The sequence below is a fragment of the Lepisma saccharinum genome, chromosome 7 (genome assembly GCF_977018435.1).
Source record: "Lepisma saccharinum chromosome 7, izLepSacc3.1, whole genome shotgun sequence".
NCBI lineage: Eukaryota > Metazoa > Arthropoda > Insecta > Zygentoma > Lepismatidae > Lepisma > Lepisma saccharinum.
The window spans coordinates 64,906,492-65,050,670 of record NC_139235.1 but is presented as its reverse complement, the minus strand read 5'-3'; the positions used below and the strand labels follow the sequence as shown (position 1 = coordinate 65,050,670).

The 144,179-nt window shown below is 36.2% G+C and overlaps 1 protein-coding gene across 3 annotated transcripts; it reads right to left on the bottom strand.

The window, feature by feature from the left end:
• Window positions 1-25,487: 25,487 nt before the first annotated feature.
• Window positions 25,488-139,798, bottom strand: Rpp21 (ribonuclease P protein subunit Rpp21). Of its 3 annotated transcripts, XM_083125354.1 has the most exons (3): window positions 139,684-139,798; window positions 86,560-86,585; window positions 25,488-26,039 (listed from the first exon to the last, which is right to left on the bottom strand). In XM_083125354.1, exon 3 carries the CDS (start codon window positions 26,006-26,008, stop codon window positions 25,637-25,639), a length of 372 nt encoding a protein of 123 aa, XP_082981480.1. In that variant the 5' UTR covers window positions 26,009-26,039; window positions 86,560-86,585; window positions 139,684-139,798; the 3' UTR covers window positions 25,488-25,636. The 3 variants fall into 3 exon arrangements, with proteins under 3 accessions (XP_082981480.1, XP_082981482.1, XP_082981483.1); XM_083125356.1 differs by lacking the exons at window positions 86,560-86,585; window positions 139,684-139,798 and adding an exon at window positions 32,275-32,544; XM_083125357.1 differs by lacking the exons at window positions 86,560-86,585; window positions 139,684-139,798 and adding an exon at window positions 32,307-32,544.
• Between the last annotated feature and the right edge of the window lie 4,381 nt (window positions 139,799-144,179).

The following is a 144,179-nucleotide window of genomic DNA, read 5'->3' as shown; positions in this document are numbered from 1 at the left end:
GAACCACTGTCCATTTGCCTTTACCGGGTATTGAACTCGAGACCCCTTGATCACAAGGCGACGATGGTACCACTACACCATCGGGGAGGCACAAAAGTTGTGAAGGAGAGAATGTATTGGCGTCCCGTGAAATTCAATATTGCTTTCAGCCTGGAAAAAAAATGGAACCAATTTTTTTTTTTACTCGCTTCGCTCGCAATTTATTGTTGTTCTCTGTAATGCATTGTAAATTGCCAGACGGAGAAATAAGACTTGTCTTATTTGATTCTCTTTTAAATGCATGAATAATTATTTTGAGGTTGGTTGCTGTTGGTTTATTGTGAAATGGATTAGTTGGTTGTGTAATATATTTAAATAATATATGTTGTATATAATATGTATTAAATAAACGTTGAATACATACACGATTTTATGTCCACGTCGCTCCATGTTGCATATATATATTTATATTATATATATATATTTTTGGTTAACCATAGCTCACTACGATCCTTCGTAGCGAGCTATGGGTTTCACATTTATAATTCCTAATTGTAATAATAATTGCTAATGCGTATGATTTAATTAACTTGGCTATTCAATGGTTCTGGTTTAAGAAAATAAAGGAAATTTGAAAACATTTTTAATTTGTGGAACTCGGAATTATCTTAATACTTCTAATCAGTAGGTATCGGCGATTAGGTGCCAAAACTGGGGAAGGGGAGGGGGACAAGGACAGTTATTTCACGGTGGCAAAAGAGTAGGGGCAACTGCCTCTAGGTGCCTAGAAGGGACTTTTTTGTCACATTGCCTTGATGGGAATATACAGGGTGATTCAAAAGTCGCAGGACACCCTTTTTCTTCTGAAACGGATGCGGTAATGGCAAATCTAACGTCACCTGGGTACATCAGGGTAAGGGGCCCATGTGTGAGGATGCTTCCGGGACATGGCCGCCATCTTGAAGTCGGCCATATTGGATCGGTCATTTTTTTCAAATGGCAAGGGGAGTATGTTGGGTATTAAAACACATTACAATTTTCCAAGGAATGCAATGCTGTAATTAGTTTTGTGATAGCTGTAAAGGTACAAAAGTTATTGACACTGAAAGCTAGCAACCACGTGCTGCGGTACCCATCTAGAGGATGTGCTCAATGTGGTTTCCATCGTGCCGAACACAATCTTCGAGGCGCGAGATCCACTCTCCATGGACCCACATGAGCATCTGTGGGGGTATTTGATAACAGGCCCGCATCATAAGGTAGTGGAGGTGGTGTGCGTCACGGATTTTGTTGGCATACGCAAGGTGTTTCAAAGTAACCCCATAGGAAAAAGTCCAGGGGTGCGTGTTCGTCACAATGGAAACCACATCCTCTTGAACATACGGTGGGTATTGCAGCACTCGGTTGCCATTTTACAGTGTCAATAACTTCTGTACCGTTACAGCTATCACAAAACTAATTACAGCATTGCATTCCTTGGAAAATTCTAATGTGTTTTGATAATCCACAAGGCCCCCTTGCCATTTGACTTCGATCCAATATGGCGGTCGTCCCAATAGCACCCTCGCACATGGGCCCCTTACCCCGATGTATCCAGGTGAAGTTGGATCTGCCATTACTGTATCCGGGTGCAATGGGTGTCCTGGGACTTAAGATGTGCACATTATGCTCCCAGTGTTATGCCTGCCCCTCTCGGGAAAAAAAAATCTACATCCACCTGTGCACAATGGTACCTAGTACCCTACCACTTTTCCCACTTGTTTCCAAATTCAATATTGCAGACTGAAAACATAATTTTATAAATAAATACTTTGCAGTTTCTTAATATTTAATATTTCTTTACCAGAAACACATATAATTAAATGACGCATTTCACTGGTTGCACATTAAATCACCCAGAAAAAAATCAAAATGCTACCACCGATTCAGATTTTCATGAAACTTTGTGCATTTTTTAATACTATCAAGGCATTAACACATGCAAACTTTTTCTTCTCTACACCTCATAGTTACTGATAAACAGGAGGCTAAAGTTTCAGAATTTTGCACAGATTGGTCATTGTCGAGGCCATGGTAGTGCCCTGCAGTGCTTAACAGAAAAAGTTATATCTCAGAGAGAAATCGATATATCACTTCGTTCTTTATTCTAAATTTCATAGATATATGCATCTACCATAAAACTTGTCACCAAGATTCCCTTGCACTGAGAGTCAGAAAAAGTTTTGTATTGTAAATAAAGTTGATTTTTTTTTGCATCAACATCTGGCGTTATTAAAATTGCACTGTCACTAACAGGCACTGCAGTAATCATGCCATTTTTTTTTCAGAATGAAGCTTCAAATATGTTCTAAAAGGCTATAAAATAAAATTAGTGGCTTTTTCACTGCTTATATTAATAAATCTTCATTAAAACAAATTTTATTGACATTCATATGGGTTATTCCATGCCAAATTATCACACAAAAAAAATGAATTAAGCCTTACTGTATTAATGTACCCTGGATTTCATTTGGCAGACTAGAGGCTCTGACATCTGAACTCGCAGCCAGTCTAACTACGAGATGTGGATCTCGTGTTGTTGTCCCCATCTTTTTGCGCAAGTAATGTATAGAAAAATAAGTACACCAGGGTTCCCATGTGAACTTGAAATGTATTTTTCCGGAGTTTTCCAGAATCTTCAATTATTTTCCAGAGTAGTCAATACACAGTGTAGTATTATTTTCTTTTTTACAATAGCCTCCATTTCCCCTTATAGACATATCATCACCACCTTGTTCTTCTTCTTATTATTAGAGACTTAGAATTTTTGGGTGCATCGGCCTTTGTGGCCATTTCGCACCCTTCTAAATATATGGGGAAAGTCCCTTTATCTAAAAACCCTAAACTTAAAATATAAAAAAAAAGGGGGTGTAAAGAGATCTTGGAGAAAGGTTAAAAATGAAAGTTGTAAAGGGACAAGAGAAACACAAACTTTAAAAAACGCAAGGATAGTCTCAAAACTTCCTCCAAAACAGTGTAAAAGGCCCACTCTTCCCAAAAAAGATAAAAACATTTAGTAAAACACTGTCATCATCTCCCAACATGGATGGATGATAAATCGTTGGGAACATTAAAACTTTGTCTGAGGATATTAAAATCAGCACATGCAAGAAGAATGTGCCGAACACTTAATACAACATTACAGGTACGGAACAGCGGAGGGTCCAGCCCTTGCAGTAAATGGCAATGTGTGAGACGGCTGTGTCAGATTCGAAGCAGAGTTAAGATGACTTATTCTTGGCGAGAGAGAGAACGAGAATGAGGTGGCAAATATTTTCACACTTTTGAGAAACAGAAATTTACAAATGGACACAATATCAATTAATCTGTAATGGAAAATAAACATATGTTACAAGCCTATGTCTTCAAGCAGCTTGTGTGAAGAAAATCAAATTCTAACCCTTCAGATGTACTTCAATGTGACCCATTAATCAATTAAGTGATTTTCCCTGAGAATTTTACTATTTTTCAAATTCCCCGAGATTTCCTGGTTTTCCAGGTGTGTGGGAACCCTGTATTCGCCTGCCTGTACTCTCTTTGGTTGATATCCCCATCCAAAAATCAAGAATAAAGCAGGAACTAATGATCCTTTAAAAAAGATATAAAATAAAATATTGTATAAACTGAAAATATTGAATAAATACTAGTATCTATTCAATATTAAACAATATTGAGTGTTTGTACACATTATTTGCTACATGTGAATGTGTGGTTACGACTTGCCATTGACTTGATTGCTTGTACACATCACACATTTGTTACTTTACAGGTTACGTGCCTGTTATACCTTCCATCCTGTACAGAAGCCCCCTTTTGGTGTGTTCAGTTTTGAAGAAAGAAACCTTTGTGTGTGCAAGGAAACAAGTGTGCCATGTGTACAAAAACAAACAAGTTAGTGGCAGTTAGGTTCATTTTCCACTGCACCAATCTAAAAGGCATTCAAGCCCATGTGAGTCACGAAATCCCAGATTTATTCTAGGATAGCAGCAAGTGAGTGCCTACACGTTACATATATGGAAGCATGTAATTCATTAACTGTTTCGAGAAGGCGTGGCTCCACTTGTGGTGTGGCTGAATGACAGGAAAAAAGAGAAAAGATGGAGGTAACAAGACTTTGTTTGGTATTTCCGTAAACAGTGGCATTCTTTGTTAGTTCTAGGTCCTTTATACAAAAACTTAAAACTATAAAATAAGTTAATACTTAGAAGTTGTTGACAGTTTTTAGGTTTAGGACATTTACATAAAATTGAAAACATAAAGTAAGTTGATAATTAGTAGTTGTTGATAGTTTCCTGATTACATGGCTTTTGTTACTGAGAAAAAAAAAGTTCATGATGAATAGTTGATAATCTTCTCTTTTGCAGCAACAGCCTCCTCTTCCTATATCTTGTGTAGTTATTGGATACTCACAGGTGAAGTATGTGTCCCAGGTGTTGGTTTCCTGGATACAAGCTACGAGATCTGGAAGAAGTATTTGTGGAGATAACTCCATTATTTTATGATGTTGTTCTCCACATGGGGACCAACAACATAGCCTGCTATTGCTTGAGCAGAATTCTGGATATGTACAGGCAGTTGGTGGCAGCTGTCCTGATGTTTCCATTGTCATGTCAGAGATTTAACCCCACCACAGCAATTTGTTTACTGCAGAAGGTGACTGGCACATAACTGTTCTCAATGAGACACCACAAATTTTCAATGAAGATCTTTCACTGTTTGCTCAGGAGATCTCTTGTGTATGGAAAACATTTCTGAGTTGCAAAAAGATTTCCCAGGATGGACTCAATCCTTCTTTTCCTAGATATAAGATTCTGACAGATGCAGTTATGCATTCTGTTCAGAAGATAGATTCATCAGATAGGTTTCACGTGTCAGACCTACAACAGTGGATCCTCAGCAAAGTATGCTGAACATCCCTGCTCATCACATCATCACTACAGATAGGTCTAGGTATACACACAGCCCCACCAATCATATAATAGAAAACAGAACACACATGCATCATCTGTTAGTTTGTAGACCAGATGTTTGTATTGTGAGGATGACACTGCAGTGGTATGCTAAAGTGGGTTACCTTGCTATACCGCTGCTTTGACTCACGTAGCTGCCACGAATAGTGACATGTCTGGCAAGAATAGTATTAAGTACAGCTTCTGTCATTCTTCAAGAAGGACGCATAAAAATCAAAAAATACCAAGTAACACGTCAACGGATTGCCAGTCTTGATATATAGCTACACCAAAATTTTCAACAAAAATAAATCTTCCAGCTTAGTAAAAAACTCCAAACAAGAATTACAACTCTCATCATAAGAAAATAAAACCAAAGTCAGAAGCAACTTCCATAATTTGCCAGTCCTTCAAGTTGATGTTCACTTAACAGGGAACCACCAAAACAGACTGTGAAGCACACCAAAAGAGTAAGTTATTGAATAAACATTTGAAACAAATAGCAATGAAGTAAGTAGAAATCGAAACTACAATGTCATAATTTAATGTAATTATTACTGTTTATGGCATACACATTTCATTTTTTTCCATTTTGAACTGTAATTTGATTTTAGAGCACATTACGGTTTTGAACTTTTTGCCTCGAGGTCCCGTCAGAATTTTAAGTTAAAAAAAAAAAGTGGCATCCTTCTTACACCACTTATATTTATTGTTAAGGCAAAGAACCATTGTTTCGTGAGTGATTAAAAATGTCCAAATGTGATCCATCATGTGACTGCATGAATACAGGAATGCTACGGAAGTTCAATGGGAAGAAATTTTACAGCAGTGAAGAAAAGTATTCCACAGAGTTACTTAACCTTCTGTAGTGTCACTTCAGCTTTTCACAGGTACAGCTGACAATAAAATCACTCCCTGCAGGCTCAACTTTAATTATTATTTTGGTTTCAGAAGTTCAGATTTGTTTTCTTTGCCCAAGTATGTGCAAAAGAAGTGTTCCATAACGATTTTATTAATTGTGTGAATGACTCTTGTAAATGGAAGACAGACAGAGGAATGAACAGAAAAAGAGACCTCCATCACACACACACATACACACAATTCTCAAATTTTAGTGCATCTTACAATGTGGAGACAAAAATAATTATTTTTTTCAAACTATCACACTTGGTGTTGCATAATGCCTTTGACTGCTCCATATGACTTTCACAGAATATCAGAGAAAAATTTTCCCAGGTACCCTGTCCAAAGTTACAGAAAATGAAGAATATACACATGTAACAAGATCTAAATCTTCATTAGGAATTATTTTGTGTGTGTATTAGGGACCATACCAATCAATAGCCAAGAGAAATTAACAACTCCAACATTGAATGACTGTAAAATTATGGAAGGAATGTGAAACATACATTTTTCTTCTAATTTTAATTGACTGATCCAAATACTCTAAGTCCCAAATTAATAAATACGGAAACACAGTGTTAGAGCGCCAATTTAGAAAGATCTGATTTAAAAAAAAATTAATATGCAGAGCTACAGAGCAATCCATTCAAGTGTAGACAACCAGGTGCTCGCAGCCGTATGTCGGCACTGTAGACTGTCTGTGAATCAAGTGCGCAAGTTTCCGTAACTAGTTTAAAGAGTGATTTACTTACTTATAATTTATGTAAGAAGGTGTTGAAACTGGGAATCTTCGTTGCCCACACATTTTTGACAGCTTTTGATGAAGTTACCCAAAACTCGCTGCACTTTGCATTGATTAATGTTGGTAATTTTTTGTGAATGTTACGTTTCAGTTCTTCCAACATGTGACTTGTATACAGCATTTTTTTTAATCTACTCCAGAGATAAAGTACTCCTCCATGGCCATGTGGTCTAAAGGGCTGTGCTTTGGACTCCAACTGTGGGATGACATGGGTTCGAGTCCTCCTGGGTTCAGACTCTGGGTTCTCAACCTGTGTATAGGACCGGTGGCAACTCACCTTTGTGAGGAAATTGGGGAGCTACGAGTGAGTAGCGTAACCCAGTCTCGGAAATCTGCTATAACTGTTGAGGGTTCGACGTGCTGATCCCACATCATCCCATTACTAGTTGAAGATCTCCACACCTCTAGGTAGGATTGTGGGAGGGAGACTGGCAGTCAGAAGATAGGGCTCTTGAGTCATGGGGGTAGAGATAAAACTCATAATACATAACAAGTATCCTAAAACTTCACAGTCCCCAGACTAATAAACAGGCACACAATAAAAAACAAGGACCCTTATCACTTCACAGCCTCATGTCTACTTTCAGTACTTCTGTAAAAAACAGTTTCTAACTCCCCTCACCAGCTTATTTTGTGGGTGTCTTTATAAAAATGTATCAAGAATGTGTGCACATCAAAGGTGACTAGACACGTGCAACAGTTGTGTCGTACTGAAGACAAGAATTAATTCAGTCTTTGAAAAATATAAATGATTGTATTATGATATGGAATAAATGTATACACTTAATATATGTAGGAAAGATAAGCTTGTTTCACCAGACAAGCAAATAATCTCACGAGATAATGCAATGGAATGGAAAATGAGCGTGACATTTTGGTACAATCACAAGTTTGCAATAGATACAGTGTGTGACATTTCACACATAAGATATATGCTTCTAGACATGCAACTGGATTAAAATATACATAATAGAATTACTTTGTGGTGTTTGCTAACAAATGAAAAAAAACTTGTATATGACATAAACTGAATGGATTAAGGAAAATGTATTATTTTATTTATTTTTATTTATTTAAAAAGTGTTTTAAAACTGCCGAGAACAGCTTTTCAGCCTTAATACCGTGCGTCCATTTTGATCTGCAGCCGAGAGATCGGGAGAAATGTGGCGGGCGGCGCTGACGGAGGTGCCGACATTTGCGGCCTGTAATGCCCGCATATTTTTATGGACATATGCAGACATTTATATAAATATTGCAAAACTAGCACTAACCTGTGTTACAAGAGTTGTTCAAAGTGATGTCCACCTACATTCACACATTCCTGGCATCGTTTGATGAAATTTTGATTCACACGCAAAAGTTCTTCTTCCGTAATTCTTCCTAGTTCCGCCCTTATATTGTCTTTTAGTTCGTCAATGCTATGAGGGTTATTTCGGTAGACTCTATTTTTCAAGGTTCCCCACAAATAATAGTCACATACGGTAAGATCTGGCGAACGTGAAGGCCATAAACCTCTTGAAATTATTCTGTCATCAAACACCTCCCTTATAGCGTCCAAAGAATCAGCGGCGGTATGGGCTGTGGCCGAATCTTGTTGAAAATACCCATATTGTCTCTCATTATCTGATAACAACTGAAAAAACGGCGTGAGTATTTGTGTGCGGTACCTCTCTGAATTTATTGTGTCTTCAAAAAATATAGGCCCTATTATTCTTTTGGCACTTACAGCACACCACACACCAATTTTTGCATTGTGTAACGGAACTTCGTGTATTATTCGGGGATTTTCAGTGCTCCAGTATCTATTGTTCTGTGAACAAACATGACCACGCAAGTGAAACCATGCCTCATCCGAAAAAATTATTAACTGTGGATCAACAATACCATCTACAATATTCTGCAAAACCCAATTACAGAAATTTACTCTACTTACGTTGTCAGGGGGCCGTAATTCTTGCACTATAGAAACTCTGTACGGTTTTAATTTTAGTAGCTTAGTGGCTGTATGTGCTGATGATTTTGACACGCCCATCTCCTGTGAAACACGGCGTAGAGGTTTGTTTGGAGAACGTTCTAACGCTGCACCAATTTCATCGAGTTTTGCTTCGGTTAGAATCCGTCGTTTTTGCTTAGGTGTTTTAAAATTTAACGATCCAGTTTCTCATAATTTAAGGACAAGATGTCTAACCGTATCTCTATGTGGAGGTGAAACGCCTGGGAATTTCTGTACTAATTGACTACACACGTCTCGACACGAGTCTGTTTTCACGTAAGTGTCATACATAAAAATTCTTTGTTCTAACGTGAACCTTGCGGCTGGCATTCCAATCGTCTGACTTGACACAACACACATACACACTGCAATAACACAAACAAGTAACGGCAAGTAACCATGAAAAACACTCTTACGCACAGTACGAAATTAACACGCTCTTGGTTTACATCTGCCTGCCACTATATTCACAGCTCTGTAGTCGCGAAGGAACAAAAAACTTGAGCTAGGAGACTTCGGATTGCAAGGAAGCTCACGAACACCATTAGCTTTTAACGGTTTGTCTGCAGCATAATCTTGATACAGTGTTGCACATTCGAAACCTCCAAACGATCCCCATCGACACAAAACTCTTTCAAGGATATAAACTTAAGCAGGACGTTACTGGTCAAAACTATGATTAAAATGTTTTACAGAGTATTATCTGTGGCTCTTAATATAATTTCTAAAGCGTATTTATTTGTGTATATAAGGGTGGAACTTGGAAGAATTACAGAAGAACTTTTGCGTGTTATAACACAGGTTAGTGCTCGTTTTGCAATATGTCCACAAAAATAAGCGGGCATTACAGGCCTCAAATGTCAGCATCTCCGTCAGCGCCGCCCGCCACGTTTCTCCCGATCTCTCGGCTGCAGATCGAAATGGACGCACGGTACATGTTCCAAGGAATCCAAAACCACAGTATTGGACAAGAGAGCATTCCAAAATATTTAGCAAACATAACCTAAAACTACAAGAATTTTAAAAATGCATTAAAAAATATACAATATGTGTATGATATTTAGAAATGTAGTAAAATTTGGCTTCAATTATTTGTGAAGTATTTAGGCTATAGATTATACTTATTTTTGTTGGGAAAATATACAAATTATAAACACTTGCAAACATTTAAACCTTAATGTAATTAAATACAATAATAATTTCCAGAATGATTCACTTTACATGAAGTAGCACCTCTTTTCGTGAAATGTTCCAATATGGAAAACCTATAGATTGATATGCTTCATTTTACTTCGCTTTTGTGCCACTTTTGGCTAATTTGCGAAGATGGGGATGGGTGATGATATGATGAAATTGATGAATGGACACTCGCAAACATCCATGTCCAGCCCGGTATTCGAACCTGGGACCCCTGGCATTGTAGCATGATGTCCTAACCACTCCGCCATGGAAAACATATTTGGCCAATAGAAGAATCAATAGTTTTCAATTATGTAATAAGGGAAAAATAAATTTGCTTCTATTTACATTCTTGAGACATCTATCACAGAACAATTACTTGCACCAAAAGTAGTAACAATCCTCATAAATTCTGTCAATATGAACCAATTTGCTTATTTTGTTTTATATTTTTCAAAATGCATAGAAACCGTCACTACTGACAAAATGCACGAATACATGGACAACATAAGATACCTATTTATTCTTTTACAGGAAAGGCACATGCTCATTTACATATCTGGTATACGAAGATTTAAAGAAGAAACTATGTTAGGTAGGAGAAAGAACTCTCACCCTGCAAAATGTATATGTACAAAAAGCATTTAATTCTGTGTAAAAATGGGTGACTTACAATTATGAAACAGATTATTCTTCAAAAATCTTACTATCCAAATCACACTCAAGGAGATCTGAGGGAAGCTAATGAAGCAGATGAAATAATTTCCTCTCATAACAGAATGTGAGTGGGTTAGGTAGGTTGTGTTAGATTGGTTTAGAATGTTGAACCTTTTATTGTAATTTATGTGTATAATATTTGTTAAAAGCATCACAAATGTGATTCTAGCTGCTAAAATTTACAAGCACAAAGTTCCCCAATGTAGTTTTGGTGCAAAATTACTGTCGAATGTGACAATTAGAAAACCTTTTTTTAGTTTTTTTTATCTATTCAAACTACATTATAACAACAAACAGTTGAGCATAAGTGTGGAACATAAAAAAAGATTTAAATTGAAATTACCCCCTGCAAGCTGTTCCTACTGTATGAAGACATTTTGTTTTATTATTTGGTTTATTTTACTTCACTTTTCTTCCATTTCTGGCTAATTGAAAGATGAGGATGAGTGATGATAGTGAGAAATTTCATGAAGTGTCCTTACTCTATGTAAATAACAACATGAATTAATCTGAAAATTATTATTGTTTTTAATTGCATTATTGTTTGTGAATACATATTTCACCAACAAAAAATATTAGCTTCTGAAGTGAAACGTTGCTACATATCACATTTTCATTAATACTTTTCATGCTTTCAGGCTAGATCATCAACTCCAGTATTTTTTTTAAATTCGTTACCAGACAGCAAAACATACTTTACTTGTATGTGAAATCAGTTCGTCATGAAATATATTAATCTGATCACATTGCTAGAGCCTTATATTATACAAGTGTGAAATGTCACATAAGAAAGCTGTAATGCCCCTGTAAAATAAAATTGATGACGGGACACTCATAAACAACACACATATTCAGGCCAAGATTCGAATCAGAACCCAAGACCGAATATTATCAGTTTTCTAGTCAAGAGGGTTGAAGTGTCAATTATGACAACATTATAATAGGCCCAAGTTCCTTTTGTTTCATTGCGATTTCATCATGCTACGAATACAATTTTTACATGGTTCGATTTCGATGTACGTCTGTTAACACATACTGCGGAGTTTTAGCGATTACTTAAGATTTTGTTCAGCATATGCTTTCCTGGTTAGGTTAGGTTCCCTTAGCATTAAAATAAAGTCCCTAAATGCATTGTACTAAGGTTCGTTCCAATTTACTTCTACATTCATTCCCACGCTTCTACGATATTTACTATCGCTTGTTGACAGAGAATATCTTGTCCATGAGAAGTGTGTAAGGTAATTTTCAAGTTGTTTTTTTCAACATAAATAACTTTTTTTTCGAGTTCAAACAGTGCTCATTACTTTAAGGAAGGTTCAAATTTCGTGTGACCATGATTTCCAAAATTCTACGATAATTAGTCTTTGTGCTAGGAGAAATCATAAAACAATCGGAACCATTACCGAAATCAGTAACAGTATGGTATAGTGAAAACACATTTCACTAGTTTATTTCCTAATTATTTACATTTATACTTACCTGTTATGCATAGCGGAACATTTTTGAATGCGGGATTTTGCTTTTTTCACTGAAAAAAGTGTAATTTTTAACATTATAAGTATTTATTGTTCATTGCTAAATGCGGCACAAACTATTCATGGAAGGTAAGGTTAGGTTCAGTTAGGTTAGGCAATCAGAAAATTAAATTTAAAAAAAAAAAAAACGCTCACATGTCATCTTGTTTCCAAACTTATTAACTGAAAAATGCTGCACAAACTATTCACAGAAGGTTTTTAAACGAAAATTAATCCACAAACCATTCACGAAAGTTTAGGTTAGGTTCAGTTAGGTTAGGCATACAGAAAATGAAATTGGAAAAAAAAACCGCTCACACCTCATCTTGTAAAACTACCGCGTGGTTGCTACACTAACAGGGGGTTACATAATCGAACGCATGGAACATTTGATTCATGTAGTCGACGGTAATGGTGGCAATAGCTATCGTGTATCGGAGATACATTAATGTCGAAAAATACATGATTTACCGGCCGAATAAGTTGAACGAAGGGAGAAAACACTTCCACAAGCTTCCTTAAGTCTACAGTAGTTTCTCCTGTAAATTTGAAGAAATGTGTTTTCACTATGCCATACTGTTACCATGATTTCTCCTAGCACAAAGACTATTTATTGTAGAATTTTGGAAATCATTGTCGCACGAAATATGAACCTACCTTAAAGTAATGAGCACTGTTTGAACTCGAAAAAAAGTTATTTATGTTGAAAAAAACAACTTGAAAATTACCTTACGCACTTCTCATGGACAAGATATTCTCAGTCGACAAGCAACAGTAAATATCGTAGAAGCATGGGAATGAATGTAGAAGTAAATCGGAACCTTAGTATAATGCATTTAGGGACTTTATGTTAATCCTAAGGGAACCAAACCTAACCTGCCTAACCTAACCACGAAAGCATATATTGAACAAAATCTTAAGTAATCGCTAAAACTCCGCAGTATGTGTTAACAGACATACATAAAATGGAACCATGTAAAAATTGCATTCGTAGCATGATGAACTCGCAATAAAAAAAAAGGAACTTGGGCCAAAATGCTGGTGAAATCCTTTTACTTTATTAAGTTCTAAATCAAAGCTGACAATTACATTGCAAGCTTGGGATTGTTAATTGTTTTTCAATCTCGAACTTCAGTTTGGTTCCTATTTTTTTTTTTTTTGTGCTTAATTTTCAAGTAAAAGTAGCTACTGTTTGTTCCTTCCTGTGAAGCAGAACAGTATGAAGGCTTCCGAAAGGGAACATAGCACCCAACATGATATTCTACAACAGTAACTATAATTTTACATCATTATGTTTGGAGTTGCTAGCATTTGTCGACGTGTTCTTTCACTACTTTAGTGTCCATACAGACAGTTTTTACAAACAAATTTCCTTTTGTTTTATCGCGATTTCATCATGCTATGTATGCAATTACGTCTGTAACACACACTGTGAAGTTTTAGCGATTACTTAGACAAAAATGTTTTAAGATTTTGTTCAATACGAACCTTAGTAGTTCTCTTATGCGAGTCAAGTTAGATCCCTAGTAGGTTACGATCTGTTAGCATTACTTAAAGTAATATCGCTAAATGCTTTCTAAAAAAAAAAAGTTCTAAATTACCTGTACATTCATTCCAACTAGTCTACGATACTCCCTGTTCTAAATACATAATAAACTTGCATTTTTTGGGGGCAAAATGGCACTTCAATTAATGTAAGAAAACAAAAATATTGGTACACGCATTATTGTTATATGCATTATTGTTACACGTGTTAACTGAAACTCATTTTGGGCGCAGGTTTGTGTCGTCAATTTGTGACACTTCGGTCACTAGTCTTCATCTGTTCTTAAGATTTGTAACATCCTCTGTCATTGGTTAGCAGACGAATTACATGGCAGCAGCAAATTTGATGCTAATTCTTGCTGCTGCCACACGCGTGTCAGCAGACTCGGCCAAATATAAATGTCATTTTTCAAAATGAAAAATATCGACAAATGGGGCATCTGGAGCAAAGTCATATTTTTTTTAATGGAACAATATACAATAACATGCATAATATAAAAGAGCACACGCAGAGAAACACAATGCCGTTGGTCTCATGCATCTACTGCACATAGGAACGATATATGGCCATGTGAAAATATGTAAACAAACTAACAAGTGGCCCACTTGACCCTCAGTACCATGGCATGTACAAGTATGAGATGTCGGAAGCCATTGGACAAGATGAAGACAGAACGTGTTAAAGGAAGAAAAAATACAGTAGACATCGTCAGCACCATGTATTTGACAGTGTTACAGCATAATGTAAATGACCATGACAGTATGTCGAAGAACCACTGCGTAAGAAGCGGAAAACCTGTCACAGTGTGTGTTCAAAGTGGTGGCCGTCAGCTGCGATACAGGCAACGAGGTGCCCACGCAAAGATCGTTGCACAGAATGTAGCATCTCGTAGGGAATGTCCCTACAGGCCGCAGTAATGCGGTGTTGCATATCCTCTGGAGTTGTTGGCACATCCCGGTAGACAATGTCCTCCAGCTTTCCCCACAGGAAAAAGTCTAACGGTGTCAAATCTGGCGAACGAGCCGGCCATTTGACAGGCCCTCCATGTCCAATCCAACGATTTGGAAATGTATTTTCCACACATGCTGTAGCACGTCTTGCACTGTGAGCTGGGCACCCGTCATGTTGGTACCACATTTCCCTCCTTGTCAGAAGTGGTATGTCCTCCAATAGTACAGGCAGTTCATGTTGTAAAACTATGTATCGGTCAGCATTCAGTGTCCCTTGTATAAAAAAAGGGCCAATGAGATGTTCACCCACTATACCACACCACACGTTCACACTCCATGGGCGCTGGCGTTCCACTTGGCGAAGCCAATGTGGATTTGTCACCGACCAATAGTGCATGTTCCTTAGGTTGACATTTCCATGATTGGTAAAAGTTGCCTCGTCAGTGAAGAGGATACGTGACAAATCGGGTGTGTCGTGTCGTAACATCAATGTGCAAAACCGAACACGGTCCAGAAAATCATTCCCGTGAAGTTCCTGATGGAGGGAGATATGATATGGGTGAAACTTGTGTGTGTGCAGAATGCGCAATACACTTCGCTGACTCATCCCAGCATCCCTGATAATTTCACGGGAGCTAATGTGCAGATTCACAGCAACAGCGGCGAGAACATTTGTTGTACCTGCCTCACCTGTAGTTGGCTTGTTCCGCACACGTGCTCGTCTTCTTCTAATGTAGGGGGGATGGTGTAAATATAAATGTGTAATAGTTCTTTCATCCCCCTAAAGCCTTGAATCTCACAGAAGGTGCACTCTTGCACCTGCACCTGAAAACAAAATTTACCATGTAACAAATATGTACTCTGACAGAAGGTTGTGGGTTATCGGACATCAATTTTTCAGCTCATGCATAAAGTGACTCTAGGAATCATCAAGCCTCAAAGCTGAATGCATTATATCAAAAACATGCAAGAACAAGAATACTCTACTTTATATATTTAGGAAACTTAACCTGCTTCTAAATAACAAAGAAACTCTAAAATAACCAACTTTTCCTATGTATTCTAAATAACAAAGAAACTCTAAAATAACCAACTTTTCCTATGTATTGAGCATAATCTGTTCTGTATATCTTTATTTTTTACCAACCATTGAAACTGATTTCACGGGGGTCTTATCGTGACGTATATTTTGATTATAGCAAATATCCCTTCAGTTGATTGAGTATCAGCCACAAAATCGGATCACAATATGAGAGCCATTATCGAATTTATAGTATTTTTAGATAATCATGGAAAATATATTTCAAAAGAAATAGCTGTTGTGGATCCAAATTCTAATTGTTTGCAATCGTGGGTGATAAAACCACCCTGCGCATGGGAAAATCTTGATATCGGAATACAAAATGAAAATTTATGGGAAACTCAAAATGTGCACGGCCTCTCTTGGCAAGCTGGGGAAATGTATTTTTCCAATATGTCCACTATTTTATCCTGCTGTACCAAAAATGCCTCAGCCATTTATTCCTTTGGCGCAGAAAAATGCCATTTCCTTTCTACCTTACTTCACTGCATTGTGATTAACTTGGAGCAGCTTGGATGCCCTAAATCAGCTCTACTAAGTTTCCCTGCCTATAGCTGCTGTGAGAAGAACCACCGCCTGAGAAAAATAGCTTGTGCTGTGAGAAACGCTCACCTGTACGGACAGTTTCTACACCACTACAGTTTCATTCAGCACGTTGAACCTTCTGTGCCTCAACCCAAGGTGAGAACAACTCGACATCAGACTACAAAGAAGGCAGCATCTCGTCGTTAGACGAGAACTTATATTCATTGAATTCGGCTGCAAAATGGATACCATAAGCATTGCCATGACAGTACATCAAGACAGTGATCTATCTGAAAGCTTCATTGAAGTGTTTGCAGACAACACCTTACAGAAAAATATCAAGCTTCCAGCTTCCCTGATTATCAATACAGACAGAGATTCGGGGCCTGGAATACATTGGACTGCACTGTACATTGACCCGAATTGCCAGGGAACATACGTTGACAGTTTTGGTGAAAACCCCAGTGCTTCTGTGACAGAGTTTTTGAAACTAAAGTGCCTTTCTTGGTGTATAAACAGAACAGTTATTCAGAATACGTTGTCCAGTGGGTGCGGATTGTACTGTATTATGTTCCTGTATTATGCCACAGGAACCTAACTATGGCACACTTTCTATCTTTCTTTGGGAAAGATTTGAAAAAAAAAAAATGACCGCATAGTGAGAAAAAAATTTACAAGTGTGTTTTCTTGACTTTTTCGAAGTGTGGATGCTGTGAGAGCCTAATCAGTGCACAGTTCCTTGTAGTAGCTGGGGGTTCACTAGCCTCAGTGTACTTGGGTAAAATGTGAACATGGATACCAGAATCTTGAGTGAACAGTGAAACAAAAAAAGAAAAAACAGACTGGATATCACAGTTGTGATGTAATTATATTAGAGATAAAAAAAGTGTTAGTATAACGCTACATTGTAGTAGAATAGTATTATCTGATATATAACAATTGAAAAAAGCTGTATGTATTACATACTTTGTAGCAGATTAGTTTATGAAAATAAAAATTTTGTGTGTAGAAACCAGTTGTTTCATTTAAAAACAGTATTGAGTTACTAAAAAAGGTATCTGAAAAGTAAATAAACCACCCCAAATACAATATTAAAAATAAACTTGCAAACTACATAAAGATATTGAAAATTCAAAATCTGGTTGATATGATCCTCCCGAACCATATCAAAGATTCAGTCATTTTTAATATTATTCTTAATTATTTTGCTTTTTAAATTCACTATAAAATGTTATGAAAGATAAGATATTTAATAGTTGACCTAATGAATAATTCTGTCATTCGAGAAGTTTAGTGTTTGTTATTTGCAAGCTTCTTGAAAGCAAAATCTTTCATTGTTGACAATTAGTCAAAAATATGTGTTCTCAGTTTTAGAATCAAACTATTATGAAAGCCATCTAAATTTCAGTTGGAGTTATTAGTAATATAAGCCTTATGGACATTGGAAAGAAGTTTTTAAGAACGTGACAACTTTGTAGTAGAGAATATTACAGAAACTTCAAGGATCATAATTGTTATTTTAGACACAGAAAAATGAACCTTATGGAACATACTGTTTAATCTTTAGAATACTGCCATTATACACAAATTAGTTCTGCATATCACAGCTGTAGCTATGTTTATCTTATCAGTGATATATGAAAATGAAACAGATGACTGAGGATGAAACTACCAAGATGAATATTATACATATATGTGTCTATGATTATTGTCAGATTTAATGATATTCACATGTATTTGGTCTTAAGCGTGGGAAACTCAAACGAGCGAAAGAGGTCCCCTGCAGTACTCTAAATTACACCTTTCTCCATCAAGTGTTCTAATTTTTTTTCCGCACATTACCATTACAATAATATAAACTCTGATAGTCTGAGTTTTAGTGACAATGGTTCTTTATTAGCACACAATGTCAATTCAACATTATCCATTGTGTATTTCTTTTTATAAATACAGGTAAAAGTACTGGAAATTGTGCCGTTGCCTGACAATGGAATTTTCTCTCAAGTTATTTTTTACTTGTATTTGTATTTTTGATATTTTATGTCACATTTCTGTCAAATTTGGCTAATAATAATAATAAAATTGTCTTTATTAGAGCGGGCATGTTTCGGCCTCGAGGGCCACTCTTACAACAGACCCTTATCTGGGTGATTATTAAAAGAAAAGTAAAGTACAAATGGAATACATGATATAGATGAGTGATGATTAGATGGAATTGATGAAGGGACAGTCACAATGAACAGACAAGGACTTGAACCCAGGTTCTTTTGTGGTGAGATCAAAAGCCGACCTATTTTTTTAGAAAGTCATAAAAAAAATTGACAAAAAAATATAATCATTAGTTTAATTTTTGTCTAGAATTGACTATGGGACAGAGTGGGGGGAAATTATCAACAGCACACAAGAATAAATGTGACATTACTAAAGGTAATTACTAATGGTTCACTGTCCGTGACCATGATTTATGAAAGCAGTATTTAGACACAAGCAGAGTACAATACTTAACATAAGCAACTTGCAATACATTGGTCTTGATGTAAAAAGATGTATATCTTTTGACAGAGATGGCATAAGATGTAGAGTGCTACAACACCAGGAGCCCCAGGTTTGAATCCTGGCCTGGGCATGCATGTTGTTTTTGAGTGTCCCTTCATTAATTTCATCATATCATTACTCATCCTCATCTTTGCAATTTGCCAAAAGTGGCAGAAACCAAACCAATTAATCAATCAACCTCTTCTTAGACAACAAAATGATCATGTGTTATAGTTCTGGTCTTCGAAGCAACCTCACTTTACTTCAAAGAAAGTTTCAAAAGATCAGTTTTCCCTCTTACAACCATATATCAAGTCCACGTGGAGTTCAGTAAATCCTCCCCTGAACCCTTTCCCACCTAGAGTGTAGGTCCAAGAACTGACCTTATTTTGTGAACTCCACGTGGAGTAAATGAGATGTTGTTAATTCAGTTTCTTTAGAGATTTCTGAACGCGAGGTTGCGGTTCTTTATCTTTGCTAGGTTGTGTTATTGTGTTGTGCTATTTTTTTTATACAATATAAAGACCTTGGGAGTAAAACGACGCAGTGAATGAATGGATGTTTAAACACTTCAGGCAAATGTGACAACAGCGCTTTGCCAAAAAAAGAGGTGGTGGCTCGAAACCAGATACGTGTCCGGTTGACTTCCTCTGGGGTTGTGTCAAAGATACCGAACTGGTGATGCTTAGAAGACCAGCACTATACATATGTGTGTTCTTTCATCTATTTCATGTCATCATTATTCATCTTCATTGTTGTGATTAACACACGGAAGTAAGTAATGTTACACAATTCAGATACAAATACACACTACGTAATTTTTCAGTGACAACATATGGCAAGTCTTGCGATGACTGTAAAAATATCAAGCTTCGCCACTGGTTTCAATGATCACAACCAAGGCAGATAGACCACATAAGTAAACTTTTCCTGTCTGCGTAGCACATGGCAGTATTTTTTTCTTATTTCAATATTCACATTTCTCACCTAGTTTTGTGTGCATTAAAAATGGTACAACTACTACCTAGACATGCACCCTCTAATTTATTCCAAATTTTCAAGCCCAGGGTCAGGAAAGGGATGTAGTTTACACATAAGCTACAGAAAGTGGCTAAAAACTTTAAAAGTTTGAAGGAATAGATAAATATTTCAAGTGTCGACGAGGATGACATCCATATGAAAATAAAACTCCAAAAATTATATGGGAAAATAAGTCATGATTCTGCATAAACAACAAACATTTAAAGTGTTTGTTTCAACTTGCCACCATCCCCACGCTTGCGATCACTTGACAGTGTCTGTGCCAATCATAACACACGGGAACATTTTTTTCTCATTTTCTGTTGTATTTGATTTTCAATTGTTTCTATGTAATTTCTCAACGCTGATTTCAAATATGAAACCGGTTTTTCGTATATGCTATAGTTATTATGCAATTTGAAACTTTTACTTTTGCGAAAAAGAACACCCATTGGTATTTATATTGGGGATAGGTGGACAACGATGCTTAGATGTACCTTAATCACCCACTAAAAAACCTTCGATAGATTCTTCACTAAAACACCTCTTTTTTTTGTTTTTCATATCGGATCAAGGCTTCTTCACTTGGACATAAGAAAGCAGCTGAGTTATTAGCATCTAGGCTGCAAGAAAAAAGTTATGCTGCATGGATAAGCAAAAGTGTCATATTTTGGAAAGTGAGAGCAGATTTTTGTGGACTACTTTTGAAAAGACAAGCGCTCTGTTTACTGCCATGATATCCCAGGTCTTCTCACCCAATTAGGTCTTACCTCGTATAGTCCAAAGAATGGTGATTATTTCTCGATATCACTAAACACGGTATCATGTGTGTTCTCTTGCACAACGGGAATGTTTATGGATCAGTTCGAGTTGGTCATGCATTTGTCAGAAGAACATTAGGACATAAAAGAGCATGTCAAAGGCGGCGGGACAAGAATATGATGGCAGACTACAGTTGCCAGTGAGATTGCCCTGAGCAAGTTCACAAAGCAAGAGCTACAGACAGAATTCTTGCCTGAATAGAACCTTTTTGAACTTTGCATGCTATCTATATCAAACTTATTATATTGCCTTCCGTCTACACGTAGACATATGTGTTATTTTCTTTTTAAAAACCCTTAAATTCATACTCATATTTTACTACACTGAATACATGTTTCATACTCCAAAAAATGCTTTTATCTTGCCATATTTTCAAACTGTAATGCATATTGTGATGCATTTACATGTGTTTGTGAATACATGAGGAATATCTTCACCAAGGTGGTATCCAAGATGGCATTCAACTTTAAAACGTTGAATTGAATTTAGAAAAGTGAATATCAAGCTGACAAATTAAAATGTTGAATTGCCAAAAAACTAACCTCAGATTTGAAATCAGTTAGGTTAGAACAAGTGCTGCTATCAATGCAACAAAAATTTTGTTCCCCAGTGTAATCAGGGAAAATATCATATGTTGGACCACGAGGAACATATGAGAAGCAGAGGAGCAGCACTTACACACATGACGTCACTTCCTACTAATTCTTCACTTCCTTGTCATTCAAGAAGTTCATTCTGTACAATTATCGTAGTAGTGGTTAGTGTGCTGTACACATACTTGTACATCTCTGTGCAGTTTATTTGCAGCCTGGCTTCTCCCAACAGAAGGAAGTTGACAGTAGATAGCGACACTGCCGTATGGTTTCTGCGAGAAAGGTCAATGTTCAGCGTGTATTGGAACAGTGATAGCTTATTCCAAACGTGGTTTAGAATGTTTGTATGACAGGGTTTGTACAACATTCACATGGATTTTGGTGACTAATACATACATTTTGGATGCCAAATGTGAATACTTAATAATACTAAATACTAAAAAATATACTAAAAATACTAAAATTTCATTCAAAAGGATGTTGTTGTTGGTAAGTCCACTTTATGCACAGATAGATGAATCGGGACTGGACCTACAGTAAAGTGAGATCCGAACCACTGTGCAATGTGTCTCCACTGGGTATTGAACTTGCTGCCCCTTGATTACAAGGCGACAATGTTGCCACTATGCCATTCAACAGTATGAAGATGAATGTCACAACCAGTATATACAAAAATTGTAATTAAAAGTAACATAAGAAATGAGAACAAACATGAGGTAATCTGAATGTATTACTGCACTAAGAACCATGTGGATAAATATCAGTGGCGTGCCCAAGGGGAAACCACCTCTCTCTGGCCCTAACTCAGGAAAACGTTAACTCTTTGATTAATATACATACAATGCAAAATACTGCCAAAATTGACCATAAAGGAAAAACAAATGGACTGTAATTTGGAATCACACATATCATTGTTGTTTTCTCCTTTGCATTTTATCAAATCATAATTTGTCACAAGATCAAACCTCTATACAAACTGATTTACAAAAATAAATTGCCATTGTTCAACTAACTGGCAACATTAAAAAAACAATCAACATTCCTATATCAAAAAGAATACTCTATCGTATTTGTAAGTCCCAGGTTCGATACCCAGTGTAGGCACATTGCACAGTGGTTCGGATCTCACTTTACTGTAGGTCCAGTCCCGATTCATCTATCTGTGCATAAAGTGGACTTTCAATAATAATTCATAATTATAACCACAAATATATTTTTTCGGATGCTGAAAGTGGCGACACCTACTTTCGATCACTGCTGTAAATAATATTATGGCACATGGTGTAAAACATGCAGTGACATTATGCACCCTGATATCACCACATGCACTTTGAATGGTTATATTCCAAAGTCACTTGGCTTATTCAGGGATGTTAACCTGTATCCTTTTATATGTAGCACTATATCCTTGTAACTTCCTATTGACATCTGATTTTCTACTTTTTAACTCAACCCCCTCCACATGCAAATACTTCTGTTTTAATGCCCCTGAAGAAGCCAAGTGACTTTGGTGAAATATTACCATTTGACATGCATTTTACTATTAGGCATTCTCTTAAAATTATTAAAAAAATGACCTAAAAACAATTTTCGTTCTGAAAATGAAACCTTGCTTTTTCCATAAATTTTAATAGAGTAGTTAAATAATTTGATAAAACCATTTTTTTTTTTGTGGTTTAAAACACTGAAGCAAAGGGGAGAAAAGCAATTAATTGCTAATGTAGTATTTATTATTTTTACTTCAAGTTTACATAAAATAACTGCAACATTTTTCTGAATAAGTCCTTCACCTTCTTTAAGAGTGGGCCAAGAACAATACAGTAGTCGGTCAGCATCTCAAAATACAGTTGTTTCGTGAACATCAGATTATAATTATTATTTTTTATTGTGACTAATCTTACTTTTAAAACCACAGATTAAAGAAATAACAGTGGCCAGCAAGGGAACCTCAAAGTACACAAAGTATTTGAAGTTTATTGGAGGAAACATAAATTTACCACAACTAATTATTTAGTCCATTGCAAAACATTTCAATTAAAAATAATATTGTGCTTTTCCATTGACTGTATTTTCGAATAATGGCAAACCTGCTAAAAGGACCAGCTCAGGAAATTTAAATTTGTAAGTAACACTAAAAAATGCATTTAAAATTCACGAAACAACAGGGAAGGAGAAAAAGAAACATCAAAAATGAAGGAAAATGGCAAAAAAATACTGAAAAATGACCCAAGAGTTAAAAAAGGGCACAAAATGCAAAATAACAATGTTTTCTGGTTCTAACTGAAAGAAAACAGACTGACATCAGGTATAGCATTGTTTTAAAGGCTCAGAAAAAATATGATTTTTCATTAATTTCCAAGCCCCAATTATCTGTATTGGTTGTTCTACGTGTATCAAAATTATAAGAGTAATTAATGATTGAAAAAATAGATACTCCGATAGAATCCTGCCCTGCCCAATTAGGTACATATGTAGCAGCATTACATATGAATGTCATTCTCTAAGACTTCACCCCAAAGGATGTGACAAGAAAAAACAGTTCAAAATCAAGTGATATGATACATTTATGGGGCTTTCCCAAGAAGAGCTATTGGTTGTTTTCCGATCCTGGTACGGTTGTGATATGTATTTATCAGCTGTAGGCCATGACAAATGTAATCATGGCTAAAACACATATTACACTAATGCAAGTTCTGTGAAAAACATGTTTCGCCAAATATGTCATCATTTCGCTCTGTTTTTTTTTTCCAGAGCTACGTGAAAGGTAAGGTGTAACCCAACAAACACTGAAGAGCTCAAAGGAGTTTGATGAGTCACTGGGAGATTACATGAAAATACCATCAGAAATCCACACAAAAGGACACATGGTAGTCATTTGTGATATTGTCTTTTATATCTAATTGTAATGAATCATATTGTGTTTTAACATAAATATATTCTTAGATTTCATACTGCCCCATCCAGAATGAATGATTTGTTTACTTCATCTTTCTGCCACTTCTGGCTAATTGTGAAGATAAGGAAAAATGATAAGATTAAATGGATAAGGAAAATCACAAACATATAATAGAGCCATGGTGGTCCAGTCCACATGGGAGACCCATGTTCGATTCCTAGGGTGGGTGATGTAAGGCTGAAATTTTTCTGGCATTGTCCCCACATAAAGCAGCTCTGGGACTCGCACAGCCTCAAATCAATGGGTACCTGGGAGCAGGCAACCTGGAGCATTGTGCTGATCACATCACCTCCAAAATGGCCAACATCAAGAATGTGTCGTCTTACCCCCCATGCCCTAAATGTGCTTTCACCGCACAGTGCTATTTGTACGGGGAACTTCACCTTACCTTATGTGTATAAATTACCATATGGACAACACAACACTACCAAAAAAGAGGACTACACTGGCTGTGAGTGCAGATGCCACGTACAATAATAATAATTATAATAATACATCAATATATTTATTTGAAAACCCTATACAGTAAAAGCTCGTTAATCTGGACTAATGGGGGGGGACTGAAATAACCTAAAAGAACAGTAGAAATTGCATTAAAACTCCGTTTATAGCAACAAAACAAGTTTATTATGGTGTATTTAAAGGGCATAGGCCTAAATACACTATACAGTACAGTAAAATGTAAAGCGATACGACAATGCAGTATGAACATTCGCGATACTCTATTATGATGAATGCAATTGTTGACTTCCAGCCACAATTAAAACCTCGCATTGCTTTTTTTTTTGCTTTTGGCTGTCCGGATTAAGCAAAGTCCAGCTTATCGGAATCCGAATTAATAAGGTTTTACTGTATAACGTTTCCTTAATTAGCATTTCTACTATTTTCTGGTAAACGTGAGTGCAATATTACACTCACTATACAACTCCACAACACATTAATTGTAGTTTATTGTCTTTAAGAAAATATGGTTAAAACACAATTGTTAATAGAGACGTGAATGTTTTATCACAGAGAGAAAAGGTTAGATTGTTTTTCAATTTGGTCCTCAATTTTTCTTATGATGGCTATAATACTTTCAGCGATTTCTATCAATGGTGGTCTATTTTGACTATGATTGGTGGCAGTGGCATGCCCAGGGGGGGGGGGGGCATGCATTTGGCCTAGCATTCGTAAAAAAAAAAGAACATCAAAGGCATGAAAGGATGGCAAAATGACGACTGACTACCATAACCACCTCTTTTGAAAATCCTGGGCATCCTGAGTTCATACTATATGAATGAAAGTTAAAATAATCAAAACTGTCACCAAAACCTTGAGCGCAATGCATTTAAATCATCCAGTAACAAGTCAATAAAGGTGGTATGTAACAGTAAATAGCAAATCTGATCAGAAAATTTAATCTTTGGTGTGTTTGAAAATACATAAAATGCTTCTCATTATACAGTACATAAGGTTTTAGATCCTGCAACAAAAAATAACAATTCTACTTTAGATGCAATCTACATTAGGAAAAAAAATAAGGAAAGAAATTCACCTGCTGCAATCAATTGTTTGTACAGTGGATTCTGGCTTCTCAGCCCATATTTTATATCCTTTCCGAATAGGAAAACGCTTAAGAGTTTGACATCTCAGACAAGTCCACAAAAGGCATTTCTTCCTAACACGGACTTCAGCGCTCAAACCTGGCACAAGCACAACACAACATCCTTTGCAAAGAGTCCTCTTAATGCTTGGGTCCATTCTCAGCACAGCTTTCTTCCCTATCTTCACCATCAGGCTCCCATAGTATGCAGCAATGTCAGGTTCCTGGGGGCATTTGGCCATCATCAAGTGGGCTGCCTGGTAGAGGAAATTCATTCTCTCAAAGGAGTCCCTACCCTGTATTCCTTTGTTTTTCCCCATGTCTCAGTTATAGTGGGACTTCAAATAAAACCTGAAACGACAAAAGAATATCATGTTCAATAAAATAAGAAGAAAAAATAAATGATACACTATGTAGCAGAATAAAGTAAACTAAAAATCCATGATGCAACAGTCCCCTGAGTGCCGAGGCATGCCAGTTTTTTTCATCGGGTGAATGCATAGTGTGCCAACTGTGACAATAATTACATATAGAGCAGCAACTTGGACAATGACAGAGACAAAAGAAAGATGCAGGCAGTGGACATGAAATTTTTAAGGAGTATATTGGGGTAGACTATAAGGAATGAAGAGATCAGACAGTGGGTGTGGTGCAGCTTCAGGACAGGTTAGATCAGGCACAGATCAGATGGTTCGGACACATGAAGAGGATGGATGCAGAAAGACTACCAGTAAGAGCTTATAATGCACAAGGAGTGGGAATAAGGCAGTGTCGAAGATATAGTACACTATTAAAATATTATTTAATGTACATAATGTTGAGTGGCTTATTTAGTTTCTATCACACTCAATTTCGCGAAATTTTATGGCGGCAAACTCCCTCAGCAGCCCGTTGGCAAGCAGCAACCTTTCTCCTTGCAGCCAGTGCGCAGGAAACTAACTCTTCTGAAGTATCATATGGCGAAGGGTGGATGCTGGTGAAGGTACGGTCCCCAAACCACTTATAAAAGCTCTGCTTTTCGGCTTCTCTCGAAATCAGCCGAGCCAAGCACAAAGCAAGCACTAATAGCAGAAAGCATTTATGTGTTAACACGACCTCGAAGATGAATATTTCCTTTATTATAAACACAGAATTATTAAAATAAATCATTATAACTGTTCCAAATTCCATGTAGACAAACTTTAAAGCATTATTTTAAGTTTCCCGATTTGTAAAATGTGTCAATGATGTCGACGTTCAGGGGTTAAGACAAAGATGGTGACCCCGCCACTGGAGAGCGCTGGAATCTGCAGAACAGCTGGCCATTGTCCACCTCACACTTCTCTCGTATCAAATTGCAATGCAACGCCAGTGTTGATAACTACCAAATAATTTATACAATATTATCGTGAGTTTCCATGTAAACCAATTCAATAAACTGTTTTTTTTTATAAAACTTATGTAATGAAAACAATGAAACTCTCTTCTGAGACCTGCAAATAGCAAAAACGTTAAGTCCTAAATGCTATCAAACTCGCAATACTATTTTTAATAATACGATATATTATTTAAAAAAAAAAGAACTGGCGCATTTTCTTTCTGTTGTAATGACCTATTATTGCGAAGCTTAATTAATTTTAAGCTTCAGGTCAGTTCTATTACTCTCTTGTGAACAATAATTTTTACAACGAGGTTGACATAATTTTCTGCTAGTTTCGGAGCTTTTTGGAACATTTTCCATTTCTGTGGGAAGAACGAGTGGTTGAAGTGAGTGTTCTCTTTCGTTTGGTGTGTTGTGAATTTACCAAAACAAACATGGCTATTTCAAATTGTGTACGGGAAGCTGTAAGTAATAGCAAGTATTTTATTGATGAAGAGATTATCTCGGGCTATCGACCAGGTGAGTGACCTTAGCTCTCGAAAGCTTGGTATCTTTTCCACTAACTCACCTGGTCGATAGCCCGAGAGAATCTTTTCATCATTCGTTGCCAGGAAAGCTTCAAGTCTTACTTCAAGTATTTTATTATATAAATAATGTGACCAACAATTTTGAACTAAGAAGCATGGCCGTTGAGAAAGGAGGTGGGGGATATATTATTATTATTATTAAAATATCCTTTCTTTACTAGAAAAACTAGGGTAATGAGCTGCATTTACTCCCCCCTCCCTTTTCGGAGTACTGCATTGCTTGCCTTCTTCTTAAGACCACGCATCGTCACTGGAATAAGGCCAAAGGGGAGACCAAGATGTTGGTGGAAAGAGCAGATAGTGGAGAGTGTCAGGAGAAGAGGACAAGATTGGAACACCGTGGAAAGAGAGGAATGGTGGAAGACTGTGAAAAATGGAGAGCCTGACTTCTATGCCAACCCAGCCAGAGGCAGGAAATGGCGAAGAATGATGATGACCAGTCAGTGAAGTGAGTATCATTTCTGCTGCTTTCTGGCTTCAGAAACGAGTCCTGCTGAGTCAACATAAAAATTTTCAGGCTCTAGTTAGGAATTGACCCTGGGATTGATCACACCTAAGGTGACTGTTCTAACTATTTGGCTACGCCATAAGAAAGGAAATGACTTACAAAAAATCATTCATCTTCAGTGTTCCTTTCAAGTTACAACAAATTGAGTTTAAATGTCAAGTAATTAAATTTTTTGTCACTACAAAGAAAAAGTATACTTTTAATTAATGCAATATAAGTGTGACTTCATGAACAATATGCAAGAATTTAAACAAAAACTTTTTTATGATACCTGAAATTTTATTTACTTGAGGTAATCTTCATTCAAAGCTTCGTGGTTTCAGAGTATATAGATTATTTACAAATCAGCTTCAACAGACAAAGAAACAAAGGAAATACATTTCAACAAGTAAACAGAGCTGCTCTTGCACCTTTTGGGTGTCAACCCCCACCTGTGAATGAAGTAAGGGTAACAGTTCCGATTGCTTTATGATTTCTCCTAGAACAAAGACTAATTATCGTAGAATTTTGGAAATCATGGTCACACGAAATTTGAACCTTCCTTAAAGTAATGAGCGCTGTTTGGACTCGAAAAAAAGTTATTTATGTCGAAAAAAACAACTTGAAAATTACCTTACGCACTTCTCATGGACAAGATATTCTCTGTCGACTACCGACAGTAAATATCGTAGAAGCGTGGGAATGAATGTAGAAGTAAATCTGAACCTTAGTAGAATGCATTTAGGGACTTTATTTTAATGCTAAGGGAACCAAACCTAACCTGCCTAACTTAACCACAATAGCATATATTGAACAAAATACAGTGTGTCCGTAAAGTCATGGTGCACTTTTGACCGGTCACAGGAAAGCAACAAAACAAGATAGAAATGTGAAATCTTCACCAAATAAAAAAAAACTTTCCAAGTTTCCGTACTATGATGCGCAAGCGTGTGCGCACACAGGTCATGACACAACACTACGAACTGCGCAGCAGCGGATCTGCCCTCGCCCACGCCAGTCAAGATGTGGACTGTACAGAAGCGCTTCGTTGTACACGCGACGATATTTACGTTGCACTTTGCTCACGGATTCGAACTTCGCAAGCCACAGAACACACTGGACTTGCCTCTGTACCGTCCACATCTCGACTAGCGTGGGCGAGGGCTGATCCGCTGCTGCGCAGTTCGTGGTGTTGCGTCATCACTTGTGTGCGCACACGCATGCGCATCATAGTACGGAAACTTGGAGAGTTTTCCTTTTATTTGGTGAAGATTTCACATTTCTATCTTGTTTTGTTGCTTTCCTGTGACCGGTCAAAAGTGCACCATGACTTTACGGACACACTGTATTAAGTGATCTCTAAAACTCCGCAGTATGTGTTTAACAGACATAAATCAAAATCGAACCATGTAAAAATTGCATTCGTAGCATGATGAAATCGCAATAAAACACAAGGAACTTGGGCCATTTACAATACCCGACCCTTCCGTAATTTCTATCCTAGTTCTTATACTCACGAAATATCGTTCACTTGTTCAGTAATCTTCACTTTGAAGGTAGGAAATAAAGTTATTTCTTTCGTAAGTTTTTTTAGTAACTTTTAGTTGGGTACATATTAATAATACAGGGCATTTGTTCATATTTCGTATAGTCAATAATTTAGGACACTTGATCACGATTGTGTAGTTAAAATTTGTCGCTCAAGTGCTACAAAACTGACATTTATTTTTACGGTGCCCCACAAACCATTCACGGTAAAGTTAGGTTAGGCAAACATAGTTAAAATTTAGTTCTAAAACGTAAAATATTGAAATAACCATTGTTTTCGTGGAGAAATCCAGGGTTTGTGTTCCGATCGCGGACCACTCAATTTTGCTTATTTTTCAATTTCTACACATGACTCCCAAATTTTAAATTTAAAATACTCAATTAGTAAGTATGCGAAATATTTCAAAAATCGGGCAGGGGTCCGGTAAAATTCCACATATTCTTGATCTCGAGCAAAGTTGGGATGATGTGATCAGCATCACTCCTGGCCACCTTTACCCTTCAAGAGTTGACCCCAGGTACCCATTAATTTGATGCTGGGTGATTCCCATAGCCCCTTTATGCAGGGAAAAGGCGATAAAAATTCCAACCTTAGATACCCCACCCTGGGTCTCCGGGGTAGCACTTGTATTTTTTTTTTTGGTGTGTGTGTGTGTGTGTTTTCAAAAGGTACCGACTTTAGACTCTGAAAATATGGAAAATTGGAACAAGGATAATACTGGTACAAAGATGGATTTTGGGTAATGGTTCAGATTGTTTTATGATTTTTTAAAATGCTCCTAGCACGGTCTAATTATCGTAGAATTTTGGCCAATCATTGTCACCCGTAATTTGAACCTTCAGTAACAGTTCTGTATATCGGAAACACATTTCTTCATTTTTACAGAAGAAACTACTTACGGAAATGAGTTTCTGCAAGCTTTCCAACGTTCGTCAAGGTATTTTCTTCCATCGTGGAATCTATTTGACCAGGAAATCATGTATTTTTCAAGAGAAATAACTCACCGACGCACAATTGCCATTGCTTTCACTACGTGAACTGCATGCTGCGTACGTTTGATGACGTAAGCCCCTGTCAGTGTTTTCAACCCCTCTTTTTTTGACTATGCTTGCCTAACCTAACCTAACCTTATCGGAAATAGTTCGTAGGGCTATCCGTCAGATACAATGCATAATAGTTCGTGGGGCTATCCGTCAGCTACCCGTGCATAATGTACAATGTACACGATAGTAGGTATTTTTCGGTGAAGAGGGTTGGAAACACTGCATAACCACAACGTGAGTCAAGATGTGGCCGCCATATTGTGTGTTGAGGAAGCGAAGAAAGGAATAAAAAAAATCACTCTGTATGTGAGAAATTGAACTTGAACTATGAACTATGTTCTGCAATACACAATTGGTAAGTACGAACCATGCGAAACACAAAACATCCGATTTTAATGTGTTTCCGATATACGGAACTGCTACCGAACCTTCCTTAAAGTAATGAGCACTGTTTGGATTTTGAACAAAGTTATTTATGTTGGAAAAAAACCCTTAAAAATTAGCTTACACAAGCATGCACACTTCCCATGGACAATGTATTTTCTGTTAACAAGCGACTGTAAGTATCGTAGACTAGTGGGAATTAATGTAAAAGTAAATCGGAACCTTAGTAGAATGCATTTAGGGACTTTATTTTAATGCTAAGAGAACCAAACCTAGCCTGCCTAACCTAACTACGAAAGCATATATAGAACAAAATCTTAAGTAACCGTTAAAACTCTGCAGTATGTGTTAACAGAAGTAAATCAAAATCGAACCATGTTAAAATTGCATTCGTTCGTAGCACGATAAAACAAAAGGAACTTGGGCCGGATGTTGTAATGAAGAACAATCACTTTTCGGCGTTTATGTCGAGATATTCTAAATTTTCACAAAGAGATATATATGGTAACGATTAGATATACCGGAAACACATTTCTTGTTTTTTCGAATTGTGCAAGTTATTCGGCTTGTAAATAAGGTATTTTTCGACAATCATGTATCTCCGTTGCACGATAGCTCGTGCCACTATTACCCTCGACTACGTGAATCAAATATTCCGTGCGTTCGATTACGTAACCCCCTGTCAGTGTAACAACCACGCTGTAGTTTTACAAGATGACGTGTGAGCGGTTTTTTTTTTCCAATTCAATTTTCTGTTTGCCTAACCTAACTGAACCTAACCTTCCGTGAATGGTTTGTTGATCAATTTTCGCTTAAAAAACATTTGTGAATAGTTTGTGCGGCATTTATCGGTTCATAAGTTTGGAAACACTGCATGTCAGCTGACGATAGACAACGCGAGTCAAAATTTGGCCGCCAATTAGCAATGACCAATAAATACTTATAATGTTAAAAATAACGCTTTTTTCATGGAAAAAAAGTAATCCCTAGTTGAAAAATGTTCCGCTATGCATCTGAGGTAAGTAGAAATTAATGTTATTTCAAAATAAACGAGTTAAATGTGTTTCCGGTATATCTAACTGGTACCTCTACATAAATTGTAAGGTTAAAGTACGTACTTTTTACTGACACATATCTCAATACATGTAAACGTACTGTGCTTTGTCAATAATTTACCTGCTACGGCCAATTAGTTCCAATGTAATTACCTGTGGGCAAAATTCGACAAACTGTGTCATGCGTAATCACTTTTGTCATAACAAATTAGGCCTTCAGGACATCAACATTTTACTGTAATTATAATAACATGTATATTGAGAATATTATCTTGCGTTCGAGTTCTTTCTATTCTTCTATGTTTACTGGACTACCTATTTTTTCGCATGTCATCCACAAACAATAAATGTTCGACTCACACATTACCGTGTACAACATAGTTCGAATCCGCCATTCCCACAGGTTGTTTTGTTTCAGTGTTGCCACAATCTGAGGACACAATTTCCCTTTCTAAGGGGCAAATTTCCCTTTTTGGACCATTTTTTCCCTTCACCTAAACAAATATAATAATTATTATTATTAGCAGAGGTAGTAGTAGTAGCAGCAGCAGCAGCAGTAGTAGTAAAATTTCCGTTACTTCATGTTCGTATGAATAAAAAATGTTACACAAATTTTTCACTTACATGTCATCTTTAATGCTTTCTGGTCAGATGTCCCAGGTTTGAATCATGGTCATGAATCCATTAAATCGTTAATTATCATCGTTACAATTATCCGAAGATACAGAAAAGCTACGTACAATAAGCTTAAAAGCCGGACCCTGTGGGTGAGTGGTTAGCACATCGCGCTGCGACGCCAAGGGTCCCGGGTTCGAATCCCGCTCGGGCATGGTTGTTTGTGAATGTCCATTCATCAATTTCATCATTTCATCATTTCATCACTCATCCCCATCTTCGCAAATTAGCCAAGAGGCACAAAACGCGAAGTAAAATAAAATAAATCAACTGTAATAATGTAGGGTTCAGCCAAAATAATGTAGAGTTCAAAAGGGAAATTTCCCTTTATTTGGCAACACTGTTTTGTTTTGCTTTGCGTGCCATTGTCCTTTGAAGCCTGTATGACAGGGTTTCCCTTATTGCACAACACCAGGACAACCTTGTGTTCTGACGTCACCGACGAATGATTTTATTGTTACGTTAAATGCCTACGTTGTTAGGTTAGGCTTAGTTCTCTTAGCATAAATAATAAATTTGCAGTGCATCTATGCTAATAGAACCAAGCCTATTATTCAATATGTATACGAATGAGATACATGCATTACTAATTCAACCATTTCATCCCCTTCAATATGCAGATGATTTCTGTTTCTATAACATTACAGATGATGCTACTCAAGGTATTACAGCAATGCAGAATTTAATCTCCACCATAAGAGCGTGGTTTTTCAACGAAGGATTATCCATCAGCGAAACAAAATCAAAAATGATTTGTTTTAATAATAAGCGATTGTGTACTTATCCCAACAAGATATCACATATTTCTAATATTCCAGTAATAGAAACACATAAATATTTAGGTATACATTTTGACAGGCGATTCACATGGAATACACACATTATGCATTTAATCAATAAAGGCCGTAAAATAATAAATATACTCCGTAGTATGACAACAATTAAATGGGGTGGCCACCCCAAAATCTTACTTCTATTTTACAGGAATTGTTTTCGATCAAACTTTGAGTATGCAGCCTTTAGTTATGGGGGTGCAAAAGTAAGTCTTTTAGACAAAATAGACATACTACAGAGAAAAGCTTTGAGGACCTGCTTAGGTCTCATGCAGTCCTGTCCTAATGTCAGTGTATATATGGAAAGCAGAGAAACTAGTTTGACACATAGACGGATTCAATTAACAATAAAATTTCTGCTCAAAACCTGGGAAAATCATACGCATCCATTCAATAAATTGTTTGAAATACGAAAACAATGGACAGTAGCTAAAGTCATAGATCCTAAACACACGTTCTTTTATTTTGCATATTGCCAATACATAGACCCGGAAACCCGTGCAAAGTCTTTCACCTTCCAACAACCTTTAATTTATCAATTAGACATACCCTTATATACTCAATGCAATATCCATTTCAGGAATCTAGGAAGACATATCATGTATAAAGAGAAATGGCCAACACACCTAATCATATATACTGATGGATCCAAAGATCGCCTAGGTGTGGGTTGTGCTTATTTCATTCCAGATCAAAATATAAACAAACAATTCCGTTTACCACCTGGCACTTCTATTTTCACTGTAGAAAGTTACGAAATATATAAAGCTCTCACATACGCTAGCCATAGTAGTTATACAAATTCTTATCATAACAGATGCTTTAAGCGTATTAATGGCGCTGAGTTAATCATATCCTCAGATTTGTAAACATTCTTTATTTATCATCCTTATAATCCAACAAACCCAGTACGCTAATGGAAGAAATATCAACGTTCACTTTAGTTACGTAAAGGCTCAAAAAGTAAACACGGGAAATGAACGTGTGGTCGTATATACCAAAGCCGCCCGATCATCGGAATCTACCTCACTTGCGAGACTTCCATACACGGATCTTCTCCCAAGAGTTAAATATAAACTTCAAGATAAATGGAAACAGTGGTGTATGGAACAATTTCAATCCTGGGCAATACATATAAATGGTTTGCAGAACATTCACAAAATAAACCCTGGTACAGCGGGATCTAAGAGTATTACCGTGCAAATTGTCCATCACCATGTTCGTGCACTTTATTTCACCCAATAAGAGCTTCAAGAATTAAAAGAAGATTCAAAACAAGCTGTTGACAACTTCTGCACAAGCATACATAAAAATCCATCGCTTAAAAGCACATATTGGTGAGCCCAACTTAAGAGTTCAGTATGGGGCTTATGGCAACAGTGTTGCCGCATGGTGCACAGTAGAAGAAAGCTCCAGCGCGCATCGAGCGTCTACTGTAGTACACGCCGCAACAAAAGTTAGTGGTCAACGGGGCTGTTCACTGCCAAACTTTTCCGCTAGAGGCGCCAGCCCTGTTGTGTCCCTAAATAATTTCGTTCGTCATCTGGCTGCCCTAACCTTTACATTGGAGCGCGATAGGATGGCTATTCAAACGTTATTTTCAACAAAGGTAAGAATTTCTCGTGTAAATCAATAACAAAAATGAGTTTAGCAAACCTTTAGGATTATGTAGCAAGTCATAAGTTTCTGAAAATTACATTCTCCTGAACCTAAGAATTATGTATTAAAGCGCAACGACAGGGTAGCTCAGACGGGCTAAATATAGTATATTTATGCACAAAGAGCACTAAACTTGACGTAATTTTGGTCGTCCCTAGCTGCCATGGGTCTATAATAAAAAAAAAAATAATAGATTTTTACACTACGCTTTCATGTCTCCTCTTATTGCGACTTGCGAGTATGTGCAATTCAACGGCGGGAGTAGGAATCGGAGAAAGTACCAAAATTACAAAGAGAAAATGTATTAAGTGGATAAGCGCATAATATTTATTATTATACACTATGACCTATCCGATAACTTAATATTAGCATATGTTTTCTTTGTATTAACCAGATATTTCCCCCTCGTATTTTCGTCCTTTTAAAATTATAATTCCTGTAAATAAGAAAGCCCTAGAGGTTGCGAAATATGAAACAGAATGTAACATATTTTTTGTAATAACTATTCTTCTCGATAAATGTGTATGTATAAAATAGAGAACCATATTTACTAGCCATGAGGAAAAGTATGATATCACGTAAAAAAAAGGAGTCGGGTATTAATAACAACTTTAAAAATAAAAGTACAGTCACGTGGAAATATTATGTATTATTCTTTACCAGATTCACAAGAATAAAGCACTTAAATTGTGAAAATTCAAAGTGACGTAAACAAGTGCTGTGCAAATTTTAAGGCTTTTTTTAGTTCCGATATCTTTTCTGTTGTTGGCGATCGTCCTATTAAAATTCTTAGTTTCACAGCACTGATGTTCCCACATAATTTCCGATGTTAAGATGAAATTAAGTGGCCGCGGTGGCTCAGTCGATAACGCGTCTGACTACCATGTAGGTCCCGAATTCGATCCCCGGCCGGTTCAAATCCGGGAACTTTTCTAACGGAAGCGGTCCCGGCGCCCACCCAGCGTCGAATGACATGGGTCCTTGGGGGAAACCCTGGGGGTAAAGGCGGTCAGGGGCGTGATGCTGATCACATCACCCCCACTCACGACCGGATCAAGAAAGTGTGGGGCGTGGTGCTAAGCACAGGGGAGCACTTTACCTTTTTTAAGATGAAATTAAACTTGCAATTTAATGTAATAGCAGCACGTTCAGCATCAAATTCCCCATGTATTTAAATGGGAGAACAATTGCCCATCAAAAGCGTGGGGTCTAAACAGGGGTGCTGCCACCTACAATAGTTTGCGTTGACCAGGAACATACAAGAATGCATGACTTGGTGGGAAGCTGTTCATTCTTGCAGCTGTTGGTCCAGAATAATGACGGTCCGTGGAGGAAGATTTGAAAATAACTGTTTCCGAATATACTTTTCATACGTCTTGCTCTCTATTTTATCAAAACGTCGGCAGTGTTTTTCTTTCCTTTATGCACAGAAAGGCAAATTGGGACTGGACCTACAGTTTAACCACTATGTGTCTCCAACGGATATCAAACCCGGGACCCCTTCATTACGAGGCGACGACGTTACCACTGCGCCATCGGGGAGTCCTCTTACACATTTTTCGGCGCACTGTCTCATTTGAAACGGAACAGTGTTCATTATACCGGCATACACCAAAGCAAAACACCCCCGTCGTCGCATTTTAATTAAGGGATTAGGGTTCCATACCCGGTGGAGGCACATAGTGGTTCGTACGTCTACCTCTCACATAAAACAGTAGGTCCAGTCCCAATTAACATATCTGTGCAGAAAAGTGGATTTAAAACTCAATTAATCAATTACTAGAGGTATGAAGTAGATGAAGTTCTGTTGTATTTGTGTGAACAAAGATTACAGAAAGAAAGAGACAGACATTGGAAATATTCAATCTAAAATGCTCTCGCTTTGTGTCCATCAGTTAACGTTATTGCCTTGCAAGCAACAAGTCCCGGATTAAATTTACTTAGGTACCTCATAAATCTATTCCCTATTTATGCATTTGCGTCAATCCTTACTATCTGGAAAAGAACTGCTCGATCATTTTATGTTCTTTTAATATAATGCTATCAATACTTTTTATAATAGTTAGTCATCCTTTGGGAAGAGCAAGTGAACCTGGGGTCTCCCGCTAGATCCGCCAATGCATACAATATGCCTGTTTTCGGAGAATTTCCCAAAATGAGAAAACGCGCACACAAATAAGAAACCACTTGACCCCACGGAAGCCTATTCACGAACTTTTGCCTGGACATTCCCCATCCCCTTCCCTCTTCCCAACACGTGTTTGCACCGAGTGGCAACAGGCGGAAGGCTGTTATTTTTAACTCCCCAAATCGAGCTTAACATAAGAAGGGAAAGCGCATTTTTTGAATGTTCTGAATTGTAAAAGAAGGTATAGACCATCAAAACCTTACATTTCCTCTCCTTTTTGCATATTTATTATTTTCTCTTCGCATGTTAACGACTTTTGTTTCTGACAGAATGGGGGTGGGGATCTCAAAAGTAAAAGCCCATAACAGCCCATACTGAACTCTTAACTAGGGCTGCAAGAGAAAAATTAATGAAAATAGTCATGGCCATTTTGTACGATAATACTCATGGATCCCACTGTACTACTCATATAATCTTCCAAGACGTACAGGTCATGTTCACACTAATGATCATTTAGCACGATTACATATTACAACAAAACAAGCCTGCACATGTGTAGAAGTTAATCAAGATGCCACACATCTCTTTTTACAATGTCCTAATTTCGACAGAGAACGAGATAAATTATATAATGGTTTGCGTCGCCATGGAGTTCCATTCCCTACATCTCTAATTGCCCTGCTCACGGATCCCTTTCCTCCCACTATATGGCTTCTTTATGGATATGCAAGAAGATGTAATTTGACGATCTAACAAAAAGTATATATATATATGTGTGTGTGTGTTTGTGTTGTTGTTGTTTTTTTGTTTTTTTCTTGTTTAAAATAAGTGCATTGTCAACTAAATATATTTTACAAAAAACTCAGAAAGATGACTAAAATCGACTAACAGTTGATAGGGTCAAAAAAAGAAGAAGAAGAACCAAGCCTAACATACCTAACCTATTAAAGAAATCATTGCTCGTCTGACGTCAGAACGAAGGGTTGTCGTAGTGTTGTGTGATAAGGGAGACACGTGTTGAGATGCCTTTTAATTTCCGCCATGAATAATGATTAATGTAACCATAGAGGATTCCTGTTGTATAACTGCCCTTTGCTAGAGACAAGGATGTGAATAAGTTCTAATGGACCCACTGAATGAACAATTAAAATAAACACAAGTGCGAACTTCATTAAAATTTTAAAAATACATTTGAAAACGAGAAAACACTTGATAATCAACTTCGTCTATCGCTAGAGGGAGCTCTTTTAAATTTTGGCGCCAATGATTACGATTCGTTTCAGATGAATGAGTTATTATTTAGTGTTCTGTAGTGTTGCGAGTTCTTGGTAATTAACAAACAGCAAACAGATTTGATAGTGCGTCATAATATATTTATCTGAGAAACTGAGGTAACCGTAAAAGTGGCGTTTTATGTGTGGATCGTTTCCATTATTTTCGGTACAAGTTATTTAATAGATTATTGTAATTTCTACAGTTGCGAGCTTTATATAGCAATTATTAAAATTGACCTATTCGCGCGGTGAAACTTTTAGCGAGGCAAAAATTAGTTGGTAATCGCCTGAAACAATATCTAGCCTATTTAACATTAACGTAATGGATTTTTTTTTCTTGCTTAAAATATGAAAATTAATATCGGATTTCAATAAGACACGACTTCAGTTTTGAGACTAAAATAGAAACGATAACAATATATTGTATTGCCCTTTAGTTGTGTATAAATCTGCATTAAATCGCACATATTTTTTGCATGATCTCAGCTGCAAGTTTCTTAAGCCACTAGTTATCACTATACTATTTTCATTTAATGGCATATCAGTGGTTGATTGATTGATTTGCTTTATTTTACTTCGCTTCTTGTGCCACTTGTGGCTAATTTGCGAAGATGGGGATGAGTGATGATATGAAATTGATGAATTGAGACGATGGATAATTTTAAAGCAAAAATTGTCATAATTTGCGCTATATTGCTCAGAAATATGTACAGAAACGATTATGTTACCCCCATTCATTGCTGAAAAGTAATGGCTGTGACTATTTTCACCAGAAGGTGAAAATAGCTTGTAGAGTTATTTTCACCAGGTGCTGAGAATAGCGTATAGGGTTATTTTCACCAGCAAAAGGAATTACCTGAATCATACCATAACATTCTCTTGTCTTATTTTATTATGTTCATTGGCAGTGTTGCTGAACTTACTACTAAGAAGTTATAAATTAAGCTGGGAGAGGTCACGCTCATTTCACATTAATGCGGTCACGGTGGGTCACTGTGCCCCGAAAATTTAAACTTTCTTTTTTTCAATATTTAAAGATATTTATTTTTTGTCCTTCTGTTATATATTTTACATCATTAGGCAAATAGATAAATGTACATATTTATTTTTACTAACATTTTGTGTTCTTAGTAATATTTGTAAATACATTTCTGTGTGGTAAGAATTAGAATTTTTTTAATAGTAATATGATAACGAAAGAAATATAGTACACTTTTGAATGAAATTGGTGATAATTAGTTTCTTTACATATGTCCATCACCGTATACTTGCAGAAACGTAAATGGTCATGGTGAGTCACAGCGACCCATGTACGTACAACCTTTCTTGCCAACACTGGAAAGCAAACCGACGAACTGTGGAGGGCAGAAGGAGATAAGAAGCTACTGCAAGTATGACCCACTTACCACGAACCCTAACGAATTGGTAAAGAAACAAAAGTTAGGTGTGGGTTATGATGACCAAAGCAACTGATTATGGGTTAAAAATGCTACTACTGCAGAAGGTGCTGAAGACCAGAAATTACATGACCAGGTGATGAGAAGTATTTACATAAGTAATTTTAATGCTCATAGCCCTAAACCTGACCTTCCTAACCTAACAACGAAAGCATTTAGGAACGTAATACCCCTTCATACTTATGTCATATGACAATTAGCAGCACATATCAGAACACCTTGCGGTATTTTCCAACTCCATTCCATGGAGTGCAAAAGCAAGCACTTGTCTCCTGCACGAAAATAAATGCACACCGACGTAAGCTTCATACACATCAACAACTAAAGAATATACACATCCATGTAGCACGCCAGATTGTAGATCATGCACAGGTTAAAATCTGGTGACAATAGCTCACCTGGTGATTTACTAAAAATACCCCACAAAAGTATCAACATTTAAACATTAATTTTTCACACAGATTACATTAAATTTATTTCATCCATGATTCACGTTTGCATTTACGTGCTGTGATATCAGACATGTCAGCTTGCGTTCCCAGTACAATATACTAATACAGTGAAATACAAGCTGATACAATTAAATGGTAGCTTAGCTTATTACGATGATGGAAGGTGAAGTGAAATAAAATAATGAAGTTTAGAATGTTAATAGCTGCAAGAGGTAAAAATGCACAAAATTGTTATTTATTACAATGGATACATATGATTGAAAAGTTACTCATGATTAAGTGTTTCTGCCTTGCTGGTAGATAACGTTTTAATGTTTGACTTTCTTTTTAAATACCTTATCTTATGGCATTGGATGGATATTAGAGGTTGGAAGGGAATTTAATGCTGTAGTGGCAGTTACGATTATAATTCTCCGGTGGTGGTTGTATTATGTACAATCAACGGCAAAGATAATGGTAGGCAAATTGTCAACCGCTATTTTAATTACTTTTTTTATTCTATATTCTGTGTTGTTTTAAGGAATGAAACTATGTTGGTTCGATGCAGGCATTGTTCTCTCCTCATTGAAGTCATTATTTCAATTCATTTTCTTCACATTGTGTAATACAGGTCGAATGAAAATGGTGGTGGACAATTTGTCTACTGTTTCTTTCGCCGTTAGTTGAACTAAAACTACAAATATTTTTTTCCGTTCTATTACATGTTTATGACTAGGCCCCTACTAGAATTTATGTGCTTCTCAAAGAGATATCCAGGCTGTTTGCTGCTTAGTACTTATATGCTGAAAATAATCTTTCAACAACAACATAGTCAGTGGTGCAAACTTCAATGCTGAAGTGTTAGTTTGCAAGACGTGAATGCCACAAAGCACCGAAGTGACTCGAAAGTGAACAACACCACACAGATCAGACCACTTTGTATTGTACAGGTAACAGTAGCACCAGATATTTTGCTTTGTTTAGAGCTTTAAAAAATCACCATGGACTTGGAGGAAATCGACAGAGAGTATGTTTCAAACATGTTCGTCATTGAATTTTTTCATGACCAAACAAAGCAAATGCCTCTGTCTAACATAAAAATTCTGTAAAACCTTTAAAAATATATAAAAACCTAAAAAAGGGCTTGATTTATGCGCATAAACCTAAAGTAGGTTCTAACAAGCAACATGTTTTTTTTTGGCACTATAAAATTTTATCAGTTGTTGCATTTTTTAACGAAACGCTGACATAACTCATTATTTCTTACATACCTGTAAAGGAAAAAGTAGGTTAAAAACCTAAAATCCGAGGTCTACTTATTAGATATGAAGCTGCTTGCATTGAAAGCAACCATGGATCTATAGATTAATAGTGATAATACTAGATTTTCACACACAAAAAAAATCATAGCGTCAGCACCTACAACATTCTTTAAGTGATGTATCTATGTAGTATAAACATATTCACGTAACTAGAGTAGTTTTGTATGTAGTTTTAATAGAACCTGATAGTATGGTATTATTTTCAATGTTTGAATTTATTATACGAACATGTCTATGTAGCAAATAATAAAATACTGCTTTACCTTTTGAAAATCTAGTATCAAATCTCTTGACATTATATTTTGTGTTAAGAAAAATATATTTGTATTCTGGCTTTCCAGTACATCATGTATAATTTGGTTAAATGGCCGCTAAACCTTGTCACGGAGCAACTACTATAATTCCGCCGCCGTACTAACGGGTGTGCAATCACAGCACAGAACGGTTATTTTTACAAAACCCTGTTTCCCTAATGGCTGCCTTGTGGAGGGGGAATTTTAACATTGTCGGCTCTTGCAAAAGCAGTGGGTCTAATTGGTAATTGGCTGTTTGACCGCGAGTTCCTTCGCAGTTAAACGTGGCAACAAAGGGTCACTGCCTTAAAGGCGGTCTCCGTGCCGGTTCCTGGCCCGGCGGAACTGTAGTGCTTGCTGCAGTGGTTCCCAAAGAGACCACAGCCCAGTAAATTAATTTCTTATAAGTCGATGCCCTGATCCCAACAATTTCACTCATAAATACATTTATGATCTTTAAAGTTTATATTTAAGTTTAAAATGCACCCTTAATTAATATTAATATATCAACTATGCCACAATCATAGTTCAATTATGTATAGACTTGTCAAATATAAAATTAGATTTAAATTAGTTGTCAACCCCAAGGTGCAACGGACCTTTTGCGGCCTGGCGGTTGAGAAACACTGCCACTAAAACTGAAACAGAAGCAAGTAAGAGACTGGTCTCAAATGAAAAAAAAAAAGAAGATCTATTTAAGAAATCTGGACTGGACCTACAGTTTGAAATGAGATCCGAAGCTCTCTGCCTCCACTGAGGATTGAACCTCAGACTCCTTCTTATTACAAGGCAACAGCATTACTTTATTCGCTCCAGAAGCCCATTCATAATTATAAAAGGAACCTTCTATAAAAAGCCGGCCTTTTTTCAACAACAGTACTTGCAATTGTTCTCTGTGATTTATAGGCTAAACTGAATCTTAATATCTGATGAAGTAGCTAACAATCTTGTTAAGTATAGAGAACGTTCAGACCGAAGCAACACACGACAGTGGGGCTGGGTGTCACATTGAAGTGACAAGTGACATGGGCCCACCATGCATGCACAAGCAAGACCGAGGCGATATGATGCGTGCCACTGAAGGAGTGAAGTCACAGATGACAAGCGACACTGTGTCCTTCAGTATAAGGCATACTTATACAAGAATAACAGACCGAAGTGGCATGATGCACGCCATTGAGAAAGCAGTACCTAGGTATAGTCCGAGCAACATGCAAGTGACATAGTTAGCTGCTCATTGTCGCACTTTGGTTCAAAAGGTTGAATGGATTACCGAGGGTCTGCTTCCAAGTGACACACGTCACTTGTTGCTTTGGTCTGAAAGTTCCCTGAGAAAACGGTGCAGGCCAAGTGACAAGCGACACTTGCAGCTTGTGTTGCTTCGGTTTGAAAGGTGGCATTTACTTCTAAGGGTTGGTTTCCAAGAGCCACGTGTCACTTCCGTCTCAAAGCTCACTTAAACAGGATATATATACACACATTCACGTAATACGTATACTTATGCATATGTGTTGTGAACAGTAAAGATTTTTAATTGTTCCGAAACATCGAATATTTTGATACTAACATTTGTTTCATATTTTATGACATCAACATTTAAATTGAGACACAAACATGTAAAAGCTCGTTTTTAGTCCATTTCATGATCAAATGTGCTCATCAAGACTAGTTTTAGTTTTAACCCTAACTTACATGTGCAGTACAAGAAGCTTACATACCGCGGGAAAATTCACAGGGACACACTTTTTTTATCACTAAAATTCAAGAAACCATTTTATCATGGAATCACTGCTTCCTTTGCTGATTATATAAGTGCAATTATTTATTAATTTAAATAATTACAAAAATTATTATTGTTAATAAAAATAATAATCAATGATTGTGTCTCACGTATATTTTATCATTCACTTAAACTCACAAATCCATCATATTTTTTTATTAATGCTTTTTTGTTTGTCGAAGTGCAGTTGTTTATTAAATATAATAATTACCATCATTACCAACCAATTGTACCCTGTCTGGCATGAGACTCCCATTCAAAGATGACGCCTGTTATGCCCAACAAGTGCATTTTGCCTTCTATTTACATTACATTTTTTTTTATGAGCAAAAGTAATATAGAAATATTGGGAGCATCCTAGGGAACAATGAAATTTATTTTCAAACAGTTGAAAAATCTAAAAAAATAGAGATGGTGGACCTCCAAGCCTCGGTAAGCTAGGGTTAAAATTGTATCTGAACCACTATCCAATATGTGTCCACTGGGATTAGCCAATATCTGTCTCTTGGCTGCTACATCATATACATTTTTTTTACCTAGTTGTAAAATATGTCATTACAAACCTGTAAACTCATAACAGTAACGTTAAGTGAAATATGTTAGCTGTAATTGGTAAAAAGCCAAAAATTGCGGTTTTTTTCTTCAAAAAAGCACTCTTTTTATCGAAAAAATGTTCATTCAAAAACTGTACTTAAAACACCAACTCAATCCAATCCAACCAAGCGCAAGCAAATCAATGACAAAGTCGAGGTTAGTAACGGTGTTTTCTAAAGTTCATTGGAAATTATTCAAATTGGCGGGAATCATGTGATCTGTGCTTTCGTTTATTTTTTCACAAGAAATTTTCGATACTATTATCAAAACTTTCGACTTAGTTGGGTTAAAATTTATGACATAAGGTATTTTTGTAGGTGAGATATCGTATTTGAATATTCTTTTATCCCTGTATGTATGTACATACGTGTGGGTGCATCAGCATACTGAACATGTGACATGCTCTCATGCAAGTCCGTTACATAAATAAATGGAGAAGTCCAAGAATGCTACTTTGGGAACTCTATTTAGAATGTTTAGCCAGTTTAATAAGTTTTTTCTCCCTCTTATTATTGCACGATGCAAACAAATTGTGGGCCATGTCAGTAATCCTAATGCTATGTAATTTAGCAAGTTGAACTTCATACAATCGAATTGAGAACTTGAGGCATACAAGTAAGGTGATTTTTCTTTCATCGATAGCTTTTTGTAAGTCATCAGCAACTTTCAGAATGGCTGTTTGAGTTGAAAGCCAGAAGTGATGCTTTGGAAAAGTAGATGCAGAGATATTATGCGTGTGAATAGCTATTCATATACATGATGTAGAATTTTTGACATTATTGGAAGTATGCTTATTGGGCACAAATCATTCACCATTTTAACAGGGTTGCATTTTGAAAGCAGCAACATAATTGCCTTTTCCATGCTTTTGGGAGGACAACCTGTGCCAGGGAGTTATATATTTTGATGGTTTGGTATTTAGTATTTAGGCAGAAATGAAGTAAGAATTTTATAATGATTAAGTATATGCAATCATCTTCACTTGATTTGCTCTGTACCCTGCTGAATGCTTTCTGTACATTTTGAGAGGTGACTAGTAAAACTAAATGCTTCAATCTTCAAAAGTAGTCATTCATGATCTTCAGTAGGGTGACCATAATATTTTGACCCAAAAGTGGGACCTCCCAAGGAGGTCAGTTCCCTCTCCTGAAGAATCGGTTAGGCCGAATTACAATTTTTTGTTATTATTAACGTGCTATTATCATTTAATAAACTATGGATCACATAAATGATACATTATCTATATACTGTATATAAAAATGTATGAATGTTTGTTCCGGCATAACTCTCGAACGCCTGGAGCAATTTCAGTCAAACTTGGTACACATATCACTTGCAATCTGAAAAGAAATACTGTAGGAGTAAGACACCCCTGGCACCCTTAGGGGTGCGGGTGGGAAGGGGGTGACATGTAAAAATTATCGAAAACTACCGATATTAGTGTGGAATCCATAGTTTTCAGGATCGCTAAGATCAATAGAGATACTACGAATGTCGTTCAACACCAAATTCATCACCTATCGGAATGGGGGGTGAGAGGGAGTGAAAAAGAAAATGTCAAAAATGACCTACATTAGTGTCGAATCCATAGTTTTCGGAGTCGCTAAATTCTTTGGTGAACCATCCTTGAACAAGCAACACTATAGTTAGAATTTATTATTCACCGGTCTAATAGAAGATTGGGATAAATAAATACCGGGGCAATGCCGGGTAATCAGCTAGTAAACAAAAGAAATATGGTCTCCCGTTGTCAAAACAAATTAATAATTATAATCTTGGTATGACTGTGTTTCTGGTCTCTTCTGATCAACTTTTGTAGTTAGCTGAAGTTGGGGAATACAAGAAGTATTTATCAGAAGAACCAATCTTCTTCAGAACAGTTTTATTTTTCAACAACCGTCCAAAAGCCTTCCCCCAAAGTAGTGTTGCCCACGAGACGAGACGAGACGAGACTTTGGTCTGTCCCGTCCCGTCTCGTGAAAATGCTGTCTCGTCTCGTGTCTCGTCTCGAAAATATTCGTTTGTCCCGTCTCGAAGGGTTCTGTCCCGTCTCGTCTCGTCCCTCTCGTTTTGTCTCGTCTCGTCTCGTAAAAGTGATCCGGGATATCATGCCAACAAAAGTCAAAAGTAGCAGAAACACGAAATATTTTTCCGGAAAGTGGGATAAAGCTCCAAATATTTTACCCATTGCGTGGTGAGAATAAATAAGGTTCGTTAATCATGAGGACATTAATATTAAAAATGCAGTTTGTTGGTTACTGATTACTAGGTATCTTATGAAATCTACCTTGTGGTTTTTCTGGCTTCCATACAAGAGTGCTCTTTTCATTACTGCTATACCTTTTGGAAGTTTTGAAATGTTTTCCACTAGACCTTCTTTCTTTCTGAATGTCGAACTTCCGTGCACTATGAAAATGTACATTTCTTCTTTAAATTCTAGGCTTGGCGCTCGGGAGCAACAAAAAAGTATTTAAATGTGTAGTACGAACACAAAAGACTATTTAAAATTTCAATACTTAGTATATTACAAATAGAAAGCATTTATTGTTTTTAATATTGTTAAACATCTTCTATGACATAAGTTTCAAAAAGTGTTTCTTTGTGATATTGTGCTGTTTCTTATGCTCAGCTTATGACGCACATACTTCTTTGTTTTCTCTTTAGCCTCTAAGTCAGATACCACCACCGCTTGATCTAATTTATCCTTCGGCAGGCACGCATCTAGAAATATATGTCGGGGGAGGGTGTCCGAGCCAAGTGTTTCAGAAAAATGATAATAATAACATTAACGACAACAATTAAGCAAATGTTTAAATTAATACATTAATATAATTCATAGGTCTATTCACTTGAATATGTAAATTAATCAATTCTATTATTGTTATTACATGAAATGTTACAAAGACTGTAGAAGAATAGTAATATAACAGCACGAATATTAGCTAATATCTAGCTTACGTGTAGTTAAGATCGCCTAAATTTGCATAAAAACAACTGTCCTGGCAAGAAGTTTAATGTCAAAAAAGGTGATAAATTGAATATTTGCTAAATAACAAGAAAGGATGTTTAGTCCACTTGACGAAAAAATAATTCCTGATTAATATTTTATTCTCATTATTATAAGTAGTAGTGTACATAAATCTTCATTGATACTGTCATTCAAAGCCGTATGATCGCAATAAAATCCTTGTTCGGCATAAAAAAGTAACCCTCGATTATGCTAAAGAAATATATTTTTGTTTAGCTAGAGCAAGGCCCCAGGAGGATGCAAGAAGCCTTTCCTGCAAAAGTGTATGTTTTACGAAGCGAAGAAACGTGACAAAACTACCACGTATGGAAGGCAAACCTGCATGTATTTTATATCGCACATTTACAGAGCCGTGCCTCCTGAAGTTATAAAAATCCCAACTTCAATGATTCTTTTAGACATGCTATAGTTGAAAAAAATATGTTTAGATGCACCAAAAGTGCATCATTATCAGATTATACATATAACGTGTTATTGGAATCAACATATTTGTGTAAATTGGGTGCCTCCCCGATTACGTAGTAATAACGTCGAGGTCTTGTAATCAAGGGTCCCCGCGTTCGATACCCAATGGAGGCACAAAGTGGATCGGATCCCACTTTAAACTGTAGGTCGGTTCGCGATTTAACCTATTTGTGAATCAAGTGGACTTGAAACCCAATATCAACCTTAAGAATATTAGAACCCACTAATTCACCCGCAGCTAAGTCAAATTTCACATATCCCTCTTCATCCTCGTTCATAGACTTCCTGCAATACTCTTGTGCATGTGGGTTGCATCCCACCAGGTGCGAGAAATGTGAAGAGTTATTCTTTCCCTGTACTGCGTTATTTCTTTTCATAAGAGTAAGGCTAAATTCTCGTTCTATCTGAACTTTTAAAAAATGTGCAAAATAAGTCTCTATCTTTAAACAACCACCCTTTTTCATGTATGTGTAAAATAATCCCACTCTATCTCAGAAAACCTCTTCCTACGATCAAATGAAGGAAACAACTCTCAAGTCTCAACAATTATAATTTTTTGCTTAAATTTCCTATAATTTATACAAACAGTAGCACACATCACGTCCTTTGGTGCAACACTGTCAACAGCTAATGTTACTTTCCTCGTCCTAATAAATTTACTTCCAACCAGTGACGGCGCCAGGGAAATGTGACTGGGGGGGGGGGGGCGGAAGGCTGGCAACAAAATATTGTAAGGGGGCAGTCACATTAAAACGCCCGAAAACACTACACATATATATACATATATAATAATACTTATAATAATAATAATAATAATAATTATTATTATTATTATATTCATGTATGGTGTTTTGTGTTTGTCTTTTATTTAGAGTGGACGTTTACTGCCTACATTTACTTCTTGATTACGAGTTTATCTCCACATGATTCGTTTTAATAAAGACATTAATTCTTTTTTATTGATAAGTTGCGTTGTCTCTAGTGGCCTATTTCAGTATTGGAAGACATTCATAATTTTATAATTCATCGTCTTTCTTGAGATGAAACTACTGATATAAATATTTTAGTTTTAAGATAATAATATAAATGACGAAAAAATGCTTCGAAGAGTTTAATTTTCTTGCAAAATAAACGTGACGTTGGAAGAAATGAATCTTCTTAAGTATTAGAAACAATGTGAGGCACTTCTCCTGTAGCAGAATTCTGCTCTATGTGCATTGGAGAACACATTGCCCACGTTTGGTACGTCCAGGACTTGACATTTCTTCTCAATGGAAAGAACAGCCAAATGAGGCAGTTTGCATCCAGCATCCTGTTTCGAGCAAGCCTTTTCAAAGATTTTAAGGACAACCATCTTCGTAATGCTGAAGAGTTTTGGGCAAAATTTGTGTTTCACCTTTCAGGGAAATGTTATCACAGGATAAAAAAATCAGACAAAGGTTACAGTTATCTCATAATTCAAGAAATATTCTGACCATGGCATTACTTACTCTTACTCTACCACTCCAACGTATGTCTGTGCTACACAATTACAGGCACCTGCATCCAATGATTGAAGAGTGGCAAATCCTAATAAGCATTCTTTTACCTGCCCGCGATAAGTTTTGAATCGAATTTTAAGTGTAATTTGCATTTTAAGGTTCACGTTCAATACATTTCCAAATAATATCCCCTCATTAACTTCAAGAGTATCGAAGAAATCCCCTTTGTTAAGGTTTCCTCAGACTCATCATCTCGAAATTCAAGTCCCTGAATAGTAAGAAACCGCGATGAATCCACAACAACTGACATGTAGTGACGGGTTTCCTTCGATCATCTTTGGTCCTGGGTTCGATACCCAGTGGAGGCACTTTAAACTATAAGTCCAATCCCGATTGGCTTTTCTGTGCATAAAGTGGACTTAAAACATCAAATCAACCAACCAAATAAAATCTTGAATCAACTTTGAATGTCTTTTAATAATTAGCGTTGTCACTAACGACCACGATTAGAATAATTTGCCCGTACTACAGATGATGTCTTGTGGTCCTGAAAATATTCGTGATGTTTTAAAACCATCCACATTCAACACTTTTTCCCAGTTCTTAAGACTGGTTAAAACTTAGGTTAATCTCGGCTATTACAGGACATAAATGAATGAGAAATGAATTGCCCAGGTCGGCGCTCGAATCTTGAACGAAAGTCACATACACATAGCTATATATATACTAAACAAATTAATATTTGTTAATCAAGTTGGTATTATAAGCAGGAAAGTGATATCAAGCAGAATACACCACTTTGAAAAGGTGAAAATCGTCATACTCTTATAAATGAACTCTCTTATTATTCGATATTTAATTAACTTCAGTTGGAGGGCCCGGGGGGGGGGGGGCTGGCGAAGTGTCTGACATGGGGCGTCCCCCTGCCTCCTCTGGCGTCGTCACTGCTTCCAACCCTCTAATAACTTCGCTGCTGATAGCCTCACCTTCGAACTTCGAAATGGAAGCTTGTGTGTCGGCGAATAATACAAAGCATTTGTGTTCACTGTCCCTCTTTCATTCAAAGTCTGCCGTTTTCCTTTTCAGCTTTTCCTGCAAAACTTCCTGTCAGCAAGCAAAGCAAATTACAGAATTTTTATTGCCCCTCCCTTGCATCATCCTTCATTTCTACTTTAGGCCTGGACTTATGGCACTTACCCGCTACTGCAGGTCAACCTCGCCCCTATGGTTGGTGTTTACCCCCTGAAGCAACGGTGTCCATTGTTCAAAGCGAAACCTCTGTCAGTGAGGAACGGCGAAAAATAGTCTCGGAATACACCCTGGCCGTAAACAGGCTCCAACCACCTGTAGAATGCCCGAGGGAAACAACAAGAATTTTCTCAACAAAGACATTTCCGAAATTTCCATAACATTCTATAAATTTCGCAACCCGTGCAAATAATCACGTGGTAAAATCTTGTCATGGTTCACTGTAAACACTAAAATCACCAAATTACTTCTTTCCATATTTCCCGTATTTTCTCCTCCTCTTTAGCTCTCAGCTGTTCGGAGTGGGATAATGCAAGATTATTTGTCCCTAATTATCTCTTTCTCTTAGTCTTGCTAATATCTTGGACTCCTTAATAACTTTCCCAACAACTCTTTATCAATTTGTACTGCCATGTTTCCCACAATGTTTTTCCTACTTCCTAATAACATTCACTTCTGTACACCCTTTGATGTAAAAATTAAATAATAATAATAAACCCTATCCGTCGGTCCGTTTATCTTTCCAACCTATAGAGCTGAGACTATGTTTACAAGATAAATCTCGGACTCAGATACTCCACGATCTTTTGGTCCCTCCTTCCACCTTCTCTACCTGCCCTTTTACTTGATGTTATTCAGAATTGCATTAGTATCTGGAGTACTATCGTAACATAAAATTATTAACCTGGAATGAATTGAAAATTAAAAATGGGTAGTAACCCTGTGTTTCGAAAGAGTATTGAAAATAAGTTTAGGTATTCATTCATTCATTCCTCTCTCTAGAATAGTCTTCTTTTGACTTAACACGCGCTTATCAACGTTTCTAATTGAAATACCTTTTTCCAAGCAATCAAGTATTTGCAACTGATTAAATATTTTGCTTTTATTTTTTCGAGACATTCGAGACGAGATGAGACTTTTCAAAAGCCGTCCCGTCCCGTCTCGTGTCTCGTCTCGAAAACGAGACGAGAAAGGCATTCCGTCTCGTCCCGTCTCGAATTTCAAAAGGCTTGTCCCGTCCCGTGAACAACACTACCCCAAAGCTTATGACACACAATATGAGATCTGTCTTTTGAGTTTGTGTCAAGATGTAGGAATTTAAATTCTTGTTGCGGGTCCATATTGGAACTACTTTACACTTCTTGGTCATGCTTCATGCTCTACACTGCTCTGCAAATGACGGAATACACACAAAACAAAACAACCCAAGATGGGAGCTAACTTACACAGTAAACTGCTGCTGCTCGAAAGTTCTCGGTGACAATTTTTGATTGTCATGAAGTGCTTGAAACGCAGTCCAACTGTTTTGCCACTGTGTTACTATTATCCTTTTTTTTATATTTATTTAAACTTCGTTTTCAAGCTAACTTTGTGAAACGGGACAAGTAGTGGTTTTTAATAATATCGATAAGACAACCGGGACACCTCTGAAACGGGACGTATGGTCACTCTAATCTTCAGGGATATCTTACCTGACATCTTTGCTGCCTATGAGGCCATGTTTGCATAGGGTCGTCCACATGCTTTTATTGATTGCAGAGTTATAATGGTGAAACTTGCTGTTTCCCTCTACTCTGTTTTTAGTGCATTTTTAGGTAAGGAGGCTATCGTTATGACCAGTATTTATGTCTCTCAAATGATAATAGTCATTATCTTTCCAAAATTCACAGTGCTAATTCATGGGGCAGGAGATCTTTGCATGTTTTAACGGCAACTTTCCCCTAATCACAAATACAGTTTTTCCACACAATATTGGTGCAGATTGAATGAGAAACTTGAAATTTTGCATAATTACAAGGATAATTAGACTCCCCGAAAGTGTCACGCTGCATTTTTCTACTAAAATGCCGGAAAAGTATCTGTAAATAAAATCCAACGGTTAAAAATTATTTAATGACAAAAATGATAATGGGGTTTGATTTAAAGGGACTTCAGTTACCACTTTGTTTTTTCTGAGTTCTTAAATGCGGGGGTGCCCGTCCCCCCCAAGGCCAATGACGATTTCCCCCCCAAAATTATGTCATGCGTCCCCCCAAATCATATCATTCGCGCCCTCAAACCATATCGTAATTCCCAAAAAGTATTAAATTACGACATCATGTCTACCGAAAGTAACTTTTTTCTTAGCTTTACTGAACACTTTACTTGATCTGCCCCTCCTCCCTAAACAGTGGTGCCCATCACTCAAGACCGCCCCTAAAATCGTTCATCATAATCCCCCGAAAATAGTTTGGATGAATACGTAATAATTGAGGTCTATTTGAATGAAATACCATGACTGTCCTAATCTTTTAATTGTTCGATTTTCGAAAAAAACTTAAAGCTTTGATTGGTTAAATGTAGTAAATTAAATTGTGTAAATGTGCATATAAATAGTGTTTGTGAGTGGGTTTATAAAACTCGCAATTTGAGTATTTAACACAAATTGTTACGCAAGTTAAGATAAAGACAGAAAATGCAATCTTGGTAAACCAAATAACATGCTTCAGCCGTATAACCGATTCAATTATTGTTTCACGAGACATTACAGAACCTAAGCTCAGGGCAATAATATAATGCGGTTCCTCTTTCAAAGAACTCACCCCTCCCTCACCCCCGTTTTCTTGGGGTAAATATAATTGTTTTATTAACCCATAACAATAATTACGTGGATTTTATCTTCAGTGCAAATTTAACTTGTTAAAGTAAATTTTTCCTGTGACAAAAGTTAGAAATGCCGATTCAATATATTTTTTGTTCCAAATGATGCACCTGCTTTAAATTAAGCAGTACAGCATACCAACACTAAGCATTATATTTTAAGAAGTGATGTTATTAATGACTATCAATAATATCGCTTATGTCTTCTAATGCAACTGTAGTAAGGTAGGTAGCCATAAGTTCGCCACTGTCTCAAAGTTCGCCACCCCACAGATTCTATGTTTAGCCGAAAGATATCAGAAGCTACTTCATGCCAGGTGCATGGAGCCATGGAAACTACGTTGAACACCGAAGGTCGATTTCTGTTAGCGTGTGCTTGTTTGGAGATAGATAGTCGACACATTCTAGTGGTTGCTGGCTAGTGCTGATATAACATTTGCTCTGTAAGTATCCGTTTAATACAACAGAATAACTATTGCATTTAGATAGTGTAATATATAATTTCAAAGCCTACGTTGTGTACTTTCTAGGGGTATTGTTAAAATTAAATGTATAATTGTTATGTCGTAGTTTCTGACGTGTTTAATAAAAGCTGCACAAGTTCGCCACTGTATCGTGCTTCATGGCGAACTTAAGACCTGATGTTATGACAATGAAACTTGGTTTTTTAAATAGATTAAGACTTAGAATTCATTAGTTTTGCATACAGATTTTCAAAGTTGAGGGCCACCAAAACTTAAAGGGTGTACAATATGTAAGATCGACTCCCAAAAATAAGACTCCCGAAGAGGAACCACCAATTAACAGCCGCGCTGTCCAAATTCAGAAAAGTTTGTTCTCCAGTCCATCAGATCCCGGTCCTTCCTGTTCCGACGCAGTTGGTTACCCAACAGCCACAACAACCCCCAAAACTGTAAGACCTAAAAACACAACCCGTCCTCATCCAAAAAAGAATCCTGGAGCAGGCAAATCCACAGACAGCTGGTATTGTTTCCTTTGTAAAGAAGATTGTGTCCTAGATATGAGATGCTGCAGTTTATGTCATCGTTACGTTCACGAAGAATGTGTGGGATTAACGAAAAATGATAAATGTGTTTTCGTTTGTCCAGAGTGCTCAAATTGATACCTCATTCTCAGTGAGAAGTAAAAATTGTCTTGGACTAAAATTGTGCTTGTTACAGTCTGTACTGATTTTATGTATGGATATTGTATAATTAATATTGCCTTTGTTTAGTAAATAAATTGCATCCACCCTCTACTGTCATTAAAATACTAATTCAGTTTACCGCTTGTATACAAGTGGCGAAGTTAGGGAACACGTACGTCCTAACTTCGCCAGTTGCAACACCCCTTCTCTTGGTCATTGTTTGAGAAAAGGGACTGTTTTTCTTCTCACAAATTTATATGTTGTTCTATCGAACATTATCATTGCAAAAGTATTTTTTATATTTTGAAAAAATATTTCTTCGTGATTTTTAGAACAAATTTGCTCAAGGTGGCGAACTTAGGGAGACTTACCTTATAAAACTTCACATTCACCTCAGTAAAGCGCCAACCATCATTCTCGCAATACAATATTGCGAGAGAAGCGAGCAAGAAAATTTTAACATTCATTTCCTTGCACGCTTTCAAGAATATTAATTTAATGAGGTGTGAATACTTTCTTAGGATCCCGAGATATTTAATCTTTTCCAGCTTCTCCTTTCGCACGTTCGGGGTCGAAAACGTGTGGATATCATATCGCTAAATAGTCTCCAAAATTTAATGTTCGAACTCTCTCTCCACTACAGAAATCCCTTGACAATCTAAGATTTAATTAACACTTTATCTCCCCCTTTAAATTTAATACTCAATCCTACCACCAAAATTTCCATGCCCATTTTAGACTTACTGTTGATATTGAAGAGTGAATATTACCTACTCAAAAAAAAAAAAAAATCTGTCTCCACACCACAATTTTCGCTAATCTAATCTAAGACCTAGAGTTGGATACTGCCCCCCCCCCCCGTTTAATTCAGAATGCCCCCAAGAACCCACATGTCAATTAAGGCCTAAAGTGTATGAGTTTAATATTTCTCCCCCCTCATAATACCCTTAAACACTTTATTTTCTTCATCTAATGGATTAAATACGGTGCACTTAAGGTGTAAAATTTGTACATATATTTTGGAGAAATATATAATGTTGAATTTTATATTATTTAAAGGGGAAGAATCCCCCCCAGAAAATCTCGATGGCGCAACCTGCGCCATAATCCCCCCCTGTGAGCACCCCTGCTTAAATGCTTTCAGTTAAAAAAATTGATTTTCTCAAAATTTCGGGCTGCAGCCCCATCAGCTCCCTCCTGCGTACGCCAGTGACTACGTCTTGGTGGAAACTATCGTTGTTTGCGCACTGACGCACTTTATAGAAGACCAATTTAAAGTTGCCAGCGTTTGTAAAATATCGAAGAAATTTGTAATACAATGAATTACACCGGCAACATAAACACAGACACCCTCTTGTACCATGCACATTCAAGTATGGGCATAGAAAGAGAATAAGTAGAAATTGCCATGCAATCGTAAGAATCCTGTTACGATTGTCATGATTACTTAGCATAGCAGTTGCTGCAAGCGGGCAATGAATGGAGCGGTCTCCGGTTCGAGCCTCGCCTTTTGTACGGTAGCTCGCGCAACCAGTTTGTCCACCTGTCGCGGCGAAATGCATTTGCTGGACACACGACTGGAAGATGAAGAAGAGGGGAGGCAAGAAAGAAAACGGAATATTGACCTTCCTCAATACCTCACTGACCATCACTTAAGCATCCATAAACTTGCTTATTGCTGCTGGAGTATTTGTTCCAGTTCTGCAAAATTGTGAAAATGGCCGGTGAAGGAATTCTACGCCCAAGTATCCTAAGATACTAATACTAATAATAAACTAAATGTATCATAGCCTTAACTACCAGTTTAAGTTTTATCTGCTTGCACTTTTTAAAGAGACGGCTGGATTTTGGACTTTGAGACAGCATGTTGTGTAAGGTGTCTTCCGTTTAAAAACACCGTGGTAATATTCCCAGGGTGGCTACTCACCTGGAATTCCGGGAATTATGCGTGAATTATTGGCTCCGGGAAATATGCGTGAATTCTGCGTGAATTGTTCTCCGTATACATGAAAATTGCAACTTTTATTAATCCAAATATTATTGAATTTATAATTACGTATTTATTGCAGTGAAGCAAGTTTCTCACAGTTTAGCTTTTATTTTTATCTAGGAAGGGAAAAAAAAGGAAAATTACGTGGAAAATAAAATAGAATTTTCTCAATCCGTTTACTTTTTTTAGTGTCCTTTGGAGAACAATCTATCTGGAAGACTGAAGATTATTACAAGATAAGATATCTTGAAGCTGATTAGGTAAATTTGAGTTTGAAATGTTAATACAATTAGCAGTTTTTCGTATATTAGTATTTATATATCCCGTAACATTTGTAACTTGTGTTTGTATTTTGTATTTCGAGTCTGAGTATGTGGAATGGCACATGTAAACTCCACACCTTAAATTAAATATTTTGAATATAGTATGTTCTGTTTAATTTAATGGAATTACGATTTTTGCATTTATTGGAATCTCACAGACCCTTTATATTGTTAATATGTTTGTGGTAATACGAAACAATGATATAGAGAAAACATCTTCTACAGCAATGTTTCGCAACTGTAGGGCCGCGATGTGTTCTCTTGAAACAGTTTTCTCCAGTGAATATAATTAAAATCAAATATATAGTTATCAGTTTTCCGAGCATAGTAATATTTCCCAATTATAAATAGTATAAAATCTAATTCGAATTTGAATCCGCATGTATCTCTTATTTATTAGACCAGTACTGGAACACAGTAGCACCATTTCATGCAACATCAAAATTCGTATATCACTCTTCGAACTTTCTAATGTTTTTGTCCAAATAATACCACAATGTAAATGAAATAGTATGAATGCATTTGTAAGATACTCAATCTCCAGACGTTCCACCATATTCTAAACTACCTATAGCTAATCATTATGTCTGCTACAGTAGCTATTGCGAGACATGTACTAGAATTGGTAATGTAGTCAAAGATTTCATTTAACATTTGTTGCTCGCCTCGACCAATTGGTCAGATGGAGTGACCAAAAACGTATTGCCAATAAAATTGAAATAGATGTTTCGCCACTGAAACTAAATAAATCCAAAAATACTTGTATTGTTATTCGTTGTGTGAGACGATGTTTACTTATTTCCGTCGAACTTACATGAAGATAAAATTCACTGTTAGTACAGTACGTTCGTTTTGGCTCTGGGACGAGATAGCGCGTGAACAACTTTGAACAACTCTTATAGCACAGGTTAGTACTCGTTATGCAATATAAATATAATTGTCTACATGCTAAAGATATGTGCGTAAATAAGCGAGACGCTACGGGACGGAAATGCCGGCATCTGCGCCATGTCAAGCGCTGTCTCGGCCCAGAGCCAAAACGAACGCACCATATATGCGAAAATTAATGGTTATTCTTAATCATATTAATATGGATAAGAGAGACAGATAATCGGGAACTTCATTTTTCAACAGTTGGAAGTAACAACCTTTTTGTTAATTGTTATCTTAAAAATGTTGGACTGGTAAGCTTACTTTGACATAGAAGAGCTTTCTTTATCCAAATTCTAGCGGTCTTAACTATGGGGAAATCCATTTACATTCCTTTTAAAATTATTTTCTTAGCACCTTCAAATGTGTACCTCTATCACTTCATGTAATTTCATTTTCCTTCTTAATGAAATATTCTCCCCCATCTCAATTCTCAGCTACAGAAAATACATTTTTTGTTATTGTGACGGGTGTGACACTTCTGAGACATGACTTTATGACCTTCCTCAGTCTTTCAGAAGACTCTGAAATATATGGGTTTACTGAAAGGGAACTTTACTCGACATTTAGATGCTTTTAGTTTATAGAAAATATTACTACATACTTTCTTTATAAACATTTTTTGCCTGTGACGGGTGTGACATCATGCACATGTAGGATTATGGAACAATGTCTATGCAAATTATCATAAATAGATTCTTCAAAGTAAGGTTTGTATCAGAAATGAAGTAGGATACTTCAGAGCTTAAGATATAGAAACAATAAATGATACAATTAGAACGAAATCAGAATTAATTTAGTTTTCTTATGGTATGATACCGTATCATAATGAAAGTAAATTAAGTGGAAACACCACACATAAAATCCAATTTCTACTATAAAAAGTAATAGGTTTGAAACAATAGATGTTGTTTAAAAGCCATGAAACTATTGTTTGTACCGTATTAATAAGTCCAAATTCTTCACAGTATTTATTCCCTTTAACTTCATATTAACCTTGTTTGTCCACTTTCACATGGAATGGCTCCTATATAAATAAGAAAATGGATGCATTTTGTTATATCTTTACGTAAATTTACGCATTCTTCGTACCTTTTCACATAATAATAATAATATACCCAAAGTAGTCGTGATTAAACAATGTATTGTTACAAAATTATTATTATAATATATTGTTCTTAATAATACCATTCGTTGTTGTTATTACACGTGTGGCAGCATGTAAGGGTCTATTCCGAAATATTGCCTCGTACATGCCTAGAAGTAACTATATTTCAATACAAGTTGTTTTTTTAATCTTAAACAGGTACATTGGTTGTTAATTTACATCATATTTTTTAAGGGTAATCAAACTACAAAATTCCAGTACAGTTTTTATTTTTAGTTCGGCAACAATTGAACTCTGCATTTATTTTTAAAATTCACCACTTTTTGTGTATTTTTACGACTTTCTGTTGGACAAGAACGTGGTTATCCTGTGTTCTGCCCACACTGTTACGTAGACAAAGCTATTTTAGCTTTTAATCCTACTAAGATTAACAGAAAATTCTAAGAGGTAAACTGGTGAAGTAATTTTCCATTTGAAACTTGACATACGTTGAAAAAACCCTGAAATTGACTTTTTTTCGTGGAGATATGGAGTAGGGATGCTCACAAAATCCGGATAACGAATATACGGATTTCAAATTATCCTATATCCGTTTCGGATTCGACTTATAATTCGGATATCAGACTAATACGGTTATTCATGATATCCAAGTATTCAGATAAATCTATGTATTTAGGTCGCTACTTACTTTTTCAAGCTCATTAAGTTATTATGTTAAAGAATGGTGTCTGATATGAATCAAATAATTACTACCAAATAAAGAATCGGGACACCAAACTGAGAATGTTGTATTCTAAACTGTATCCCCTTTTACGTTTTTTTTTTGTTACTGCGGAAAATTTCGAGGTTTTATACTGAAGTTAGTAATGCAGAGATCTGTTTTAGGCAAAAAAGTTAAACATTTAAAAAATATGCGGAGAATCCGTGAAACGGATAAACAGATTGGATGAAGGATTTGTAGAGAATCCGTACACTATAGATGCAAGAGCCAGTTAAACGGGTAAACGGTTAAAACTACACGGATAATGCACACATTCGGCAAGGACGTATTTAGGGGGCGTCCAGGGGGTCCGGACCTACCACGAAAGATTTATCAAGTACTAAAATTAAATAATGAAAAATATATTCGCTTAGCCGTTGTTGTATAATTTCGTCTGAACTTATTGGAAGACAAGGATAACATTGGGATCATACGGCTTTGAACGACAGGAATGACGTATTTAAGGAGGGGGTCCAGGGGTCCAGCTCCTCCGAAAGACTCACCAAGTAGATACTAAAATTAAGTATGAAAATATTAGCATTTGTTCCATAATCGATGGTTATTAATTTCGTCTGAATTTTTTACAAGGCAAGGATAATATTGGGATCATACGGCTTTGAATGACATTACAAAGAAGATTTATGTACACTACTACTCAAAATAATATGCATACAATTCTAATCAGAAACTTACTTTTCCCCAACTAAATGTAACATCATTTTTGTTATTCGATAAGTATTACATTATTCACGTATTTGACATTAATCTAATTTTGCCAGGGCACTTGTCTTTTATGTAAATTATTCCGATCTTAACTACAGGTAATCTACGTAATGAATATGCACTCTTAAATCTCTATTCTTATTCAGTCTTTTTACCTAATCGTGTAATAATAATATAATATTAATTTATGTATTGTAAGTATTAATTTGATTTCTAATTATTTTAATTATAAATCAAATTTATGATCAAACATATTTCTAGATACGTGCCTGACGTGCGGGTATTTCGGATATCCGTATATCAAAATATCCGATATCCGTGTGTTTGAAATCAACCCTATCTTACCCGAGGTCTTGTTTTTCGGCTTGTCAACTGTAAACATTTTTTATAATAAATTAAAAATAAATTACATTGTTCCCTAGGGTGTTCCTATTGTTTCTGTATTACTTTTGTTTATAAAACCATAAAGGTAACGTAAAAATCCCCATCGGCAATTGTATTCCGACATGATACTTATGCTAGTGACAGTGAACAATTTGATCTTGTTTTTTTTCTATTAATGGTGGTAATGGTAATTTTTGTAATTATTAAATTACTACTCAACTACGCCTTCATGGCGTGGTGCTAAGCACAGGGGAGCACTTTACCTTTTACTACACCTATCTAAAAATAAAACTAATTATGCAGCATTAGCCTAATATTTTTTTGTAGTTTTAGTGAACTATGAAAACTCATGCAAAAATGGGAAGGTTTTTTTAAAATTTTTATTAATGATGTATATTCATATCACATGTATATGTGTGCAGAAGTCTTTAATTCTACACACCTTTTCTCCATTAATTCGCAATTCTGGAATAAGAGACCGATATTTTCATTTAACTTTCGACACTTAAACACTTTCAATGTAGAACCATTTGAGATTTTCGGAGTAGCAAGATTTATGGATTCTGTTTATCCCAAGTGGTTCGCAAAAATACTTCACACGTATACAAGATGGAATTAGCTTTTTCATAATTTTGCATTAGATATAGTGTACTTTTCGAGTTATATTCTAATAGTGGGTTTAAACAGGGGCGGCTTAAGGGCAAAACCGGAGGGTCCTCCGTGAGTAGCGTCAAAACCTTAATTTTGATTATATAAGCGTGGCTATTTATTTCAAAAGGGGTTGTTAGTTGTACAAACCAGATGGAAAGGGTCAAGTTTCGGAAAATAAACATAGATGACAGCAGAAGGTGAAACAGTGTAAATAAATTGTTTGAGGATAAGTATCGGTTTATTGAAAGTAAAAATATGATAAAAAGATGAAACAATGTATAAAAAAATAGATAATAATAGATGGAAAGGAAAACAAAAGTAGTTTTCATCATTCAACAAGTTGTCAGTTTTAGGTACATAAAGAAGTACAACGAGGTAAGCATTTAGGGACTCCAGAAGCACAGCTCAACGTAGCCATTGCCTTCAGTGCTACCATCGTTCAAAGGAAGACATTTTTGAATTTACTGATGCATAACATTATTCATACATTGCAAAATCATGCAGCAATTACTGTTATTTGTAGAACAAATTTATAATCTACCAAGAGAAATTCAAATTAACGTTAAAGTATTTTAAAATAATGCTATATTTTTTCTTATTTAAAACAGTAAATATGTAACATGGTCAAGGATTTTATTGGGAGCAGAAAGTTGGAAGGGGGCCGGAAATCCACCTCGCCCGGGTGAAAATATTATCTTGACTCGTCCCTGGGTTTATAGTTAACCCTCGAAATACCAAGCAAAACAACACCCGCGCAATACCAATGAGGTACATTTTGGACCCCAATGATTTGTTTCTTTGTTTCGCGTTTAAAAATGAGGGTTTTTCAAATAACATACAGAGAGTATTTTTATAATGTATTTCCCAAGTTACAAGTATAAATAATATGTAATATGTACGGCTAGGATTTTGATGCAAATGCATCTTCTTCTTGGTAAGGCAGAAACGTTGCATAAGTAGATAGGGACGTGCTTTACACGTAAGTGAATAAATTGGGATGTCTTTGTTAGGGCATTTTTTAATTTTTTTTACCCCTTTTGGAGTAAAGGTCATTTTTTAAACTTTTTAAACCGTTTGTCATTTTCGGCGCCTTTTAAAAGTCATCTTATGCATTTTTCTACATTTTACATGAAAATGTTACTCTTTGAAGGGGGGAGGTTCCAGACTCTCATCTTATTGCCTTCAGCGCAGTTCTGAATGACTGTGAAGAAATAAAGAAATTCTTTGCAGGATTGTTGATACAAGCTGTTGTGTAACAATTCAGCTCAAACAATGTGATTTTCACCCTCCCCTCTATCAGTAAATACATTGTTGCCGAACGGATTATTGTTCAAAATTCCTCTTTAGTTGCACTCCATGGAATTGGAAGTGACTTAACAGCAAGTCATATTGTTCATTTCAAGTACGCTCTTCTTGTGTCTGTGGAAGTCGAGAGAAGTTTTTCCATGTACAAGGAATTCTTATCCGACAATCGACAATCATACAATTTTGAAAATTTGCATATGATTTTCGTTACGTACTGCAACTCAGTACTTAAAGTATAAAATATGACAAAAGTGAACTTTCGTACTTGTACTACCATACTCAATGAACATGTGACAGATACTGTAACGTTAATTTGAATTTCTCTTGGTAGTTTATAAATTTGTTCTGCAAATCTTTCAGAATTTTTAGGTCATTTTTCTAAGTTTATAGGGCATTTTCTTGCATGTATTAGGTCATAAATGCATTTTTTAAAGGTATTTTTTTTTAGCAATTTTAAGGTCATCAAAATGCTAGCCCTAGCTAATATGTAATAAACACAATCATTTATATTCATGTTCTATACGTAGCTTTCATGATATTGAATGATACAATAGAAAACACGTCATCCAAGAATAAATGAAAATGTAGTTGACAAACAACTTTTCTAATGCCCAAAACACTGCATTTACTTTCATTATTGGAATACCAATGGGGTACGTTTTGGACCCCAGACACAAAAAACTTTTTTTTTCATAGCAAATTTTTCGAGAAAGGTCACCGTTTACTGCTTGTCATTTACATTAAACCAAAAAATTCAGCTACAAAAACTCCCAGTTTCGGAACTAAAAACCAGATAAAATACAGCTACAAATATATGCGTGGGGTCCAAAATGTACCCCTCTGGTATTCCGAGGGTTTTCATTATAACATTTGTACCTCATCTGTGGGTAATAAAATGAGAGTTTTACGATTTTATGTAAATATTGCGAATATAAAAGAAGCTGATAAAAATATCCAATTTTACATTCTTTATTTTTTAGTACTCTCATTTCACTGGTTAATTTCGACCTGGTTAACGGATATAGGAAACAACAATGCAGATAACTAGAAATTTAAAACAAGATATCTCTTCTATAAATTCGAATTCTCAGTACTTCTTAAAAATGAATTTTCATAAATTATACTTAAACTTTCGAAGATAGTTTATATTTTCATTATTTTTTTTTTGGTGGGGACTGTGATCCCACCTACCATCATCGTGGCTCTTCCAAAAGGGCGGTGGTATATGCTGAGTCTAAGACCTAGACCAGCTCACTATGACACCTGGTTCTAGGCTATGGAGGAAGGGAGAAGACTAGGCTCATTCTTTACGTCTTCAAGAAAGCCACGTTACCATCTTATGAAAATTCAGGTTGCAAACTTATAAAAAATCAGGTTGCAAACTCCTAAGAATTCAGGTTGCCAACTCTTTAAGAATTCAAGTTGAGAACTCCAGAATCGCCATTAACTTCTCTTTGAAATCAGGTTTATCCACAGTTTCTAATCGATTTTTATTCAGGATTTTAATTTCTAGACTTCAGGCTTTGCAGAAAGCGTAGCTATCCTGCAATATACGCTCCTGTATAAGAGAAGCATACACTAGAGAAACTCTGGAGCGTATAAATAATGCATTCAATCACAATAAAACCCCAAGAGTGTCGCCGAACAATTCATCTGAAATTATTTATTTCCTTTCTCAGGTGTGCTGCATTGGATTCTTTAATTACATTAAACGTGCTCTGGTAATAGTTTTATTTGCTCTAGGAAGATTGTTTACCAATGAAATTTTCACTTCAATCAATGCTGGCGTATGATTCTGGATTAATTTCTTATAAAATACATGTTTACAATAGGTAATCGAGCGCAAAGACACTTGGGATTTATAACCAAACAAATAAACTCATAACACATCTCACAGCTTCTCTTTTCCAACAAAATGGAAGAGGAAAAAAAATAGTAAATGGTGATATTTGTCCGGAAAAAAAAAAGCAAGGATCAAAACCTTTCATGGCATGAAGTTGTTATATTAAAAGTAAGTGACCATGCTGGACCGAGGGGAGGGAGAGTGGCCGGTGGGGGGGGGGGGTGCGACACGCACAATATACTTTTTCCGGAGAGGAGTACCGAGTGGGACTGTATTGATTGTTTACATTACAGCATGGAAGGTGAAAATTGCAGGCCGTGTCGCACTCGGCAAGCTTCCATTTTGTTGGTCGGCGTGGAGCATGTCCAATTTGGCAATCATGCGTCAGGGTTAGCCCAGAAAAGCTTGATTACCGCAACCAATCATAATCACGAATTACTGGCATTGCCCGTGGAGAGGACACGATACACCGATGATCACATCCAATAAAAAACACATCCAATTTCTCCCTCTCTCTCTCTCTCTCTTTTTTGATGAACTATACAAATCCTTCTTCTACACATTAAGATGGTTTTTATATTCCATTACCCCGCAAATGTACGCTCTCTATTGGCGATTTACAGCCTGCATTTCCTTTGATAAAACATTGATAATTCAGCAATTTTCAGCACAAAGAGGTTTATATATAATTAAAGCCTGGGATGTCCCTGTGTTTCGATTTTATAAATTCAATCATTTAATATTAACCATGCGCCCCCCCCCTCCTCTCTTCCCCCACAATTGGTAGCTAAATTTTATATTTGTCGAGTTTTGTTTCGTGTTGCATATCATTACAGGGTGTAGTTATTCTCTCCCCTTGTTTATCACGATAGTGTTAAAATTTCTAAATTTTGCGTAACTTCTCTTGTATTGAAAAATGTGTGAAGTAGGGACGTATCCGGCATAATTTCCCGGGTGGGACCCAATTTTCGATAAAACACGGTGTAATGGGAAATGATTGTGGCAAAATAGTAACGAAACGACAACTTACAGTGTTTCTACCACTATGTGCAATTACTGTTTTAATAAAATACTACCTTTTGCCAGAATGCTATTGCACATATTCAACTCACGCAGAAAAATGAAACGAAAATATAATGAAAATCACGAGTAACACTAAGAATCACATAAAATACTGAATTGACATTCTTATTGTGCATCAAAAATGCGTTTGGAATGTCATTTTATCCATTTGAAGCAATGGTAACAAATGACATTTGTCGGTGTTGCTGTTGTGAAAAAGTAAGGTCTCTTGCATATAGCGTAGACGAGAGAATAGTTGTGGGTATTTCAGTTACACTTCCTGCAGATACGTATCTAGAAATATTTTGGGAGGGGTCCTTCATGCTAACCAAGTGTGTCGTATGCAATAATAATAATAATAATAATAGCTGCAATAAATATTAAGAAAATTAATAATAATTATTATTATATGCAAGATAAAAATCTAAAGATACAACATTATACAATCAATATCTAGCTTATTTATTGTTAGTACTAATAAATTTGCACAATAAGCTGTTTTCTACGGAGAGAAATCTAATAGAACATTCATAAAGAGCACGACTTACAGCAGCTGATGAAAAATTAAGTACCTGACTAATATTTTTACATATTGTTATTATTAGTAGTATGAGTATTATGCATTAATTTAGATAGACTCGATAGAAAACTTACTCGTCCCAAACGAATCCTTATTCAAGCGGAAATAAACTTCATATTACACAAACACCATACATGTATTGTGCTTGTTAAATTTTAGTGCTTACAATGTATTTTAGTCTTATTAAACAAGAAAGCTCATTTACTTTTAATAGTTGACAACTCTGAAGGAGGGGAGGGGGGGGATGCCGGATCCCGTAAATACTTCTTTGACTTCCTGGCATTGCTTGAAATCAAGAGGCAGCCAACAACACTTGAAGTCATTTTCATTTCTCGATACACCAAAATCTATGAAGGTTTCATTTGTTAAAATAAAACATTACAATTGTTGAGCAGTCTTGGAATTGCGACAAAACATGCACTGCACAAAAGTGCTAAGGCAACCGCATTTTAGCCAGTTTCCCTTCAGTTCTATTAATGCTATTACCACTGTTATCAACAGAGTTCTGAAACTGATGAATAGTCGTGTTTATAGGAAGTTTAAAAATTGGAGCCACAAATTATACAAATTCAAATGATGCAATGAAAATCTGTTCAATTTTAGGATTGATTACATTTCACATGATATAACAATGATTAAATATTGTAAACTAATTACTGATATAATGTGTTAATAGGAAAAAGGGGAATCCTATTATACTGCAAACCTTCATATCCAAGAGTTGGTAGAACACATCGAAAACAGATATATTATATTCGAATCTTTACAGTTTGACAAGGTGAGTACAACAGGTAGGCCAGCCTGATTTTGGATGGGCAACAGCCCACGGTGTCCCTCCCTGGGGCATGCAGATCAAGAACATTTGCTCTGGGCCAGAGTTAACATTATTGAATACAATTTTAAATGTGGCTAGAAATATTGACCCTCTAAGACCGTTGCCGTCTAACTATCGTTAAAAGAAATAAAGTCATGTCCGAATCCCATTTCGCCTAAACCGGTTGGAAATGAAATATTGTAAGCGAGGGAAATTTTGACGGTGATCAACGTAACCACCAAACTATTCGAATCATGTGCTTATGTTAATTACCAGCAGACACATGAGGCAAATAAGTGTTGCCCCTAAAAAGAATTGTCACACATTCCAGCAGACGGGACCTTTGTTGCATTTTCTGTAACATAAAAGAAAATATGCACAAAGTATAAGTATACCTCTAACCTAAAGTATAAGTATACCTCTAACCTAATATTTTGCTATTGGCTGGAGGTGACCATACGTCCCGTTCTGACCGGGACAGTACCGTTTCAGAGGTGTGTCCCGGTCACATTATTAAAAAGCCACCATTTGTCCCGTTTTATAAAAGTCTAGCAGTTATCTTGAAAACAAAGTCCAAATTTGAGAGACATTTCTTGCTAAAAAGATGCATTGCTTTGTATGTGTTCCGTTATTTGTTGAACAGTGAATAAGCATGCAGTTCCTTTACGGAATCGCAACAAGAACTTAAAGTTCCTGTGTCATGACACAAACTCAAAAGAAAAATCGAGAGTTTTGTGTCTCATATGTGGGGTAAGGTTTTGGTTCATCTGCTAAATACCTCTGACATTACTTAACTTCATGGTAGGACTAACGTGAAATGTTGATCATAAAGGATAAGTAACGATATTTAACTCATACCGAACGTACCTTTTGACCACGGGAGATCATATTTCATTTTGTTTATTTGATTTATGTGATCTATCCTTTAATAAATAAAAATAATACGATAATAATAACAATAATTTTATAATTAGGCCTAACCGATTTTTCGTGATGTCCCGTTTTTGGGTCAAAATATTATGGTCGCCCTAGGCTGGACTGATCGTTGGATCAGGCGTGTGACATCAAGGAGAGCTAAGGATGACAGCACGTATCTCCCTGTTGAGAGACCCTTATATTTCCCTTTCAACAGTTTAAGCGAAAGAGGATAAATATCCCGTTTCACCTAAAATGGCGACCAGGTCATAAATCTCATTATATTGTATTTATAAGCAATTAGGCGAAACGGGACTACACGAGTTGTTAGTTTTGGCCCCCAAATGTTATTCATTAGCCATCAAATGGTGTCTATAGTTCTCAACGCTGAATTAAATGTAATTCCTCCCTTTTTCCAAGCAAAACTTCTAAAGACTAATATAAACATGCGCTATACGCTGTTGGTACATACATGATGTCGACGAGAAACATAAGTTGAGTTGAATGTCCTGTATTTCCAAAGCTAGGAGTAATATAACTTGATTATTATTTCGAGCTAAAAAGGAAAAATAGATGAAAGGGAGGACAATCTCACAAGGCAAGTATTGAGAGTTCTTTTCCTTGTTTGAATCAGAAATGTCACTAAAAACATCAATTACCCCTAGTACAGCCTCTTGAAAATTACAGAAGAAAATGAAAACGATTAGGTCTGCAAAGTTTGAGATATAATTAAGTGATGTTTTAATTATAAACCTTTTGGAAATTACATTGCAACTCTTCCTGGCTAAAATCCCTGGTAATAAAGCCAAAGATTGAAGTTGGACTTAGAGGGGGCATAACTCATGTGATAAATGCCATAGGATATATTCATGTTCGATTAACAGTCTTTAATAATGACAAATTTCAGGGTACCGGGTGGCCAGAATTAAAGTTACCCAACTCAGAGCCCTCTGTAGCCTGTGTGAGGCATCGTAGAACTCTGAAATTTGGTGAATCCACTATGCAGACCATGGGGAAGAGGATAGCGATAAATAAAAATAGTTCAATTTTCCGCCACCAGGTTGAAATGTGGTGCTGTAATAATGAAGTCTTTCGCATGACGATAACCTCGCAGTGCAGCTGCACTATTACTACCGTTCTGATAAAACAACTTCACCAGCAAAACACGTTCTTTCTCATTTAATGGCATGGTGATCACTTCCGAACTTTTGTTCACCACTCACGTTAAGTGATTTAGCTGAGTTATTAATTAGAAAGACATTTGTTAGTGGCTGGATGTTGCGAGAAAATGATCTCTCGTTTATTGCAAGATTGCAAGGCAAAGGCAAATCCATAACCAATTGGAGCAGTTTATGTCATTATTACAGCCCATCATGGAAGTAAAGCGCCATATTTCAACCTGGTGGCGGAAAGTTGAACTATTTTTTTTATTACCATCCTTTTCCCCATGGTCTGCATAGTGTATTCACCAAATTTCAGATGCCTCGAATAGGCTACAGAGGGCTCTGAATTGGGTAACTTTAATTCTGGCCACCCGGTACATTTCTTACACAGAAAATGTTCAATGTAAAGCAAGTACTGTTGGTACTGAGGCAGCCTTAAAAATCGAGACGAGAACTCTGTGTCCGAGACTCTCAGTCTCGTTCAAGACTTAACTATAATGCATGATATTTGAAAACCAGAATGACTTATGACTTATTCAGACATACCAAGTTTATACCTAAATGATTATTTATGTTGTGATTGATATGTTCTAATTATTGACAATTTTGTATATTTAATAGATATAATCTTTTTTTTTTTTTTTTTTTTCAAAGGATTAGAGTTGGAAAGTTACTCTTAAGCCCCTATCACACGGAACTGGATTTCTAGTAGGAATGCCCTGGTTGGCGCTGAATTAACTTTCTAGGTAGCAATCATGGCCGCCTGGCTAACTGCTTGACTGGTTTGGAGAAATATGACATGTTCTAATTGCTACTTGCTTTTCTCGACTGGATTCTGTGGAACAGCCAATCAGAGCAAAGTTTCGTCATGTGAAGATAATCTGCGAGTGTGCAAAGGGGCCTTTTTGTCTGTGGTTTCCGAGTGTTACTCCAGCAATGTATAACATATACAGCATGAAAGGCGCGTTGAGCTACACCATCTATGCTGAGTGCACGGTGTTTACATTTGAAACAACTAAAATATTTTTCCATACGTGTACAGTAAACGTTGTAAAGTATGTATTTAAGCAGCGCCATTGTTTCGTACCTAATACCGTTTTATACGAAACGTTATTCATCTCGGTTGAATAGTTATCGGCTTTTAAAAATGTGAAGTGATACATTGTTTACATCTCACGCGGCCGCCATTACAACTTCCCTCGTATGGGCACAAAAGTCTATCGACAAGTACGCTGATAAATATCGTGTGAGGCGAAAACTAGCAAATTGGTAGCCAGTCCAGCGCCAACTAGGGCATACCTACTGGAAATCCAGTTCCGCGTTATGCGGGCTTAATTTGTTTAGGATTCCCTTTGTTCAGTTCCTCAAGAGGAACCCAAGGCCAATATCTCCGCCACTGACCTGCTACACTATACTAAGTGGCGTAGTTATGATTTGATTTCAGGGAGTGAGGGTCGCCTAGATTTTCTTAATGCAAATGATCGCTTCTTCTTGCAGCAAAACACCATAATTATTACAGTTTTGCCTTGTGGCGTTCATACGTTGAAGAATCAAAGCACAAGTAATGATAACCTTTTAGGAAGGCGGTTGAAAATATTTTGAGACGCCTGAAGCTCGAAAGCTCCTAATTACTCCACCGAACAGTTTCTAAGCCATGAAATAATATTTAGCAGTTGATTTCGAAATAGAAATAGAATTCAATATTGCAGATATATTTTTGAAGAGTTGACAAGAGTATGACCTTAACTATGATACTTTATACTTTCAGTAATAACAATGAGATAAAATGCTGGAATCCCTCTCACAGACACAAGAGCGCTTTTTTACAGTTAGTAAGAGAAAAGGATGAAGTATAATTTGATATCTTGGATTAATTGATTGTAAATGTAAATATTTAGTTACAATACATTCGAAGTTGAGGCAAAATTATGTTTGATAAAGATGTGTTTGTGTGCGCGCGAAGACAGATTGATTAGGAAAATCCGAAACTTTGGAAAAAAAAATATATGAAAATTGTAGATTCTGTTAGTTTCCAAAATTCTCAATTCTGTTAAAGAGTTGTGAAAAATTCGACTCATTTGACAAGTGTATTTAAAAATCTCCTTATTTACAAGCAACACTAATTAAGGTTGCTGGGTTATTTTAAGAGGAAGGAATACTTCTTTCCTGTTAACGTTTTCTCTTAAATTCTACGATATTTTGTATGACACGTTAACAACATGTGTTGCAAACAATGCCCTACAATGACCTGCTTATAATAAATACAATTCCATTAATTCAGTTACAAATTATAAGTCGGAAATAAAGTTCTGTCTGCTTTGGAATATAAAATACTTCTATGGCCCATCCACCGCACCAAGTGTATTTTCCAAAGTTTTGTACGTTTAACGTCCGCCACTCTGAAACACTTGGACTGGTTTCACTCAAATGACATACATGCAGGAACGGCTCTACAGGGGGGCTAGGGGGGGCTTAAGCCCCCAAAACTCGCCTCAGCCCTCTCCTGTAGCCCCCCAAGATTTTTGTAGTAAGGTAGACGCATTTTGACCGAAAACTTAAAAGTTTAAGTTTACATTTTCCATTATTAAAATTCCATTGAGACAAGTACAATGTTCAAGTACATTTTCTAGTTCAGTTAGATCGCAAAGTTACTTTTCATACGATGTGTTCTAAAATCAAGGGGAGGGGGATATATGCAGATATGCCTGGATAGCAGTGGCTACCATTTGATACTACGTAATGGGTCAATCATGAGTGCCTGCCAAATTTGCTACGAAATCTGTTACCTTCCCCGTAGGTGGACGACGTATTCAGTGGCTGTGAGATTGTTATTTAATTGTTGACATATGCAGCTAAACGTGTACATTATTAGGCTCCATAAATCGTATTGCTATATTTCTGAATAAATCTAGCAAATGTGTAAAATGATTTTTTTTTAAAGTAGGACAACGTTCAACATCTAAAGAGCCGTCAATGTTCTTTTCTGTTTGTTAGTTCCTTACTCGAGTATCGACAATGGTATAAGTGTTATCGATGTTCTCTCATTGTTTTCATCGTTATATCTATTCTTATCGTTGCAAATATTCAAGAGGGAGAAATAGGACGTTAAGAAATCAAAGAGTACACAAAGTAACTAATTCTTAAATGTTAAGAATTGGAAATATTAAAATTGGACCTCCCCGCTCTGATTATCTACCAGCAGTACTACCCCTTGAAATTAAGGGGTCTTAGGTTCGATCCCCAGTGGATGCACATATCATTAAGTGGCTCGGATTCCACTATAAGCTGTAGGTCTCGTCCAAATTAGCTTCTGTGTATACAGTGGATCTTAAAACAAATCCAATCAAGTAAACATTCTTGCACACGATGGAAAAATCAGCACGCTTGGGCAAATTTCATTCTTCGCAGGCCTAGGCCTACATGCTAATTAATTATTATTTGTGATGTTAGAAAATAATTTCTGCAGTACCGTCAAAGTGTCCAAATTTGATTCCGTGCAGAAGAATCAATCTTTACACCTCATAAAACTATTGAACCAGTTCTGATCAATATTCAGATCATAATATATTCTGAAATAAAATTATAATTTTCAGCAGTCACTTCTCTAACCAAAATGCCCAGTGCAAGAGTTGCAACTACATGTATTCATTTCATGTCAATATATTTGTCTTGTAGTGGAGGTGGATTTGTAGTGAAAATATTTTTGTTCCTTGGAGTCCTAAGTGGACGATATTTCTCACATCCTCCCCATTTTTAGCCCTAAGTTCTGAATTCCAGTCGTTGAACAAGAAAAGTAAGATATTTCATCATGGAAGAAAAAATGGTATCATTAATACAGTTTCTATTCAAGGGTGTTTTCGCTTATTTGATGCCTACTTCATTAAGTTAGTGCCACTTTTCTGAAGCATGAAAAGCTACAATGTTTATACGCTCCCTACTGTTGTGATTTGGACAGTTTAGAGTCATGACACACTAGGAGGCAGAATGGAAGCCAAAATAAAGACCTTCAGCAGCTGCTTGCAATGATTGAAACATTCAAAATTTCATTTTACGATCTTTATAAGCTGTGTGTTATTGAAATGTTTATATTCCCATCAACGGTTGCTTGCGACAAATCTTCGAAATCTAATTGGTGACGAGAGGTTGAGTGCTCTATCTGTTCTGTCCTTTGAAGAGCTTGCAAAATCTTTGGATTTAAAAAAGGTTGTGGCTGCTCCTAAAAACAGACGTATCTGATCGTAGTTTCTTGCTGTGGATCATTTTCTCATTTTAGCAACACGTTAGTCACACTGTTTACATATAAATAGTGTTACGTGTAGTATTTATACGAATATCCAGCGAGTTGATAATGTAATGAGTGTAGTTTCTATGGTTTTGACTTGCTTTATTTTACTTCGCCTTTTGTGCCACTTTTTGGCTAATTTGCGAAGATGGGGATGAGTGATGAAATTATGACACTGATAAAGGGACACTCACAAACATCCATGCCCAGGCCAGCATTCGAACCCGGGACCCCTCGCGTCGTAGCGCGATGTGCTAACCACTCCGGCACTGGAGCCGGCTAGTTTGTATGCTGTATTTTGTACTCTTCACATGAATAGAAGACTGATATTTTTCCACTCAATAATGCCTTAGGAAAAGAAACAATATAATTATTGCATTTTATTTGACATAAAAGATTCGTGCCTAAAAGTACTTTTGTATATCATGGAACAAAATCCAACATCTCATTGATTTATCTTGAGTACTGATTGTAAAATATGCAAGCAGTAAAATTATACCCTAAAATTATTAAGTAAATACATTTTAGTCGATATCATTTAGCCCCCCAAGAATTTGACTCTGAAATCTGTAGCCCCCCCCTTTTTTTTTCAGGCTGGCGCAGTCACTGCATACATGATCAGTCATTCGACGAATCTAGTGTGAAATTCTGCTTAAAACCTCTCATGCTGCTGTTATCGAGGTCACAATATTGGTGTCTTGTCCCCACTCCTATGTTACAAAGTTTTGTTGATAAAAAAAAATTATAACTGGGGTGATTTCTTAAAACGTAGTATGTACATAGATTTGAAAACATCAGCAGAATTTAGAGCTTCCCAACACAATCTAATTTTCATTTTCCATCTTGAAACATTTTGACCAATTTGGCTCAAATGCAATACCATACCATACCATACCATACATATCTAGCAACAGCACTAACTTCAGCTTAATATATATTTTTTTAATTATTGCGGTCATAATATTCGTGACTTGCTTTGACTTTCCTTGTACCTGCTACGGTACGCACTATAGCCTACTATAAAAACTGCATTACAAAATCAGCATTAGCTAGATTTATAACCTAAACCTGCCAATATAAGCAGAATCTGAAGGTTTCGCAAGACAAAAAAAAGAAAAAAAATATTGTGCCCTCCATCTTGACTATTTGAACGGCACACACACATATACATAATGAAAATTATTAATGTATAGAAATTATGTTATTTAAATCCACATTAAGTTATGAAACCCTATTCAATTTTACCCCCTCCCAAAACATATCATTAAATCTATGTCCCTGCGTTAACCACAAATACTATATGTACAGTGGTGCCCAGAAGCAGGGCCGTATCAAGGTTGGTGGAGGCCCCTGGGCAAAATGTTTGGTGGGGGGCCCCCATTTTTATATATGTATATACTAGGAGCTTTATTAGCTCAATATGTTAACCACCATCTTTCAGCAGTTGTAATGGTAGACCTGATTTTAGAATCAGTATTCATTCACAATCGAACATATCGCAAATAGGTTTGCAGGGAGAATAGCGCAGTAAAATAAAGTTACAGGACGAAAATTGTAGCGCTATAGCAGCAGTAAAATTCTGCGTCTAAATGTGGCTGTTTGTCGTTCGTGTGCTTCAAGCCAACTCTTCCATTCGAGCCCTTGTACTCATATCTACTGAGCGATAGGTACATGTAAAATTGTAATACTGATATCTTTCCTAGAACTTCCCCATAAAACACTTTAAAATAGTCTCAAAATCTCTTACCGAACTATTAGAGCAAGAGGTATCAACGCTTGCACAAAATTTCCATGCAACATTTCAACATATAGGGTCAAGTGCCCATATTTCGGATACTTAATTTCAAATTAGATTTTCAGTACCTAAATGTAATCAAAATAAGCCATAAATGTGTTGATAAACATTGAACATATGTTTATTAATGTTTCTGAAAGTTATATTAACATTTATAAGAAATACTTGGTATATTTTATGAAACAAAGAATTGTATGCATATTTTTAGTCTGACAAAAAGGTTGCCTAATGTCGGATAGGGTATTTCCTAATTTCGGATAGGGTTACTAATGAGTATTTGGAAAGGGTGCACAATTTCGGATAGTCGAAATTAGGTACTCGTGTAGCATCCGAAATTAGGAAACCCAGTCGCATATTCAATATGGCGATTCTGTGCGTTCCCCCTCTAAAATAATGTGACTGAAACTACGTAATAATGTTTGCTGAATCTCTCAAGATTATATAAAATTTAGACAGAAGTGAGTAAATACTAAACTTCCAGTTGTAGGCCTTAAGTTTGGATGGTGAAATATTACATCAAAACTCTGGAAAAGTCAGAAATATCAGTCACACACTAAAGAAACATTGCTCAAGGTCACGCACAAGGGTGAAACTGGGGGACGAAGTTATTTATTATTTATTATCTTAATCGTATCTGAGAATTGATTGATTGAATAAGTTTGCCTTATTTCCACATCACAGCCAATCAATCCATGGTATAAAGTATACGAGTCATTCCATGCCAAATCAACACAGATTGATATATTTTAGAGCATGTCATGAGGGACCAAATATATTTTTTTCACGATTTTTGGTATGACATGTTTTGAGATATTCAAGGTCAAAGGTCAAGGTCACGTGACAAAATTATATTTTTATCCAAAGGTGGGCTTGTTATATATCACCGGAAAGCTTGTTCAATTCCCTGTACAATAATCTTTATTTGAGCTTTCTAGGCGAAATAGGGGCGGAGTTACAGCACATTTAGTATAGCTAAGCGGGCTCAAAAAGGGCAATTTCTGCTAACTTTGACCTTGAATAATTTGACAATTACAAGACAAACCAAACTAAAAATTTTCATAGTTACTAAGTTCCATGCATAGTTTCAACTCCCCAAATTTCATGAAAATCGGAGATGGTCAGGTTGGGTGCTGTGTTGATTTCGCATGGAATGACTCATACTGAGCTTCAGATATCTACAAACAGATCGACTGACAGCTGTGTTACAATTGGATCCAGAAGAGTGTAGACATACGACAATATTGAAGTTTTTTCCTAGTTTTAAAATACAACTTCTTACGTAATTTTTCACGAGCATAGCCAGGTGGTTAAAAGATTTTTTGGTGGAGGCCCTTCACAGCTTCCTTTTGGTGGGGGCCCCGGGGCAATTGCCCCAGTTGCCCATAGGTTAATCCGGTCCTGCCCAGAAGTCTCTGGAAAGCGGCATTTTATACAAGACAAGATTTACTCAAGGTGTGTTGCATACATGCCACGTGCACAATAGAAATGTATGAAATGTACGAGGTGAATAATAAAGTATTTTGCTATAAATTAAAAATTAACATTTCAAGCCGCAAACTTTATGAAGGATACAATATCGACGATCGAGAACCTCTTCATCAGTTTTATCCAACAAGCTAACCATATTGAAACATGGGGCCATTTCGCTCATATGCAATGCCATACCAGTCATCGGACATTACAGTACATAAAACGTGGTCCGGGATTCAGATTCCACCATGATGGTCTCTTCAGTAGTGATGAAGTGATTGAATTTTTATATTAATAGCATATCAGCACACAGGCTATTTTTGCCCGTAACAGAACGGTGAGAAGTACCTTAACTAACAAAATTGAGGGGTCCCGGGTTCGAATCCCGGCATGGATATTTGTGAATGCCCATTCATCAATTACATCATATCATCACTCATTCCAATCTTCGCAAATTAGCTAAAAGTGGCACAAACACCGAAGTAAAATAAAGCAAATCAATCAATAGGACAAAATTGAGGACAGGCAGCTAACAAGAGAATAAAATATGTCTGTTAGAACTTACTCACTCAGTTTTGTAAACTGATTCACTCATTGATTCATCATTATTTCCGAGGATAATCTCCTTACCTATTTAAATCTGAGACGGTAAAGGAGCATTTAGCACGCACAAACACAGGACAATACGACTCGACAGGGGATTATCCCGGCCAGGTATCCTGACGCCAGAGCCTCGTTTACCTGCAAGAAGCAGTTGCCAGGGTGTACTAAGGGTTACTTTACCACTTCAGGAAAATAGGCGGAGTGGTTAGCACAGAGCGCTAAAACGCCAGGGTTCCCGGGTTCGAATCCCGGCCTGGGCATGGGTGTTTTTTGTGAGTGTCCCTTCATCACTCATACTCATCTTCGCAATTACCGTATTTGCCAGCGTATAAGACGCACTTTTTCCTTTTAAAGATAGGTCTGATAAACAGGGTGCATGTTATACGCCGATACTCAGTTTTTGATTACATTCATTTCTGGAAATGTTCTCTGTTGTGAGCTAGTCGATTTCTTTGCGGTATGTGACGAAGATTAAAATGTAATCTTTCCTAGTTAGATTAGGTAAGTCATTTGTTGAAAGTACGCCTACATATTACATTATATTTGAAATACTGTAAATTAATTATAAATTCAGTTATAAAGCTATTTCCTCCAAAATGTGTACGAAAAAGGGGGCAAATATACGCCGGGTCTTACACGGTAGCCAAAATTGGCAGAAAAGGGAAATAAAATAAACCGAATCAATCCAAAGATAAATATATGTCAAATTATTATCTGTCAAATAAATTTTGCTGCTTGGAAATGTGTTCATACTAGCTTGCAAATCGATGCATCAAACCTTCCCAATTCCTTTCAGCCCGCAGGAAACAAGGAAGACTCTTCTTGAACACTTGATCAACAACAGGTGCCGCACCGCACCGCACTGACCTTCCCAAGGTGAGAGCCGCGAGTTCGAATACCGGTCAGTGCAGTTCCCGCGCGGATCTTTGGCGTAACAAGAAAAATGTCGTCACTCCCATGAAGCAGGGCAGTGGCTTCTGCAGCACAAGGCTGGGCGACGTCATACAAACAATGAGAAAACCCCTTTCAGCACATGTTAAACAGAACGTAACGGATTTTCTTTAGTCGCTTCCGGCATGGCGTCAGGCCTCATCCACAAGGCATTAGTGTTATTACTGTTATCTTCCATGATCTCAATGACTTTTTTTTTTTTTACTAAGCTGTGCTTTCATCATAATTACAGTGCACGTGGACGTAATAGTATTTAATTCGTCATATAAATACACTTATCTTCCGTTTTTATTAATGCTGGATTGAATTCCCCTTACACAATGATAATGGAAATTATATTAATGCATAAAAAGTATGTTTTCAAGGGAACTTCTTCTCATTTTACTTTTAAAAACAGGCGTACATCATCATCGAAACGAGAATTAAGCGAACTTCGCAATTACATAATTTTCCCCCTGAGCCAAAATTAAAAATACATTAAGGAACGTCAGAATTAAACAGTCTAGGAAATCCTTTGGTAACTTATATAATTTATCTTGTGTTCGGCTCTGAAGCTTGGTCGCACACTGAAACGCCGGAAACACGGCAACTGAACTCAATAGACCCGCTTCCGGCGTCTCGGTGGGTGATAACCGTTAAGGTAACCTGCAGACTTCTGGCATGGAAATTCCGGCTTCCCTTCCGCGCTTTTCCCTATTGTGGGCGTTCCACCACTTGATTTCAATAGAAGCAGACGACAGAAGTTCTGTTGACGGATTTTTCCGTGTCTCCCCGCGTCTCAGTGTGCGGGGTCTTTTAGAAGATGCCTTGGAATTTACATTATTTACGATACAGTGACCTTGACAATATTCTACCATTGAAATTTAATAGTTTGCGTGTTAAATTACAAAAACGGGAAGTATTTCGTCACCTTTCCATGAGAAATAAACATGGCGTCAGTTAAGTCTTGGAATATTAAATGGAGACACTCACGCATAAATGTTATACATAGAGGCCTATAGTACTGTACTGAGACATACAAGAAAACTGCTTTCAATTTTACATGTGAATAGTTTACCTTGCATTAGTGCTGCAGGAAGATGATTTCGCTCGAGCGCCAAATAGTTTGCGCGGAGGACGCTAGATGGCGTACGGAATTGTGAGCTTCGCTCAAACAGGCAAAACGAACGGTATACGCCCGAACCACAGTAGTACACGTATAACCGTAATTTGTCTTTGGTAGTGGGCTCTCAAATATGGATCGTGAAGTAAAAGACGCATGAAATTGAAACTTAACTGAACATAGTCATCATCTCCAGGATAAAATGTAGTTTGTTTAGTCTATTTTACCAATACAGGGATATATGAAAATGAAATAGATGATTGTGGGCTGAAACTACCAAGGTGGATATTTTACACATATGTATATATTTTATTGTTACATAAAAAGAATATTCCATTGTATATGCTCGATGGGGAGACTAAATCGAGTACGAGCGAGCGAAAGTGATTTCGTGCACTACTCAAATGATTATAAATTGCGGTTGTGTGCATTATAAATATTACTGAATCATTAAAATTACATTAATTAGGTTAACTATAACTTCCGTTAATACTTTTAAAACAGTAACGGTCACTTTTAAGGTTGTTGAATGACAGAGAAAACTGACGGTTTTAGACACTCATTTCTCTAGTCAGCTCTTAACGGTGCAGGAGCCGTGCTATGAATACATATTTAAGCGAAAAATGCAGCCTCGAACAGAACTCGAACACTTATCTCTGTCACTGAATGCCCAAGAACTAAGTTCGAGCCCTGGTCGAGCCTGAACTATTTTTCTCTTAAAGTTTTCTTTATATAATGCGTGTCATACAGACCAGAATAATCACAACGCTCTGTAAATACAAATGCCAAGTTTTGAACACTTCAGTTCGGTTTCTCTCGTTTGTTTGAGTTTCAAGTCCACTTTATGCACAGATAGGCTAATCAGCAGTGGCGTAGCGTTATAGTACGCCCGTACGCCCGGCGTTCCCAGATTAAAAATTTCAAAAATGCTTAAATGCTGTGATTATAAAGTAAAACGTGACTAATTTCATATATGTTTGACCTTCATGGCATTATAATGGCTATTTTTCGCGATCCGCTTGCAACGCTCCACTCTCAACACTCGTTCTAGCATCTCTTTTCAATGCCCTTCCCGGCCGGACGCAGGTTCGGCGTACAGGACTCCTATATTCCATGCTGCCTTTATGGAGGGAAAGCTTCCATTTCTACAGCACGCGCGTAAATGGGCTCTCTTACGCTGGCGTACGAGAGGTCTACCGTGATTGGTTCATGTGACCCTTCCTGCCTTCTAAAGCAGACGACAGCGGCAGAATTTCTACCCGGTTCTTCGCTCTTCGCGCTCATGCAACTCGTGCTGTGTGATGCTACAATACGCAATATTGACTGACGTAACTTTACCAATCTCAAATATACTGCTTCTTAATGGCCACTGCATTGAATAATTTATCGCACGAACAGCGATGTGTATTAGAAACTAAAAGATCAACACAGTTTTTGTCAAATAATTTGGGGAAGTCCTCGTGATAGAAATTCAGCCTGTGGCTGCTCTACCACTTGCCCGACCCTGTGGCCGAGTGGTTAGCACATGGCGCTGCGACGGCAAGGGTCCCGGGTTCGAATCCCGGTCGGGTATGGTTGTTTGTGAATGTCCATTTTCATCATTTCATCACTCATCCCCATCTTCGCAAATTAGCCAAGAGGCACAAAACACGAAGTAAAATAAACTAAATCAATCACTCAATCAATGCTCTACCACTTAACCCGCAAAACTATTATTTTTTTATTGTATTTTTTCGTTATTATCTAACTACTTAATATTGTGTGAATCTAAATGTTTAGCATTCATTTGAAAACTCTTAACATCGAATGGTCTCTGGACAAAATTATTTTAAAATGTTTATCAGCATTCTCAAGATGTAATAAACAGTGGTCTGAATTACTAATCGGCACTGTTACGTCAGTAGAGTGTACGATATTTGGATTATCCACTCTGCTTTTCACAGTGCGCCAAGACGACAGAGGTCCCTGGTTCGAATCCCGGCGTGAGCACGGGTGTTCTTTGTCAGCGTCCCTTCATCAATATCATCACTCATATTCATATTCGCAATTAACCAAAAGTGGTAGAAAAGCGAAGTAAAATAAACCAAATCAATCAGTAGTTGGATCGCCCACAACAATGACGTCTACTGTTGTGCAGAGGCGCTTGTGATTCAGGTAGGTTTTTAATGACTTGCGTCATGCAGAAAGATATAAAAAAAGGTATAGAACATCAGAGTTCAAAACATCTGTGGCATAGTGAGGCATCTAATTTTCTAGCTAAAACATGCAATGATGATGTTTTATTGAAAACCCAGCTTACTTCAGGCAAATAATACCTGTGGCGACTAATACCATAAGTAAATTATTAAGCAAGAACGGGCCGACTCTTCCTTCGGACTTGGCGTTCCCACCCGAAATGTCCATGCTACGCCACTGAATCAGGACTGAATCTGCAGTTCAATTTGTGATCCGAACCACTATGTGTCTCCAGCGGAACCCTCTGATTACAAGGCCTACAACATCGGGGAGGCCAAATTCAGTTTGCATTTGATGGAATAGCTCTAATAAATTACAAGTAAAACAATCCTGGGAGAAGATATTAGTTTAAGCGCAATAAATTTGCAGCAAGTTGTGAACATACGCGAGCGTACACTTAGAGAAAAGTATAGTAGAATACCGTGGATGTTTTACGGTCAGTATAATTGATTGATTGATTTGGTTTTGTTTCACGTCGTTGTTCTGCAAATGTTACGGTCAGTATAGTTGATTGATTGATTGCTTAGGTTTTGTTTTACGTCGTTGTTCTGCAGATTTTACGGTCAGTATAATTGATTGATTGATTTTGTTTTACGTCGTTGTTCTGCAAATTTTACGGTCAGTATAATTGATTGATTGATTTTGTTTTACGTCGTTGTTCTGCAGATTTTACGGTCAGTATAATTGATTGATTGATTTGGTTTTACGTCGTTGTTCTGCAAATTTTTGGCTAATCGTGACGATTCATGAAGGTACTCACAAAGAAAATCCTTGCCCTGTTGGAACCCCTGTCGTCGTAGCGCAATGTGCTAACCGCTCCGTCACGGAGGTCGGCTCCGCCAGTGTAATAAATGTATATAATATAGGAAACAAACATGATTGATATTTGAGTGGCAGATAGTAACTTACATTTAGCTAACACTTCTTATTGTAATTTACATAAAGGTATCGGTACAAGAAGGGAAGATGGCGGTTCGAGGTTGCAACAGCTTGGTAAAATTACAACATACCGAGCAGCATATACCACCAAACCAGAGTTCACATGATATTTTGTTCAATCTACCCAATCCAATATAATTCTCCAAACACCACTGCGAGTATACACACAAAATACAAAATATTGCCGAATGGTCTCCTGCATATAATTAACATAAATTTTGACAACACAGAAATATACAGTTCAAAGGAGTTTGTATTGAAATTAAGAAGCAAGTATGTAGAAAATAAATATTAATGGAAATCATTAAAAACATATTTATTTTGCCTTGAAGACGGAAAAGCTTAGTTAAGGCACCGTCGGAACTTTGGCATGTGCCAGCCAAGCCAAGCCGTTTTCGAACATTTCTCTTTAATATTCCAAATTTTGAAAAGTTTAATATGCTTAGAATTCTTCTAGAGAATTCACATGAATTTTCGTGTGGCTTGCTTAAGCAGCCATGAAACTATTGTGAATATCTAGACAACAAAAGCAAACCACATGAAGATTCACATGAATGCTCTAGAAGGAATTTTAAGCAGATGATTTTTTTAAAAAATTGGAATGTCATAACGATTTGTGTTCAGCTTGCTTCTCTGAAATTGTAGTTCAGGAATATATTCCAACTAAACATAACACCATCATCAGTCTTCTTAAGCTGGAAAAGCCTCAGATCTTCATCAAGTGCCTTAAAATCTAGAAAAGCTTCCATCTGCATTGTGTGCACGATGTATGGATGGTTTCTTCGTGCCAGTTGGATGATGGGTACGAGCTGAGATGGGACAAAGATTTTTCAACTTGCTTTAGCGATCTGGAGACGACACTGTGGTCAGAATCTCCCTCCTTTTGCTCATGATGTGGATCAAAAAATCTCAGTTAACTCACTCTCAAGCCTTCTTAAACCAGAAGGTTAAATGCTGCAGCAACACAAGCATTCCATCTGTCCCTATCAAGAAACAGCAACAAGAGGCCAAAAAATCTCAGCACAATTTATTTTATATTCTCGGCTATTCACATCTATGCAGCCACTACAATCTATTCTTGTTTTGGCCAACACAACTGTAGCTGAACTGATGTATCCATAGCCTTCATTACGCAACTTTTTGCTCAGTTTTTATTCCCTCCTTTTCGAGAAGCCGTTCACCTTCTTTTGGTGAACTGTTGACATCAAAATTTTCAACCTTTTTACAACCTCTTGCATCACAATATTTCGATTTCCCTGGCAAATAGTCTGAATCATCCGGATCACTGACATCTTCTTCAAATAATTCACTGTCGATATCAAAGACACTCCCCCCCTGTTCTTGCATAGAGGATGATATACCTTCCTTCTTGTACAGCAGCTGAGACAGAGGTATATCTTCATCAGATGATACAGCAGGTTCTTCATTAACTGTTTCTGTAACAGTGCCTTTGCACCACTTCTTTTCTGGAGGCCAGTAAAATTTTACAGATATCCCGGCTTCGATTTTCTTTTCCTTTCCAAGCACATGCAGTTCTATGATGAAACAATACTCCTTGAGCCATCTTCCCAGAGTACTAAGGCTTACATCTTCTTCCTAAGGTGCCTGACCTCAAAATGATCGAGGGCAAGTTGAAAGTTTTGATAATTTCTTAACTGTCAGACATTGCCTAATAGAGCTTACAAACAAGCTTATTTAACATATAGCTGTGATCCTTCTTCGGAAAACTGTGCCGCTAATGTTCAATTTCCGACTTATGAACAGTCCATTATATTTTTGCATTAGGAAACATCTGACATTCCTTCAACAAAAGGTGACAATGTTCATTTTACCACATGCTTTCATTATCCCTTGTCAGACTGTGAAGCTATTGTTAAATTGTGACTTCACCGACTTGTAAACATTGAAATATACATTCCTGCATCACTTTCTTTTTCACTTTTTGTGCGTACTTTCTCCTATTGTTTCATTTTGCTGCTGTAAACAAAACGAGCCTACGCCAACTTGTAATACCGTTTGGGATTTACTTTGTCTGACATAACGACGTAACTCAAGATATGCCGTTATGTCGTACGAAATTATTTAACAAATTGAGATACACCAAATAAAAAAAAAAACATCCATAACTTCCTTATTAGTTGGATTTGAGCTACGCCGCTTCGTCAGGTGATGCAAGGCACCGGTACGACCCCAAATATGTCAATAACTCAATTTCGAAAAGAATTGAGATACGTCGTTATGTCATCCGACCGACGATACTCTCTTATACATATTTTCAGAAAGTTTACCTTGGGCAAGAAATTAATCGAACTTTTTCCCCACCCACTTTTGCCATGATGCTTTATTTGAATGCCATTTGTTTAAATATACTTCATATAAAGTACAAAAATACAAACAAAACACCAGGAAGCGTTTGGATGACATGATTACATGCATAGCCAACTCTTAGTGTATATTGTTTAATTTGCGTTAGTGATATCCTCATCTTCAGTGCCTGTTGCAACGTGTAAAGTACACTGTTCTTTTGCTATCTTTCTCTCATTGAATTTAAAATCCATTTACTTTAGCTAAATACTCCTTCGACACGAAAGGAACGCACCGAATCAAAGAATTTCCTCATTGCTTGTCTTTCGCAAGTAGAATCTTCTTTGTTCCAAAACAAAAATTTGCACAGTAAGTAAGTTAAAAAAGATTGAACGTTTAACCAATATGAGGTGTAACGTTTCATCATGTTTGAAACCTGACTGTAGATCGACAGTAATACTCAAGACTACCTTTTGAAATACAACACTGAGCTTGACATAACAGATTTAAATTTAATTTAGCTTTGCGTCGCTTCCATAAATACTTACTTGTACATCGCGTTCATTAAATCATTAAATTCCGTTACAAGGTCGAAATCCAACAGTATAGGGAGAGCTTAACTTTTGACTTAATTTTTGTAGGCATCCAAAAGTTTAGGAGTATCGGTACGTACATATGCATATATATTTCGAAACTAATTATGAACTTTAGAAATAGTCTACACGAATATACGTCTTTTTATGCCGGTGGTATTTACCTTAGTTATTGTTTTGCCAAATACAGGGCGTTCTTAAAGTCCAGGAGTAGTTAGCATAGCATGCTACGACGCCAGAGATCCCGGGTTCTAATCCCGACCTGGCCGTGAGCGTGTTTTGCGAGTGCCATCAAATTCATCATATCATTACTCATCCCCGAAAGTGACAGAGAAGCGACGCTAAATAAGAATACAAATGCATAAACCTAGGTAACCTCGGTTGTCTGCAGATTACCGTTTGTTTCGATAAAATTAACTATATAAATATACGAGGTAAACTGTGGCTTGTGGCAGCAAAATTCGTTTGAGTAAATTACTTTCTTTCGAAAAATCGCTACAATAATCCAAATTTTGAAAAGTTATATCTGTTCAGAATTCCTTTTAGAACATTCGCCTGATTTGCTTCAACTATTGTCTGTGTTATCTATAGTAAAAGATAGGCTTGCAGTGCCCTATAACTTGAGGGGTGTAGGGATGGTCTTCGCTGAAGGCACCACAAAGTCTCTGGTGCCTGGACTCAGCCAGTACAATCCTGTAGAGCTTGTGTTATATTGTCCATCTGTGTTTATTTTTCCATCCATTTCATCATCATTCTTCCTCGTCGTCGCGATTAACCAGAAGTGGTATAAAAACGGCGTAAAATAACAATTCAGTCAAACATACCTCTAACTTGAGAAGGTTCAAAGCTTTCATTACAACACACTTAATTTAATTCTTCCAACAATACCTCTTCTCCATATACTGTACATGCACGAAAGGAACAGTTTTGTTATTTATATACAATATAAGTAGAAAAGAAAGCCAATTCTTTATGCTTTGTTTAGTATTTATGATTTCGTAGGCATTTTGGTAGTTTAAACACCCAACCCGCCATTTCGGCATGCCCTCGACTGTATATCAACTACATATATTTTTTGTACGAGATATTAGGCAGTATAGAATCCAACACAATGGGTTTCACTCACCTAAGTCGTTCGGTGCTCCTAACATTCTGAAATAAAGTAAAAACACACCTATTTTAGTTTGTATATAAACTCACACAAGGTTTATTGGTCGAAGATATTATAATTATTGCTCGTTGACAATAATAATTGTTTTACCTACATATTAAAATATCATAAACTGTCACATTGTGTTAAAGTTAATACTAGAAAGTAACATTTTTAAATACATTACATCGTAATATATTGTGGAGTATAAACGTCACTTCAAATATTTAGCATTGTTTGATAACATAAATGTGCCTGAAATGACTATTTTTAATTAGAAACGTGATTTTCTGGCAAAATTATCTGCACAGAAGCCGTGCGTTGATGTCAATCACTGCAATGTGCAAATTGAAAAATATCCACAGTTACATTGTTTGAATTTGATTCATGAAGCTAATATTATGGACTATTTATTTCCTTTTAAAGGCTATTTGGTCATGCTATCAGTGTACAGGGAAAATATCTCTAGAAGAATAAGTACTGTAACATCCTCTCTGTACACACAGAAAACTAAATACATCAAATGTATTTGATGCACCAGAAACGCATCGATTGATGTACCAAAGCGCGTTTTTTTCCCTTTGCCAAGAACCAGGTTTACCGTTTGCATTTTTGTGTGTCATTTGTAAAACTAACACCAGTGGGAGAGGTGTACTTTAATTCATCAGTTGGTGCATCTTCCTCGATGATGCACTTAAACATTTGGTCTGTTCTACAGACTTTATGCATTTTTTATTCAATTATGCATTTACCTTTTTGTGTGAATCTTGGCCAACCTGTTGTTTTCTCCAAAACACTACCCGAAAGCAGTGGAAAATATTGATATGTAACGACCCCCCAATTAAACTTGGCATCGTATGTTTCAAGTTACAACGAAACAGAAAGCTTGTTATTTTTATTGTTAATAAGAGTAAAAATCAAGTTCAGTTAGTATTCGAAGAGAATAACCAAAGTTAAAACTGCGTTAGATTGAAAGAATCATGTGAAGTACAGGAACCAGGTTTTTCATATTCTGCCACTTTTTTTTTTACTTTTAATGAACTATCATGCAATGAAAATTATTGTATTTATTAATTACGTCATGCAAATGGCATAGTAAGTCTGTTAGTAGCTATTATGAATGAAAAGATGTGTAAGGCAGATGTTTCTCTGAACGGGTTAAGATATGCAAGCGGAGACCAATAGTGGAAAGTTGCATCTACTCCAGTAGCCAGTCTTGATCCCTTGATTGATCTGAATTGTTCCAAGTGCAGTGAATTTCCGAATTAACGTTTTGGGCGAGATTAGCAAAGAAATGTTAGGTTTCCAGGAAAACGTGAAATCTGATATCTGACTTTTCACAAGATATATTTGTGATTGTGTAAACAAACATCTATCCTACGAAAATACCAACTACTTTAATGTCAAGAGAATTAATAACCCCTTTACCGTCATTACCCGAACCCCAAATGGAATTCTCTAGCACGGTACTAGACTTACATCATCATTCAAAATTCTGATGTTACGTAGCTTGGAAAGTAAGCGACACCTACATCTGTGTGGTATTTCTAGTTGTGATAGCGAAAAAGGGATTATCTTTTCAATTTTACAAATCGCCTGTTTTAATACTTAATGCAACCTTTTTACAAGAAAATCAGTGTGAAAACAAACAAAATTCCTTTTTTCTTCAAAATATGACATTTCTTGCACAATAAAAGATTTATAAGAGAGAAAGGACGCTAGCACAAGAGAGAGGGAATGAAGCACTTGACAGCTTGAAGCTTCCCACTAATGTATTCCGCTTGCATTTCTTAACCTGTTCAGACAAACAACTTTTTATTCATAATAGCTACTAACGGACTTACTATGCCATTTGCATGATGTAAATATAATAATAAATACAAAAATTTTTATTGCATGATAGTTCATTAAAAGTAAATACCTATTTAATGGTAACCAATAGCATAAATTTACCTTTCTTGTCCAAATTCCCTCTGTTATGCATGGAATATCAATCTCGAATTTTTTTTGCAGTTACCTCTCATGGAGATCGCTTTGTGCTGTAAATATCAAATTTCTATTAGGTCCCCCACCAGAGATATAGGGGCTCAAATTATAAAAATAAATGAAAAACTAACATTTTCTAAGAGCTATATCTAAAAGAGGAAACCAAAAGCAAATATTTTCTGCCTAAACTTTGGATGTATATGTTTCCTCTAAAAAAAATTATAGCTCTGATGAGACATTAGTTCCTTATTAAAGAAAATCCTAAACTTTGATTTTTCTTCAAAATTGAATATCAGTTTTGGCCATAAATTTCAACTATTTGCATTTGAGATGGTGGAAAAGTACAGAACATAAAATAAAGCTTTAAATACTGAAAACAATGCTTTTTAACACAGCTTTCTATCATTTTTCTTAGCTGAGTTATCATAATTATCCCAACTGTCTGCAAAGGCCAAAAATGCCGGAAGTCATGAAACAGAAAAATGGCCACCATTTTTAAACGAAGTCAAGTTTTAGAAAAATAATGCCAGCTTTGAACTACTCCTGCATTGGGGTTACAACAACAAAAATATGAAAATTTTAAAAAATGGTCAAGCAACCAGTCTTGGACTATTCGGTGTGGACTGACCCATAAGCATTCTGGACAAAAACTCTGGTTTGAGTACAATTTCTGTGAACTAAAAGTGGATAAACATCTTAGTAATGCTTCTCCCATGTATTGGAACATTTCTAACAATATTATGTGTACTCATATTAGTGGTAATTTGTGAGTGTTTTAGGGCCATTGTCAAAAATATAACTGTGTGCCAGTGGAATCAATGGTTCATTCATTGAATACTGAAATCTGTGATATTTTTATTATGAACAATATTGCCTTTCTGATTTTTTAATATTATATTGAACATGTATTGATTACGCTGTGTAACAATTTTCATTGTGGTAAAACCTGGGATTCCCTATCAAATAATTACCCGAAGTGGAGTGTTTTTTTTTTCATCACACATATTACTTTCTTTAAAGATTTTTCTACTTTCTGAGTAGGCAAGAATGGAACACAGTTATTTTACGTTAGGACTGTCCTTCTCTCCAATAATACCTAAATCATCACAATATTTCACATAGTTTCCGAGAAATGGCATATTTTGTGTCATATGGTGCGGTGCGTTCGTTCGTTCACACAATTTCTGAAGATCTTCAAATTTTCAAAAATTTGTAACTTTCAACATAGTTGTTGGACAAGTCTAATAGCTCTTTGGCTAAGTTGAAATTGATTATTTTAAAGTGTTAATGCTTACTTTGAGTCGGATACATTGTCCAAGGGACTTGCTTGTGGCACTGGTTTATTTTCGTTCGTTCCTTCCTGTTGTTGCAATCTGGGAGTTAAGGAGGTTATAACTTGCTTTTTCACTCGTAGGCATTGCTGTTGCATGGTGTCTAATGATGACATTCCTTGAATTACGGGAATTATTGAAACTAGGTATTATCCTTGTATTCTCCTTGAATTTTTTTTCACGAACGTGAAAAAATTGCGGCAGTTAGTAACAATTTGTATGAAAAATATACTTTCATAAAGCTTCTCATGTGTAAGGCGTTAGAAACATATCAACTTTTAAAATGATAAACAAATAACAAATTTTATTAAAAGCAAAGCCCCTCACAGTTGTGCTTTTATTTTTACCTAAGATTGTTAACAACATCACTGTACGAGGGTTGATCAGCATGCTCTGCCCCTGACTTAGAAGTTTTTTGCCAGAGGGCCATTGACTATTCTTATTTTTCAAGTCCGGGAAATACTGTGGGTGATCAACCAATTGGAATTGTGCTTTGTGTATACCGGCCACTGCACTTTTGGATGTGTGAACTGGCGTATTGTGACTTTTCACTTGAAGATTCCTCTTCTGATCTGACTGAGCATTTGCGTAACCCATTGCGCTATTTCTTTTTTTTTGGGATAGTCACTCGACAGTCGCCCATAACAATATAATTGAATCTACTGATTATTTCTTCAGTCACAACTGTCACCGGGGGTCCATTAACATGTTCATCTTCACACGATCCTTTAACCATGTCATATGAGGGGGTAGACTACCCTACTGTCTTCCTTATATCATTATAAATGTCTGTTGGTGACAGGTTTTTTTTAGCAAATATTTGATGACTGCACGAATCTCCGCTTTCTTCATTGAAATGCTTACATCTCTCACACTTCAGTCACATGTAAACAAAAATCATGAGATCAAATAAACTTGGTGGGTGTTCATGAGTAAGATAGGCCATGCAGCACACGAAAAAAAAATCCCTGCAAGAACTGGACGTGTGTCAGAGACAGAGCATGCTGATCAACCCTCGTATAAGGTGAAAAATAAAATGGAACCTTGCACTTTGATGAAACTTGGTGATTTCTACAATTTTTTCTAGCATCTTGCCGCAGGGAATTCTGGGTTATAGAAAACTCACATTAAACATACATTTTTCACATTTGTTGTAAGATGTATGTACAAGGAACTTCCATCAATGATTAGCGTAAAATCTTAACACAAGTGATTTTTTTATATTTTTTACCCTTGAAGTTTTGGCATTACACACACGTTAATTTTGTATTGGTGATTGAGTAGCTGTGGGTTGTAATATATGATCTGGAGAGCTTAGATACATTTTCATTATTGACTTGGTTCATTTTTTAAAAAACTGGATTTGAAAATTCAGGCACCTGTTGAGAACTAGTAAATTGAATTATTATTTTTAAGTCCGCTTTATGCACAGATGGCTAATCGAGACTGGACCTATAGTTTATAGTGGGATGCGAGTCACTGTGCATTGCGTCGGTAAATGCTGAATGTGAGTACACTTTTTACAATTTATGTTGATTTTATTTTGTTTCAGAGAATTGAACCGTCCTGATCTTCGGAGGGAAGGGTTGGGGGAGAGGGGGGTCATCTAGTGAACGGCATCTGTTCACAGTATTTTATACAAACCGGTTTGTCTTAATAGCATATGATTATTAACATGAGCGATTGGAGGGAGGGGGGGTATGGCCTACGTATGCTTGATATCTTCTGTTATTTCTTCAATTCATTAAACAATGTCGCTTGAAATAAGAGCAGTGCTGAAAGTGATCAAGAAACGAAAAATAAATTGACTGGGAAACTGGTAAGATGGAACTGCTTGCTAAAGCAGGAATGTCAGATGATAGATGATATTAAATTAAGTGGATCATACACTGACATGACAGGTAAGGTGCAAGTCGGAAAATCTTGGAGGTTGCAGTAAAAAACTTGTCAATGAATGATGTATTTTGCTAATTTTGTTTTTCTGCCACCTTTGGCTAATCGCGAAGGTTAGGATAAGTTATGATCGGATGAAAATCATAAAGGGATACTCACAATGAGCGCTCGTACCCAAGCAGAAAACGCGCTGGGCTACAGAGCCGATAAGACAGATGAGTATATATATATATACAGGGTGCTCGGAAATTCCCCTTACAAACTCCTAGGGCTAGTAGAGGGGACTGAGTAGACAATATTTGGAATAGGAACCCATGTCCGGAAACGTACCGTATCGTACCCAAGGTATTGGGTAAGAAGTGTAAAGTCTTAGCATAGCAGGTAGCAGAGAAAGGAATGCTGAATAAGTAATCAGGCAAAGGTCAGGTGATTGACTTGGAAGGCGTATGTGGCATGAGTGTTGGGATTGTCAGGAGGTGTGATCAGTTGGCGAGGATACGAGAGAGAGCAAGGACTGCGGATTGTGAGAGAAAAGCAAAGTGGAGAACGATTATTGAACGATGGTGTGTGATTTGATCGATGTCTGACAGGGAGGTCAGACAGTGACATTTGAGAGGACAAGTGTAGGAACAATCATTATCTATTTGTAAGGTAAGTAATATCCTTTTCTAAACCAATCCATATCGGTTCAGTCATGGAGAGTATAAAACCCATATCTAACCTAAGTTAATTTCTATCGCCATTCCTTTAAATGTAACCTCTTGCATTTATCACATTTAGGCCAAGCGAGTGATAACCATCTGAGAGATGAATGAGAAATAACTACATCACCCAATTCAATCTAGAGCTTCTTGGTTCGATCCCAAACGCAGCATGGGAGTTGCGTTACGGTACCGTTTCCGTGCTACAACCATGACAATATGTTGGATCTACCTGTGTTGGTATGCAACCGGGTAGGCAGTACATGACGTCAGAAGATCACCTGATGGAACATGACGTCTACCCTGCCGCGGTATCCTGCCTGGAGCACCATTCACGTGCTTGTTTGTGAATAGGCCGAGGTGGTCCAACCGCGTGGCCCACACTATCGCCGGATTTAACGCCATTGGACTATTTCTTGTGGGGTCGTATGAAGAGCATGGTGTACAAGACTCCTGTAGAGACAGAGGGGTCGCTGCACAAGAGCTTGACAGGGCACCAGAGCTTGACAGGGCACCAGGTGTGATGGAGCGAGTACACCGGAACATGGTTCGTCAGTACTATGTGTGCAACGACGTTGGTGGTCTTCACATCGAGCCACTGTTGTAGTTGAGCAGTGCCGTATGTGACACATCCAATGCAGAAGACAGAAACAAATTGTTGCGTTCCACTGTCGACACAAGTGTTGTTGTGATCAATGAATAGTACGTTTCTTTTTTGTTCCCTTGACATTGTTAACAAATAAATTTGTTTGTATTATGTACTGAGTCACACGTCATTCAATTCTGTACCTTACGTAACACCTCATTTGACATGGTTGTAATAAATGATTACACTTTATGTTATCAGGTGATCTTCTGACGTCATGTACTGCCTACCCGGTTGCATACCAACACAGGCACATCCGACACATTGTCATGGTTGTAGCACGGAAACGGTACGTTTCCGGACATGGGTTCCTATTCCAAATATTGTCTACTCAGTCCCCTCTACTAGCCCTAGGAGTTTGTAAGGGGAATTTCCGAGCACCCTGTATATATATATATATATATATATATATATATATATACACACACACACACACACACACACACACACATATATATATATATATACATATAGGCATCGATATCGGTATGGATATTTGTTCAGAATTTGTTCAGAGTGGTATCGGGTCAGCCCTAATAATATTATATGTGCCTGAAAATTGGAACAATTAAAACTAGTTCAAAATATTGATTAATATTAGTGGGTGAGTATTTCCACTCCCAATTATAAGCATTGATTTACCAGATTTTTGCTTTACTATAATACTCTAAAATTACCTGCTAAGTAATCGCAAAATGCAGTTTCGTCTCAAAATATTGTAACATAATAAAAAAGTCGAATTTTACATAACTTACAGGATAAATTAGACTCCGCCAAAGTGTGACGTCACACTTGCGGATCCCGCGAGCGATCAAAAATCAGGGAAAGTATCGGCCGGTATCGTTAAATAAAATCGAACAGATACGTTCCGGTTACAGTGACATCGGCCGATACTGATCGGCTCAAATATACTCACACAGTGGGCTCTCTTTAATTCGAATTACTAGGTAATTCGAACAGAAGTTTATTTCCCTTGAAACCATATTTAATGATGTGATGTTTATGTTAATTCGAATTTTGAATCATTCTGACTTTTTTGTGTCCCATTGGAGTTATAATTAAAATTACACTGTATATGTTTATAGGTGTAATATACTTTTATCAAATTTTGTGAACTTTAATAATTCGTTTGGTTAACATGCAAAGTTGAAGACAATAATACTTATTTATTAGTACGGCTAGGATTTTCATGACTTAGCACATTTTTTTGGTAAGGGTGATGTGTTCCCTACATATATAGAAATTCATACTGTAAAGAAACTAACTGAATTAAGGCGCTTTTTAAGGGCATATTTGGCAATTTCTACGTGACAAAGCATATTTTGATGGATTTTCGGTCATATTCAGCATATTTTCGCTTTTTCAAGAAATATACAATCATTTTCCAAGTGGATTCGTTTTTACTCCCATTTTCAGTCGAGGGTTCTTTTCAACTCCAGCAAAATCTTTTTCATTTTTAATTGAAAATTTACAGTGCATTGTGCATTTCAACTCATCAGGGCCGATAAAGTGAACTAAAAATAGTATGTATATGATAATATTTCAGCATAAGTTAGATAATTATGTTTGAAACAGTCTAGTTATAAGGGAATATTTTTCAAATTATAGTGCATATTTTGTAAAAGTTTAGGTCATATTTTGGTGATTTTTAGTTCATAAAAATCCTAGCCCTATTTATCAGTATGTTAAATCATTATGGGATGGTGTGGAAAGTTATGTAAAATTACCTGGAAAAGTTAGTATTTTTAGGATTTGGAAAAGTAGTGGAATCTCTATTTTCCCCTCAAAGTCAGCTTTTTTCCCACGGCTGTAACTCGGCAAAGACGCATTTCCGAAACTTTTCCCCACCGCATTACATAACCGAGCATTAGTTACCCACTCTACGTTGCAGCGAGTGTGCTGCTATAATAATGTCGACACCACTATTGCTTACCAAGATGGCAGAGTTGTGTACACGCCAGCTAGTAATCAATAGAGCCTGGATTAGATTCCCGCCGGAGGCACCGAGCGAGTGTATTTCGGGTCCCAAATGAAATGACCACGTTCCATGTTGACTGGGGTTCGCACAGGCAATCGCTTCTGATGACCAGAATCGATAAATCTGACATAACTAATTTCCTATTGCAGCATGCAGCTCTCTAACCATACGTTCAGTGGCAATGTGTTCAGCTATGCGGCGGTAGATTTATCGCGATGATTTGCGTTCAGCACATTCCTTATTAATAACTTTATTACCTCCGACAATATCGTTATGATTTTTATTCCGGTTTGCTCTTTTTGCTAGATTTCACCCAAAAAGTTGTGGATGGATTTTGCCGATCTCCGTAGCGGAGTGGTTAGCACGCCGCGCTTCGACTCCAGGGGTGGAATCCCGGCCTTGGCATGGGTGTATTTTGTGAACGGATCCAAAATTCCCAAAATGTGAGAAGTTAGCAAGTCACCCTCCAGTTGGGTGCCAATGGACTTAAAAACACCCCATCCCGGTCGTGCTCCACGCGATTATACACTGCGTCCGTTTTGGCTCCGGGCCGAGATAGCGCGTGGCATGGCGCAGATGCCGGCATTTTCGTCCCATAACGTCTCCCTTATTTACGCATATATCTTTACCATGTAGACAATTATATTTATATTGCATTATGAGTACTAACCTGTGTTATAGTAGTTGTTCAAGCGCTATCTCGGCCCAGAGCCAAAACGAACGCACTGTATTTTCCCCATAAGATTAACATACCTAAAATATAGGCATCCCCGTCGAGCTTGCCCATTGACCCTCAAAGGGTGTCATAACTATTTTTTTTTTACTTGAGCTCAAAAGGTAATGAGGGAATCACAGAGTCATAAGATATATATTCAAGCAAAAACATCACATTGGACATTTATGATTGATTGATTGATTGATTTAGTTTATTTTACTTCGCGTTTTGTGCCTCTTGGCTAATTTGCGAAGATGGGGATGAGTGATGAAACGATGAAATTGATGAACGGACATTCACAAACAACCAAGCCCGACCGGGATTCGAACCCGGGACCCTTGGCGTTAACCACTCGGCCACAGGGTCGGGCATTGGACATTTATGTATGACATTATGTGAATATATAAAAAGAGTACAAGTCACAACTTAACTTGCCTGTTAGGCAAGTACTTAACATCATACTCATAAAGGTATGTACAGAGTGAGTCAAAAGTACCTTAACGCCCCTACAAAATTGAAATAGTTATGCTGAGTAGAGTGACGTGCCCAGGATTTTCGAAAGGGAAGGGTTATGTGTACATTTTTTAAGTAGTCAGTCCTCATTTTGCCATATTTTCCTGCCTTTGACGATTTTTTTAGGAACACTGGACCAAAAGGGAGCGGGGGTATAACCCCCACCAACCCCCCCCCCTTGGGCACGCCACTGGTGGTCATGATAGAAAACCTGGAAAAGTCATGGAAATTTACTGTTTTTCTGGAAAAATCAAAATGTTTGTAGTTCGTACGGCGTCACTACTGTAGGATTCAAGATGAAAAACCTATGTCTATGGAGTAGCATAAATTCTTATTCACTCTCGTGAGATGAGAAAATCAAACGACACAGATGCAAATATCGTCGACCCTCAACTTTGAGGAAACCAAGGGTGGAAAATAAATAAGGGCGCCTGAAAATTTTCACCTTGCGCCTACATTTTTAAATTTATTTCTAATTTTATAAAATTACCTTTTTATTTTAAAATAACGCACAGTATGTGTTTTTTTTATGTTTTGTGAGTATTCTGTGCACTCTTATTGTATGAATGTATATTGATATTGTAATATAATATTAATGTATTACGTGTATCATTAAATCAGAATAATAATATCACTATTAAGTACTTTGCTAGTAGAATTTTAAAATCTGTTAGAGTTGGCCATATACAGGGTGGGCCAAAAGAAGGTATACATTATCCCATCACAAATATACTATATACTGTATTTTGTGGCGCTGGAGCAAGTGCCCCAGTCCCCTCTCGGTCTTTCAGGGCATGTTGGGTGGGACTTCTCTCTTTTTTTCTTTCAACTTAAAAAAAATTAATAATGTTGGTTTAATTCCTCTACTGTGTTAATCTATTTCTAATGATGGATTATAATTTTATAACGAGTTGCCGAGTTCTAACTAACTGTCTAGCATTCTTAAGCCCGAAGGTTTATGGCCGCAGCAACACAAGCCTTCCATCTGTCTCTATTCTGGGCAAAATCAATCTATCAATCATTTCCATCCTTACCGATTTCCTTTAGGTCAATCTCAACGTTATCTCTCCATCTTCGTCTTGGGTTTCCTACAGGTAAAAACTAAATATGCTCACCAAGGCAGAAATTTATTTTATTATAAAACATAAACTAAAAGTAACGTTTCAACCTTCTAGCAAGATCTTCTCTGTTATAAGTACAAATGTAACCAGGTACACAACAGGACGAAATATACACACACAAAAATACTCCCCTCCAGACTATTAGAAAGTAGTTCTGGAACAATCTAGCAGGAGGCTTTCCCTTGTCAACTGTATTTTCACCTGAAAGAGAATGTCACTGGACTCTTTATCTCACGCTGTATTTCCTTCATTCTTCTTCCTTCTTCTCTCCTCTTTCTCTCTTGTCCTTTCCACTCTTTCTAACACCTTCTTCCATTCTTTGTTTAACTTCAGTCCCCCATTCCAGTTCATTGTGTCTTCTTCACCTTTCTTCTCTATTTCCTTGGACTCCTTCCATTGTACTTGGTACAGAGTCTGAAGAAGACCTTGCTAGAAGGTTGAAACGTTACGTTTAGTTTGTTTTATAATAAAATAAATTTCTGCCTTGGTCAGCATATTTAGTTTTTATATCATGGAAACAAGGCTTAATAGGTGTTATAATTCCTACAGGTCTCTTACCATCAGGTTTCCCATCAAGAATCCTGCAAACTTTTCTTTCCTCTCCCATTCGTGCCACATGGCCTGCCCATCTAAATCTTCTTGATTTCATTTTAATTATTCTAATAACATTTGGGCATGAATAGAAATTATGAAGTTCTAAATTATGTAACCTTCTTCATTCACCTGCCTCCTCATTCCTATTAGGTCCAAATATTTTTTTTCTAAAATGAATATAAATGTTCACTTATCACGACTTTTAATCTCGACATTTTTTTTCTTTTTCAGGTAAGTTCAACCATTCTTGACTTTGGCTGTTCTTCAGTTGGTAAGGACTCATAGGCCTGTAACCACTGGATGATAAGGATGCTTTACACAATTGGTTGTTTTCATGGGAATGGATAGGGGTCCCGGGTTCGTTACCCGGTGGAGGCACATAGTGTTTCGGATCCCACTATAAACTGTAGGTCCAGTCCCGATTAGCCTTACTGCGCACAAAGTGGACTTAAAACACCAAATCAAACCAATCATATGAATGGATTACTACACGTGAAGGTATCAAGTTATATATCATGCATGGACAGGGATATGTTCTGACAGAGAATAGATTTTTGGCGATGTGTCGTCCAGTGGTTCCCAAAGTGTGCGCCGCGGCTAGCTTACAGGGGCGCTACGAGATGTTCCAATATATTCACTGAAATGATATTATTGGCCAAATGTTTTGTGCTTATTTACACATAAAATGTTTCTGAATTTGAAAAATGTGTTTATTTGTAACTTAAGGCAAGCAACCTGACAACACTAACTGAGCGTTGCAAGTGTTAGATAGGCCTACATTCTGACTTGGGCACCATGGAAAAATCTTGAAACACTAAGGGCGCCGTGAAGCGAAAAAGTTTGGGAACCCCTGTCTAGACGATATATCGTCACGATATTTTAGCGATATATATCGTGTCGGCGCATAGTCGTGCGCAGGCCCTCTGATTAGGAGGGGCAAGAGCCTTGATGAAAGTTCAGTGGGGAAAGAAAAACCCCATGTTATGTCACTAGTTTTAATTTCATTGCATTGGTGGGTGTATATATATATACAGGGTGTCATTTTAATGGCGCCCACGGACCACAGATTCTTATAGAGGACATCAAAACAAACAACTTTTCTGAATAACATTTTTCTCGTTGGTGCGTCGATTCGACGCTACAGCCGTTCAAAAAAGACAGTTTTGCCGCCTGGATGCTGGCCACCCAACAGAACATTTGATCGTATATGTGACGTCATTTCCTGCGGCGAAACAGCACACGGCAGGGTTGCAAGTAACACGCAAATTTTGTGAAAAATGACAAACTACCAACCACATTATTAGCTGCAAAACGAAGCGAGAAACGCGTCCAGTAGACCGAACATCATAGCCTAGCAACCAGAAGATATGCAGTCATCTCCGGGAAAGGAAGAAGTGAACCAACGATAGGAAAATGGTGAAAAACGTATTCAAAATGAAGTGTCAATATCGAAATTTGTCTCAGCCTACATATCAAATATCAACAACAATAAATTTTATTGGACTTACAGCTTACATGTGGCTGTCTACGCCCAGCTACATGTCAAATATTTGCCAATTTCGTTGCAAGGTTGATATCTGCAGGTTTGTGTTCAGATGCCTTGTGGTACTTTTGTGTAGATAACGGAAGTATCCGAGGTTTACGTTGTTACATTACGACTAAAACACGTACAACCACATTAACAATGTAATGATGAATCGGTAGCGAATATACTGCCCTGTTCATAGTTGCAAACTATTACATGTGTATCCGGTGCATTGATAAACACTCGTTGGAGAGCTTGTATTACTATTACTTATATCCCCTGTATTTTCAACCATTTTTGCCACTTGCCTCATAATGCCCTGAATATACATTATATTATGTGTTACTTACCTTTGGAATTTTGAGTGCTTTCTTTCCTATTTTGTTATCTGTTCAGTGTGTCACAGACAACTAGTATCAGAAGGACGAATTGGATAGATTAAATTGTAGATGCCAACTTAGTAACTACATTTGCAAATATTTGACATCTAAGCCGAGACAAAATTCGATATGTCCATTTCAATTTGAATTATATTTCCTTTCTACCCTTTTTCGTATCGTTTGTTTACTTCCTGTTAGGTTACAGAACGTGTTTTCTCGTTTTGTTTTACGGTACATAATATAGACACACACACAAACTCCCGACGCCCGCTACCTACGGCTCTAAACTTGACAAGACAGTAAGTCAAAGAAGACATTGCGAGCGAAACGAGCAAGAAAATTTTACATAATTGTATTTTTATTTGAATAACAATTAATATCGAGGGAGCAATTGCCCCTTTGTGCCCCCCCCCCCTTTTTGCAGGTGCTCTTGGCCGTCTGGAAGGAATAACAAGAAAGACGTGAAAACTAATTCCATCTTGAGTATCCTTTTGTTCTGCTTCTCTTAGATTTTACTAGTATTGCTTTCTTTTACCTCAATGTTTGCCCCCCTTGAATTGATTCCGTCAAAGATTGTGGAGGGGCAATGCTCATTGCTCCCCTGTGGTTGCACCACTGCACACCATTCCCCAGTAGTTGCATTGAACTTTTATCGGCTTGAAAATACTTGATTTCCTTTAAGAGTATAATATCGTTTAAATAAATCGAATGTGGACGTCCATTATTAAGGGGGGCAATTGTCCCCCCCCCCGTGCGCACGCCTATGTGTCGACGATATATCGTCACGATATTTTGGCGATACATTTCGTGGAGACGATATATCGCCGATATCACGATATCGTATCGTATCGTCTGTGACGATATTTTCTTGACGATATGGACGGGTTAAAGTTACAGTGGTGTAAGTCACTTTGTTAAAAAGAAAGAAAACAGTCTGACTCACAGCACTTTTCTGATCAACACAACAGCTGTTTCCTTTATCACTAGACCTTAAACTCTCATCTGTTGACAGTTGAATGAATCTCTGATTTAGTGCACGTCCTCTGTTAACAGATTAACTTATCTCGATCTGGTTTCTATGTCTGTTTTTTTTTTTTTTTTTTAAAGTGACTTACACCACTGTAACTTTAACCCGGCCATATATCGCAATATCAAGTTTCCGATATCGTCCATCTCGTAAGGAGCCATTCATAAACTTATAATGTATGCTCATCATACTTTACATATTTGTTTTATAAAAACAAAAACAAAATAAATATTGACCCATCGAACAAGTTATTGTCGCGATCTTTTTGGGAGTGTCCTTTCATCAATTTGATCGTCGCGAGTAGCGAAAAGTATGACAAATATGTACCTGCAAGACAATTTGCCATTATTCTGCCTTTCTAGACAGAACGTAGACCTTTGCAGATATGTAAATTCACAAAAAGAAGTGATTTCATAAGATGACCCCATCCAAATTCAATCGCGACCGTTTTTTTTTAAATGAGCAGCATAGTCCTTTGTGTATTTCTTATCATTACCGTTTCAAGCAGCAGATACCGGTTCGTTTGACTAAGGAAGAAGTGATAGACCGCTAGGTTCGAAAATATCCGTTTCAGATATAATCAGTTGAATTGCCATTTTGAAAATAATCCAGGAAACAACATTGAGAAAAATGTTAAGAGAGTAATATTTCATGTAAGGGGGCGTATTTACATTTTTGGAACTACAACTAGCTACTTTTAACAGTGAGTAGCTGCAATTACAACAGACTTACTTATTTGCAGTAGAAGTAACGCTGTCAAAAGTTACTTTCTGATACTTAAATTGTTAACTTGAAAATTTGTAACGTGAAGGAAGAGCTAATTTTGGCAACTCTGTTCCCAACTACGTATTATCTTCTCTGGATTCTAAGATGAAAGACTTATCGCTAGGCTGTTGCAATTCTTCATTTATAACTGCACTTGGACTTGTGTTTTGTTCCATTATTTTTGTAATAATATTAACATATGAAGTTTTTTATTATTATTTTATTATTATAATTTATTCCTTGTTTTGGATGGCGAAGTTAAGGCACAAGCCTTTTCTTCCACTTAACCATCTCTATTTTACATTTTATAAATTGATTTTTATAGCTAACTGTTTGTGAAATAATAAAAACCAAAAACCTTAAGATACCAAATAATGAAATATATAAAAAACTAAGAACATTAAGATACCAAAAAAGAAAAAAACAAGAAAAAGAAAATAAAAACACGCAAAGAAACAAAAAATGAAAACAGAAAAATACATACACACTAAGAAAAGTAAAAAAAATACTGGTAAAACATAAACACACACACAACAAACATACTGAAATTACAGAAAAAGTCCCTGGATGTTGGTCCTACAAGTTTACACGAAGGTTTATATATTATGTACCAGAGACAAATAAACCACATGTAAGTCTTCATACATGTATTTTATTACAGTTAATGATTACTGTGTATAATTCGTTTGCAAGAAATTTTCCAGAAAACTGCTTGTTCTGATTTTCCTGCCTGGCTAGGAAGAAAATGTGAGATGTTGGGGTAATTTTAATTGAAACTTATCAAAATGAGTTCTCAAATAAACCAATAGGACACATATATTTACAATAACAAAATTTTGATATTTCAAAATGACGTTTGGGGCCCAACCTTCGCTAAAACTTCATGTCTAGGAAACTTGTCATGGGAAAATAGTACGAAAATAACAACTTAGATTGTAGCTTTCGACATGTGTATCAATTACGACTACTGCATTTACAAAATATTAATTTTAGCAGAATGTTATCGAACACATTGAACTCTCATAGTAGAAAATTGTAATTATTCATATGATTATTTTTCACAAAATATATGCAGATGTGGCAGAATCATTAAAACCACACAAAAATAGTAAATTTGCAAAATTTTGCTACACTATATGCATGCAAAATAATATTTTAATTATTTATATGCAATTTCAGGCAACTAATAATGTTTTTCAGTATTATTGCGATAGAGGGAAATAAAGTTCTTTCATGGAGGTCATGGGATATACCCCTAACGCAAATGTTATTAAAACACTAGAAATTTGGGGGAGTTAGGGCCCCGCCAAGTTACACGTATGTGATACACGAATGATGTCGCTTAAATTTCCTTGCAAAAAATGAAAGTAAGAGGCAATGGACAAAAGTTAATGTCATTTGCGAATTCAGCACTTCAAACTGTATAAAGAACGATTTTTTTCCTATAAAAATAATCATACTACAGCAGTGACATTTTGGCATAGTCTCGGGAGAGTCTCGCCCCTGTGGTCCAATGCCTGGCTACGCCATCGGGCAACCGTGTATTAAGAATGCTGATTTGTGTTCAAGGAGTTGTCATCTTCACATTTTCCATGGCACAATTTACAAATTATGGTTACTTATAATACACATGCGCTGAGAACAGCCGACGAGTTCACAAGAAAAGTATGAAAGACATCAATATGTACAGGGTCAATGAAGTTACTAATAAGTTGTGTTTTATACAGCGTAGTGATACACTTGTATTTTGAATTGTATATTCTGCAAATATGCTGTATAAAGAAACAAACTGGCGGAGTACTAATTGAGTTGCCGCCAAGGTATTCAACCATGTAGCGACAGCGTCTTTAAGTTCCGTGGCAAAGTGGCATTCATCACGTCATTACCTTACACTTCCGTTATTTGCTTATGAATTTCACTGGCACAAACTTTTCTCGCATTCAGAAACCTTACCACACTCCGCACCTCACACTTAGTGGATTCTCAATTTTGTCGCACATGTTAAGGCGAGGAGATACAGTTACGCACCATGTATGCATTTATTTGAATATCGTCGGAATGGGCAATGCTACTGAAGAAAAACGTGGGGGTACAAGAGAGTATGAATTTCTCCACATGTGGCAGGTCGAAGCGTTTTTCAAAGTTGATTATTAACCTAGATACGACCTGTAAAAAATATGACGAATAAGAATTTTCGGAATCCCATGTATTCCTTATGGGGGAATGAACTTTAACATCAAGTTACGGCTAATCAAATGGGAGTTTCGACTTTTCTTCTGGGCAATCACTTCATCAAACTGCCCTCTTCCCGTTGATATAATTTTCTATTCCATCGGAAGTTTGATATTCCCAAGATAACAAATCAAAAAATACTCCCATATGCCCAATGCATTTCTCCTTGCAACCTGGCAGTGTTGCCAAACCTGGTGCGCATAAAAGAACTAAATTTCACCTTAAATGGAGTTAAAACTGACTTTCAAGGAGCTAGATTTACGAAGTGCTTCCTAGAGTAATGTTACCGTTAGCTCTAAATTGATGACAATTTAATCTTAGTTTTCACCATCTAGATCCGGCGGCACCACCCATCTCATGGTCGTACGAAATCGAAAATAAAGGATTCCCTGATAACAATATTATGCCAATTTCACGTCAACACGGAGCTATAAAAAAAATAGCTGGGGATATAAGAGGGGATGGGGCGACGCAGCCAATATAACAATATCACGTCACGTGCAAAATGTATAATCATGGCAAAAGTTGGTCTATGTGGACCGGAAGCAGTGATGGTATCATAGTGAGGCACGGGGGCGGGCGCCCCAGTTCACAGGCAAACGATTGCACGAAAGAGCCAGATCTGACGCCAAGAGAGCTAAGTTGGCAACACTGCCTGCGGCGGCTGATGAACTCAAAGACTATATGGTTGAATACCTTGGCGGCAACCGAGTACAATGACGGTAGCAACAAACTGGTATCACTCTATAATAAGTGCTTGAATTGGTATGGCGAATAGCTATGTGGAAGAGTAGTGTGTAGTTTGTGTACTACAGAGTGTCCGAAAAGTCACGCAACCCGGTGTTTACGACCGTATAACGGAATAGCGAAACGGAATGAGAAGAAACGCTTTTTGCCAAGAGAATGCCCTGTATATTGGGAAAATTTAGAGAGACAAACATATGTAAGAACATGCATGTTTTAATAACAAATAAGCAAAGTGTTGCCAAAGGCGGAAAAAAAATATTTGCAAATCGTGTGTATTGATGCACAGAACTCATTGAGGTAAATTATTGCAACATTTCACAATACCAACGAACAATTTGGATGGCCATCTATTGAATTTGACAGAAAAAGAACTTTGACGAAGTTTCAAAAACATTGCAGAAGGGAATAAATGGGCTGTTCCAAAAATCGATGTTTTCACAATATTACGAAGGACACTGGCAACACTGTTGGTGTCACGTGTCACTAACAGACGTGTTTCACCTCAGGCTATCACACTAAGGCACTTTTAACGACAAAGGAGAAAGTTGGTTATTTTCGAACATATGCAATAAATTACATACACCTTGCAACCCTGAAATGTCGGTACCACTAAATGCTTCTCTTACGCAAGAATATGACGATGTTCGGATATATTCTTCAACAATAAACACTCCTTCCTGTGTAGAATATGGCATTTTAAAAACACACACGACGTCAGCATAAGTAGACACAATCTGGAATGCCGTTCGCGGCAAACAGCAACCACCTAAGGCACAGATAACATAACAATTGATACACGTTCTTCTGTACCGACATTTCAGGGTTGCAAGGTGTATGTAATTTATTGCATATGTTCGAGAATAACCAACTTTCTCCTTTGTCGTTAAAAGTGCCTTAGTGTGATAGCCTGAGGTGAAACACGTCTGTTAGTGACACGTGACACCAACAGTGTTGCCAGTGTCCTTCGTAATATTGTGAAAACATCGATTTTTGGAACAGCCCATTTATTCCCTTCTGCAATGTTTTTGAAACTTCGTCAAAGTTCTTTTTCTGTCAAATTCAATAGATGGCCATCCAAATTGTTCGTTGGTATTGTGAAATGTTGCAATAATTTACCTCAATGAGTTCTGTGCATCAATACACACGATTTGCAAATATTTTTTTTCCGCCTTTGGCAACACTTTGCTTATTTGTTATTAAAACATGCATGTTCTTACATATGTTTGTCTCTCTAAATTTTCCCAATATACAGGGCATTCTCTTGGCAAAAAGCGTTTCTTCTCATTCCGTTTCGCTATTCCGTTATACGGTCGTAAACACCGGGTTGCGTGACTTTTCGGACACTCTGTATAACTTTTTTTTGCACACATCATCTGTCGTTTGTGTTTTACACCAAACCGTTCCTTTTTTTCTGGATGGCCCTCGTAGTTTCGGATACTAAACCTCTCACCGTCTTCCTTGCCCCCGGAAAGGGTGTGAAGTTCTAGAATTTAACAGCTATTTAGACTATATTATGGAGGAAAAGGTGGTAGTACTATGGAACCCCACTTCGTTTTTTAGTTATTTTGTCTGAACTATAATGTTAATTTTTAAGTTTCTGGTATATTGACTTTCCTTATTCAATTGGCTACCCATTCGTAATTTGAATGTACAATATTCCACTTACAGGTTAATCTGTGTAAAAAATATCAAGAAAAGTAGAAATAGTGATCACACAAAAGGCGCAGGTAATACGGACCCGTCCATTTTGTGAAGTTCAGCGCATAGAAATGTTTTAAAAATTACAAAATAAGGATGCTTTTAGAAGAGTATTTTTCTATTTAAGGAACAATGTTAAGTATTACAAATGTTGAACGCATACAATAGCTGTTTTTTTTACAGAAAATCCTGTTTCGTTTTTTAAATCTAAGTCGCACACCTACATCCGTGTTAGCACCGCAACATATAACAATATAAACAAAACTTTCTAAAACGTGTATATAATATGGAACCAAGTTGCATATTACCAGCACCATGGGGGTTCATAATACAAACATTGCCACCTTAAAAAACATTGCATATTACCATTAAAACGAACAAAATTATACTTGCGTAAACACGTGAAGATGTTACAAAATAACATGTGGGTGAAGTGTATGGTTCTAAACATCATATGAAAATTATCAAAAGCTGCAGACAAACGTTTCATATACCTCTCCTGTAAGAGTCGTATGACATTCAGGGCGAACTAATATACAAGTGACAAGTGTCAGCACTAGAGTGCAGCAACGTTTTCTTCATGCATTGACGGGTTCATTTTTACCCCATTTTCCTCTATTTTCTTACATGGCGTGTAAGTTTATTTATTTATTTATTTACTACCGTACGTATATTAAAAGTATTGGGCGGATTGAACTAAATAAAGGGTTATGTATCGAATTTTTGTAATGATAAAACTTTGTTTAAAATATCCACATATGAAATGGGAAGTACACAAGTTATCCTATACTCACATCTGGAAGTGTATGTAAATCTAAACTATATTAAACATTGTCAAAAAAAACCTTGTATTTCAAGAAATGTATTCATAAATTGGTTTTAAATCCTGGAATTATATTTCAATTTTTAAAAGTTCACTTTGTTTACAGATAGGCTAATCCAACAGTTTAAAGTTGGATGCGAACCACTATGTGACTCCACCAGGTATCGAAAACAGGACCTCTTGATTACAAGGCGATCACGTTATCACTATGCCATAGGGGAAGCCTCACGCGATGAACCACTCCGCTTCTGGTGCATTGAGGTTTTTCATGTTCATTGCATTCGCTAGCCAACCTTTGAACTAAACAAGAAGGAACATTCCAAAGAGCAAGGTTCAAAGGAGGTAGTTAGACAAACTAGATGAGAGTAAATAAGAATTGGGAGCACATACGGAATGCAATAGAATCAGCAGCTAAATAAAGTATATTATACCTATACCAAGAAAAAGTAAGCCATGGTTTGATAATCAATGTCATAATCTAATAGAAATAATAAATCAGGCTAGACTTAGGTGGTTAAATAACTTTGACGATACAAATCTAAGCAATTATAATAGAATAAGGCGAGAAGTTAACCGCACGTTTAGAAGTAAGTAAGTAAGAAAGAAAAAAAGAAAAAAGAAAAAGAAAACAAAAGATTACTTGAAAAGCAAAATTAACGAAATTGAAACAAACAGCAAAAACAAAAATACCAGAGATTTATATAAAGGTGTAAATGAATTTAGAAAGGGGTGGTGGCAACCTAAAGTAAACTTGATAAAAGATAAAAACGGTGATTTTCTGGCTGACCCAAGCGATATTTTAAATAGATGGAAAAACTACTTTAATGACCTTTTAAATGTTCATATAGGAAATAAATCGGAAGTAAATGAAGTACACACAGCAGAACCTTTAGTTCCAGAACCTAACTTGACTGAAGTTAAAGATGCTATTAAAAGGTTAAAGAATAACAAAGCACCTGGCATTGATTTAATACCAGCTGAGTTAATTAAATATGGTGGAAATTCGTTAATATGTCAAATTCATAAATTAATTTCTTTAATATGGAATAAAGAAGAAATCCCTCAACAGTGGAAAGAATCCATAATTGTTCCTGCAACAACGTTTACAAATTGTGGAAATATATTTCCAAAATCAATGTTCTATTTGACAAACGTATAGAGCACTTCGGAATTTGTATGGTCCACACAATCGTCATCAGAGCAACTTATTCGTCGAACTATTGATAAATTTAGAACAACATTTACTCTACTCGATGAAACACCAACAACAAGACAAAGAAGTGTACGTACGGAAGAAAATATCGCTGCTGTCAGTGATAGTGTTGAAGAAGATCCGAATTTGTCTATTCGTCGCCGTTCTCAACAACTTGGACTGTATCCATCCACTACATGGAAAATTTTACGTAAAGATCTTGGCCTACACCCATACAAGATCCAATTGATGCAAGAACTGAAGTCGCAAGACCAGAAGAAGCGTCGTTTGTTTTGTGAATGGTGCCTAAATCAATTGGAAACTGATCCACTTTTTTATCGACAAATTGTGTTTAGTGATGAAGCTCATTCTCGTTAAATGGTGATGTCAACAAGCACAATTGGAGTAAGACCAATCCTCAGGAATTACACGAGGCTCCATTGCATCCTGAAAAAGTGCACTGTCTGGTGTGGGTTACATGCTGGAGGCATTGTCGGTCCTTATTTCTTTCAAAATGAGGCCAGCACGCGTGTTACTGTCAATGGTTGTCGTTACAGATCAATGATCAGTGATTTTTTGTTTCCAAATTTGCATGACATCGACCTGCAACAGTTTTGGTTTCAACAAGATGGTGCCACACCTCATAATGCTACCGCAACAATCGATTTATTGAAAGAACAATTTGGCGACAAAATTATTTCCTCAAATGGTCCAGTGAATTGGCCTCCAAGATCATGTGACCTAACGCCACTGGATTATTATTATTATTATTTTTTTGGGATATGTAAAGTCCTCTGGTTTATGCATATAAACCAGCAAAAATTGACGCTTTGGAAGCCAACATAACTCGTGTTATTAACGACATACGTCCCCAATTACTTGAAAAAGTGGTTCAAAATTGGACTGATCGAATCCGGTTCATCACAGCTAGTCGTGGTGGACATATGCCGGAAAATATTTTCAAAAAGTAAATGTCAGAAAGTTATCTTTCAAATAAAAACACAATTGGCTTCAATCTTAATTCTTTATGTATTTTATTTCAATTCAAAGTTCTATCAATCTAAAAAAAACACCCTCTACAATTAAGAATTATGCTAAAATATTTTTCAAAACAGCTAAGGAGATAGGTTTGGAAGTTAGCAAAGAGAAAACTAAATACTGTATATGCTTACAGGCTAAAACCAAGTGTTAGGTAATAACCAAAATCTAATTACTTGTATTACTGATAACAACTCACTTGAACCAGTTTCCAAATTCAAGTACTTAGGAGTAATACTAACAAATGAAAATGATATTAAAGAGGGAATAAAGAGTAGGCTTAATTCAGGAAATGCATGTTACTTTTCTCTTCATAAACTTTTGTCTTCTAGTTTAATATCTAAGAAACTAAAAAGTTAAAATATACAAAACAGTAATTTTGCCTGTAATATTATATGGATGTGAAACTTGGTCCCTTACATTGAAAGAGGAACATAAATTTAGAGTATTTGAAAATAAGATCCTTAGGAAAATATTTGGGCCTAAAAGGGATGAGGAGACAGGTTAGTGGAGAAGGTTACATAATTTAGAAGTACATAATTTGTATTCATGTCCAGATATTATTAGAATATTTGAATCAAGAAGACTTAGGTGGGCAGGCCACGTGGCACGAATAGCAGAGGAAAGAAGAGTTTACAGGATTGTTATTGGGAAACCTGATGGTAAGATACCTGTAGGAAGGCCAAGACGAAGATGGAGGGACAACGCTGAGATGGACCTAAAGGAAATCGGTAGGGATGGAAAAAAGTATATAGATCTTGCTCAGGATAGGTACAGATGGAAGGTCTGTGTTGCAGCCATGAACCTTCGGGTTTAAAAAGGCTAGAGAGTTAGTTAGTTAGTTTATAGTGTTTTGTAACCTGTGTATCACTTCTTCAAACTGCCAAGGAAAATATGAACGCAATAAAAATGAAACCGTGAATCTGTGCTGCGCAGTCACTGTCGTGCGCAGGGTGGAGCTGATGGGGCTACAGCTACTCCAGAAATTTTGAGAAAAATCAAAATTTTCAAATGAAAGCAGAAAAGAACGCGGTTAAAACCAAAGTGGTAAATGCAAGCTTCCAGTGAACTGACCCCCGATGTCCATTTTGCTATAAAACACCTTGTAAAACGAAGGTTACAAATCGTAATTACGAAATATTTTACAGTGTATCTCGTCTCTATCTAAAACAGAGCTATGTGATATATACTTTTTACAATTTCAGCCCTCTCCGAAAGATAATTTTGCGTTCGCTAGTGTGCGCGGTTGAATATACAGGGTGGCTCAATAAGTCACTTAACACCCTCAGTACAAGGCCACTGCGGCATGGAATTTGAAATTGGCGATGACCAATCGTTATCTGGCCAAGGGGGAACCACATTGACGCCACCCACCCGGTCGGCGGCCATCTTGATGTCCGCCATCTTCAATTCAACTTCAGAATTTTAAATGGGAAGGGGGTGATATGATATATCAAATCAGGCTAGAATTTCACGAGAAATGCAATGGTGAAGGTTTTTTCGACGTATCTTTAACCAGTAAAAAGTTATGACTGAATTCTTGTACCAATTTGCTCCTTTTCGAGGTGTTAGAAAAATGCCTTAAAATTTGTTTAGCGCATCGGTAATGCATCGAGATCAAAGTGACGTCTAGGGAGAGAAGTTCGCATGTCGTTGCACACGATTTTAATCAGATACATCCACGAAGAGCTGCGCATTATGAATGGTTGTCGCGAACAATTTACAGTGTGATGCTTCCATTGAATTAAAAGTCCTTCACAGTGACAAGGCTAATGTTTATGTTCAGAAAGAAGTTCATAAACAGAATATGTGATCCTTGTCATCTGATAACTAACTTTGGACAAAAACTGGTTCATAACGTTCCCATAAGTGTTCTGGTGTTCTTCCCTATTGAAAAAACTCTGTAAAAAGTACCTTCTTCCATAAGCAAGGATGAAAGAAACTGTTTATTTAACAAATCCAAGTAGCCCTAAGCATTTAAGGTTCCGTTGATGGAAAATTGACTAACCAATCGTGTTCCACACAGCACGCCACACCATTAACTTATCAACACTAACCATTCAGCTTTGATCTGTCGAAAATGGGTTATCAGATAAAAATCATCGAATATTCTGTTTATAAACTTCCTTATGAACATAAACATTAGCCTTGTCACTGTGAAGGACTTTTAATTCAATGGAAGCATCACACTGTAAATTGTTCGCAACAACCATTCATAATGCGCAGCTCTTCATGGATGTATCCGATTAAAATAATGTGCAATGGCATGCGAACGTCTCTCCCTAGACGTCACTTTGATCTCGATGCATTACCGATGCGCTAAACAAATTTTAAGGCATTTTTCTAACACCTCGAAAAGGAGCAAATTGGTACAAGAATTCAGTCATAACTTTTTACTGGTTAAAGATACGTCGAAAAAACCTTCACCATTGCATTTCTCGTAAAATTCTAGCCCATTTTGATATGTCGCACGACCCCCTTCCCATTTAAAATTCTGAAGCTGAATTCAAGATGGCGGACATCAAGATGGCCGCCGACCGTGTGGGTGGCGTCAACGTGGTTCCCCCTTGGCCTGATAACGATTGGTCATCACCATTTCCATGTTGCGCGCTGCAGTGGCCTTGTACTGAAGGTGTTAAGTGACTTATTGAGCCACCCTGTATACAGGATAGAATATATTATATTTCAACAGGGTGTCTACTGTCTGGCAGCCTTAGCTGAGACAAGGGGCGGAAGTGCGCATGCGCCAACTGGACGTGTTCATTGGCAAAATAGGGGTGACGGCACTTTTGTCAGGAAGCGGGTTCCGTGAAAATCGTCTGCTGTGGAAACAACAATGAAGTTTGAAACGTAGTAACATCGCCGCCAAAATACGTAAAGATGTTTACGAATTATGTAAGGGTACAGATGAAAAAATAGCCATCCATAAACTATATGAGCAAACAGATCATACCAGGAAAGTATTCATCACGTCACATTAGTAGATAAACTTGTTTGTAAACCAGTAACTTTATTTTGGATCATTCAATTAAATTGATCTCCTTAGTAAATCTTATAATTAGCACAAATGTACACAGCAATAATCAGGATAGTATTCACTAATAATGGTATTATTATACATAGTATTATAAATATAATAAAGAAAATGTAGTAACTGAATGGTTTATGGCATTGTGTATTACATCGAGGGTGTTTTGTAGAATGTGCAACAGGGACCAAAACTTCACAGTTTTATTTGTTCCACTTCGAAACGGTTTGTTACGAATTGTAAGACACATCACAAACACAACAAAGCAAGCAGAAATAAACACAACAAGCGAACAAATACAAGCAAAATGTCACAGGGTGGTTTTATGAGTGTTCTACCTGCCTCCCCTCTCGCTTTTGGAATCCTACTTTCCAGATAGTTTCGTTTCCCTTGGCCGGACTGTACCAGTTAAGAAATCAACAGATAGATCAAGAAAGTCAACAAATGATGCTTTTGATCAAGAATTTTTTCTAATTCTCTTTTTACAGTATAGTGAACTTAACATTGTTATATGCATTTACTGGGATTTGATAGAAGTTAATATTTGGAAATCTAAAATTGTATTGATTTGTGGTTGAGATTTGTTCACTTTGTTTCCTAAGAATTACATGCTTGTATGCATTAAGTTTTGTAAAAATATTAAATAATGTGGCCATTCCCATTCAGGATGAAGTCTGAAGCATTAATTTTTACATGTATTAAAGCAAGTTTAAATCTCTTGTTAAAGTACAGGTTCAGTTTTCATCTTAACCGGCCTTGTGATAGGGGTTTTTCATTGAAAAAAAAATGTATTTTCTTAATTTTGCAACTATACCTAAGCAGGGGGCAATTAAAAAATGTTAAAAAAGGAGTAAAAGGTCAAGAAGAAGGAAAGAGAGGTCAAGAAAAAGTCTAGAATTTTGGATTTATTATTTTGGAACACACCCTGTTCAAGGAGTCATTTCAAGATACAAAGATCCTGCACAAGCTGTGACAGGGTAACCCTGAGTTGTGTGTTAAAATATGATCATCCTCCGAACAAGTGTGCTTGGGTTACCAGCCAGGTTAATTGGAGTTAGCTTCCAACGTTTCGAGGGCATACATTGCTCTCATCTTCAGGGAATGTAGAAATGAGTGGCGGAGTTTGGACTCTGTTTTCCTATTGGCTCGCTCTGGATCCTGGTGTTCTCATTAGCTCATTGACACCAGCCAATGAGAACACCAGGATCCAGAGCGAGCTAATAGGAAAACAGAGTCCAAACTCCGCCACTCATTTCTACATTCCCTGAAGATGAGAGCAATGTATGCCCTCGAAACGTTGGAAGCTAACGCCAATCAACTTGGCTGGTAACCCGAGAACACTTGTTAGAATCACGTCGCCAGGAAAGCTACAATTCATATGATCATCCTGCTGATCTCCGAGGCGGAATGATGAGCCTCCCTATGGCGCACTGGTAGCGTCCTCGCCTTGTAATCAAGGGGTCCCGGTTTCGATACTCGGTGGAGGCACATAGTGGTTCGGATCCCACTTTAAACTGTAGGTCCAGTCCCGATTAGCCTTACTATGCATAAAGTGGGCTTAAAACACCAACTCAATCCAATCCAATCCGAAGCGGAATGGTTAGCACAGAGTTCGGGACCATGGGTGTTCTTTGTGATCGTCCCTTCGTCAATTTCGCCTTATCATCACTCATCTTCATCTTCAATAAACCAAATCAAATTAAATCAATTGAGCATCTTTTACGAAAGGATATAGTAAAATATTTCTAAAAGAAGCTGCTGAAACCAAGGATTCAATGTAACCGCAACTCGCTGGCGTAGTAGGAACGTTTGTCGCCTTGTAATCAAGGAGTCTCGGATTCGATCCTTGATGAAGGCACATTGCACAATATCCTGGATCAAACCTCAATGGGTTACCATTTTAACCACGCCTACTGCGAATCATGTATCTCCCCTTATGCCCGCTTTAGACGGAAACATTTCCTTTAACATTTACGCTAGCATAAATGCTTCCCAAAATCTTATAGCATTTCATATAGCAGACAGTACTTTACAAGGAAGCATTTAACATTTCTGTTGGCATTTGGATTGCGATGGGAAGCTTGCAGAGAACGTTAGATAATATATAGCCTACAGCACGAAAGGCATAGGAGTTCACCATTTTTATTTAATAACTAATAAATTTAAAGAGAAAGCGATGTAGTAATTTGAAAGTAAATTATTGTTTAATTGACGACGTATATTGTAAACAAACTGAAACTCTATGCGTTTTTTTGTATCTTTATGTAACCATCAATCTCGCCAATATATTGAAATTCTTCTGTCCATGAGCCAGTATCCGGTGTTTACAATTGAAACAACTATTTTTTTCTTCCATGTGAGTACTGTAGCTATGCTTTAAAGTATATGTATTTAAGCAGCGCCACTGAATGTACCTACACGTTATTACAGGAAACCATTCACTTCTATGATAAATAGTTATCGTCGGTCAAAGATGTGAAGTGATACATTGTTTACATCTCACTCGGCCGCCATTACATCTGCCCATGTGACCTACAGCTCGCTTCTGATTGGTTATGCATGGAAATTAGAACCGATTCTATCTGTGAAACGCGCCAGAGGTCCCGGGTTCGAATTCGAATCCCGGCCTGGGCATAGGTGTTCTTTGTGAACGTCTCTTCATCAATTGCATCATTTCATCACTCATCCTCATGTTCACGATTATTCAAAAGTGGCATGAAAGCGAAGTAAAATTAGTAAAATCAATTAATCAGTCTATCTGTGAAAAATTCTAGACGATTTCTTCACTTTGCACGGTATCATTGGGCCGTAGCAGAAATGTTAAGAAAAAGTGTTTCGTCTACAGTGGCCTTATTCTTTGAACAAGAGGCTGAGTGTGTCCCAGGGCACCGAATGGACACTCTCCTTCATCTGAAACGAGAATCGATTCCAGGATACCCACGTATCAGTCATCGTCCTATCAGTATACCTTTGTGCGAAAAGAAGGTCGAGAATGAACAGTTTTGGAGGAACGTACAACGAAATTCAAATCGTCCCTTTAAATACCGCGCATTCGCTTCTTTCATTGTTGACCCAGATCATGAATTAAATGGGTAAGGAGCGACACAAAAGCTCACGAGTCCATTCAACTGAAAACAAGACAGCGACGCACCCTCTCCAAGGCTCAGGTCCTGCTAGTTTGCTTCTTCGCCAACAGATGTCTCCTGCAGTCTACTTACCGTCGAGACGTTCTCGGCCACACTTGCGGCCTTGCGGCTGCGGGAAAGAACTGAGTTGGGACACTCAACAACGGAAATTTATTGCTGAATGCTCAGGGCATATGGAATTTCATTACGAAAGGCAATCGGAAGGGCACTCGGGTCCTTTCCTTCGCTCAGCAGAACGAAGTTGTTTTTGTTTGCCAAAAGAGTTTAGAGTTGTGGATGGGTTTCCACGAAAAAAAAATACAAAACTCTTAATAAATCTACGTAATAAGAAATTGAAGCGTCGTGGAGGCACGTATCAAGTGCCTCAGAAATAATAATAATAATAATAAACTAAATTAATTAATATTGTATTGTTATTATTACATGAATAAGTAAAAAGATGATATAAGATATGACATGATATGACAGCACGTATTCATTAAGCTACGATCGCTAAAATTTGTGTAAAACAACTGCCCTGGCTAGGAAATTAATATAAAATAGCGAATTGAATACTTATTGAATAACAAGAAAGGATGTTAGATCTAGTTGACAAAAGTACAGTTCTTGATTCATATTTTATGCATATTTTCCTAAATCTGTGGTACTGTCCATCAAAGTTCTGATCCCTAACCCGTACCAGCTATGTAACAAATGCGAAAACAATTATATTGTCATTATTTAATTTTAAACATTAGATAAGTCTTTCGGGGGCTCCGGACCCTTTGTATTCCCCCCTAAATACGTCCTTGTTTTTGTGGTCTGGTTCGAAAAAAAGATAATAAGGATATGAGCGTGTTCCTATTTTATTCAATCGAATTTACAATTCTGACTTGAAGGAAAATAATGCAGAATTGACAAAGTTATTCAATGCGTTATAGTCAGTTACAGTTTTTTTTTTTTTTTGCTTTTAAAAGTAACGGCGTTACTTTTCTTCCAAAACTAATGCATTACAGTTATCTTCACTCTGTTTCCAAGAGTAACATGTTACCGTTACTTTGTTATACAGCAAGGACGTTTAGATGTTTACACAAGAATCACATATGTTTTCTGTAGTGCTTGTTTTCTCAAAGTAACGTTACATGCACAAGTTTAAAAAACAACACAACAAACCATGTTTCGTGCTGGTGAAGAAATCATCCAGTTCTGAATTTATCAAGTTAATGAAAGTAGAGTAACGGAGTGCCGTTACACTTACTCATATAACGCGTTAGTGACTCAAGTACCGAAGAAGTAACCCCGTTAAATCCGTTACTTTAATCCTCAGCTTTGCATATTTCGAACATGTTACTTCAGACAATCCTATTCACAACAGCAACAACAAAAAAGTTCGCACATTCTCTTCCGAACAAGTTTTGGGGAAAGGTCAAAACGAAACGCACAAAGCAATAGTGAGACAAAGACAACACTTATTGAAAAAATATTCAGAGTTGTAAAGAAGGAAACAAGATACTTCTCTTAAAAAATTGAAACCCAGGATAATTCTGTTCACTTATTCAATCACGAATACACCTGAGTTGAAACTTGGGATGGCCAAATCCGGATCCGGATATCGAGTATTTTGATATCCGGGTATCCGAAATACCAGAATGTGTGCATTATCCGTACAGTTTTATCCTTTATATGTTGTACTACTGGCTCTCCGCATATTCTTTTGTCATCGCATTATTACAGAACGGATTCTCTACAAATCTTTCATCCAATCTGTCTCTTCAGTTGTACCGATTCTTCCCAAATTTAAAACTTTTTTTTGTGCTGAAAATAGATTTATGCATTACTAAGTTCAGTATAAATGTGCAAACTTTTCCGCCGTAATAAAAAAAAAACTTAAAACATACAGTTTAGAACATAACATTCTCAATTTAGTGTCCCGATCCTTTTTTTGGTAATAATTTCCTTAACTTCAAACACCATTCTTACCAGAATAACTTCTTGAACTTGAAAAAGTAAACACCGATCTAAATACACAGATTATCTGACTCGGGTATCAGTCTGATATCCATATTGTTTGGATAATTATCCGTTGCATCCGAAACCGATATCGGATAATTTGAAGCCGTTTTCGAAATTCTCTCTTTTTCGAAAAACAGATTCTTCCTAAAACATAAACGGTTGCTTTTACAGGGGAAGATATATGGTAGACACATGGACCCTCTTGGTTGAATCTGAGCCCTGGACCATACAATGCATCTGTCTCCAGTTGCAGAACACGAATAGGGCCCACTGTACCCTCTCGAGAATTATGTTTAATCGACAGGTTTCGATGTTTTACGTAATATAAAATTGGTTCCTGCGCACGTAAAACTCAGTAGCCTATTTGATCTCAGTAAGTAAAAAACTTACAATTCCGGACAGTAATTTCGCAGCTCTTTATTAGGAAAGACCGTTTGTATACACGCTCAAATAGCGATAGAACAGTCTGAAACCTAACATTCCTAACCTAACGACGTGAAATGACAGCGGATGTTGCGGAATGTCGTGTTGGGTGCTATATTCACTTGCGCTAAGTTCTGCTTCACGGTAAGGTAACACGCTAAGGTAACAGCCGTACTTTACTTCACTAAAAATAACTGACAACGATCATAAACAACAAAATCTTCATAAACCATGCAAAATATTTCACTTTCTCGAGGGGGTACCGAGGGTCAAAGTGTACACACAAATATATATAGAGCCGTTGAAAATGCCCACATTCCACGTTTTCAAAACCCCTGTCTAGACTAAATTTTTGGAGCTTAGGAAGCAATGTTTCGGCATCACAATTTGGAAATGAAATCTCTGAAAGCAAGGGCTCAAAGGAAAATTTCATTTGGACAGGGGTGGAAAATGGTCAATAACATCAGCAAAAGTCAGTTTTTAATCATAGTCATATTAAAAAAAAATGGCCAGTGAATTCAATTATTTTTTTGAAATGGCCAGTAAATTCAATATTTTTTTTTGTTTTTGTTTGCGCGATTGAAATTTAAAATATAATGAAATTATATATATTTTTAAAATTCAACTAAAGGTAAGGCATAATATTTACTATCACTCCTACCAGTAATGAGAGTATTTTTTGAGAAGTACCTTTCTTCAATTACCGAAAAGTTCTAATTTTACTCCTTGAGGGCCACATTTCCTACTGTTATTTTATATTGTGTGAATCAATGGTTCTCAACCTTCGTGACAAAGCGTCTAGGTAAATTCGTTTTTTAAAAGTCAATAATTTTACTCGTAATTAGTGTTCTAATTTGGTAAACTTGGAGGTGATTAAATAAATCACTGGTTGAAAGTTAGTGCGTATTTGTGCGGAGGGACCTAGAAAGTCACCAATTTTGTGGCCATGATAACTTCTGGAAATGTTTCATATCAGCTAAAAATATATTAGAACTGCACCCAAATGAATCAAAGCGTTTCAAACTGACCAATGAAAACTCAAATTTCCCTTTGGTGCGAGCGCCCCAAATTCAGCAGACATTTTCAAATGTCTGCCTAGACTATATTTGCGGAGACTACAGAGTAGGACATCGCTAGAGATACAATTTGGTTGTATAAACTTCGCACAATAATTTGTGTATTTTAGGAGTGATGGGAAAAATCGCCAGTTTTGTAACCACGAGAAATTGCTGAGAATTACGTCTAATGACCAATGTGTCAAAATTGGCCACTATGTACTTCAAACCTACCGCAACAAAATTTTGCAAAATACGCTAGTTGCGGTTTGTGAACGGAAGAGATATTTATTTTCTGTGCTCTTTCTCTCAACAAGATAAATTACAGTGCGTTAAATTGTGAATATATCGGCTGAAAAGGTATTAATGTGCTTTTGTGCTTATTCCAAAGAGAGACAGAACGGGGCTAAGGTAAAAGTGGGTAGGACAGATGCTTGCACTAGGAGACTACCATATGCTAAAATTATTTGAGACACTATTCACAGTGTAGCTTTATATTAGTAGGGTGTACGAATATTAATGTAAATAATAATAATATAATAAGAGACTTTATTTTTTATTAGCTGGAATTAACATTTTTATCTCAAATCGTGCATTTTCTATTTACTATTGCATTATTACTCTTTATACAGTAGCTTTCATAAAATTTTCTGGTCCCAACCAGAAATAAGGTTTTTCGTTTAGTAATAATAGTTATAATCACAAAATATGAAAGTTGAAACAGCGTCAACGTCGTGAAGGTTCCCTCCGATTGATTGCTTGAATATTAAATTATGGTAGATAATGCATTTATTCCATCTGTTCAAAAATTGAAAGGTCCTGTTGTAATATCTGAATAAACTATCTTTGACAGAAGCGTGGCACAAATTTCGATTCAAAAAAAGAACTGTGTTGGAAAATTGTTAGGGGAAGTTAGTGCCGAAATAAGAACCGCCAATGTGTACAAGGGCGCCCGTAGGATTTTTTCTCAGGGGTGGGGCAGTCATAGAAACTTTTATTATTATTATTATTACAGCTATTATTATTATATTTTAAAAAATTACATTCATTTATAATTTTCATATTATGTATATTTATACATATTTACATATCTGTATACTTAACTAATTAATTCATGTAGGACAAAAAGCTTTCTTTTTATGCTTAGATTTTAGATTGAAAGCTTAAATGTAACCCTACTTCAATAATAATAATAATAAAAATTGCTGTAACTTACTGCCTGTAAGTCTAAATAAACAATATTTTTATTGTAAAATATATCTACAATTTCACCATTCGAATTACATTAACTTTTTCCAGAAATCTAAGGGTGGACAAGTGCCCCCTCTGGCGCCCTTGAATGTGTACCCTTTACTAATTTAGTATTGTATTTAATCATAATACATACATGATGCAGTCGTTCCCATACTTCAAAACAAAAAAAAAATCTTCTGGCACATTGAATATTCACAAAAAAAAAATTCTGGCACATTGAATATTCACACCTAAAGTATACGTACAGTAGTTAGCCGTAATTATTATAAACGTACGTCCACTGCTTTACAAAACCTAATCGCGTCGCTGGCAAAATGTAGGTTAGTGGTGATAATATATTGTACAATAAATCAAATTTCTTATGCTTGCAAATATACCATATGCTACATTTTTTTCTTATCCGTTGGGAGCTGGTAAGAGAGTCGGATGAATCGTTTGGAGGGAAAGACTCCATTCTGGCGTTGTCAATGACCTAGAATCAATTGCTGTATTCTAATATTGCGCATAGAATAGAGGGTCATCGTTATCTAAATTTAGACACCTATCCAAATGGCATGAAAATGAATTATAATTGTACACCACAAGATTTATATCCTTAAAAGTGAGAAAATGTATGCTGGTAAAACCTACTAATCTATGTGAATTTTGTTGTGGCGTTACATCAGCCATTAGATTCCACAATACGATATATTTTTTAAAGTTTCACAAGTTTTTGGAAAAATATTGCCATGAGTTATACTTCCATGGAAAATACTAGTCGAGCTATTCAGAACTTGTTTTAAGCAAGATAATAATTCTGAGTTACAGCGGATATTTGATATTAATAATTACATGCAACCATTTTTGTTTACTTGGACATTTGAAAAATTCACCAGTTTGCATTCGCAAAACAATAACTTATATTACAGTACCAAATTTAAGGCAGAATAACAGGGTAATTCAAAATGAATGGTACAACTTTACACAGTTATTATGACGTTACTATTTATGGTAGAAAATCAGACAAGGCATCAATCAATATAAAGAAAAACTCTGGAAGTTTTACTCACATGGCTCACTTTATAAAGATTCAACATGGGAACCACGTGTAACGAGGAAAAGATCCAAACGATAATCAAGTACTTGCTATGCACGATACAGCAAGTTGTTGTCAGCGGTTCGCTATGGATCCTACTGTCTTGATGAAATGGTCAAATTTAACTGATAACAGCTTTTTGTTTGTTTTTCTCATAAATTAGACTTTTAGTCTTGTATGTATTTTTAATATTATTATTTTTCAGTATTTTCTCCTTTATGTAATGTCATAACTGTAGTTAATATTTTTAATATGGTTAAGTGGAAGAAAATGATCCATAGCCTTAACTTCGCGATGCAAAACAAGACTTAATAAATAAATAAATAAATTTTAATTTCTCTCTGGTTAACATTCTACATCTTCGACATCCCTTAAATTATCTCTTTGGCATGATTTTTTTCTTGGATCATTTTATGTCCTGTCACCAGAAGCTTTTCTCATCAAAGCTAGTGAAAATAGATAACTAAATTCGAATCGCAAGACAAAAATGTTAATCATGAAACTATGTGTCAATGTTTAATGTTATCGAGTACTACTGTCAGTATGTTAAAGGTATATTTACAGATGATTTATTATTATTTTAAATATTGGGTAGACTGTTCAGCGAGATTACAGCTTTCGAACTGTAATTAAAAACAAACAAGAGATATGCATTGGAGCTTGAAGAGTGAATGCCTTGTTGTTGTTGTTTTTTGTTTTTTTTATCTCAGAATGGATTAACTTGAGGTTACAGAGTACGCCAATGTTCATAATATTTCTTGAATACTGGTATCTTTAGAGAATTCCATTTTACCTTGTCTCAAATATTTTAAAATGTTACGTTATTATTTGTCTAAAATCAAGAACTGGCAACTATGACTGGAAAATATTTTTTCGTCATCTGCGTCATCAATGAAAAATATGTAGCTGGAATTAAAGTTGGAAACACACACTTTCATTAAAATATTGATGTTCAATATTTGTTCACTAACAATGCATATCGTTGCTAAGCAGATTTTTGTTTTGCATAACAACTCAATTCCATCCCTGTTTTGCATAATAACTCAATTTCATCCCTAACATTATAAAAAGGAGTGAACAGGGGACTAACTTTTAATAAAACAATGGAATGAGTAAGAAACGTCCTTCCGACTGTAATATTAATGTGCTCTATATCTAATATATACATTTGTCTGTACATAATTTCATATTATCTCAAAGACACAAGTGTTCTAAATATTTCTTTGTTGGGAATTTTTAAATAATTCTTTGAATGTTAGTGACAGTGGCTCTACATTAGCATGCAGTGTCCATTGTCTAGGATTGATCCCTACCACCGGCAAAATAAAATTTGTTCATTTGAAGACAAGAGAAAAGGCGCTTGGTTTTACAAAACAGCAGTAAATTAAAGGTATGACGCTGCGTAATGTATGTAATATCATTTTTGTTCATCTTCAGAACATCTTAAATTATGAAATTATCTTGGGTAATTACTAGACACTGGATAATATTCAATTAATACTTCATGCTGGGAAATTTCTCTTTCCGAATTTGTAGGTATCTTGCATTTTAGAAACTAGTCTATAAGCTTTCTTTTCCAACTTCCTTTTAGAGACAAAAATACAATTTAAGCATAATGCAAACGTCTACCTTAAATCAGGCTGTGGATTTCAGTGGGCGTGGTCAATGGATGGAGGTGGGGACTATTGGTTATGTGTCAGATGGAACAACTTGATTGTAACAAGATTGTATTTTTAACTAGTTCAAAGTTTAAGTACGGCGAAGTAACAAATCTTAATTCAGAAGACCGATGCTCCCTTATTGTGTAGTATATACAATCACCGGCAATACAAAATTGGATATCTAGATTTTGAAATAGTCACTCCGCTGCATAGCGTTATGTGTATTGCATAACTCTACGGCGATGAGTGAACTACACGAGCAAATTTTCAAAGGCAAGTTCAGCCACCGCCGTCGAGTTAGGCAACACACACAACGCATTGTAGAGAGCCAGTATTTCTGGATCCAGGTGTCCCAATTTTTATTGCCTGTAACTGTACCTCCATGATGCATATCGTTGTAGAAGAGCCGTGATAAAAGATTTAACTTAATTTAATTGATTGGAAATTTGTACATTGCCAAAAGAGCTCGCTGTTTTGAAAAATATGACGCTGCGTCAAGTTCGCTTTAATATACAGGGTATCTACCATGTCTGAATGTCAAGAAATCAACAGGTAAGTCAAGAAGAAGTCAAGAAATTATGCTTGTGGTCAAGAAATTTTGCTATTTTTTTTTACAGCATAGTGAATTTACAATGTTATATACCGTACTGGGATTTGATAAATATGAATATTTGGAAATCTAAAATTGTATGAGTAGAGAGGTTGGATAATATTCCGTTTTTTCTCTGTAATTAAGAGATATGGATCATCAAGCTCCACAATCATTCTTTCATTGTTTGTAATAAAGTACGGAGAAAGATAACCACGATCAGTTAAAATTTGTTCACTTTGCTTCTTAAGACTTACATTCTTGTATGCTTGAAGTTTTGTAAAAATATTAAATAAAGTAACGTGGCCATTTCCCATCCAGGATGAAGTCTGAAGCATTAATTTTTACATGCATTAATAATTAAAGCAAGTCTAAATCTCTTGTTAAAGTCCAGCTTTAGTTTTGTTTTCATTTTAACCGGCCTTGTGGTGGGGGTTATATATAAAAATATATATTTTCTTAATTTCCAACGTATGGTAGGGGGCGATTAAATACAAGTTAAGAAAAAGGGGAAAAAACTCAAGAGAAAGGAAATAAAGGTCAAGAAAAAGTAAAGAATTTTGGATTTGTTATTTTGGTAGACATCCTGTATATTGCTCATGTTCATCTTCAGGAGAACATATTATGAAATCACCTTACATCATAAAACTGAATTAGAATACAAGAGGACATATAACAATAAATCATAATAGTGCTGATGATGTATACTACGTACATCAAAATTCATTTCCATTTTCATATGATTTTTCACAAAAATATCAAGGTTCGAAGCATTAACCTAAACCATAGCTTAACTAAATTTTACAAAGTATTAAAAAATGCACGAGAAGCATTGGCAAGCCATACATTTGTACAGATGTAATCGGAACAACGCCACACTTCCCTAAACAGTATTCTCGTTAAAATATGTTGTAATATTTTTCAAGGAATATTACATTCGCGGTATTAGTGTAGTAACATTTATATTTTCCGACAGCCATAACATTCGAAAATAGTGATTTCGTTTGACATTTGAAGACAACCTAACGCCATTTCAATTAATTTATTTTTATATATTTGAAATTTTGACTCCAGTGGAATACAGTGTATTGTTTCGGTGAATTCTGCATTGAATTTAATATCGTAATGAATCTACAGTCATTTATACGATTACTGTCATAGCTAAAACTGTATATTATAGAAGATATGGCAAAATCTGTAGGATCTTGTATTGAAACTCATGAAGTGTAACTTGCAAACAATATTATTCGCAAGTGTATAAGCACAATATACTTCTTACTTGCTGCTCCAAATCACAAATTTTAGTGAAAATCCAAATACAATAACGGTAATTTTGAAATGTGCATTGTGTCTTTGGTATTGTTAGCACAAATACACTAGAACTGTAATTTGTTGATTGAGTAAAGAGTCGCCTGACAGATTTTCATAGAGCGTAGAGAACGTGCTAAATAGCAATAGTGTGGATGTGCTTGTGTGCCATCCTGTATTATCCACCATTACATTGTATAAAACTCCCCCAAAGTTATGAGTAATAAATAAATTGCACAGAGAAAGAGTGGTAAATTATTGTTGAGCAGAAGATACAAAAAAATATTTTAAAAATTAGAGCTTGATTTTTTTTAAGAAATAAGGAATGCTATAAAATGAGAAATAGAGAATTTCAGAAAAAGTACTAAATTGGAACAAGTGGAGTGCAAAAGTACAATGAAACAAAAGCCAAATATTAGTTGCTGTAAATTGAATCCCAAAGCGTAAAATGTTAATAATACAATAACACGAATAAAACATGATTATAAAGCTAAATTTATATTTTATTTATTATGTCAGAGCACAACAGGAAACTCCCCTTTTACAGGGCACACTGAAATGTGTTCTGATAACACTTTTGTTACATACACAAAATGCGAGATACAAATCCTACAAAAGGCAACGTAATACAAAAACTGATAATGTTTGAAAAATTTTACAATATATTGTTAAAAATAGATACAAAACTAAGGAACAAAATTAGTTATAGTAAGTATAAATACAATTTCAGAACTAATTAACAACATAATTTAATCTCTATTACATGACAGCTTCGATGTAATCCCAACAAAGATCCAAAATATACGTACCTGTAGTTAATATGTGCGTGTTCAAGTGCAGAAATACCAATTGTTTAGTAGAGAACGATGGGACTAATTTCACAAACCTTTTTTAATAATGTATCTAATACTTTGTGAATTGTTTCCGTAAATTCCTGACTATAAGAGCGTTGAATTGATTTCTTGTGTGATATCACTTCATGTCTCTATTTCTGGTTGAACAAATTTTCGTAATCCTGGGCTTCGCATTTTTTTTAATTGCTTAACTGAAATGACGTGTAAATTCTCCATGCCTTTTCTGTACTTTTTCGCATGATTCTCAAACCAGGACCTGAATTACATTTCTAAACATTCTCTAGAGCTTTAAGCTCTGTAGAGTTAGTTTTTTTTAATAAACAAATATTCAAATAGTACCCATATGCTACTGTCATCCGTATTGTCGACTATCGAGAACTCAAGAAACCACCAGATATACAAAGATGAAATTTCATGGACTGATAGATCTAATAAATAGAAATAATGGCTCGAGTTTAATTGGTCTGTTTGGCCGCGTGAGATAACAATCGTTTGGAAGTAACCTTCAGGTGTATCGAAAACTACCAAATGTGAAGATTTGACATTTTCATATACCGAATTCTAATTTAAAGCGAGATTAAATTATTTCGATTCGTCGTTGATTCGATTACGGGTGTGATAATTTAGAAACTGTTCAAACTACAAATATGAAGTTTTCAAGTTAGAATTAGAATTAGAAATTCTTTATTCATGGGCGAAGTTCAGCCTATGGCTGCTCTACCACTTAACCCGCAAAATCTTGTACAATTAAACAAACAAAAATACAATACTACTACTGTATAACATAAGTATTCCATTACATTTATCCCTACTAAATATTTCAGTAACTAAAACTACAAAGAAGATAAAGACAATTTTACTCACTGCAAGAACTGTAGATTACTAAGTTGATGCCATGTCCATCTTAACGATGACCACAACTTTTCTCAGTTCCAGTAAAAAAATCAGACCCAATTGATATCTGTCATTTACTCAGAAACTACTAAGAGACAGTGGCGGATCCAAAAGTTACAGTTCGAAGGGTCAAATTACCATGGGGTACCTCAACTCACCAACTCACCAAATACAAATATATATATATATATATTGTATGTAAACAATACAGGTATGGTACTGTGAACATGAACCAAGCTGACTTCCTTGTTCTACATATTAGCATATTGTTTCACAAAAATATGGATCCAGGCCTGGAATAGATGGTTATTAAAATTGAACGATCCCATATGAGGACTAAAGTGAATAAACAAAGAAACAGAAACCCATTCTCTCAAGGGGTCTCGGATTGGACCCCCTTTGAGGCACATTTCAAGGTGGTTCGGATCCAAATTTAAATTGTAGCCCCGTTCCGAGTAGCATATCATGAGTGGGCTTGAATTAAACTTTATGAAGTATTATCGAGCTCATTAAACTTTGTGATAAAAGACAGAACATTTGAGTATTTAAAAATATTAGATCCGTGGACTGCGACATAAAAAATCTCGATCAGCCAGACAATCTAGATATGAACCTTTGATATATCAGAATTTGCTGTTCTGAGAGACTTATCTAATAACATTTACATTCTGCAAAATATTCTCAATTGAACATTTGAATTGTCTATTCAAGTCAACAACAGAACCAATCGATATCCTTGAATGCTCCCAACAACTACAACTACTTGTATGAAATTTCATGGACTGAAGAAAGTACCGAGTTTCTGCATGGAATATTTAATGCATTGGTCGACTTGTCCGTCTTTCTGCCAGTAAGAGTCAAGAATTGATAGTAATAATCGATATGATGCCCAACAGATAAATATAAAAATATTGTGGTGTGTACATGCGGATAAAAATAATGATTTAGTAAGACATTATCTCGATTTGCGTATTTAACAAATTACGTAAAATACACAAATATAAAATTTCGTGTAATGCATTCTGAATCAAAATGATAAATTATTGCATGTTACGTTGTGTTCCAAATTGGGTAAAAAGGCTTTCTGCATTTATCAAAATTAATTACTTATGTCATAAAGTATACAAACTCCTATTATTCCATTGAAAAAACGTATTTTCAACTTAATAAAAAACCTTGAAGAATTTTCTATGTAGTTTGTTAATCGTAAATCTAAACTACATTCACAAATTCTTAAAATAAATGTATAAACCAAAACTATACCCCATGGCGCAACATGCCTGCCTGAGCGGCGTTTTCATTGGATGACGGATGGTCAGCGCATCGATTCCCATTGCCGCTCTTTTCTGGCTTTTGAGCAGGGCCGGATGCTGCAGCATTAGGCCCATATCTGAAATAGGCCCAGATGAAAACAGACGAGAATTTTCCAAAAGGTGAACAGTTTTTTTTATTATTGCTGTATTAATCTGAAAATAAATCTTATAATGAAATTTGGAACCCAACTTTCGGACGCCTAGACACAGCATTACTTATTATACAGTTACTATTATTATTTGCGCTGTGACGTAACTATAACGTCGTTGTGTTTATTGCTCACCGAAGATTTCAAGCATCAGGCCCAATTTCGTCTCAATCTGGCCCTGCTTTTGAGAGCAGAAAATGAAATCATTAATTTAATAGAAATAGCAAGTTGAAATAGTAATTATAGCATTGCTAGCTAGTTTTTGCACATAGAAATTTTCTTCTGATGGAAGTTTGAAGCCCTCACAAATTTCCACAAAATGAAAATTTTACACTGTTTTGTGTCCAATAAAGGCTTTACAAAAAAGATTCAACGCATGTTTATACATATAGAGAAATTAATGATATAATTCAAATTAATTGTCATATTTTTCCGGAAAATCTTCAAAATCGCAAAAATCATGTGTTTTAAATTTTATTGTTTTCTTGATTAGTCCGTCAGGTTTTGAGTCCGAAAATCGAATGCATTGATATGTTTTGTAGGTAAACTACTGCAGATTAAACGACAGATTTTGTTGTTTGTACAAAGTTTTCCCGTATATTAGCTTGTAAGAAAATAAAGAAAACCAGAATGGATAATTTGTTGAAGAACTGAAAAACACTTAAATAATTTGCTTGTTTCTCATTATTACGAATGGAACATATCATGGTTGCACAGTAAACGCAGTTCCGAGTTATTTTCGTCCAAGAATTAACATTTTCAAAAATGGTTGAGCGAACATTTAATTTAAAATTAGACCACTTCATATGCATTGGGAAATGCATATGAAGTGGTCTAATTTTGAATTAAATGTTCGCTCAACCATTTTTGAAAATTTTAATTCTTTGTGTACGGTTTTCGAAACAAATAACATTTTATTTTTATCCAGGTACGATTTAGAAATGGTGGTCACGTAACCATCATGGTGTCTAGTGAATTTTATGTTTGCAGGCATTTACACAATTGTCATTATCTCTGAAATGGTAAATCTAGATCTCTAGAACAGGAACCTTTCCAAACCACATATTTTGGCTGTAACAATTTCTGAAAATCTCTTCCTTAAATGACATAATTTAGACCAAGATGATGTGTAGTATTTTATTTTATTTATTTTATCGTAATGTATTTTTCTAAATTTGGGGGACTATTTCATGAGCTTTGTAACCCTAGGTTTTTTTTTTTTTTAATTTTCAAACTTTGTTTTTTAAAGTGAAAATACGTATTTATGTTTAGTTGCAATTCAGATAAATCGTCTTAATAATTGACGATTACAAAATAATTTTGTTGTCAAGTTTTGTTCTCGGAATTAAAAGTTAACAAAAAGTGCTAAAGGGTTGTGTTATTGTATTTGTGCGTGCTATTTTAATTCCCCGTATTTCACAGCTTAATTCATAACTAACTAACTCTCTAGCCTTCTTAAACCCGAAAATTCATGGCTGCAGCAACACAGGCCTTCCATCTTTCCCTATCTTGAGCAAGATCTATATACTCTTTTCCATTCCTACCGATTTCCCTTAGGTCGATCTCAACGTTGTCCCTCCATCTTCGTCTTGGCCTTCCTACAGGTCTCTTACCATCAGGTTTCCCAACAAGAATCCTGTAAACTCCTCTTTCCTCTCCCATTAGTGCCACATGGCCTGCCCACCTAAGTCTTCTTGATTTAATTATTCTAATAATATCTGGACATGAATACAAATTATGTAGTTCTAAATTATGTGTCTCCTGTCTCCTCATCCCTTTTAGGTCCAAATATTTTCCTAAGGATCTTATTTTCAAATACTCTCAATTTATGTTCCTCTTTCAATGTAAGGGACCAAGTTTCACATCCATATAATACTACAGGCAAAATTACGGTTTTGTATATTTTAATTTTTAGTTTCTTAGATATTAAACGAGAAGACAAAAGTTTATGAAGAGAGAAGTAACATGCATTTCCTGAATTAAGCCTACATTTTATTTCCTCTTTAATATCATTTTCATTTGTTAATATTACTCCTAAGTATTTGAATTTGGAAACTGGTTCAAACGAGTTGTTATCAATAATTAGATTTTGATTATTACCTAACACTTGGTTTCGGCCTGTAAGCATATATTTAGTTTTCTCCTTGTTAACTTCCAAAAGTATCTCTTTAGCAGTTTTGAAAAATATTTTAGCATTATTCTTAATTGTATTCACATCATCCCCCAGTAAGTCTACATCATCTGCATATGCTAACAACTGAGTCACACCGTTTAATTTTAGTCCTTCTTTAGTTTCTTTTACCTTCCTAACAGCATATTCTAAGACAAAATTAAAGAGCAATGGAGATAATGCATCTCCTTGTTTTAACCCATCATGAATTGTAAATTTGTCAGACATATTAATACCCACACGAATTTTACTTTCTGTTTCACTGGTGCATATTTTTATCATACTAACAAGCTTCTTAGGTATTCCAAACTCTACTAATATATTATATAATTTATCTCTTTTGACCGAATCATATGCTTTTTTGAAATCAATGAATAGCTGATGGACATTTTGATTATATTCCCACTTTTTTTCAAGTGTCTATTGACATTTTCATATGTATATAAATTAAGCATTTCGAGTTCATTTGTTTACACTACACACGAAAGATTTTACGTTGAACTAAGTAAAGGCAAACTCAAGTCTCGACAATACACAAGTCATTCAGACCATACAAATGCTGTTGGAATGGAAAAAATGCTACACATTCTGTTTACTATTCTACATTTTTACATTATTTAAGTGATCGTATGTGCTTTCACTTTAACATTTGATCTGAAATAATTAATATCTCTCATACATACACTACATTTTTAATTGGCAATAGAAGCTTTTCATCTGCATATTCACAAGAGCAAAATGGTGTATTTGCAAAAAGTTAAAATTTTCAAGAACATAAAGGTTTTCCATAAGTAACTTGCATTACGTATATCTGACCTGTTTTTATCGAAAAACCGCGGTTTTTATTTAAGTGTGTATTTTTATTGCAGCATTTCTTATTTTTTACATCGAAAGTTATTTATGTTGTAGATGTTATGGAATCTATTAAAGAAGATGAAAGAAAAATAGAAGTCCCGGAAAACATTAATTGATGGTAATATAATTCTGACAATTTGAGATGGAGACGTGCTCGCAGAATAACTCCACAAAGCCAAACGTCAAAGACATAAATCAGTTTCTAAAATTAATGAAAATTTGTTGCAAAATTGTGTCAGAGATTCTTTAAAAATACCATATTTAAGTAATTAAATTTAGTTGCTAAGATACTCTTCAGCAATTTTCCATAAATTTTGGAAAGTTTTGGTAGCGTTTGCTTCTATTGGCTACTTTCATAGACAAACAAGACTTGGCTTACAGCTCAAATTACAATTGCACCCACGTGAAGTTCCAATAGTATCAGAATTTACCTAAATTTTGCAGCGCATGTTTTAGTTCATTTGTAAGCTTAGTTCTCTGTAATATGCATACTACGACTTTTGATTTTTCGAAATATCCATAATTACGAAACGTCATTTTTTTAAAAAAAATCGAAATTCATGAAAAGGCTACCGTTTCAACTGAATCACTTAAAAAAAAGTATCAACGATTATATTTTGCATGTAGATTTAAAATCACTGCGAATCTTTAATGGTTGTTTCTTAAACTTTGAAATTAATCCAAATTCACAACAAGTGTTCTGATACCATATTAAATTATGAAATATATTCTATTACAATATAAAATAAATAAGTCTATTCACTTCGATTGGATCGAGAGATGATTGATTCGTGGAAACAGAAGTTTAAACAAAATACAATTTTTGCGGAGGGCACTTAGGAAAAATCTTTAAAAAACGTACTTTTTGACCACTAGAAGCCAGAAATAACTTGTTAGAATTACATTGTTGTTTTTGCCACTTTGGGAATTGGAAGGCTTCATTCAGGCCTTTATCAAAGACACAAAATGTAACCAACCAAACGAAAGTTAAAAAATGCAGCACTTTTTAATAAAGTTCCAGATAAAATTGTTAAAATTAATACGTTCAAAAGTAATAATGAATTCCCGAGTTCGTGAGATCTTCATCAAAGGGCCACCTTCTACAAATGGCCCTGCACTTCAATAATGTAATGGCCGTGGCAAAAAATATGAGAAGAACTATACATTCTGACACAACCTGACTTAGGAGCAGTGTTTGGATGTAACCGGTTGCAAGTAAGAGTTACTTTTTCGAGAAACAACAGCTGTAATCATTGCTATTATTTAAAATTAGTAATTCCAATTACTATTGAAAATAACGGTTACTTTTTCGCACGTTTCGACGGTAATAAACGAAGTTATGCTTTGCTAAATATATAGAACGTCAGTCTTGATGCTCATACATTTTTAAGGGGTCTACAAGACTTGAAATGTCAGGGAAATATACTCGTTTCCTGGAAAACTTTTTTGTAGTAGTGCAGTAAAAGTAGGTTTTGAACCCCCCAAAAAAATGTTTCCAGCCACAACACACCAGTATTTAGAGTAAAAATAAACGACACTAAGTGGTTATTGGTATTTTACCACTTTCTTGTATTTTTAGGGATGTGTGTAGGTAGTAATATATTTCAAAATTTTAGTACAAGTATGTGTTATTTGCACTATAATTGTTATGATTTTTTACAAAAGTATTATTTGTAAATCACTACTCATTAGATATCAAGTATTACATAGAAACCCACACCTAATAATTGTTTCCATACCCTACCCAGCAGTCATTACTCTTCACATTATTACCTTTACACGTGAAGTTCATATTCTAAAATTTGATTACTTCTTGAGTGTATAGCTAAAATATAATGACCTCCTTCCAGACATGTTCATGTGCACTAATAGCCCTAATAATGTGGCGTGGCAAATTTTGTTTTTTTTTTGGTCTGGAAAACATGCAAAAGTCCAGAAACTTCGCTTTTTGAAATTGTAGACACTGTTAAGATGTTTTGCTTTACGTATTTTTTTCTAATATAAGGGTTTACTTTAAATTTCCTTACCTCTATATTTCCTATTTACATTCATTGCGTTTGTTTCACTTTAATGAAAATGTATGTTAATTTTCGGTGGGTTGATCAGTAAAAAAAGAATAGTCCCCTTGCAAGTCATGCATGAAACACGTTCTGCCAATAACACAATATCTAGAATAAAGTACTTACCTAAAGAAACAGCAATAATAACTCCCTTATTATTATTATTATTATTATTAAGTAAGTTTCGAAACGCTGCCTAAGAGTTATGACCAAGGACATAATAAATTTTCATATATAATTTCTAATTGATTTGATGTTGAAAGATACGCTAGTGGGGGAAAAAACTGTCTACCATTCCTTGCCAGGATGTTTGTAACCCTGCACAAGTTATTTCTAACATTTCATTTTCTTATCAGACAATCATTCTTAGGATCGATACAAAACCTTTAACTGCTTAAAGAGTAATCTTACCGGTCATGAATTTATAGTGATACTTTGCGAACATTATTTGTTTCCCAAAATATGGCCAGTTTATTAATTGTTCCTTTATTATCAGGGCTCCCCTATTTAGACTTTTTTTCAGGCATGGTTTTGCTATTTGCATTGTCACTGTGGCAATATTTAATTAGTGGCGACAAAATATTCAATTCGGTTGTATTGCTTCAAGTATATTTTTCCAGCTGTTATACTCTACGAAATAAAGTGTTGCCAGATCAAATTAGAAAAACTAATTCATACTGATACGAAACCCTTTCATGAAAATTACTACTGTATGAATATAGCGAAGCATCCCTTACATAGGGTCGATAATATATAGGGCTACCGCGATTGTCTTGACATATTTTTCACCGATATAGTACGAGCTACGATGTGGTCTAGTAGTTAAAATTCAAGCACATTCATTTTGCTTGTAGTATTTTCTTATACTACTAAAAAATACAAACGCACAACAAATCCACTGGGACAAGCTGAAAACTTTTTGACGCTAACTCATTTCCATCAACGGTATATGCTTCATAGTAATCTAGCATCTAGAAGGTATGCAGTGAAATATCAGAACATTAATGCGATAACATTTTTGTACTTTTATTGTTTGTTAAATAGGATATATATATTTGTTAGTGTCGATTTATATTTTTGTTACTTTCTTGCTCGCCTTCTCTGTTTTACTGCTTTACCGATAAAGGTGATGAATACGGTTACCAAACAAGTTCAAGCAAATGTGTTTTGTTATTTGTAACAATTTCTTTTTGGGTGGGCGAAGTGAAATCTGTAATTTAAGTAGAGTACTATGGACGGGTTTTGTCAACAAGAAATGTAAATTATAATTGATTCATTATGTCGAGTTGGAATGTTCAAGTAATAAAAAACCCATTGATTGTCCTCTTGTTATTTTCCATAAGATGCGACAAATGTGTCACATGACCAATAGTAGGATTTTTAAAATTTATTTATTATTATTTTCTTTTCTTGCGTCGCTCCTTTGCCAATTTTGGCTTATACGACGATAATGACAGACATTCACAAAGGAATGCCGGTACCCAGGGCAGGATTTGAACATGGAATCTTCATTAGCCAATTTGCGAGTCGACCATCCTGGCACTAAGACGGCTAGAGCCTTTGTGATTGATTTAGTTTTTTTTACTTCGCGTTTTGTGCCTCTTGGCTAATTTGCGAAGATGGGGATGAGGTATGAAATGATGAAATTGATGAATGGACATTCACAAACAACCAAGCGCGAGCGGGATTCGAACCCGGGATCCCTAGCGTTGCAGCTCTATGAGCTAACCACTCGGCCACAGGGTCCGGCTAGAGCCTTTATCATCGTAGCAATTATCCACTTGAATATTTCCTTTCTCGAAATGTTTTTTAAGACTGAACTTAATATGGCTATTATTTGCATCAATATTTTTAATATTTTATTCGTAACGAAGGAGAACACAAGGTCATATGACTGGATATATGTTTTTCAGAAATATAAATACGCACCATAGCTCTGTTTTTCAATACAAAGTTTCAATTGAAAAATTAACCGCGAAATGAGAATGCCTTTCCCCCGTTTTCTTCAATGTTGTTCACGAACTATAATTCTTACTCGGTGAAAAAATGAATATTGTCGCCCCATACAAAATAGAGTTATTCACTGAGAAAGGAGACGATAATATATTAGTGTGATACATAGACAATACATTTTCATTGCAATTTAACATACATTTTGCTTTATTAAAGTGATAGCGGGTTTCGAAATAGTACGTAGCTAAGTAGGGAGAGTAAGATGCATAAATCGTGGAGGGGAAACAAGCAGCAGAGAAGTGCTGGAAGAAGGTGAACACAGACTGAAAAAAAGATAAAATTTAATAAAACAATAATATTTAAAATTATATTGCGCTCGCTCCTCGCTGTTTATGAACGATTCTGGTATTTTTACGTTGCTTCTTTAATATTAGAAAACAAAACTTCCAAACCTCCTGCACATTGAATTCCTACGGAAATACTCAATTCTGTCTGGTATGTAAATACAGCACAGTCACTGGGTAGAGGTTTACTACAGCTAAACTGTTTGTTACTCCTATTTACCTTCACTAGAGTTTCAGGATATCGCATTTCATTTCATTCTCAAAATAGTAAATAAGTTCTCAATTTAAAATGAAGATTGCGTTTCATGTAACTGCAAACAGGAAAACAGTGTGCGTAAGTTTTGTACTTTTTCCGAACGAAATATCGTCACATTTTCTCCTCAAATCTCGCCTTCGTAATACCGGGTTCGATTCCCAGTGATTGTTTCTTTGTGTTCCGTCATCAATTTTACCTAATCATCGTCACTATCAATAGTATCAGAAAAGCAACGCAAAAGAGAAAAAATACATTTTTCTTCCGTGAATTGTTGGAAAAATATAACATTTACCAACATTTCCGTTCAATCTTGAAAAGTTCTCAAATACAATTAAATAAAATTCCCATAATATCATTTGTATGTAATGCAACTGGGCTGATCTGATATAACATGCGCAAAAATTATTTCACTGGCCATCTCGTGTTATCTGGTCAAGATTCCGCAAACTTGTGTCAATTATAATTTATATGGTTTCAAAACATCACTTGATTTAATTCTGCACGGATTTTTGTATTGTTAATCATTACGTTCATAATAACTTTTTATGGGATTACATAATGTAAAAAGGACGATGTGTTGCAATTTTCCTTTAGTTAATTTCTTTGTTTAATGGATTTTCATGCCTAATATTGTATTATGGTACGTTTAAAGTGTTCATTCATTGACTTATCATATTTGTAGTATGTATCTACTCTTGTAATCAGCAAACCAAATAAGTTCCTCGGACCCGTTTAAAAATTTGTCATATATTAAGGGCATAATTCATTCTGTGCGAATTCCTTGATGTATACTGATAGAAGTTCATACCTATCGGTGTTATATTAATATTTATCACAAGCTCGATAATGACAGAGATTTATGGTTAATTTACCTATATTTTTTTGGATCTTGTATTTCTTTCGTTTCTTTCAGTTATCGTCTTTATGAATATATAAACAAAATTTTGCATTTCTATTACAGTTACGGTAACCTCTTTTTCTAAGGTAAAAAACTCATATTTGTCAGCAGGTTAATATATTGATTTAGAAATTAATCAGAACTAAAATTTCATGACTTTCTGTATTATATTTATTCTCTTTTATTTAGTTAATTTTGTACATTTCTTTTATATATTGTTACATGTGCAATATGATTTTGCCATGGGTTGGGTCACGATCGACAATGCAGCCTCAGGCTGAACCTCCCCTATGGAATAAATAAACTATTATTTGCATTATTGTGTGGATAAATTTACACATCCAATAATGATGTGATTTGCGAGTTGTGAATTTGCATACCAATTCCTCTGTGATCTGATTATTTAGTTTCTCTTGCCTTTCGAGAATTTTTTTATTGTTAGAATTATCAATATTTTAATGTTAGAATCACTTCCACCGCAGAATTTCATATTTACCCTTCTTCAAACCATCTTCTTTTCAGAAAGAGAAGTTTCAACTTGTAACAATCCCATTGTTGGTTATAAATGCTCCGTTACATTAATTATTAGTCGTCTTTGGGGTATAAATTAACTGTGTAATCAAGCATTTTATCGCAAATTTGAATTAAAAAATTATGCGAGTTGTTGCTGAAAACATTTGCGAGATTTTTCCGTTTTTGCATTTCTTGCACTGAAGTTTCTCTAGCAGTTTTGATTGAACCGCCTGCATGTGGGGAATTGTACTTTATATGTTGTCTTTGTTTCAAAGTACTGTAGTACACAAGCTAAAATGTTAATTTCAAATTGTTGCTGTGGAAATGGATAAGAATGCGAACTTTGGTAAATTGGTTGTGATATTAAAAAAAACGCGACACTAACTATTCCTAAATTTTATATTAGCATTATGCATGATCTACATCGGAAACATTTCCATTTTGACCCTGACGGGTCCAGAGTTGAGAGGAGGCATTTGCAAACATCCCAACTTTCCCACCCAATCTTTTTGTTATATATAAAAATAAAATACCTTCTTGTTAATATAAAAATAAAAGACTAAAGCAATTTTATTGTTATAATAAACTTATCGGTGGACCCTATTCAATTTTCGAGAATATATATGTTCAAATTGTCTTCCACTTCCGTTTGACCCAAATGTAACACGGCTATATTATTGAAAAATAATTTTAAAGGACTCGAAAACGAGTTCATTCTTTACGTTTAGTTATCTTGCGAGTGCCGTTCATAATTCTAGAAACCATCCGACCTAAAGTGATTAAGTATATAAGCTAAGTAAGTATAGTGCTCGTCCCCAAAGAAACCTCACTTTACTTCAAAGAAAGTTCCGAAAGATCAGTTTTCCCCCTTACAACCATATATCAGGTCCACGTGCAGTGCAATAAATCGTCCCCTGAAACCTTTCTAACCAATAGCGTCCGTCCAAGAAATGACAGCTCTCATCAAGTCCACGTGGACTAAATGAGATGTTGCTAATTCAGTTTCATAGAGATTTTTGAACACGAGGTTGCGGTTCTCTATCTTCGTTAGGTTGTGTTATTGTGTTTTGCTATTTTTCTATGCAATATGAAGACCTTGGGAGTAAAACGTCACAGTGAATGAATGGATGTCTAAACTCTGCAGGTAAAAGTGACAACAGCGCTTTGCCGAAAAACAGGTGGTGGCTCGAAACCAGATACGGTTCCGGTCAGCTTCCTCTGGGGTTATGTCAAAGATGCCGAACTGCTGCTACGTTCAGGACTTGGGGTATATATAAATATTGTTTTTCTTTTTTCTAAGCTATACTCATCGCACCTCTTTCATTAAATTAGCATTCCTATATTTCCATGATTTTTGGCACATCTTTAAAGAAATATTATTAGAAAAGCATTTGGCGTTTGCTTTTAAGTGTAAAAAATAATTACTTTCCATTAGTAAATTTAAGCAAGCACAGGGTCTTGAAACGCGCATTTGTAATCAATTAATAAACTTAAAATAACTCGTGACATACAAAATGTTAACTTTCCGCACGGAGATACTTTTGGGTAGCCATATAAAAAAATTTCAAGGGCTTATCAGCCCTTCTTCGTGAAGACCCACAACATCGGACTCTCCAATTGATCTAGCGGACCTGCCCTAAAGATTTCGCCGGCCACCACTGAAGGGCTTGCAGATAGTTTCGACTCGCGCGTTCGCTAAAGCTAAACACATTTCTCTTGCATTTTTACTTCACCGTAATTCGCTCTAAATGCACTAAGTTCAAAGTTTAGCGTAATATGAAACCATTGCACAACATTCCTTACCGAAGTAAATTATTTGATGAAGCTACAGCCATGAGATTCAACCGCAATCTGTTGACGAGTGTGTTGGATCTTCAAAAAGTTCCTGGAGAGATATAAACACGGGATATTTACTTTTGATACGATTTTCAAGTCCTACCCAAACTGCGGTATGTGCCAAAAATTCTCACGCGGGCTGACAATGCCGTTTTGGACATTAATATGACGTCACCACATACCTAAGAGCCATCGGCGTAACGGTCGCCATTAACCGATCGACGGTAGATTCTTTGTTCCTATTCCCGGGTGCAGTTTTTGCAATCCTGGAGCGTGAATTATCGATTTCCAATCAGTAGCAACAATTTTCTCGCATGCACTGGACTTGCATCAAGCCGCAATACTCGGATTCAGCCATGTTTATCAGCGGCGGCAAAAGCTGTTAATTTTTGAAGACATGCTTACGCCGAAAACTGAACCTTTACGGCGTGGACTTTTTAAGCCTAACATGGCGGTGGATTCTTTGTTTACATGGCGGAATCGTGCCGCTCGAGAGATTTTAAAAAACGTTTGTGTGTCCACAGAACAAATCCCTAATTGTTTTATCCACACGTTCGTCAAGTACTCACCTCAAGACGCATGGGAAAATTCCTCAAGACGCGAGTCGGGCCTTCCTTTAAGTTTTATGGCGGTTGAAATTTCATCCAAAGCAAGTTGACGCTCGTTAGCACAAGGGTGGCGGCCATTACGCTACCCCCCCCCCCCTTCCTCGCGCGGGAACCAGCAGGGTTCGGTACGGCCCGGTCTCCCCCTCCCCTTGTATCGTATTCTTTTCAATGTTTCTCGGGCATTGCTGTCAAACGACCCCTCGGGCCCCCTGGTCCCCCCCTATTTGTGTTATCATACCATTTGGTCCGGCCGCTTCAACATTAGCATGTAACGCCGAAGTTTATTGGTCGAAGCGACGCGGGGGCTCTGTAAGGAGTCCTGTGATTGGCAGATGATTGCAGTTATTCCGAATGTTTGCTGAAAGAGACCTTTTGAACGGGCGGGAAGGGGGGGGGGGCTGAAGGGGGGAGACCTTGATGTGTTGCTGGCCCCCTTCCCCCCGTGCGCCCCTTCTTCTCCGTCCGGTTTTGGGGGTCGAGATGGGGAACTGCATGTTGGTGCCGACTGCCGAGATATTTCTGGACAAAGCAAGGTTTGGGGCGAGCGGTTACAAGAGCTTTGGGGGGGGAGGTGGTGACGGCAAACTGCTATGCGAGTCCATGGCAGGAGGTCGGGAAGCGAGCTTTTTTGAGGGGAGAGGGGGGGCAGAAGAGTAAATTGCGATTTGCGAAGGTGGACAAAGAGGAGTGAAAGTTCTGCTAAACTTTTGTGTATAAGATTTATCTTGCACCATTTTCCAGATGTTATGTCCTGAACTTTTTTCCTAGAAAAAGAAGAAAAATGGAATCTCGCAGAAGAATGCACTTGAAACAGGTTCAGTGGTGGGAAAAAAACAACATTTTTTTGAAAACTATCCGAAGAATATATTTCTCTATTGGAAATATACTTACAAATGTGCTGTGCACAAGCCTGATAGTTCTTCCAATATTCTGGCGTTACTGCGCTGATTGGTGGAAGTTGTTTCCATTTCCCTTCATTGGTTTAGATTTCCTTTTTCAAAATTTGACTATTCGGAAACATACTATTGACAAACTAAAATCGGAGTTATATCGTCAAGCTGTGGACACTATGGTCCCGATGTCAACAATTGGTAAAAATCCCTTTTCAACACGAATTACAAAAGAGCTCAATCTCATTCACTTTTATTAATTTAAAGTGTGACTAATATTATCTATTTAGTAACTATAAAAAGATCCTTTGGCAATAGGCTAATTATTTCGCAATTTTGAGATGTGATGAGAATGACGGAACCAAAGTGAAAATCCGTCAGTGGATTTGAGATTGTAATTTATTTTTAAACAATTAGACTGACTAGAAAAATGTAATCATCAAATAACACTTCCCAATGTAAAATAATAATTTATAACGAACAATTTCTAAAATACAAATATGCAGAATATAATAATTTTCTCTTGATATGCAGTATTAGAAAATTAAAAGTTTGCTAATAACAATTTTTATTGTGCAAATTCATTTTTAATTTCACAAATTTTCTGACTTTTTAGAATATTCGATAGTATGTTAGCAACGAAAAAGGACCTTTTTGATAGTGTACTTTCGGAGTATAGAATCATTCTTCTCTCTCTCTCATACTTTATTTTATTTGTTTATTTTCAAGTATTCACTGTAACAAACACATAATTTGAATATAACATAAAATGTAGTGCAAGTTTTCATTCTAAAACACGCATTAATGAAATTAGTCCATTAGAAAACTTCTAAAATGAATTGAAATAAAATCAAGAAAACATAGCAAGAACTTAATAATAGGAAAAATATTTTATAAAAGTCATCATATCTAAATGTCACAGCAGGTGGTTTAGTGCCATATAAAGGAATGGTTTAAAATGATGGCATTTTTACTATTTTCTTTGTAAGGTATAATTAAACGCAGTGTATAGAAGATGCATCCGCATTCGAATATTCTTTAACATTTGTGCTCTCTTAACAATTTACTATGGTTACCAATTATCATTAGCCATTACATACGTTGAGTGGAGAGAGTGTACATTCTTTGTAAACCTTGGGTCAAAGATTATTCCTTTTTTAATTAAAGTAAGACCTTTTAATTGTTATAATAATAGAAATAATACTATGTTTTATAGTGGACTAATTTAACGTTGGATTCCATATTATCACTATTATGTACAGAAAAATGGATATTTTAGAATTAACAAAACACGTTTAGTTGAGCTTTTTGGTAATTTTAAAAAAAATTGTAGGCTTTACTAAATATGGTAATTTTTTTTATTATTTTTTTTTTGGTAACTCGAAGCAGATGTGCACGATTACTAAAAGAATTAGGTTGTTGCGAACAATCATTTTTTTGTTAAATCAAACAAACTTTTTTCTGCGTATGAATGTGTGTGTGACATTTTTAAGCTTTATTCTTCCGTAGAATTTTGAATTTCAACTAAGTATGTCTATTTCATTAAAATAAATGAAAATAAGTTCGCGCCAGAAGAGAGAACAGAAAGTAGCGCATCTAAAGGCAGGTTTTTCAGCTACTATTGCATCTAATACAACTAAAGATTCATTCATTCATAAGGAAAATCGGCCAGGACTATTCCAACGAAACATAAATTACACATTTAAATATGCCAGTTTTACACCAGAAATGCACAAAGTTGTCTTTGATGTATTTCAAGGTCTGTGTGCGAAAGTATAGTCTGTGTACTGATGTTTTATTTTCTATTTTTAAAAAAGTACGTATTTTTCTCTTTGTGTTTACATTTTATGAGGACACGAACAGGCACTCATACACATCCGAAGAGCATTGCTGGAAGTAGTCAAGGAAAAAGAAAAAAATATCGGAGACACTTCTCATTATGCAGCAAGCAGTAAACAAGTATTTTGCATATTTAATTTTCGTACAGGCAACTTTTACGGAGGGTAGTTGCAATCTAGAAGCCCAACCATACATTTCAAAGAGAGCTAGGTTGCTGAAGAAGCATTTTCAATTCAAAAATAGAGCTAAATAATTGTAACAACTTCTAACTAACTCAAACTCTCTAGCCTTCTCAAACCCGAAGGTTCATGGCTGCAGCAACAAACGCCTTTCATCTGTCCCTATTCTGAGCAAGATCTATATACTCTTTTCCATCCCTACGAATTTCCTTTAGGTCCATCTCAACGTTATCCCTCCATCTTCGTCTTGGCCTTCCTACAGGTCTATTACCATCAGGTTTTCCAACAAGAATCCTGTAAACTCTTCTTTCCTTTCCCATTCGTGCCACATGGCCTGCCCACCTTACTCTTCTTGATTTAATCATTCTAATAATATCTGGACATGAATACAAATGATGTAGTCCTAAATTATGTAACCTTCTCCACTCACCTGTCTCTTCATCCCTTTTAGGTCAAAATATTTTCCTAAGGATCTCATTTACAAATACTCTCAATTTATGTTCCTCTTTCAATGTAGGGGACCAAGTTTCGCATCCATATAATAATACAGGCAAAATTACTGTTTTCTACATTTTTACTTTTAGTTTCTTAGATATCAAACGAGAAGACAAAAGTTTATGAAGAGAAAAGTAACATGCATTTCCTGAATTAAGCCTACTTTTTATTTCCTGTTTAATATCATTTTCATTTGTTAGTATTCCTCGTAAGTACTTGAATTTGCAAACTGGTTCAAACGAGTTGTTATCAATAATTAGATTTTCATTATTACCTAACACTTGGTTTCGGCCTGTAAGCATATATTTAGTTTTCTCTTTTGCTAACTTCCAAACCTATCTCTTTAGCAGTTTTGAAAAATATTTTAGCATTATTCTTAATTGTATTTACATCATCCCCTAATAAGTCTACATCATCTGCATATGCTAACAACTGAGTCACACCTTTTAATTTTAGTCCTTCCTTAGTTTTTTTTACCTTCCTAACAGCATATTCTAAGGCAAAATTAAAGAGCAATGGAGATAATGCATCTCCTTGTTTTAACCCATCATGAATTGTAAATTTGTCAGACACATTAATACCCACACGAATTTTACTTTCTGTTTCACTGGTGCATACTTTTATCATATTAACAAGCTTCTTAGGTATTCCAAACCCGACTAATATGTTATAAAATTTATCTCTTTTGACCGAATCATATGCTTTTTTGAAATCAATGAATAGCTGATGGACACTTTGATTATATTCCCACTTTTTCTCAAGTGTCTATCTGATGAGAAAAATTTGATCTGTAGTGACCTGTTACTTTTAAATCCACATTGATAATCACCTATAATTTCATTACCATATGGGGTTAGTCTTGTTAAAAGAATGTTAGATAATATTTTATATGTTGTTGAGAGTAGAGATATTCCAAGGTAATTATTGCAGTTCATTTTATCACCTTTTTAAAACACAGGAACAATTATGGATTCTTTCCACTGTTGAGGGATTTCTTCTATATTCCATATTAAACAAATTAATTTATGAATTTGACATATTAACGAATTTCCAC

What these genes read in the sequence shown, in the direction of transcription:
- Rpp21 (XM_083125354.1), bottom strand. Translation starts at nt 26,008, where the DNA reads ATGGGGAAAAACAAAGGAATACAGGGTAGGGACTCCTTTGAGAGAATG.